A 144,179-nucleotide genomic window follows, 5' to 3' on the forward strand; every position below is an offset into this window, starting at 1 on the left:
ATCGGTTACTAAAATGCTTATCAATACGACGTAAATTTTTTTACAAATTTTTAAGTTGACCGGAAGCGGCACCTCTGCTTATAAATATGCACATAGTTGTCGTCTTTTTTATGTTTTTGGATTCAATTATCTCCCAAACGGCTCAATGAATCAGAATCAATTTTTTTTACATGTAATAAAAAACTATAAATTTTATACACTTATATATATTTTTTAAATATTTTTACCTCAACCGAAAGAAGTACTTTTACTCTAGAAAATCGAGGCTTTTTATGTTTTTCCCAGAAACCTTTTATTATTGTACTGAAATTTTATATCTAGAAGTTTAAGCTTAATACCAAGTTACATATAAAATTTGGTGAACACCCGTCAACTGGAAATGGCAGCTAACTCCTGTTTGTTACATTTTTATACCTTCTGCATTTTGCAGGGTAAATCTTAAAGTCTTGCGTGTTTGTAAGAGATCATAATTTCATGCAAAAAGTCATTAAATAAATAACTGAATATACTTTTTTAACGAAAAAATCCCACCGATCAATCAATGCTTACTCATTATTCGGAATTCTCATTCAAAAATAATGAAATTTAAAAAAAAAAAGAATTTATTCCAAGCACGGATAGTCCGGATAACGGAGAATACACTGTATTGGGTAAATATGTACATATGTATGTACACTGTACATATGTATGTTGAGTAAAAAATGTGTTGTACACAAGAAACCAAGTTATATTGTGCAAAGAAAATATTCGAACTTTTACCACACATGTATGTACATACATATACTATATCGGCATAAGACAGGAAATGGAAAACCTAAGTGAGAAGTATGACAGGAGTAGTGGATAGAGTGAAGAGATTGAAATGGCAATGGACGGGTCACGTAGCTAGAAGAGTAGACGATAGGTGGGCAAAAGAAGTGCTAGAATAGTACCTGAATATAAAAATATAAAAAGAATATAAAAATCTGAAAGGAAGGCCGCAATAAAGATCGGTGAACTAAATTAAAAAGGCATATGTACATACATATGTGTAGAGTCAGGTGGATGAGAGTGTCGCAAAATAGAGACGAATATAGGCGGTTTGGAGAGGCCTTCATATAGCATTGAATGGTGAATGTCTCTAAATGATGATGATATCGATGTGAAATGCTAGATTTTATCAGTAAATCATATTTTCAGGCTTTAACAGTAACATACTAGAGACGATTGTATCTAATATGTAATGTTATGTGCCATTAATATGATTGTCATCCTACAATCATGATGCTACTACAAAATCGAATACAATTAGTCAAAGTGAAAAATTAGGATACCAGCAATGATTGAATGGCAAATTGGATAATCACTTATCATTGCGTGACCGTTCACCATAATTTAATAATGTTAAGTGTTTAATTGTATTTTATTAAATGGGTCAAGGAGTTGCAATATTTAAAAAGTGCTGCGATCGGTTTAAAAATTGCCAATCTTTATTTATTGAAGAGTAAACTGAATTTGACATCGTTCCAAAAATATTTCGATTTACCATTTGGTAGAAATTATAAAATATTCGATCAAAAATAAATTGATAGATATGTACATACATATTTATGTATATCTTCCAAGTTATATATGGTATTATATCTTGATTTGTTCATGCGACATTTATCCATTATGACTGATCCAATAAACGGATTAACTTAATTGAATCCTTGCTCTGTTTATTAATCGTTTATTCGCTTATTGCTTAAACTGACTTGTTGTGACATTACATACGTTTTCACTTAACGTACTCAACATGTATTCAAAAACCGTAACATATTTTTTCAGGAAATATTAACAAATCAACTAAACACGTGCGGAATATAATTAACTAAAAGAATGGTTGCAGTCGCTACAATTTTTTCATATGGTAAAATATGAAGGGGAAATACCGAATTACGTAAGTATATTTATAATAAGAATAGCGCAGAAAAATCTTGATAAAAAATCTATATTTTATATTCCGTGAATTGAAACAACAAAATAATAATCCGACATTTGATAAACAATAATAATTAATCGCGCCAAAAATAAATCCTCAACAAAAAAGTATGAAAAAAAACAATATGAATATTCATTAATCTTGAATTTGCTTAGTCATTGCTCAAGCTGTCTATATTTGGAATACGATGTATATCTTATATAATTTCTACGTTTCATTTACATATAGTATATAAGAATTCACATCAGCTTGGATAGCTTAGTTTCAATTTTTAGTACTCTCAATCAGAACCTATAATACATTTTTTCAATGAAATTTTAAATATGTATATATCATTGAAAAAAAAGCAAAATAAGAATCGAAAACTCGTTTTTGTTATTATAATGGCCTTTAAATTTAACTGAGGCTTTCTAAAATAATTGGTAGTAAGTGAATACCTACGCAAAATGTAAAAAACCGGAACCTGTTTCCATTAATGCAATGAATGTTTGTCATCGGACACAAATTTCCTTGAAACGAGCCTTTTCCTGGTTAATGGTCAGGGCATTCCCAATACCGACAGGTTTATAAGATTTTAATTGATCGAAAAAAGAAGGTTTATAAACAAGAGGAAAAAGAGAAACGAATTTCTGAAAACGAAGCGAGATCAGAGTGAAGGTTGTACTCGTTCAATGACAATTTTTTGTGTTGCTTAAAATCTGAACTCAATCATTGTGATACTAGGTCACTGATCATTGCAAAAAGTATTTGGCACTTCATTCTCACCGATTTAAAAATATTCATTATACGATTGTATAATTATAAATCACGTATTTATTGTATAATACTTATCCATATGCAATACTTATACACTTAAGAGGGCTGGACACCAGCGCCTGGTCCATACAAACGTATTACACTTCTCCCTTCCTCAATTATGGCACTAGAGAAAATATTTTTTAATATGCTATGGATATCCACCATTGAGATGCGTCTATAGTTTTATTTTTTTGATTAGTTATTTTTTATAGGAGCTAGGAGCTTCCAAACATCTATAAAATCGCCTCTTTTTACATACCTCCTTTACGTTTTTTACACCTACAAAAAGAGTCCAGCGTGCTTATTTAACAGTCGATTTTAAAAAAAATACGCACATAGTTGCACAGAAAATATCTTTCTCATACCGATGATGATTTTTTTTTTAAATTGGTCCAGTTTCGGAGGAGAAAATACGAGAATACGAAACCTCGATTTTGTCAATTTAAAATACGTTTTATCTGGTCGAAGCGCAACTGTCGCATTCACTCAATATATATTATCGCATTCACTCAATATATACATTCACTCAATATATACATTCACTCAATATATACATTCACTCAATATATATATCGAAGAAAGGAACGGCAACAAAATTAAGGTTTCGGGTGTACAGCCCTCTTAAAGATTTTGCCTTGTACATATGTACATATGTATAATATATCAATCTTAGAAAATTTCTAATTAATTATTAAAAGCCTATAGTATTACTTCGTTATTTATTTTTAAATAGGAAATACGATCAATCTAACATTCAATTATTTTTTCTACCATATTAGTTCTTTTGTTATATGAAATTTCTGGAAACAATTTGACATTATTCCCACATATTAAAAAATATATATAAGATAAATAAATTGAAAATATAAATAAGCGTAACAAAAATGTTGTAAATTATAAGGACAAGGCAAACTTGTGCCATTTCTAGTAGATTATAAACGCCATCCCCCATGGGACGTATGTTCTTGCGTTCGATATGTACACTGGCGGAAATCCTCGACATATATAATATATGTACATATATCCACTTAACAGTTTTACTAAAATTCATATGATTAATCAGAAAATAAAAATATGCGAACAAACTGCAACGGTGACAATCATCATTTAAAAAAAAATCAGTTTCAAGTATAATTTATTCTGCGATAAAGAACATGTTTTCAAATTAATTATGGCCTTATTACAGATACATACATATTTAAATTGCATTCATTTGAATAAATCAGTTTATTTTTGAAAATGAGCGTCTGAACTTCGAGATATTACATCAATAATAGAAATGCTGATATACACTATTTCATACATAAATAGATTATTCATATTATGAGATGATTCAACAAAGATTTCAAACACATTTTGCAAATATAATTTAAGGTAAAATGTTAAGAATCTCGTATTTTTTTTTTATCTTTTAACAATTTGTCACTAATTTATTTTTTTTGAACGTATTTTTATCTTTTAACAATTTGTCACTAAAAATTAAATATTTGAATTCAGACAGTCAGAAAGACATTGGGTAATTTGAAAATGAACGTGAATTAAAAAATATATACCGAAAACAGACTGTATGTATATATCAGTTCATCAACCTGATCTCAAGCTAGTGACCTCAACACTTTTAGTTTTATTCGTATGTACCTAAATACCTTGCAGCTCAGATGTTAAAGTCGCATATATGTATGTACATATGTAAGGATACGAATACCTTTATCTGCTTGGTACTTGATAATAATGTATGCGAAATATCAGGTATTGCCAAAGGCTCGCATTCTCAAACCCAGCATGTGACTGCAAATCTTTGGTAAATATTTATGCATATACATACATATATGTACATACATATATGTACATACATATATGTACATACATATATGTACATACATACATACATTTGTGTATATGTTCATTTTTGCTTTTTATATATAGGTGAAATGAGCGTAAATATTCATTTTATTGATAATTGTACAAATAATAAAAATTAGCGGTTTAGATAATTGAATTGAAAAACTTAAAAAAAGGGGACACCTATAAGGGGAGGTACCATTTCCGGTCAACTTAAAAATTTAAAAAAAATTTACGTCGTGTCGATAAGAATTTCAGTAACCGATACCAAGTTTCGGTTCGATAGGACTAACGGTGTTCAAAGAATCCCCAAAATACACAGACACACACACAGACACACACACACACACACACACACAGACACACACACACACACACACACACACACACACACACACACACACAGACACAGACATTTTTTTTAGATCATGAAAACGTGATCAGTAATCGATTCTGAGTTCGAATCCGTCAAAATCTCGAGTTCGAATTTTCGCATGATCACAAAACTTCATCTATTGTTACTACGTACATATATAAAGTAAAAAACATAATTTACAATTCCAAATGATTTAATTTTTTCATATTTTATATTATATTTACCGTTCTATTTCATTTTCCTGATTCATTATGGCTATATTTCATAGCTCTTCCAAGCTCATATGTACCTATATGTGCATAGTTAAATATAGTATGTACATTAATGTTTGTTTGGGGTTTTATCTACTTATGAATTTAATATAAATTAGTACACATAAATTTAATACATTTTTTTAATTCATTTTACCGACATTATAATATACATACATATGTAATTACGTATAATAGTTCCGTTACCCAGGAAAGTCAAAAAGGAAATGTGTGTATAATTGTATATTACTTGACTGTAACAAACAAGCTTATACATAGATATATGTATGTATATCACAGGGTATATTCCTTGTCAAATTTAATCATTATTCAAATACATTTCTAAAAAAATGCATATATATATAATTTGAAATGTGTGTATGTTGTCAGGAGGAAAATGTGTCATATCGAAATTTTCAGATTTGTTTAACATAAATTATAATGCATATTATTTGGCTTTAACATCAAAGCTTATTATTTATATTTTTACAGGCTTTTTGTTCATTTGGCTTTGGTAGCTTGCAAATTTTGCTCAAGTAATGCTGCAATATATGTAATACTTATATGGCCGTTATAATTGAAAGTGGCATAAGTCTACTTTTCTACATTTCGAGAAATGTCTCGCAAAACATTAGATATTTTAAAATACTGGTGGCCTGTAATACATTTATTCTGCTTTTCTAAGATTCTGGACATATCGAATTAAAAGAGGTGATATAAATTTGTGAATTAAGTCAAACAGAAATAGTGTTATGGGAACTGAAAATTGGACTTCCGCCACTTTTAAATATAATGGCTCATATATGTATGCACATACATGCATATAAGAAATATCAAGAGTTATTACATATATCGATTTTAATTCCGATGATGACATCGGTTTCGACATCGTTTGCGACTTCATTTGCGACTACGGTTATGATTACGATTACGACGACAATTATAGTTGTTATTTGTTATTATTATTATACATTACTTTAAATCGTGTATCAATTCCTTTTCCGAAACCACCCGTTGAAATATCAACGGCCACAGAAGTAGTTATCGTATATTTTGTGAATACTTAAAATAGGCATATATCTACTGTTTGTAATATATTTTTTTTAATATAATAAGTTTATAAATCTTGAAAATATAGTAAACAGAATTTGAATTAATTATCTTATATTCAATAGAAACGAAGTCATTGTTCATAATTATGAATAATATTCATAAATATTTATATTTCTGAAGTTTAAACGATTGATGAACGAACATATTAATTTCATGAGTTTGCTACAAGTATGAGTACGGATATTAATTATTGAATCTAGCATAAATTTACAATTTCAATTGTAAAATTTAAAAAACACAATGCATGGTGTTGGTTTCCTGAATCTCTGACCGGTATTTAAAATTCTTCAGTTGCAAACAGGTGACTCGTAATCTTATTTTTTTTTTACAGATTTTCATCTTCGTGAACATTGAAGGCAGTCAACTTTTCGAATAATCAACGCACAATTATTTACAACACGATGACAAAAAAGTTCAAGAAATATAAAAACCTGTAAAATATTTTAACAGTATATCGCACATTATTTTTAAATAAAAATATAGGTATATAATACTCTCTCACTGAAAATATAACCGACAACTCGATAAGTATACATGATTTTATTTTTGTTCTAAAATGTCTTTTCATTCATTGATCCCATTTCTTTTTGAATAGCTCTCGTGTATGATCACACACAGTGAGAAGTTTCATCATTCTTCATGATAATGGTTTGAACCTTACAGAAATCCCTATTTAAATCCATAATCAATAAAATTTGAAATTATTTAACATTTGTTGAATTTATAAAAAAATTTGATCAATTACGACGTTAAACCAAAAGTTCTATCCAAAGCCAACTAAATATTCCTGTACAAAATCTGTTATTTGTTTATGCCGGAAAATATATCAGGAAAACAAAGAATTTTTCAATTGACTGCATATGAAATGACGATTTACATAATTTATTCTATCTATGCAAGATTATTTGTTAATTAATATGACGATGTAGAAGACTTTTTATACGATTTTTTGTTTGGTTTAGATTGTGACTAACATGAAATTTATTCAGAGAAATATGAGAAAGAAAAAAATACAAGAACCTGTACAAATGTAAGTTAAGCTATATTTTATTTTACAATATGTACATATTTACATTTTCTTCAGTAATATTTATACAGAATATTGCATTATTTCGAAGTGTTTTATTCCAATGCTTTTTTACTTTATCTATGTACGTAGTTTTAATTCAGATTTTGATTAGTAAAAAAATCGTTTAAGAAAAAACATCCAGTTTAATTTTTTGCAAAATTATAAGCCGGCACATCACGTTAACATTGAACAATTTTAAGCAGTCATTCAAGAAAATAGACACTGTGGTTATCCTCAAATAAACCAGATCAGGTTCTGCAACTAATATTGTAAATTTATTGGGTACACATTTTTCCGGATATACATAAAAAACACTTATCACTTCCTAATATCTAAAATGAATATACTGTGTAACTTTAAACTTTGAACTAACTTACATTCGAAACGGTTTTAAACTAATCACAATGTGGTATATACATATGTACATATGTATGGACATGGGTAAATCCAATTTTTTAGTCATCATTTATAAAAATCTAACAACAATTATTTTGTTCGAATTTGGCAATTACATTTGCAAGGCGATCGACGCAAAGTAGCCGTGAGTTTTTTATTGAGAGAACAAAATATTCTTTTGAATTACGTTGCTCTTGTAACGCAATTTGTCTTTATTTTAAAATCGATCAAACTTTTTTTCGTAAGTTGTAAGCTTTTTAATCATTTTTAGATCATGGACTCTTTTGAATCCAAATAACTTTAATTGTAAATTGCTGTGTAACCAACAGACCTTACATATTCCATATACCTTTCCACCATAAATCATATTTTTTCCAGGATCGCACAATCGTTTGATAAATTGATAAAACAAATGACCTCAAGTTCTTCAACTTTTACTTTTATTGCAGCAACCAAAGCTGATGTTTTATACAATTGTACAAAAAGTACAATTGGTACAGATTTTTAGACATCTCTTTTGTTCTTCTTTATTTGGGATATCCAGCCCAAGTGTTCATTTCATTCGTTCATGAAATTACTAGTTCGTTCATACATTGACAAACGAACTAGTTTGTTAATGCACTAAGTATTCACAATCGTTTGCCCCATCATCCGTTCTGCCTTCTACATATTATATTGTATGTATGTACATACATACATACATACATACATATGTATGTATGCTTACGATGGGTTGCAATATTTTTAAAAATAATAACATCATTGTAATGCAATTTCCATAGGATTTCTCATTTTAAATACTTGCCATTTTGACAGCTAAAAGTTTCATGCGATATCTGGTGATAGTCCATTTGAAGATAACTTTTGACTGTTGGCACTTAAACTTAAACTATAGTTCGTGTATGAACAAACTAGCATGTTTATAAATTAACATTAGACAGTAATATATACATACATATGTATGTACATACTTGAATAAATCATATACAATACCGTGCAGAAATTTGATGACTGCAACTATTGTTCTTAACCACCACGAAGAATGTTTAAAAAGTGCATCTACACATGGCAACCGGGGCACTGCCCCACACACATTTCTCCCAACTAATGTAGATCGTGCCCCACCTGTTTTTAAAGTCACGAGCCGCCCCTGCATATACATACATACATATTTTATTTTATTTTTACATACATATACATATATGTATATGCCAGGAAGGCCTAACAGGTAGACCCCAATGCACCTTTCTGGCCAATTACAAACATTGATATACAATTTTAGGAATAATTTTAAAAATGCATCATATAGACATCTATGGATAAATGTTGACTAATTTTTGTTAAACTTACATTTTCAGAGCTTTTTTTTTATATAAATCATCAAATTTCGATATGCTGAAGAACTCGAAATTCGCGAGACATTTTATGGATAAATTTGCAGCATTTTTATACGAATTAGCGAAATTCGAGATGCTGAAAACTCGAAAATTGCGAGAAATGGGTAAACGTTGCCAATTTGTTGGAACCGTTTCAATGAAAACGATAGTGACACGACAACTTGTTCACAGATTTTCCGTAAACCGAGGATGCGCTCCAGGCATTACGTATACGGCCATCTCTTTCTCACCCCGTCTGTTCACTAAGATCTCGTTTACTATGCCAATACGTATGCAGCCATCTCTTTCACAGACCGTCTGTTCACCGATAACAGACATGCTCCGAACAGGCTGCATACGTAATGGCATATTAAACGAGATCTTGGTGAACAGACGGGGTGAGAAAGAGATGGCCGTATACGTAATGCCTGGAGCGCATCCTTGGTTTACGGAAAATCTGTGAACGAGTTGTCAGGTAACCGAAAACGATCGACCTGGAGTCACAAACCAAGGTCTAGCCAACAGCAACCAGTAGGACTCGAACCCGTTACTATGCTAACTACTAATCCACGCTGCTGGTTATAAAGTCAAAATTAAATTCATTCAGTATTATTAATACTTTATAAAAATAAAATAAAAAATTGGAAGTTGAACGATTTTTAAATCCCCATGTATATGTATGCATGTATTATATTTGATCATGGTCGTTTTTTTTTTTGAAGGTTTTACTCAGTTTCACTTTTTTTTATTTTAATAAAGGTGATTTTAATAAAATATTTAAAAAAAATAAAAATGTGGATGACATCACATTAAGTAAAATCGTTCAGTGAGTTCTATAAGTTTGACGCACTCCCTTCAACAAAATGGGTGTAAAATCGTTAGGCTTAAGAAGAGTAAAACGATTTTTTTTAATTTGGGAATATTTCTGAATATATCCAACGAATATTTATACGTCGTTAATAGTTGTGCAATTTGCGTGTAGTGTTCACAACAAACAATGAAAAAGTGGAGAACGTCAGACGATGTGAGTAACCACACCTCGTCGGACGACTGTTTACGAAATCTATAAATTGGTTGCACCAGTCCAACCGACCGCATTCAACCAAAGGACAGGATCAGTTAGTTGGTCTTCGCCAACCTAACCAATCAGTCAACACTGCGGATCAACATCAGCGAGATCAATTAACGGTTGGTGTACACAGTGAAAAGCGAAAGCGTGTTTCAAATTTTGCACCAATTGCGCAAACTCAAAACAAGCTATACTATCAAATCAGTGCAATGTTAGTTTTATTACAGTGAAAATAAGTGATTTTTGTGATTTCGAGAAAATACTATACAACTTTTTTATTACATTACATAAATGTAATGTAATATAAAAGTATTTAAAAATAAACTTGTAGAAAGATCAAATTTACAACAATACCTTTAATTGATTAAACGTAGACGTAGATATTACGATCCAATCAGCAAAGATGCGATCCAAAAATTTTCATTTCATTTTTAAACAATAAATGTCAATAAAGCAACATTGATCTCAAACTCATCCTAAATATAATATATTATATATATATATATATATATATATATATATATATATATATATATATATATATATATATATATATATATATATATATATTTTTTTTTTTTTTTTTTAATATATATATATATATATATATATATTAAAAAAAATATATATATATATATATATATTTTTTTTTTAAATCCTTTTTATTATTACTCAATTATGTTCACAATGCATCTTATATCTATTTTAATAGCTACTGATATACTAATCATTTTGTATTTTACAATTTTATTTAATTTTTGTTAGTATAATCAATAGTATTATGTATATTATTCAAATGTTAATATACAGCATAATAGGAAAAAGAGCTCAAAAATTTATTTTATAATTTATATATAATAATATTAGTTTCGTCTGACATTTGAACAAATTTTCAATCTGATGAAGTATTAAAATTAATATACACATAATTTTAAACCAAATTATTTATTACTTTTCATAAGTAATAACTATTTATACGATTAAATTTGTTAGTTTGTTGCCAAACAACCGATATGTGCCAAATTTTCAAAAGCCTTGGCTATTTTCGTGCTTTCCTATTTATTTATTTCATGCATCATTTCATGCGAAAAAACCTGCATTTTCAGTATCTAATAGGGGTCGTTTTATTCTAGTTCTTGTTTTATAAAACTAAATAGATACTTTTAATATAAATTAGTCTTTCTAACAGTTTTCGAGAAAGAAAATGATTCAAATATCAAAAAACATTGGTGAAATACATTTAATGGTTGTTTGTTCGAAGTCAACACATCGCATCAACGTGTTTGAACTCATCGAAACCTGTTTGCATCAAGTATGCACATATGTATGTATGTGTGGCAAAAAGTTATCGAAATATTTTCCTCTTGAATTTCAAGGAACTCTTTTTTACTAGTTATCCTCGTTGCTTTATCAGTTATTTTGTTTTTAACAAAGAAATTAAAAATCAGAATTAAAACATATGTACATAAAAATTCCGTATATATTTCTTAGATTAGATTATATGTAGATGCCTTAGATTTCCCCTTATTATTACGTAATTTGTTATGACAGCCAAATGTCATGTATTTTATCATTATCAGATATATAAATAAAGCTGTGCATTATTATATAAATAAAGCTGTGCATACAACAATTCAATTAAAATATCCGTAAACAATCACTTATTTGAAGGTAATTGAATTAAATGCTTACAAGCGTACTATCTTTTACTTTCAATCAGATTTGCATTTAATTACTATCAGGTAAACGCTTCAATATTTTACAACCAAGTTTTCCGCTTCATGCCAATCTTAAATTGCGATTAACCAACTCGTCGTGATTAACATATTTTGTGATATAATGCATATGAATTATGTTTAATGGTTTCAAAACGACGTCATCCATTTTAAAAAGTTTGAATACACCGAACTAAATCCATCATTCAATTTAATATCAACGCGATAAAAATTTCTCATGAAAGCAATCCGCTATTTATTGGTACATACATATTGTAGGTGCTCTCGATTCCAATACCGGTACTACCGAAACCGGTTTTCGTCAAAATTCGACCTTCTAAAGACAAAAACTTCGTAAGAAAGGCTACCGATAGTACTGAAATATAATCATTTCAATTTTACGTTGATGAATTGTTTTGAATTTAGAATAAAACGTTGTATCGGCTAGTTTGAATAAGTCCTTTTTGGCATGCTATTTACAGTGTATCATATATTTGAAATCAAAGATAAAATTTCATTTGACAATTATTTGAATACATATGTTTGTATATAGTATTTAAAAGCTAAAACCATCCCTTCCACACAAAAATTCTTCAAATTTAAAAGTACGCAAAAAATTATTTACATTTTATTTATTGACATTTGCTGATCGGTAATGCGCGCGGTGCAGAAAGAGTCAACACATTATTTAGTTATTTATTATAATCAATAAATAATTAGCCGACAATCAACTTTTTTTAACCAATTGCTTAGATAAATCAAAACCGGTAACATCGGTGGCGGATTCTTTTTTACGAGATATTTCTCGTAATGAAGAATAGTGGACGGCACTTTCAAATTTAGCGGCCCAGTTATGTATTTAGATAAAGTAAAAATTTAACATCGTCATATAAATAACTTAATGATTTTCATAACTGTTTTTAGTACGCTTTTAAATGTACAGTTTTATTGGGAACGCAATTATATTAGGCAATAGCCGCATTCGAACGGTGCAATTTCCCACACTTGCACGCCGACATTGCAAAATGCACTCAACGACCTCTTTATACTGTGATTTTTCGAAAATCCAATTTACAAATCATCTTGCATTTGACGATGCAAAATCACGCAAACTTGCAGTAATTATGTAGGTGCATTATGTAATTTTCCAATAGTTATACTAAAAAAATCTATGTGTATATATATGCATATATATACAATACTAACATTCACACGGTAGCAATAATTAATATTAACTTTATATGTACATATGTACATCTGTATCCAGTGCTGGCCTTACACCCTAAGGCGCCCTCAGACAATTTTTTTCTAAGCGCCTCTAGAAAAAATATCAAGAAATGGGTTAACCATTCTCCTTTTTCCGGGCTTGAGACCGGCAGAAAAGTGGTTAACAAGGTTTTCCAACCCCACTGGTGGAGTTAAAAATAAATAAACAAGAAAATAAAATTATATTTCAGAAGTGAACTATTTTCTGCAAAATCTTTAATTAGAGCTGAAAAATCAAGATTTTCAGCGATATCATTTTCAATAGATAATGTTTCCAAACTGGAAAGTCTATTTTGTGACATTGTAGATCGGGGATAAGTTTTAATTAATCAAAGTTTCGAAAAACTACGTTCACCACTTGCTACAGTTACAGGCAGTGTCAGAAAAATTCGCGTCTAAATTTGTTTTGTGTCTAAAATTCATACACATATGTACAATATGAATGTTCTTACTTTTTATTTATACCTTTTTCATAAAATAATTAAATAAATTGGGTTACGTGTCTATTTTAAATTCTTTTATTTTATATATTCTTTAAAAAGTTGGCAAAAAAAGTCGATCTTACTAAAATCGTTCAAGTTTGATTCGGAGTCGGTAACTTTTGATCCGAGTCCACAGACTCGACTTTATCTTTAAAAACTTCTCATACTGCAATCGCATTATCACATAAAAATTGAAAAATAATGATTCTATCATAAAGGCAAAAATTGAAGAAAAAAAAAACTCCATCATTATAACGCAAAAACTATACCGTGATTACTCGTTAGGTTAGTTTGATATAACAGCGACTGGTTTATTGTCACTTAACAGGATGGATCCTAATAATCAAAATTGATTCAGTGGCTTATTTCCCAAGCCATTGCGCGACCAATCCAATCCTAGTCCACGCAAATTGTGCTTTTCATCCAGCGTCGCTCAATTAACTCGGATTATGTTACTCGCTTGAGTTATATTAATTACGTATTTATAAAAATAAAAATAGATTAAATACAATTCAAGTAGAATCGCAATTGTGCAAACGCTTTTGAACAAGCAAATACAACACGAGAAAAATATAAGTAGTCGTTTATGTACATACATACATATGATTATAAATAATTTTAATAAGTAAATCCACATTTCTCAACTTAGGATCACCAAATATTGGTACACTATCCCATGGTATTCAAATTTAGATAATAAGCATGTTCAGGAAATCCTTCAAAATTCCTGAAAGCCATTGTTAATTTATATTTATTTGCGAGAGATAATTTTTACATAATCATAAATATTATTTTAAATCTCGTTTTATCAATCAAAAATATCACCGATTACGCTTTGTGAATTCGATGATCTATGTATGATTGTTAATATTGAAAAGTTATAAATATTATATTTATTTTATTGCAATTCATGATTACTTATTTCGTCTATTTTCTAGTTAATTATTTAATCTTTCTATAAAAAAATAAGGGGATATCTTACACAAGACACATGAAAAATAGTTATAATGATAGATTTTCATTGTATATAATTTCAATGCTACATTTACGTATACAACTATAATGTTTTGAATGAGTCCTTTTGGTAGCTTGTAGTCATGATAATTAGATGACACCACTGTTAACATATATGTATATACGTACATATATGTAATTTTGAATAATAGATACACAATTTTATTCACTTGCGTATCGAAATAATTTAAAAGCAATAATTATGATTGAAATGTCTATAATTGGCCTATTTTCTGGGTAGTTCCCACAGTCGGCGTAGTAGTTATTTCCGCATAAGGTATACATATGTATGTATATTTGAACTGTAAAAAAATTATAATAACTGACGTTATAAAACAATTTTTGATGCGCAATAATGATACAAAAATTGCCAATTCATTTAATAAAAAAAACACGTTTTTCTTGATCATATTAAACTACGCTTACATATTGAGCGTTCTCTATCATTCATAAAAGTTTTTTACTTTATTTACATGAGAAATCATGTAAATAAAGTGATCATGAGAAAATCCTAAATCGAGATTTAGACTGATTTGAACTAAGAATCGATAAAAAATGTGTGTGTAATTATATATGTCTGTTTATTTTGGAGATAATTCGAATACAGTTGATCCTACCACAATGAAACTTAGCATCAGTTATTAAAATGTAATTTTTTTCATATTTTTAAGTTGATCGAAAGTGGTACCTCCCATTATAGGTTTCTTCTTTTTTATAAGTTCTTGGATTCAATTATCTCCTAAACCACACAACGGATTGAGCTGAAACAATTTACGTGTAATAGGTATAATAGATTTCATACATTAGTAATTTATAAATATTTTTATCTCAACCAGAAGTTGTAGTAGATATACTCAAGAGTTTCGGAATTTTTTTGAGTTTTTATATATAGTTGGCGTCATAAAATTAAATTATATTAATTTCTACTTCATAATGATCAACAAGTTATAAATTTGCATATAAATTCAAAAGGGTTCAATGTAATCATATTACATATTATATATATATATATATATATATATATATATATATATATATATATATATAGATATATATATATATATATATATATATATATATATATATATATATATATATATATATATATATATATATACATATATGTATATGCTAACATTGTTTAAAAGTTCTGTCTTCGTATTATGCGGAAATAGTGTAAAACGTTCTTGAAATACATATAAAATTACATATGTAAAATATGGATAAAATTGAAAAGTAATCAACAATAAATTCGCATCTACTGTAAATAGATTATTGCCTATTGGGCGGAAGGAAATGGATTCATTCAGTTAATCGACCAAAAAAACACTAATTATCATTTTTTTCCACTAAATAAAACACAAAGAATTTAAAATTAAATTAATATTATATCAAATCTTATTATATCTTACACGGCCTGAAATACATACAGGCGCAACCACTCCCTCCTCACATTTTTTGAAAATAAAAAAAGCGAAACTCTTTAAAATCTTTTTTGCGTTCCTTAAATTTGCGGAAATAGGGTTAGTGTATATGTTACAGTAGAAGTGTATCTTCCAGTTGTAATATATTTTGACTAGATGGAATATATTCCATCTAACCTGGTCCCAACGTCCGTTATAGTTTAAGTATGTTTTCAGTTTTACTCAGTTGTGTCACCTTAATGGTTTCCATGGGTTTCCGGAAACCCGTTGTTAAAAATCAAAAGTTTCCGAATACCCGCTAGAAATCTAAAAATTCATATAATTTTTGTCAAACATTATACAAAACTTGAAAATTGTTTTGGACGGTTAAACTTCAAAAAGTTCACAGTCGATTACATAGCAGGTGAAGAAAAAATACCTTTTTTCGAAATATATATATATAAATTGAACAATTTTGAAACCCGTTGTTCCAAAATTGGGGTGACACCACTGGTTATACTATATTTTGACTAGTTGGAATATATTTCGTCTAACCAACGTAAGTTGATTTACATATATGGCGAATTACATTCCAACTGGTCAAAATATATTACAATTGAAAATACAGTTCAACTATGGTGCCAAGGGGTATACCTCACGGCACCGAAAGTGAAAAGGTCGAAAAAGCAAATATCGGATGGCAAAGATCGAAAAAAAAGGGTGTTTGGCAAACGGTACTATGTATATATAATATATATCAGTGGCATGCGGTGAAATTATCTCTCTTTTTGTCATACAGCCTTATTTAATGTGCGCGCGCAGGATACGGGAGGAAAAGCCTGTTCCTCTTGTCCCTGTACTATCCTGCTCGCGCATATTAAGTGAGGATGTACGACGAGGGGAGAGAGAGTTTTACCGCACGCCACTGATATATATATATTAACCGTTTTTCATATGTATGCATGGTAAACGAACATTTTCAACTTTTTCACTGTCGACTTTTTACGGTCACCCGGTGCCAAGTTAGGTGCAGAGGCTAGGCTTTCTGAAAACGTGACTCGATTAGTAAATTGAGTTGGAAAGTCACATTTTTGTTTTTAACACATTCTTAGAGTTATCGTTATACGATATTCGTAATAAATTGCAAATACTAACGCATTATTGAATTCTAAAGCATTCGTAAAAATATTGGAGCTGTCAAAACTCAACTGTATTACAACTGTCGCACATTGTTGAAAGAGTATTTGCGCTTGAAGAGATATAATTGAATTGAATATCTATAATTTTTAAGATTTAGGGGGGAGGGGGCTGGTGCCCCTATAGCTCTGGCTACGGCAATGTTTCTTTCTTAATATTAAGATTAGAAACATCATGTGGGCAAAAATATTTTTTTGAAACTATTTTTGATTATTGCCATTGATCAAATAACTGTTATATTATGTTATTATTCTGAAGCAGCTGTTTTTATAATGTTAATTTATTGAACAAGTTTTAAAAATGAAAACCAAAAACAAATTAATTGTACGACCCTGATGCATAAAAAGTTCGATTATTTGAATCAAACTCAACCTTCGATTATTTGAGTCTCTATAATAGCAGATCAAGTTCAACTAATTGCTCTACTGTTAAGATGTTTGCAAGCAACTTTTACAAAATAAGCTAGTTAGTATTCGCAGAAGGCCGATAGTTAATTCTCTGTTTACAATGAACCAAGGACTTTTCTCAATTATAGTACAAAAAGGTTTCAAATCAAAGTTCAGAGATATCCCAAAAATTATGCATGATCAGCTTGAACATAATATAAAACATGTATGTATATGTATATGTACATACATGTATAATTATTGATCAAGACTTTTATTTTGATTATTAGTAACATACCTCAATGGGTTCGCTACCAGATCTATCAATTCTCAAAGGGGAAAAGAGGAATTTGGAAAAAAGGAAACTTCATGCATTATTCGAAGAGCGTTTACAAACTGTCAGCAACAACAATGATATCGCCATTATATACAAAGGTAATATGACTTTTTTTTTTTTTGAGCATATAGATATTTTACAATGTGTATTTTATGTACGTATCTAAATAAAAATTAATGTTTCTATTAAATGTTTATTTGTCTATTATGCAAATTCAGTTTTTGACTTTGCATGAAGCCAAATCTCATGGTAACCAAGACTATAGACAGGTTTTGAAAAGAGTTCTTTGAAGATTTTTTTCTAGTTTAATCAGCCCTAGCAATGTTGGACGTCACAGTATCGTATATACGTACTAGTTATCGTAAAAAAATATCACACCAATAAATTTTATTCAATAGTTATTTTAATATGGTTTATAGTACTATTTATCGAAGAACTGGACATATAAATATTTCGTGGAAACGGCGAGCCGGCGTCGAAACCCCTCAGAGCAAACAAATGGACTATGACTCATTGTTCATTATATAATGTTGTTTTATGTTTTTTCCTTATTATTTTTGTAAAAATAATAATTTTAAATAAATTTCTGGCGGTAACAGAAAACACCGGGATCCCAGGATTAGAAGCCTTACTATGTACATACTTTCAATGCAGAATGGAAAGTTCTTGTATTTAAGTTAAAATTCGACCTCTTGTTAAGTAAACCAAAAGACCATTATCATTCGATATTTGTGAAATTGCCAAATTGAAAATTTCCCTGTTAGAGAAATCATTATTTTATTTTTTCCATCTTTTATTTATTTTTAATATTATTCTGTCATCAATAGAGAACAATAATTCAACCCTAACTTATGGACAACTCAATGAAACCTCTAATAAAGTGGCGAGATCGATTTTGAAGCAAGTAGTAGGAGACCATGCATTGGCAAATAATGATGGCGATTACATTGTGGCTGTATCCATGCTCCCTAGTGATAAGTAAACAATTATTTTATTAATGCAATTATTTTGATCAGTAAATACATATGTACATATATGCTACAACAAAAAAATCAATTTCAGATTGATCGTGACCTTATTAGCTATTTGGAAATGTGGAGCCGCATATTTACCATTAGATCCAACATTTCCAGAACAGAGAATAAAACATATTTTGAAAGAGTCTAAGCCTGTGCTAGTTATTCATGATGACACAGGTAAGAAAATACAATTAAATTTAATGAACCATCGTTCTAGAATTTTCATATGCATGTATAATATTGTCACAAACTTTACAATCAACTTAAATTTTCATATACATATATAATACATTCTAAACTATTTCAGTTGATGCTAATTACTTCAACGCAAATCAAGCTATTTCTTACAATAAACTAATGGATGAATCTGACAATCAGTCTGAAAGTAATGTTCCAGAAATTGAAAGTCTAACCCAAACAACAGAAAATTTGGCTATAGTTCTGTATACCTCAGGCAGCACGGGCATTCCCAAAGGTATAAATTTATAAAACAATATTAACTACGCTGATGTACTATTATAACATTAACTATTATGACAATAATATTTTAAGGTGTTCGCTTACCACATGACATAATATTGAATAGGCTGCAATGGCAATTTAATGAATTTCCTTATTCGAAAACTGAAAAGATCTGCATCTTTAAAACAGCTTTGACTTTCGTCGATTCAGTTTGCGAGATTTGGGGTCCACTTTTGAATGGATTGACTCTACTTGTCATTCCAAAACATATAACAAGAGATCCTCAAAAACTTGTTGATGAATTAAGTACATATAAGGTAAAAATCAATATGCACATATGTATTATATTTATATATGTACAGGGCCAGATTTAGATGATTTACCCTAGCTATTTAAAAGTGAGGCTTCCCAACTAAAAACGAGATATGTCCATGAAAATTGGTTCACACATATGTACTTTTTTTTAAATAGAAAACAATCAAATGGATAACTTTTGGTATAACTGCATTTTTTTGTCTTAAACTTAATGAAAAAACGTTTTTCGTGATTGGTTGATAATTTTAAAAATGGATTTGTTGGGATTTAATACTAAAAGTCACATATAATATTCGGAATAATCGTAAACTTCATTGAGATAAAATTAAAAAAAATATATTTCCTATGGTTGAATTTGATTGGTAAAATGTTGAATTTGGACTGTTACAATATTACAATTAAATATTTAAAGTTACGTAAAAGGTTGATAAAAATTTATAAATAACTAATTTTACTTCTCGATAATTGAAGAATTTGCGATTATGTTTATACTTCTTTCGGGGCTTAAAATTTATTTTTCTTTGAATATTTATTTACTTTATATAAGAAATGATGACACATCTCGTTTGAAGGCCCCTGTATTTTGAGGCCCTAAGCTGAAGCTTTTTTAGTATATAGGTGAATCAGTATGTATATATGTTTAAATGTAATTTGATTTAAATTGACACATATGTATGGTTTAAATAAATTTATCAGATTGAACGGTTGGTTTTGGTGCCATCTCTACTACGATCACTTCTTATGTATCTTTCGTTAAACAACAACACATCAGCTTTGAGAAACTTGAAACTTTGGGTCAGTTCTGGAGAGCCGCTAGCGGTGTCCTTGGCAAAAGAATTTTTTCAATATTTTAGTGCCAAAGATGGTCATGTGCTATGCAACTTCTATGGTAGTACTGAAGTTATGGGAGACGTCACATATTATTCAATCAAAGGCGATGAATCATTGGAAGGATTTGAAAAGGTTCCAATTGGTAATAGTTCATTTTTTTAACACATACATTATGTGCATCCAACAATTATTTCGTGAACTTTATTTTTAATATTAAAATACATATTACAGGTTATCCGGTTGACAATACAATAATTTATCTATTGGATCAAGATTTAAGACCAGTATCTAATGATGAAAGTGGGGAACTTTGGGTCTCCGGCTGTAATTTAGCTGCAGGTTACGTTAACGGAAGAGATCCTGATCGATTCATAGCAAACCCTTTAGCTGAGAGCTCTGGTATACTTTAAAAAATACATAACTACAGATAATTAATAAAAAGGCTCCGATATAATAAATTGGTATTTTTCATATGTCAGCATATTCAAGAATTTACCGAACTGGGGATTTTGCAAAAATTTATAAAGGCACACTTTTCTACGAGGGAAGAACAGATTCGCAAATTAAAATTCGTGGTCATCGTGTTGACCTTTCAGAAGTAGAAAAATCTGTCTTAGCAATTGATGGCATCGATAAAGGTTTAACACATTATTTGAATAAAAATAAATATAAACATTAAATAATCATAATAAATATTATGAATTTTGTCTTTTAGGCGTAGTTTTATGTTATAAAGCTGGAGAAATGGATCAAGCTCTTTTAGCATTCGTAACATCAGAACCGACAAGCAAGATGACTGGCCTCAAAGTTGAAAGTTTACTCCAGGACAAATTGGCCACATATATGATACCCCAAGTACTCAATTAATTACTAGATTTATATAAAAAAAATTAAACAGGTTTTTAATCCATTTTAATCTACTCAGGTAATAATATTGGACAATATTCCACTTTTGGTCAACGGAAAAGTTGACAGGCAATCATTATTGAAAATGTATGAAAACACTAACAACAATGGTAATAATCAAAGATCAATTCTAATATGATAATAATCAATTACATTAGTATAAGCGTTGATAGACTTATATTTTTATATTCAGATGATTCATCTATAATTCTTGACATCGACTATACTAACATCCCCAAGTCGAAAATGACCGCAGCAGAAGTTCTTTTCCATACAGTGGGATCAGTGATAGGAAGATCTACTAGAAATACACTTTCAGTAAAATCTAACTATTATGAATTGGGAGGGAATTCGTTAAATTCCATTTACACAATAACTCAACTGAAAAAACAGGGATATCTCATAGGTAATAATTAAGAGGCCAAATTTTCAAAATGAGAAAAAATATCACCATTATTTAATACATATGAAAATATATTTACTTATAGGTATAACTGATTTCATAATGGCAAAAAATTTGGGTGAAGTTTTAAATAAAATGTGTTCCGATGATAATCAATCACAAATAAATATGGAAGCAGCAAATTATGTCTCGGAAACATTAAATAACGAACACAAAAAGGATGGATTAAGGTATTTATTACAAACAGTAACGATTATATTACTTAAAGTAAAATATGTAATACAATTACAATTTGTCTATACAGTATGATCGTGTCCAGTTTTTACGAAAAAGCAGACTTAGAACATTGGCTTAAGCCTGAAATCAAAGAATGCGATTACAATGACTTATTGAATGATACTTGGAAAATACTAGTGGACAAAGGTCTAAGTTTTATCGTACGAGACCAAAATTCAAAACCAATTGCTATTGCACTGAACGTTGACGTGAGAGACGAAGCTGATATTACTATTGAAGCTGAAAACGCTCTCGTCATTATTTTTGAATTTCTTGAACATGTAGAAGGTTCAGTTAGGTAAATAATTAAAAAATATATATATAATCATTATATACTCTAATATGATGTAAATATACCTACATAATATATACTTCAATGTATATTATCAATTATAGGGAACAACACCTTCCACAAGAGAAAGGAAAAATCGTCCACTCGTTTATGATGGCCACTCACCAGGAACTTACAGCGCAAGAAAATATAGCTGTAATACAATTTATGGAAGAAGAACTTGTTCAGATTGCAAAGAAAAAAGGTTACATTGGAATATTTACAACAAACACAAGTCCCTTGACACAGGTAAAAGATTGACATTATTTGAATATATTCTAAGATCTAAAGAGCCATTGATATAATTGATAAATTTACGTTTATAGCAACTTGGATCTGATATACTAGGCTACGAGACACTACTAGACTATCAAGTAAATCAGTTTGTGAGTTCAACTGGACGTACACCATTTGCTAAAGCGCCAGATTCTCAGCGAGCTCTCGTTTGTTTAAAAAAATTCTCTTGAAGCGTACTAAGGATTATTATTATTTATTTTTGTAATTAGATTAATGTTTAGTAGTATATTATATTAATTAATATAAGTTGTTAATTATTTAGGTTAAATAAATGTAAAAATCTAAATATGTATGAACATGGATGTGATTAAAAGCTTTCAGAGGTTTGTCCAACACAAAATGTATAACATTATTTTTTAAATCAATTATTTAGTTTATTTAAATTAAATTATAGAAAAATATTATAGATTATTATATTTCCCCATGACTACCAATTCCTAAAATTTGTATTTTTATATTATTCAGAACATTCTAAATAATACGATCATTTGAAAAATGCGAATCAAAATAACTAATATGGAAATACCAATTTTTGAAAATCAATGGTTCGGTGATTACTCGTCAAATGTGAACCGGTCACAAGACAACCGGTCGCTCTAGATTGGTAACGTGATCACCCGTCACACCCTAAAATCGGCTAATCAGTTTACTCGTGACCGATTTTAGGGTGTGACCAGTTTTAGTGTGACGGGTGATCACGTGTGACCGATCTAGCGCGACCGGTTGTCCTGTGACTGGTTTACATATGACTAGTAGTCCGTTTACCAAATCAATATATAATATACTCGATTACCATGGAGACGGTTGTTAAAGATCAACCTGTTTGTTGTGATATCATACTTAAGGTGAACGGGAAAATTCTAAAAGGCAGTTAATATTCATTCCTCATAAATTACAAATCTGCATTAAATTTATTTCAATCGACGCATAAAGCATCTTTTTTAAAATCATATCTCTTCTATATATTGAAAGATAGGTGTAATTTTATTTTTATTCTAATCGTCATTCATAACTGCATTTACTTGAAAATGAATAAAAAACTTGGAGACATGATCGCTGAACGAGACATTCTTGGATCTCAGTTGGTTAAGAAGAACGATGAGTTAACACTGCAAGATTCAAAAATCAAACTCCTGCAAGTACTCTTAGATACAAGTAAATATAATATAATAAATACTATAAACCAAATTGACCGTCATATTCACACCTCCGAATCTCCTTCAAGGAGAAAAACAATATGAGCAACGTTTGGACGATATAAGATTACTAAAACTAGAAATACAAAGACTGCAGCAAGAAAAAACATTACTAAGTAAAGGCGTTGAAAACATGACAGACCTTCGACTTGAAGTAAGCTCAAAATATAACAATGCGATCTAATACACGTTCATTTAATGTACATAAATATCATTATAGGTTTTTAATTTGGAGCGAGAATTAAACCGCGAACGACTGCGCTCCAGAGCTCTGGAAGAAGCAATTGAGACGCCACAAAATATCCATCGGTGGCGCAAACTTGAAGACACCGACCCTTCAGCTCTGGAATTATTAGACCAAATACACATGCTTCAAAAGTGTGCTAATTTATATAGCGCATACAAATATATATACAGTGTACTCTCTATTATCCAGACTAATAATGGGGAAGGAGGGCACGGATAATTGAAAAACATACATACATATATAATCTGAACTATTACTCTTTATTTCGTTTTAAAATACATTTAACATATTTTTATAATGCAGGCAACAGACTTAAAAGTTTAATACGCATTATTTATAAAGATAATCTGTTGTTTTTGTACGTTTTTGATCATTTTCTTTTAATAAGTTTCTTACATATATCGATATAATTTTCCTAAGTTATTATACTGTTAAATTCAAGTCGATCACGTCAATAGATTTTCAACAGAAATTAATGTCGTATTGTGACTAATGTAACTGATAAATTCTCGTTTGCTTTAGCGATATCTTCAAAGCTCCGTAGATTTACCATTAATTCAAATTGTTAATATATTTCACTTACTTCTGGTTCATTAGAATCGATTAAAGGCGAAAACACACTAAGTGGTGCGTGGTACTTTAGATACTTTTAAACATGTTAAAAAAAGCACCACCACTAGCCCATATACATGGTACACAGTCCCAAAAATCACCCCCTGGAGTGTTTTCGGTGATATTTTATCCTTGCTTGACAGTGATTGAAAATGGTGAATCCCATATTTGAAGAAATGTGCAAGAAACTTGGTTGCTTACACATGCAACCTACCAAAAATATGCATTCTGCACGTGCAAGTACACCCGAATTCGGTTTGGGGAACACCCACTGTTTACGGTTACAGTGGAAAGCCAAGGACGCGTGACGTCCCATACCACTCAGTGTGTTTTCGCCCTAAATCTCTTTCTCCACAATAGAATGAATGTTACTGGTATTACTTTAGACAGAAATTGAATTATCCATATATAGGAGCAAGTGTTGTTACTTTTGTTAATAAGGGAACAAGAAGACTGGATGATAACATTTTTTTGTAGATGAATTAACTTTGATTCATTGCTTGGATTAAAGACCGTAAAAATATTGCTAAATATAAAGCAGTCATTCGTTTTCAACATGCGATTATTCTATTAAAAATATAATTTTTAATTAATGCACGGCTAATCGAGAGTATACTCTATGTATATATACACTTACATATATAGGTATAAAAGTATTATTAATCCATATTTTCCAGACAATCACTCAATAAATCACAAAAGTTGAAGGAACTTCAAGCCATGCAGCACGAAACACCAAAAAACGTCGACTTAGATGTCTTGGATAAGAAAGTTCGATCAACTTTCAAACTGAATATAAAAATATAATATTGTAAATAATATATTTTTATAATAATATATGTATGTGTATTTTCAGGCGGAATTGAGCAAATTAAAAAAAAAATTAATGGTTAAAGATGAAAAGTTAAGAGCAATCACAGCAGGTATTTTTCATGTTCTAGATTAAATTCGTGATTGAAGTATGGTGAAATAAACAATTAATTTTCAGAACTTCGAATGCGAGAAGCTCAAGTAGATGAATACAAACAAAATAAATTGAAATTAAATGGAAGGCACAGTAAGAATTTTTCTGAGCAAAAGAAATCAAAAAAATCTTCTGAAGACAAGAGATCACAATCAGCACCTCAAAATTGCGCAGAATATCAACAGCAGAACACTCCGGGCAAAACACTAGGTGGTGGATACAAAATGTGTCCAAAAAGCAGCAAGTAGAAACGAATTCTAGATCTCTCAAGTGAATGGATATGGGATGGGTAAAAAATATATCTAAAGCAGTTAAATGAACAAAAATGAAAAATAATGAGAATTAAAAGAATTGAATTTTCACAGGAAAGTCTTCCCCATATATTTAGAAACCTATAACATACGCACTGTGTAATTTTTGAGAATCTACTTGAATTAAAAAAATAACTAATTGAAATTTTTTATTTATCTAAGTGTCATTTGAAATACAAATGAAGAGTTATTCTTCGAAAAGAGTCAATAGTAGAAACCAAACAATTGAATTGGCAGCGACATAATCTTTATTTTCATTATTATTTTGTCTTACATAAAATTTCCTAAATCTAAATAACTAACATACTAAGAATAATTTTATTACGTAAAAAAGAAAATACTTTTAATTTGGAAAAGTGTAGATAAATCAATCGAGGACAAAGTTTCATTCTCAAATATATACATATACGATACCACTCTAGAGCAGCAATTCTAAAGAAAGTCACTGGTTTTGCAGTGGCGATGTAATTTTTTTACTAATTAATATTATTTTATCATTATTTTTATTAACATTATTTATATTGCTGCCAACTCAATATCTCTAAGTCTCACTATTATTCATTCTATGATAAACGTATATTATATAAATTGTGTCCAATACCAAAAGCTAATGTAAAATATTTTATACTACGTAACGTAGAAAAAAAATCTTCAGAAAAACTGCTCTATGATGGTTTATTCATTTGACATAAAAAAAAACAAACATTACAATGTACACCAAAAAAAATAGAAATCATTATAATACTAAAAAGGAAATTTAAGTTTACACAAAAAATTCATAAAATATTTATTTCCTAGATTTTGCTGATTTGTTTTTGATTACTCAAACTGCAATTTAATACAAAATTTATTTGTATATTAAAATCAATTTAAAATATTTCTATTAAATACTATTTTCATGAATCATGAAACTTAATACCCAATCATTTTGAAACATTTGTGTAATTATAATTATTCTACGGCTTTAAACATTATACATGAAAATTTAGAAGAAAAGTGTCTGTTAACACATTTATCATCAATTAGTTATTTGCCCTTTAAACACATTTAGTAATCTCTTATTTCAATATAATTACTGAGAAAACATATCACGTAAAAGATGTAAGGAAGATGTGAAAAATACATTTCATCTTTTGCTAATAAATAACAAAAGCCTAGTTCATTCAATTATCAATAATTAAAAAATATATGTATATGAATATAGAATATACCAACATCAAGTTCAACTTCATGGTTTTACAATTTAACTTTTAACATTTTGTGCAAAATATTGTCTTCCAAAAACATCATATTTACAAATCAAATGTAGATACTTTGGATGAAATCGTGTAATAAGGAATTGATAAATGTGTACAAACGAGCATTCAAAATTTTGGGCTTATTATATGTATATTTTCATAATTGGGATTAATTTTCCAAAAAAAAAAAAACATCTTTCAAGCAAGGAAAACTGAATTACTTTTTCAAATAGAAATTTAAATGAATTTTGTATACATAAAAATTTTTAAATGTGTATATATATAAATCAAATTCCTCGTTAAAAACTTTCAATAATAAAAAATAAAAAATATATATATATATATATATATATATATATATATATATATATATATATATATATATATATATATATATATATTTATTGCAAATATTATGAATGTAAAATACAATTTCAAATTGAAGAAAAATTGTAAGAAACATTTCGTATTATAAAAATTCATAGAATTAAATTTTGTTTTAATTCACAGTTCAACTACAAGTCACAATAAACATACGATATTCCACTCAAATTATAGCTGAAATGTAAATAAAAGAACTGATGATGAAATATTAAAAATAAGACGATGTAATAAACTGAAATCCAATTTGTCCAAGTACACACTGCAAATCACATATGTATTATTAAAAAAAAAAGACTTTACGATGTCCAAAAACACTTTCATTATATTACTTAACATATTACTGAGAAAATGTTAACACCGAATTTTCTATTCACAATATATATGAAAATACAAGCGTGATTTGTTTCTTCATTGTCATATTTTTACAAAGTTTTGATGAAAATTTGAACTTTTTTTTAATAAAAAGAAAACGCTGAACCAAACTTTAGTATCACATAATTATGTCTTGATTCACTATTATATTTATATTCAATCTCGATTATCAGAATCCATATATTGGCAGCACTTTTTTAAATATTTAACATATTTTGATCCACTTTTAGCATTAAATTCACTATTTGATACAAAAAACTTGTGGTATTAGACCCCCTATGATCACTTGATGAGAAATTAGTGGTAGAACAACTTCAATTTAATAATAAAATAAAAAACAAACAGAAAGGATAATGCAATGTAATAATAATTTGGCTTCTTACAGTTATACAAGCATAAATATAAGGATCTTGAAAACAATCGATTGTCACAAAATACTGATGTAAATAAGTCACTTTATACAATAAAAAAGAATTTTACATTTAATGTAAAAAACCGAGTTCAAGCTTTTACGATAAAAAAATATAAAATGTCACACATCGTGAGTGTGAATGTATTGCAACATCACACAACCAAAATATATTACAAGTCTATCACTTCCTATAATCAAAATATTTCTATATTTCATTAATTAAAATACGAAAAAAAAAGTCCTGATCTCACAAATAGGAAAATTGTGAAAAATATATTGATTACCACTTTTAAATAATCAACATATTCACAAATATATCAACAATATTAGCTGAAAAATATTTGTAAAATACTGAGTTTACAAGATTCCTTTTTAACATCTCCACGAGATATGGAAATTATTAGTGTTTTATAATTAAAAAAAAATATTAAAACACTGGCATTAATAAAGACTTCTTTATTAAAAAAAATTACAATTAACTGGTGAAAACAAATAGCAAAAAAAAAATTAAAATTAAATAGTTTTCTACATATATTCCTATCATTGCATAAATAAAAAAAATCATACAGTTCCAAAAAGAAAGTGGGTATTTTCATAATTTAATACAAAATATAAATGCTAAATTTTGTATTCGGTTAAAATGTGGATTCAAAGTATATTCAAAATAATAATGTGTCAATTTTAACATACACAAGTATACACTAATATAATATGCTCTCCTTAAAATGCTTAAATAATTATTTTAATTAATATCATTATATCTAAATTCTCACTTACATGCTAAATGGACTCAGCGCAGACAAATCCATTTGATTAAGAAAATAAAATTGTGAACTGTACCGGCGTAAGTGCTTTGTTGAAATATTGCCTAGCAGATTTCTGATAATCATACAATCTATATACCAAAAGGTAAAACAGTTTCAATAAGTTGATAAGTATTCACAGATTAAGGCCGGTTTGTGAATAGTATGTAGCAGTCAGGTTTATGACGGACGAGAAGTAAAAAAGGTGATAGCGTTTCAGTGCACCTCAGAGCTTTCTGGTTTAGGTGGATGGTGATTGGCTGGGTCGGAGGCGTTTATTGGCTAAAACAAGACGAAAGCAAGCTATTAACATCAAGTTTTGGCAATGATTGAATAAAACGAGTACAAATTTTGAAAGTGTTACCAGCGAATGTTGAGGAGGAGGTGGTTGTTGTTGGGGTGGAGGAGCTGGTTGCGCAGGTGGTGGTGGTGGTGCATGTGGCGGTAATGCATGCGGAGGTAATGCAGGCGGGGGTGCTGGTACTGCAGCACCGCCACCTGCTGCGCCACCTCCACCTGCACCAGCACCACCCGATTCATGGGGAGTTGTACTGTGCGCTTGCTGGACCGGCAGACCACCCCCACCGCTGTAATAACCGCCATTAATTCCTAAAACAAATCAAATACCTATTTAATATTTCACAAAAAGCACAATATTTTATTCGAGGCAACTACTTAAAAAAAATAAAGTTTAGATAATTAGTCATTCAATATACATATGCACACTGGAAGAAATCGTAGCTTCCATACCTTCAGGATATGCGGGGCCCGTAGGAGCACCACCTCCCAGAAAATAATCTTTGTTTACACAATTGCGTAAACAATCTGGAATACGGCCTACAATTGCACGTCGGATTTCACTTGCCGCCATTTCACGTAACTCTGTTGCAGATGCATCAGAGTAGAATGCCGCATGTGGTGTACATAATACATTTGGTGCATCTTTTAAAGGACCCTACAAAAACAACATTCAATTAGCGAATAAGCCACCTGATATAATAAACAGAGGTTCTTCTGATTGGACAGATTTTTTTAACCTGAAACACGTTGAATGGCTCATTCTCGTGAACATCGAGGGCTGCAGCTCGAATTCTTCCCTGTTTCAAAGCAGCTGCAAGAGCATCATCATCAACTAAGCCACCACGTGCTGTATTGACTAAAAATGCTCCTAAAACAGTGTCAAATTCAATTAGGATTAAAAATACATATATTATATTTAATAGGACAGTATACAGTATAAACAATTTACCTGGACGCATCTGCTTGATTGTAAATTCATTTATAAGATGATGATTATGTTCGTTTAAACTGCAATGTAGCGAAACGCAATCGCTTTGAAAGAGTAGATCCTGAAGAAAAAAAAACAGTAATATACTAATCTTCGACAAAATTAAGTAATTAAAAAATTGAATAAGTTAATAATTTCAATTTCAATAATATATCAAAGTATACAATACCTGCAATGTATACACGCGTGTGAGACCAAGAGATTTTTCAATGCCGTCAGGTAAATATGGATCATAGAATATAACATTAAAACCGAACGCTTTAGCTCTAAGAGCTACTGCAGAGCCAATGCGACCTAGTCCCACGACACCCAGAGTATCTCCACGGATACGTGCACAGCCTTGTGCAGCTTCCCGCACTTGCTCTGGACCTAACAGACAAATAACATTCATTTTTAAGAATAGTTTAATACACAGTTCGAAATATTCGTATACAAAAATTACCTGTGAATTTTTTTCCATCGCGAACCATGTTAGCAAGCCAATAGGTCCGTCTGTATAAATTGAGAATTAAGCATAGTGTAGTGTCCGCAACTTCTTCAACACCATAACCAGGTACATTACAAACGGCAATACCTTAAAATAATACATTAACATTAAATGGATTCCAATATTAAAACTACACGATTCCAATGAAAAACCACACTACTACTTAAATTGCAAAATAGAAATATAACAGGTTATTTATTTCAATATGAAACATTTATAAATGACATTTATAATAACCTGACCAAATAATATCTCATGGAATTAACAAAATCGTAGTTGTTTTGAACCAAGTAATATGATTTAGTTCAAAAACATTGTATGGAAATATTGAATAAATCTTGTTAGACAACTATACAAATTTGGGTGAAAAACAAATCATTTTGGTTAATAAAAAAAAAACTTTGGCCCCCCTCAGCAGTAAGTATATGCTTATATCAGTTTCATGCCCACATAACTGTGAATGCTTTGTAAAAATTCTAAAAGCCAACATTCGGATGTAAATACAACTGGGATCAGACCATACATATATGCATTGCATTGTGTCAATGTCTTTTGACTATGAAATTTCCAAAACCTATTTAAGAGCAAAAAGCTAGAAACAGAAGGTGTATCTTATAGCTTCACTGTCACTGTAAAGCAGAATTAAAAAAACGAAGAGCAGGTAATATAATATGCTCCCATTTTGGATACTAAATTCAATTAAAAAAATGATTATCTCGAACAAATTAAAATTATCTGGTGACCCCCCCATTACGATATTATTTTAGATAGAAAAAAGTTTAGGTTTAGCTACTCGCTGATTTTTAATGATTCTAATAACCAAGTTTTACTACATGAAAAAAAAATACGAGTGTAGTCTCAAGATCAAACGCAAAATACCTAATTCTCCAGCAGCTTTCACATCAATATTATCCACTCCAGAGCCAATACGCACTATTATCCTAAGTGTCTTGAATTTTTCAAGATCTTCTTTCGTTAGAATAATAGTATGCCACATTAGCGCTCCAACTGCTTCATTCAAAACTTTTTCATGTATTTCAGACGTGCTTTGTGCATCACAAAATGCAACAGTCGCCACATCTTTCAATATTGGCATTTCAATAGAACAGTCTCTTCCGTCCAACAGGGCAACAAGTGGCCTGTAATAAACCACAAGTCATGAAAAATATTGAATTATAATATTTAATTATTTTATTACAAACACGTATTATAATATAATTCAATAAGGAAAGTGACAGACAAATATGAATTACTAACTATAATGATTAGTATCGAACATTCGATTTACTAATAGAAAAATAAACAAGCATTTATACAAAAAATAAATATTTCAAAATAGAATTCATAAAAAACATTACATGCATTTTTAATTTCACAAATTGATTTTTACTTAATATATGAATGAAATAAAGCCGTCATTGTACAGAAATGAATGATAAAAATTATAACACATTGACCCAAAACAAATTAAAATAAAATACATAAAAATTGCTCAATAATGGATCATTCAAAATACAAATGCTGATCTGACTCAACTATTATATTCAAAAGAACTATATAATATTTACATATAAAACAAATATATAAAAAAGTATGGAATATAAAACAGTTTCAATGGAATAAACAAAATTTCCAATATAACAAATATAAACATTATATATTTCATATTTCCCCCCATAACAAAAGTCGCTTGAACTTATTCATTTTTAAGTCGACTATTACTTCCCCACTATTGTTGAGATTACAAATTTTACTTCTCAAGCAACATTTCTCACTATATAACAAAGAATAAAAAAAAAAAAAACACAAAAACTTATATATAATAAGATTTACAAATTCACATTACACTGACCTGGACTGCAAGGGTCCATTGGCAATAGGCCCACGCAAATTATCCATACGCGCTCTTTTGGGCAACATCTTGCGTTTGTCCATTAGTGTGAGGTAAACACTCCACCGCCGGCTAGTGCTGGCTGTTGCGGAGCACCGCGGTTGCCCTTAAACATGGGCCCCCGCGCCGCTCCCTCTAACACACTCTCCTAATTTTTTATTTTTTACACACGCGGTTTTGACTCTCACGGCACTACTTTCAAACGTTGCACGAACGGTACACAAACAGCACGTGAAATTATCGTACAGTGAAATCGCTGCACAGAATCACTCGAATCAATTCCGATCAATTCAGAAAGGAACACCAAATACTGAAGCCTGACGACGAGCTTCTTACTATCACCGCCGAGTCTTCAACATTTTCACAAGTGTTACGCAGGTGTAATCGACAGCTTCCAATTTATCTGTAATAAAAAATAATAAAAAATTAACAAATTGTAATGTTATTATTATTAAGAATAAAATAATAAAGCAAGGATCAGAAATTAAATCGGCCTAAATAAAAATACATCGGGATGCATCAATCAACATAAGACATCAGATGTAAATTCCGCATTTAGTCTACGACTGTGGTAATAACTAAGCGGCGCCGACACGAGTCAACTTTGGCAAAAGGGGGAGAATAGGGAGACCAGGGGAAGACTGGAAAGGGGTGGGAGGACACCCCTGATACTTCTCGGCTGCGGCTCCACTGTTAATTCAACAAAAGTTTGTAACAGTGTCGCACCCCTACCACTGTCCATAGGGATGGGAACAGTTTTAGAAACACCCATTGCACCCTATTCTACAATATACTACTGTAATGTAAGGGGGATGAGAGGACATTCAAAATATAAATAATTGGCGACTATTCATCAAATTATTACGATAACGTTAAACACTTCGAATCATTCCTATCGAATACAATCACACTGGGCACACGAAACTACATTTACCGATTAATAGAACAAATTTTTAAAAATTTCCTACATATATACATATGTATAGTGATTGATATAATTTAAGAAGTGTTTTAAATTTTGTCGCAGACTGGCAAAAGTTATCAGGCGGCGTAACTGAGTAGCAACAATGGTAAAGAAAGTGGAGAACAACACACATAAGAAAGTTATACTGGGGTTACAAAGTATAAAAGTGAGTTCGCCAACCGCGCCATGCAGCAAGCGAGCAGTCTTTCAGTTGGAAACATCTTGACTCAAAAAAAAAAGAAAGGAAACATCTACAATAGAGCATCCGAAAAAATCACATCTATACATATACGGATGAATCAAAACGAGCTAATTACGAAACTTCCTGAATACGAAACTAGCGCAATAAATATCACCATACATATACATACATATAGTAATCAGCAAATTTAAGTTGGTCTGAATTTCAAATAACGCAACTACATAAACTTCCTTAGGTGGTCAGAGGGGGAGAGAGAATGAGAGAGAGAGAGAGAGAGCTTATCACAAAGCTTTTGGCAAAGTTTGGCTAATGCGCCGGCTACATACAACATATTATTACACTTAAAACACGCTTAATCAATACTGTTATTATAATCTTTGGGTACGTTAACCTTACAAAACCACACACGAAACTGATTGAAACAACACAATCGACCAATTTAAGCAAAACAAATTGTTCCATCTCTTTACACGTGGGACTCTTCCTCAATACGAATATATTTCGATACGAATTTAATGTCCTATCTTCGTGTAAATTAAATCGAAATGTTAAGTAATTTTTTTCCATTGGGTTAATTTTCGAAAATGTACACATTCGGCTAAACGGATTTGTTAAATATTATATGATTTGTCAAACGGGCCTCTTCTCAATTCGACCTAACATAAGAAAACACACAAAGTAGGGGTGGTGAACAGGCACTCGATTCTGATGATTTAATTATTTTAGAAGAGATGTCCCGAGACATTTGCTTAGTTTAATTGGAGCTAACCTCTGCATGTCGGTAAAACTTCAAAGCGATCGGAAGAGTGGAAGTGGTTCAAAATCAGCTCAGCGACTAATAAAAAGCTTGTAAAAACAAACTGTGCTTCAGATCTGCATAAAACGGCTATTGATGAGTCACTCTTCGTTAGTAATTCAACAGTCACACATATGTACGTTAAGTAAATAAATAAATGCGATATACATAGGTCGCTCGAATTATCAACGACTCCACGTGGATCCGTGGTTATCGTGAGCACGTCAAAAGTTCCAGAGCTTCAATTCGAACATTCGACCGTTCATTTGGCGACAGTTGTTGGCCGTTGGCACTCGCCCGCTGATAGCCGCCTACAAATTATCGATCCGCCGCGCAGATTCACAACTACAGCAGATCGTGGACATGTACTTACACACACGTACACCGGAACAAATCGTACGAATTAATGAGTTTTGAAAGCGGCGGCGGCGGCGACGACGACGACGAAGAAAAAATTAAAAACCTTGAAAATGATAATTTTCTTTGGAAACTTGGGGATACGAAATCCAATTAGGGCGCGTACACACAATCGTGTGGATATATAGCACACTGTCGTAACGCGAGACGAACGAGGAGGCAGAGCTGAGCGTAATCGTAGAAATGTTTCCCAAGTATGCACGTAACGTACAACTATAGTTTTCGCTGTAAACTATCGATCGTAAGCAGACACATGCGTATACAAACCATACGTACAAGAACACGGACGAAACTTGCGAAGAGAGTGTGGAGGCAAAACTGAGAGCAATGTCGAAACGTATACTAAGTACATACATACGTATAGTTTCGCGCAGTGTTGGCGATTGGACGGCAAAACGTCTACACAAATCAATCGGGAAACGTGACTAAAGACTAAGATTCATACATATATTATTACACCGTCATCTTGGGTCGTGCATATTCTTGAAATTAACGACAGTAGTTTCATATTTGAAATTTCATACATTGCGTGCTGCTTGTAAGTCACCAAGTAAGGATAACTATATTCAAATATATATAATCACTGTCAAACTTGCCACAACGCTCCGACTAGGTCCAGCAAAAGAAATGCAAGAAAATTCCAACATATAAGTAAAAATGTCATGTTTTCAAACAATTTCATTATTTGTCATATATATGTTACAGTTGAAATGTATCTTCCAGTTGTAATATATTTAGAGTAGTTGGAATACATTCCGTCTAACGAATTACATTCCAACTGGTCAAAATACAATACAACTGAAAATATATCTCAACTACATAATATCTTGATATCAGATTAGATGGAGAGGATAGGTTTTCGTGAAAACGTCATTCGACTAATAAATTGAATTGGAAATTCACATTTCAGTTTTGAACACATTCTTAGAGTTATCGTTACACGATACTCATACAATATTTGTAATAAATAGCAAATATAAACGCATTATTGAATTTTAAAACATTCGTAAAAACATCGGAGGTGTCAAAAATCAACTAATATATTACAACTGGCGCACATCGTCGAAAGTGTATTTGCGCTTGTAGTTATAATGTACTACACAGTTGAATCTTATTCGAATATGAATATATTACATCTGAAAATACACTTCGATTGAAACATAAATAGTATTTTTAATTTTACTTACTGATTTACTTTGTTTCAGATAGTTTTGCGCATGCAAAAAAAAACTAGCATGCCTAGTCTGTACCGTCGCGATCCTTCCCAAAACTCACCCCCTGGAGTGATTTCGTTGATATTTTATCTTTGTATTGACAGTGATCGCTAACGGTGATTCTCATATGTGGGAAAAAATAGTCGAAATAATAAGATCGTACGAACTAAAAATGACGCACAAACCAAAATACGCATCTCGTGCCGCACTTTTGAGTGTACTACCAGTATAGTTATTTTCTCTGGATTGTTCTATGACTGTGTACGTAGGTACGAATACATCAAAGATATCTCAGAACACAATGAACAGACGAGACGAGACACTCGTCAAAAAAAGTGAGCAATAGTAAAAACGATAACAGACACCCTGATATACAATAAATACAATTTAGCCGGTGGCGTATAATTAATTCAGTTTTGCAAGCAAAGCAAGCGGCACTCCGATAAAGCGGCGGTACATAAAGTTGAATAATTTATTATATAGCATCACACTCCGCAATAATGAACGCCGCAAAGTTATTCAAAAGAAATTATAACAATTTCTGCCAACAAAAGTAATCCCGAAAGTTGTGAACTGGGGGGGGGGGAGGGAGAGATAGGGTGTGAGGGAGGGCAGCAGCAGCAGCAGCAGCAGTAGTAGTAGCAGTGGGAGGAGGGATGGGAAAAGTTTGCGCGGCGCCGAACCAGAGAAAAGGGGAGACGAAGAAAAGTTTCCGCTAAGACTGGAAGTTTCCTGAATATCTTGACGCCATTACGGGAGCGAGCACACCAACGCAACACACCCACCCGCCCACCCACCCACCCACCGGTCGCTTCTGATTTCACCCAAAATTAAAATGTGGCCATCGTTTCGCCACAATTACGCACTATCAATGACATCGAAGCGCCTTCCAACTTCCCCCTGTTCCCAAATTTACCAACTACCGTTTCCGCCATCTTATCGCTGTATCTAATCTTTACACGTTCCTTTTAGTCAATAAGAATGCTGGCACTCTACGACTACAATTAATGACTTTCATTCCGTAAAAGGCATCAATGGATTTTTGAGCGTCGGTTATGCGCAAACAAAACCGCTAGCCAACATTGCACATGCGTTTTTATTAATTTAAGCCGAGTTCAAACTACCGATTTGTATTAACATTCACTTGGGGAACTTTAATGTAACTATGTAGATAAGTGATTCTTCACATTTTTTGTTACATGAACCCCTTCGCTAGTTAGATACAAGGCACGGATCTTCAAAATAAGAATTCTGTTGTTCTTTTAAGGAACATTCGACATTCTTCAAAACTCCAATTATGTATAATCTGATTTTTTTTCCAAAGATTCTTAGTTAGTTAACTGCGAATCCATGGTTTAAATTTCATATCATCGAGATAGAAGCAACTTTTTTAAGTTACATCCATGAATAGTTCTACTAAGGCTGCCGTACAAGTCAAATTATTGCCAAAAACAGACAATAAAATTATGGAGGCAGTAAACTCAGGTCTTGAGGTTTCTATTTAATGCAAATTCTCAAAAAAAAAATTATAGTTTCGGACGTTATTACCATAACGTTGCACCGTTGTTAACCACGTTATCGTAAGGCGATGTTATCATATGTCCGTGTCGGTGTTGCTTTAAGTGTAAGTAAGCCCAACCGGCCTTGTTTTGTGCAAACTCGGGCCGCGGTCAGTACAATGCCCGAACCAGGTGAATTTGGGTATTTTAGAGCGATATCCGCCCCCTTTCCAAACTTTAACGATCAGCACATAATAACTAGAGGTAGGATAGTCACAGTGCTATCCATTGTTCCATTGTTGTAAATCATTTGTAAAAAAGGTTCGGCAAACCTTAAACAATGCATTTACAACCTTTGAACAATACGCGGCACCTTCTGGATCCGGTGACTAATAATAACACATCCCTACTTTTTCTACGTACACCGTCTTCTTTATGCGGTATCTTGTGGAACGCATCTATCGCATTAAAATATACCTGAATGTGTATTGTTATATATTTGAACTTGCCAACATTAGTCTTAAATGTATAACTAGCGATTGATAGTTATATTAATAAATAACGTACAAAACGTTTACCACCAAAGTTGCCGAACTGTTCACTGTTGCCAAAAACAGGCTGAAAAAATCAAAACTACTAATTTACACAAATCATCATCAAAAGCAATTCAAAATAGCATTTTTAAGTCTGTACATACGCAAATTTACAAAAAAAAAAACTATCAAGACACCAACTGATCAGAAACTCGTTACAAATATCTTAGTTTTTTTTTTTTTTAAACACTGATATAATCCAATTACGAATGGCACTACTCAAATATTTACAAACTTACACACGCGCATTGACAACAATAACACAAAACGCACTTTAATCGGCCGATATCGAAGAAGCTTTATCGAAATAGCAATTCACGGAAACATTTACACCGTAGAGCCCAAAGCGAAAAAAAAACACAATTTGTACGTAGAAACCCGAAAGAAAGTCACCTTATCTCATTTCGGCGGATTCGGAGTGAATGACACGAGGCAGCGTAGTCAAAACTTATGACGTCGATGATAATGACCGAGATAGTGAGTGTGTCGAGAGAAGTGTGAAGTCGGGTCGCGGCTCCGGTGAGACTGACAACGGGTCACGACGACCCGACAATCTTTTTAATCGGTTTTACCTGAACGCGTAACACGTCATTTTCGGTCGGCGCTATTTCGCAATATTAGTGAAAGTTGACAACCACTGTCGACGGTAACTGTTTCGCAGCAAAACAAATGTCACAATGTAATTTCACCGCTATGCTGCCGAATCGATGAGTGCAATTTCGTCCCAAGCCGAAAATACATCATTCAATATCGAACATATAGACCGACCGTAAAAAATCATTTATTTTTTACCTAATAATTTATGTGAGTATTGAATTATCGAGTGTTTCGTAATTCTGTGACAGTGTTACTATCACTATATTTTCTCATTAATTAATGACTCTCATTAATTAATGAAGAGTAGAGACTAACAGGCGTTTAGACCTGAAATTCTAACAAAACTGACGAGTGAAAGTTGAATGAAAATGGCCACAATTTTAGGGCTAGTTCTTTTTAACAATTAATATTTTTTTCCAGGTATATATTAAAGAATTTAACTGCTCATAAATAAAAAAAAAAGCACAAAATATAAAATTAATGATTTACACCAGTTAAAGTCAATTCGTCGCATTGGTTGGTGAAATTTATCACATTTACCGTAGCATATATCGTATAAGTTGAATTAATTTAATAGTAAACGCACATGCGCGTCATTGATTCTATAAAACGATGAATAATTTACATTTCATGTTGAGGTTTCAATATAAATTTAAATGCAAATTCAGGCTTTCACCGAATTACTATTAAGTCGACAAGAAACACATTTTTTTAAAACTAATTTTCGCAAGAATAAACTTCAATACGTGCATATTATGTACACAATTCGATAAACCACTCCACACTACGAAAACAAACATGTCAAGAAAATTATGTTCGTAGTCTTTTATAACGATTTTATGAAAAAGAAAAAAAAAAAGGAAGTACAGTTTACATAAGACAAAGAAAAGTACGTCGCATTATTGATTTAACGCCTACGGATTCTGGGAAACAAATGTGCGCCAACAGTTGGCTCGAAAATTAAAAAAAAAATTATGTATATACAAATGAAGAACGATCCTTGAAAGAAAGTGCCGATAGATAAGTTTTATTTATAAACAACGATATGCTCGTCCAATTTAGAATGGCTGCAACTCACAATATGGTGCGAATTTTTGCAATCAAATGATCCTAAAATGTATGCAACTATTCCCTTAAATATACATTTAATATATTTACATGCCGTCTATTGTCAGCCTTTCTTTATCACTCCACTCAGAGGCATTTTTGTGCAAACAAAAAAATCCCGTGTACAATTAAAAAAAACGTATGAAATTCATCTAATTTATCACACGTAAAAAGTTTCAGCCAAATTCATTGAGCGGTTAGGAGATAATTAAATCCAAAAACAAAATGAAACGTAAAAGAGGTTTGTAAAAATAAGCTACCTGTAAGGAGAGGTACCACATATTTTAAACTAGTGGTTTTACCCGGCTATGCTCGGTATTTGTAATATAAACCGGTTAAACATGGTTACTCTAATAGAAAACATTAATTTGTTTTTTTATTAAATTTATTTGAATCGAAAAAAAAAGATTGTTTTCGATGCTTCCAACAAACCTTACATGGTTACAGTCTCTTTCAAAATTAAATATTACAAGATAATTACACCATAAGGACAAGCATTTCAGTATCTGATACTAAATTTCAGAGTGATAGGATCAACTGTATTCGACTAGTGATAGGATATCTCAAAAATACACACGTTTTTTTCTAAACCATGAAAACAAGACCAGTGATCGATTCTAAATTCGAATCAGTCAAAATTGCATAGTCGAATTTCCGCATGATCAAAAAACTTCACCTCACGTAACAACATACATAGATAAAGTAGAAAAGAGGTTAGTAAAAACGATTGAGTTGTTACCAACTTTTGACATTTGAAAAGTATAAACAAACAAACGAAGCCTTTCATATGTACATAAGTAGTGACATTGTTGTTAGACAACAATATGGGAGACTTAAGACTCAAGTACACAAATCTGCAAAAGGGAAATTTAAAAAAAGCATGAAAAGGTGATCACTGATCCGTGATTAAATCAACCAAATGGAAACCGCTAATCGTTTTTCGAATAATCATTCAAAATTGTACAAATGCGACTAGCACGATTTCCGCGAACAGAACTAAAACAACGTCCACTCGGAAGCGGGAGCACAGTTTGGCTCCATTATCTTTCGGTCAACCTTGGAGCGAAATAAAAACAAGTTAGCGAAACACAAAAGTTAGATTGAAAGCGCCGATAAGTTTGATAAAATGAAAAGTTGCTAACGCTGTTAGTCAGATAACGCGTACAGCCAGCTCGCCTACCGAAACAAAATTTCAATTGAGTTAAGGAAAGTTTACGATTCTAAAAAGTTATATACACACACACACACACACACAAATCTACAGATGTACGTACGTACGTGTGTGTGTGTGTGTGTGCGAAACGACCAAGTCGATTGAAAGCCGCATTTGGATTTGCATTCGCGATGAAGTTAGAGGTGATCTTTAGACAAGATTTAATTAATCCCGACCCGGTGGGGAGCGATGTGGCACTGAAAATGTAATCAAACTTGGAGATGCAGCCAGATGCATCGTGCAAATAGGACCGAAAGTCCACACATGCACACACACACACGCGCGCGCGTGCATTCAGTCAGCCTCCGAGCGACATTGCACTGATCGATAGCTGACTTGCACTTTCATGGGCGAGTTGTGCCATCACAAAAATTACCTATGTACGTCCGACGAATCACTACACCGACAAAGACGACAATATTATCGCTGACTTTCTTGGTTTAATTTTGCAAGGTCGGCGAGGTAGCCAGAGGCAAACACGAATAAGTAAAAAAAAAAAAAACCAGTTCGAACCAGTACCGTGGAAATTCAAAAACTATACGTCTAATTAAACACGGACAATTACCGTTCGAGTTGATGGGTCTCAACTAACACAAATTCTTTCTATGTACTTACATATGTAAGTATGTATATGTGATTATTATTATATTAGTGTTATTTTTAATTTTTGGCCCGACCTTTCTCACCCACATCCTAATGTGATCGTTTACATTAACCAGTTATTATTAACGATAGGCAGTCTATCACATTTAGCCAGAAGTATATCCAAATGTTTGCGTTAATGCTAATCACCGAGAGGTTCCCGAGTTCTAGCCCTGGGTTGACCTCGGTTGTGGAGAATTTATTTTGAGTATTCATGCAGTGCTGCTGGTCAGACTGAGATATTTGTAACTCCAAGTCGATCGTTTCCTATCAGATCTTGCCAATTTATCTGATTTCATTGTTGAAACGGTCCTCATCGAATTGGCAGAACCATCCTGTCCACTATGTCACTACTATTTGAATATGTTTTCAAATTTATATAAGTACAATGTTATACCATAGGTATCGCTCTGTGGCAAACCGTAAGGGCCGGGTCGCACCGTGTAACTTTGTCGGCCGACTTGTTTCGCGACACGAAAAAATGTATGGAAATGTGTGCGACAAACAAGTTGACAAGTGTGGCATGTCCCATCTACCTGCATGCATTGGTCTGGTCGCCTTCAACCAAGTTGTTCGCGAGTTGAGCGGTGCGGCCCGGTCCTAAAGGCATAATTGTAAAATATAAATTTAATTATACATTGACCGTTGAATAAAATCACAGTTAGACGAGTTAAAATTTAACGTTTTTTTCCTAATTGTATACGTCGGGCGGTCCCACACGTACGCGAGTGGCATTAAACGCCGTAAACTTTGTAATATTAAAATTATCTTTTCAAATAAAGTTCGGTCATTAAAAATTTACGTAAGTTCGGGCGCACAACTTTAACACTGGATAACATTCAGAATTCAAAGACGAAAAGTTAGCCCGCAGTATTCGTAAAGTTATATAAACTTGAAACATACCCAGGCGGGCCGGGCCCGTTCACTTCACCAAACCCACAAAATTAACGCTCAAAATCGCCAAAACGTTCCCATCCATTCTGACGAAATTTACAGAAATTAAGGCACGCACAGAATGACGTGTTAATATAAACAAACCGAGCCGTCTCGGATGTCGCAGTGCTACTCAATTGGATCTGTAAGGTTCAATACGTTTTACTCGATATCAAATTATGCGATGCCGAATCCAATTCAAAATCATACACGTGGTATAAGAAAGTCAAATAGATGTTACAGAGTACGCCATGGACAGTGTGGGTCACTGTGAAGTGTGAACGTTGACCAAGCGTGGTATTAAACGTTTTCCTCATTTGTCGTCGCATCGAAATCACACATGTAGTAAATCCAGCCCCGTTATAAAATACACATGTATATGAGTATGTATGTATGTATGTATATATATATATACCTGACCCGCAAACGCAGGATACGTCGATGCCAAAATGCAGTTGGAAAAAACTAAAATGGTAATTGCGAGTAACAAAGAGAGAGAGAGAGAGAAAAAATGGTGGGCAAGGTAGGAAGAGCATCAATAGACAAGTTCCCGAGAAGAAAGTTTTGGGCAATGAGCAGTGAAACGAGGCCACGTCACAGAGTGCGCGCACGTGGTGTGGCGAATGGCGAACGGCCACCCCACCCCACCCCACCAACATCACAACAAAGCGCGCCAACGCTAAATCGTACTAGCCCAAACTGACCTCCACTACTATGTATTTAAATTTCAATGATAGCATTCATTGCATTACTAGTATATTATTTATTTACTAAAAAAAACCAAAGAATTTCAAACAAGTTTCAATTTAAAATAAATTTTTAATCTTACTCAAATTTATAGTCTTCTCTTTGGACAACAATCATTTGTTTCGAGTCGACCCCACAATTGTGTGTTACTATTTTTGGAACCTCACCCTAAAATCGGTTTATTATACTAAAAAAGAAATTAAACCACAATAAAAATTTGCTAAGATTTCCTCAACAAAACAGTCTTTAGCAAACTTTTTAACAGAAAAAAAAATAGAATTTCATAAAAACAAAAGAATCTCTCTTCACTCGAAACAAAATTAAAACAAATGAACATCTCAAATCTTAACGTAAAACAAGAGAACGAGTTTTCTTCAATGCAATTAATTAATGGTAAATTAAATTTGCCAAAGAAATGACATTTAGTACTAACAAAAATGTATTCAAAACAAACATACATACATCTTGTCGATTCGTTCGCTGATAATAATAAAAAAAACACAACGCGCCGAAAACTTCTTATTTATTATTCAAAACAAAATAAGGCACAAAAACACACATTCATACACACACGCGCAATGCACCGTCACAACAACGAGATCAGCACGGTTGAGTGATTCTCGAGATTTTAGCGGGAAATTGGGAATCAAAAATACACACGTCGTATGCGAGTACACGTGAAAATGTAAGCGGACACACAAACGAATCGAGTCTATAAAGGAATAAAAAAAAAAACAACGACCTCTTGAATGAATTTTTACACCCATTCATTTCAGAGTGCACACATACACACACACTTGCATACACAATATGATAATTGCAATATGCATAGTAAATACAGTTGTGTTGCATTTTTACAAGGTTTTAATTAGTTTATTTTATAATTCATTTTATGTATTGCATACATAATTTTTCAAACAAACATTTTTTCCATACGTATCATACGTATTGATAAACCAAACCAATATGCATATATTATCGAGACAAGCAAAAAAAGTAAATACGATTATGGTAAGAAATAAGATTATACCATCAAATACGCATTATACCAGTCATTCTTGTGTACCGTATTTTCATAAACGGTAAACGATCGTTTACCGCGGCGTCGATTCCTATTATTTTATTTTGCCCAATAGTTTTTTTACATGTAAATGTTTCAATTTGTCTTCGGCAACAATAAAGTAGGCCTCGATTGTCAGTTCGGCCGTCTAGTTAGAAAAAAGTTATATTTTAAAACAATCTAGTCGCAGTGTTCATTTCGATATTTCAATATTAGGAAGCGGAAATATATTTATATTTATTTGTGTATAAAAACATGCCACTTTCAATCGGTGCAGTGACCATATATCCACGCACTTTGGCCAAACTCTATTACGAAATTTAACATGGACTATAAACTGTTCATTTATTTCGAAATTTTTTCATCGCCAGCGGGGGAGGGCAGGGTGGGGGTATTACGGTATATACATACGTCACGATTTCAAAAAATGTCTTTGGATTTTCGATCTGGCACACGATTCGTACAATTAAATTGCATTTACACGCACAGCAAACTTTCCGTAAATTTGGAGATCTCACACGAGACGCGCGTACACACTCGCACGTATGAAATCAACAATCGGCCGCGTCGTAGCCATGGCCGAACGGTCGACACTTACGACTGTCAACTCGAATTGATCGTTCAGATTAATTACTTTTCCCGATACATCGCACACATACACATACACATACACATACACACACACACACACACAGAGAGGCGTGCACGGAAATCATGGCAATTGAGGCGAACGGCGCGATGACAGGGTTTTGAGGTTAGGGGCGCGAGAAAGAGGGGGGCGGGCGCGAGGGGCGGCGTCCTTCAAGGTCACGCACTGGAGTGTCCGGTGTTCAGCGGAAGCGACTCGCTCGGAGATGACTTTTGGGCGCCCGCCCCACCCATTGTTTGGCGGATGCGTCGAATGTCGAACGTCCAATTGATGCGCTCTCGTCCACCGTTGCACGATTCTAGAAGCGCGCAACGGACTCCTGGGATGCGGGCCGGAGCCAGGGCCGGGGCTGGGGCTGGGGCTGGGGCTGGGGCACGGTCGGGGTGTGGGGCAGGGGCAGGGGCAGGGGCAGGGGCGGGGGCGGGGGCGAACTCACCTGTCGACGTGCGGCGCGGAAGAGGCGAGGGGCGGCGGGCGGCGGGCGGCGGGCGGCGGGGCGACGAGGAGTCGAGCCGGCAGCCGTCGCGGGGGCGACGATAGGCCGACGCGGTTGCGGTTGCGGTTGCGGTCGCAAGTCGTGGGACTTCGGCCGATGGCGGGCTGCGAACGGCGAACGGCGAACGGCAAACGACGAACGGCAAACGACGAACGGCAAACGACGAACGGCTGGCGAGTGGCGGGTTGCGGGTGACGGGTGGCGGGTGCCGACTAGCGGCTGACGGCGAGCGACGAACGGCGAACGACGAACGAAGATCGTCAAACGAGAAACGGCGAGCGGACGCGGTCGGCAGCGCGTGCGGCGGCGCTCGGCGGCATCCAAGATGGCGGGTCGTGGGACGCGGCCACCCCTGCACTCAACACTTCGTGGCACAGCCATGACCGCTCTCGACTCTTTTTTATGAACAAATTTGCCGATTTGCTGTGACAGCATTTTTAAAAAATCCGTAAATCTACATTTATTACAGCGTTATGAAAAATCGATGTTAAATTATTATCAAAAGTTGGCACAAACTATGAGAGAAACTTATATTTATAGCGAGTCAGCAATATTTTTAGCACCATACATATGTATATAAAACTTGAATATTCTCAATTCTAAATCGAATTTTAATATTTTAATATACTCGAATGTTCCTGCTTCACTTAGAGCTGTTATATTGTCTTGAATTTATGCGATCTACATCTTGATATTGTAAGTTTTCCATATATGGAAATATAATAAACATTGTCCGCACATCCCAAGCCACACCCCTGGGCTAACATGTTTGAGTCGGGTCTACGTGACGAGCCAGAATGTTAAATTACAGAAAACACAAATATTGGAAGGCAAAGATCGAAAATCGAAAGATCTTAAGTCGAAAGATAAAAAAAAGGTGCATGGTAAACAGTAAATACTCACTTAATTTGCGCGAGCAGGATACAACAGGAACAAGAGGAACAGGCTTTTCAACATTAATTTAACATTCTGGCTCGTCACGGAGACCGGTTTGAATCCCCCCCCCCCCCCCTCCCTAACCCCAAAACAGTTTCAAAATTGAAATTAAAAATTAGTTCATCAATATTTTTCACAATACACAATGTGACCGTAGACACCAATAATATTACTTACGATATTTTCCATATCCAATTCCTAAATAGCAACCACAGGTTGCAATATGGGAACCGGATATGGAAAATATTGAAGTAACATTGTTGTTGTCGACGGCTCCATCATGGAGTAATAAGATTAAGGATCATCTGATAAGTGATAACATATATTTTCACAAGTTTCAAATAGAAGTCATGGTGTAAAGATAATAACTAAGTTATCAATAGGGCCACCGAGAAGAATCCGGGCCCTGGGGAAAAAATCCTAGCCCTATAACAAACTAAAAAAAAAGATTTTACAGATATATATTTTAATATGCGAAAAATCTATCAGAACTCTAAGAAAACTCTTAGAACGGTCCCTGGAACTTTACCCCAGCTCCCCTGCCCCCCTCTCTCATCGAGAAGTTACTACTTGAACATAACTACGGAGTAAAAAGACAAAAGACACTTCTTAATTTCGCAACAAATTAAAAATATATATATTTCGGTAATGGGCCCCCTCATAGCCCGGGCCCCCAGGCTAGAGCCATGGCTGTCCCCCCGATGCCCAGGCCATCATAATTAATGAATATTATCTGAAAAAAAAATCGGTGTGATTGAAACACAATTATTTTTTTTTAAAAACCTATCGATAACTTTATGTATGGTCGGTTTGGTAAACGGATTATTCCGCAAAAAGCGATCTCGCTTACGTCAGTAAAATCTCGATCACGGAACATATGACACTCGAGTTTTCGTTAGTACAATAATTTGCGTGATTGGTGGAGTTTTTGGGTGCCAGATGTTCCGTGGTTGAGTTTTTAGTGACGTGCGCGATATCGCTTTTTGCGGAATAATCACCGAACCGATCGATTTTAATCTGATTGAGTAAACTTTATCAATTTTGGGACGTTGATATTATTATTAATGTGATATAATCAGTTTATAATGCGCTTATTGATTTAATAATTTCATAAACTGGAATGAGTATTAAAAAGGTAACCCTTTCGATGATTCTATTACGCTTGCATTCGGTGACAATAATCGATAAAACTTTTCAAAATATGCGCTTATAAGTAGATGTCGTGTACATATTTAATAATATTCTTGAAAACTTGGTTTTCGAAATTCAAAAACTTCCCCAAACCAAACAATGCGTTTTAGGGGAAATCAGCACAATCGTTGACCATTCAATAATCAATCATTATTTGAATTAAAATAATACATTAAAACCAATCGATGGCAAATAAATATATTGGTGTGAGCATCGCAGATGAACATCACTAAGAAGATAAAAGACACCCAAGAATTTAACAAGATGCTAAAATAGCTCCTATGTTTCCGTATAACCGAATTCATTATGTTTTTCTATTTACTGTCAAAATATTCTTTAAAAATTCTAAACAAGACACGTCAGTCAATATCGCAATTTGTTTATCGCAATTTACATGTCGTCTTATTAACATACATAGTTATAAATCCTAGTACAAAATTATAAATCATAGTTACATAGTTATAAATCCTAGCGCGAAAGAGACAGAGCGTCTTTTAAGTATTAAATGCAGATTGACAGCATGCTATACACCTATTCAACGACAAGCGCATTTGTTCGCGCCAACTCTCGGTAATAGACCCACATATAACCAGGCGCGGCTCGTGCATAGGAACTGCGGCGCTGCAGCACCCCCAGAAAAAATACAAAAAATCACATTTGTATAAAATTTACAACTTGTGAATATAATTTAAATAAGAGTGATTAGATTGTAGGCGGGGTAGCGATGTGTTGACCATATCCCAGCCTAACGAAACACTGTTGTGCTTGTTTTATAAAGTTTTATTGTTTGCCTATGGTTGTACAAAGGTATTATATTTGTGGGCAAAAGTATGTCGTTCAGCGGTCTCTGGATATGGTAGAGTGTCGCTGGCTCGGCATTCAGCTATGTTCAGAAGGTGTCTGGATGCGGCAGTGTGTTGCTGGCTCGTCGTTCGGCTATGTTCGGAAGGTCTCTGGATACGGCAGTGTGTTGCTGGCTCGTCCGGCTGGTTGATCTTCCAAGTCCGCGTAGTGTAGTGGTGGCAGGTCAGGAGCTGGATGTCGACTGGTCTGCTGCTGTGTGTCGACGCTTGCTGCTGTGGGTCGACTGGCGTTGTTTGGGTTGTACCTCCTTTTATAGTGTTTCTGGAATCACCTGATCGATGGTGGTGGTTGTTGATGCGTAAGCGAGGAATTTGCTTTTGTCGATGGGGTGGACTTTTCTGGAACGATTGGCGCCGTTCCACTCGATGTAGTTTAATGGTGGCGGCGTGTTTCGACCGTTTTGGTTCTGCTCGACTGGTAGGGGCGTTCCGCTTGAGTTTAATATAATGGCTGCAGGTGTGCGTCGTCTGGGTTTCGTTCCGCTCGAGTGTGAAGGGTGGATCATTCTCGAAGGATTTGGCACCGTTCCGCTTGAGTTGGATTTGGCACCGTTCCGCCTGAGTTTAATATAATGGCTGCAGGTGTGCGTCGTCTGGGTTTCGTTCCGCTCGAGTGTGAAGGGTGGATCATTCTCGAAGGATTTGGCGATTGATTCCAAGAAGTGCACGGGTTGTTTACGTGTGTGAGTTCTGCAAGGAATGTGGTTTGTTGTTGTGGAATATTCTCGAATGTTTCGATGACGATGACGATGACGAGATTCCTACAAGATATTTGACATAATCATTATTAATGAGTATTCTAAGCCCGCTTTAAAGGTCACGGAATTTGACCCTTAAAGCCCTCAACATGAGGCCACCACCCCCCCCGACGAATACAGTCCAAGGGACCCTTTCGTCGGAGAACGAGACGGTTGTTCATGAATATCGCACAAGAACAACCGCACATCACTGTTCTAATAAAAAAAACCACACTGTACATAATCAAGTACAAAATTAACAACAACGCATGAACACATTAATTAATGAGTATGTCAAATATATCTAAATACAAGTTTTAAATGCAAATTTTGTAATTTTTCTGGGGGTGCTGCAGCGCCGCAGTTCCTATGCACGAGCCGCGCCTGCCTATAACTATCTAAATCCAAAATTACATTTTTCAGTAGATTATATTAAAAACTTTTTTACCATCCTTATATCATTTTTACCGCACTTTTTGGCCTTATTTACCGGATAAGTTTTTAAAATTACACATATGGATGGTTTTAAAATATACAATTCTAAAATATTGTTTTTGATTGAAAATTCACAAGTTTACAAGTTAAGATAACAACATTATTAACTCAAATAATACAACAACACCAATATTATCATGAGAACAAAAGATAAGCATACAATACTCTCAGTAATGTAAGATTCTTATATGTCGACAATATAATTCAAGTGACCAACAACTATATACTGTCCAATAAATGTACATTCTTCTGTTATCTCGTTAAATTGAATGTAAAAGACGGCACATGGAATACAAAGAACGAGAAACTGAATATCGAAAAGTGAGTGGTCGTAAATAAGAGAACGGCGACCAAGCTGAATAGTAGCGACGACATCTGGTCGTTGGTCAGCGATCGCTGGTCACTATTCACTGGTCAGCTGGTGGAGTCGTTTGTTTTGTTTGCGTTCAAGTTGAACCGCAACCGTAGCCGAGCCTTCGCCCCTCGCCCCTCGCCCCTCGCCCTCCACCCCCTTCTTCGTAATTTCCGTGTGCGCTCTTTGACTATCCGCGCTGTCATGAATGACATCAAATCGCTGGAGCACCCCACGCTCAAGGTGCGTTTCATTGACATTTCCATACTCGTCATTCGATGTCCTACTGTCAATGTCCATTTAATCTTTTGTTCTCTCCAATCGCAGGTGCCCTATGAGATTTTCAATAAAAAATACAGACAGGCTCAGAAAACGCTAGACAGCGAAGTACGACAGGTGCAAAATGTAGTCAACGAAATTGAAAGCGGTCTGAATAAAGAGAATGTCCCTGCTGAAGAGATCACTCGTTTGCTTGGCGGAATGGTATACCTTTGCTATATACTTCGATTGATATAATGTACCTTGTCTATTTTTTTATTCGTTTTTAGTCTCTAATCAACCAACCGAAGTAACCATAGTAATGACTGTGTTGACTGTACTGTAATTTTGGGCGGTTTGTCGCCATAAAAACTACCTTCAATTAAATTGTTAAAAATATCCCGAGGAGTGACCAAATTTCTTGTATTTGACAGATTTTTTACATTAGCTTTTATACAGTACCTGTTGCATGCTCTGTTTTAGTTGTGGTCGTCTGGTGGTTCATTAAAAACTTATGGTGATACTGAAATTTCTATTATCATCATATGATATCTAAAGATTCGCTTTAAGATGTCATTGAAACTATTTTTATTGAATGGTATGCAAACATTCGAAGCTATGTTTGAAATCAACAAGGAAAGATTTATAAGTTTTAGTAAACTGGTATCATTGATAAAAATGTACTTCTAACCTCAAGGGAATTGTGCTAATGTGGATTTAGCGGTGTGAATTTAGTTAAATCAACAAACAGGCTAATTTTTTTCTGGCCATTTCGTTTCGGCAAGATTAGTCAAATTCTAGCAACATGTACTTAGCTAAATAGGAATGAAAGAAATGTCTGTTTGTAACTCTCCTTTTCTTTTAACCAAATCCATGTTTTTCTTGAGTGTTTGTAAGACTTTTAGGATTTATAAAATTTTGAATGTGAACTAATTGTGTATTTGTATTAATCATTTTTGCGTTGAGCATTCAAATTTCATATCTATCATACATGAGATTAATTTTTGAAACACATTAAAACCTTTTTTCTTCTAAAAGATTTTGGTATTAAGATGCTTATTCTTCCCATAAGTACCTCATCCAAAATTTATGCCTTATTTTCTTTTCTTTGAAAAGCATTGCTTACTATTCACTTTGCTATTATTATTGTAGTCTTCTCAATTTACTACAGTCTAAATTCAGTACCATTGACATATTTTTGACTATTTTCGAAATAATAAATATAATATTTGGAAATTTAGCATTTAAAACTTATTAATATACTTAATAATTAGGTTGAACGGTTGCAAACAATGAAACGCAAAGCATCAGAAGCCGTACATGAAGAGTTGAGAGCTGGGTGTGTTTGTAAACGAAGACTGGAACATTTAAAAGAACACGCAGAAGCCGCAGCAGACGCAAATACTCTACCAGTAATTATTCTATTATATTTATTATAAAATATATACAAATTGTATTTATCATATAAGTATATTATTACTAGGCTTCTCTAAATCAATGGCGGAAAATACGACTCGATAGAATGCTTATAGAATATTTGTTACGTCATGGCTATTACAAATGTGCTAATGAACTTGCCGACAAAACCAGCCTTAGGGATCTCACCAATGTTGGTAGGTATAAAAAATATTTTAATTGTCATTGAAAGTATCTGTATACATACTATATGTTTGATTACATTGTAGATATATTTATGGTGGCACGTGAGGTGGAACAAGATCTTTTCAACCGTGACACAGGTCGTTGTTTGCAGTGGTGTGCCGACAACAAATCTAAGCTTCGCAAATTGAAATCCAGCATGGAATTTAAACTCAGAGTTCAAGTATGTTGAAAATAAGTTGGAATGAATGGTCTACATATCATATGCTTATATAAACTCTTCCCGAAGTGTGTACAAATATGGCTGGTTTTTTTTATACAAAAAACATTCTATATGATAGGATTATAAATATTTACATTGTGTTATAGAATAGGTAAATTACAGAATTTGGTATTTGGATCAATATTAAATGCAAATACCAAAATCACCCAATCTACTCATCGACTTATCTATCTCTTTTTTTTACATTCTTATTCTGCGATAAAAATGAACATTTATATACTTGGAAATATGAAAATCCTTTATTTTTACTGTAAAAACTATAGTATTTGTTTTGCACGTGATAAGTGAGCTTTGAGCTTTGACTTAGTTCCGAGTATATGTAGTTGATAAAAAATACCATTTTCAATTCCGAGGATGAATTTCAATTATAGATAGTGTAAAAAGTTGATTTCGTTAATATCTGGCCACAATGTCATATTGGGGTAACCTGTGAAGTCACTGTGGTATATGTGTATTAAAAATAAAATAAAATATGTACATATATTCATATAAATTAATATGTGTGTATATTTTAAATTCTGTTCTAGGATTATGTAGAGTTAGTACGGGAAGATAAAGGAGTGGAAGCTGTTAAATATGCAAAAAAATATTTTGCAGCATATGAAGACGGACAATTGTTGGAGATTCAACAATGTATGGGAATGTTAGCATTTCCTTCAGATACAGGTATATTGTAGAATAAAATTCATTTATAAACAAATGGAAGAATATAACTGTTACTAAGTTTACATTACAATTGTTTAGAAGTACAGCCGTATAAGGCCTTATTTGACGAAGGACGATGGCAAACTTTAGTGCAGCAATTTCGACAAGAAAATTATCGTTTGTTGCAACTTCCTTCACAGACCGTGTTCAGCGTTGCTTTGCAGGCTGGTCTATCGGCGTTGAAAACTCCATATCCTTTTTATATATGTTTATACTTGTCAATATATTATAATATTATCAAATGCAATCATTTAGCCTTAACTCAATTTAATATAATCAGTGTTATTCAGTTGGAAGTCGTGTAGCATCTTGTCCCGTATGCTGTGAACCCTTAAATTCATTGGCAGCGTGTTTGCCTCACGCGCATTGCAGTCAATCTCGTCTTGTTTGTCGCATATCAGGTGACCCATTGAACGAAAATAATCATCCAATGATGTTGCCTAATGGTCATGTCTATGGAGAAAAGGTAAAAAATAAAATAAGATATAGAAATATTGTAAAATGAATTTGACAACATATATGTAAGATTTTTGTATTGTTTTGCAGGCTTTAAAAGAAATGATGCGAGAACAAGGGGCAATTACATGTCCGAAGACAAAAGCAGTATTCAGTATGAAAGAGGTTGAAAAAGTGTTTGTTATGTAGTAAATGATCTTACCGAATTGTTGGCAGTAAAATGTCAGGGTTTATCATATTTTTTGTTTGTAAAAAATATATTGTAATACATATAAATATAACACAACTATATGTAATTATGTATATCTTAATCAGCAGCTATTGGTATGTTTAATATTCAAACAAAATTGATTATTCCAAAATCAAAATTCTACACTTGTTGACAGATCTTATTTGACGACATGCAACTTCAAGACATTTTGTTAACCTCATTCAGAACTTTTATTAAAATTGGTTATATGTATACTTATGTTTTAGCATTAACTTCAAATAAAAAAAAAAATACATATATTTTTTCATTGTTTTAGCATAGACTTTTGTTTCTCATCAAATTGTCTATTGTATATACTATACGTATGTTATGAGTTTAAGTTAATTTAAATTTAGTGTTGATGACAATGCTGTAGTTTTTAGCACTACCTATATATTATGTTTACTTTTGGATATATCGAGAGATATCCTAATTTTCTTTCTTAAATTATAAAAAAAAAATGATTGTAGTAATTGCAGTCTTAAAATTGAATATGAACACGGTTTATATATTTTATGTTCCAATTTCCAATTTGAAACTTTGTATTCAATTGTGGTACATATGTGGATTTTCTTACAAAATAAAACATTTATTTACATGAAAATTTTATTTAACATAAATTCGTTTATCAACATAATGAATATCTTTTTAAGAGATTAGAATATTAAGCATATATTACATAGTGATCTTTATATATAACCCATTAAAATAAACGCAATTAAATTTACACACATTTTACTTTGCAAATCGATATATAGTTAAAATTGACATGCATGCCTTTGATACATTTTTATTTTATAAAAATATCAACACAGTTTCAACCGCACAAGTCTTAACGTAACAAACGACAAATAATTTTGAAAACATGGTTTGCAGAGGTCCTTTATTTAACAGTTCAAAGAAATATTTTTCATGCTTCACTTATAAATACAAACACGCTGAAAGTAAACAATAAAAAAAACACAAAATTGTTTTCATCATTCATAGGCACAATTTTCTGCAAGCCAAATATTCAAAATGATGTTAATTCTCAAGGTTCGCTCTGAATTTAATAAAACAATTTTCAATATACAATATGGTATATTGAGGTTACATTTTGGATATAATTTGTATTAAATAATAATAAAAAAACATTGCCAAAACTAAGTTGAAATATATTTTATTTATTAAATAGTAATCCCCAGTTTGTTTTAATCATAGTCTTTTTTGAACATTTTCAATTAATTTCAAACTTTAAGAAAATTGTTTTGGGAATTGAACTATATGTATATTTATCCGAATTCAGAGTATTGAGTCTAAATATAGATCAAGTCTCTGAGAATGTAATCTCGGTAAGTAGCTAAGGTTTACTATCATTTTAATTTTTTGAATGCATCATTTCCTTTGGCCAGTGAGATAACTTGATTGGTACATTAGAATTCTTAATATTTGCTACTTGCAGGTACAAAAGGGACATGTAACTATCTTCACAAATGGGATCGTTGTGCAAAGTGATAATTTTTCTCTAATTTCTAAATATTTTCGAATTCGATTTAGTCATAGTCAATATGAACAACTTTTTTCTCAATATTAGTAAAGACATATCGTTATTCGAACTTCATTACAGGTAGTGAAATAGCTCAATACAAGTACATATATAAATATATGTATAATATTTATGTAACAATAATTATTTTTCAATATTATTAATTAAAAAGAGTTTTAAAAATACACAACAAACATCAAAACAACTGATCGTATTATGATATATTACTTTTTACTTATTTAAATCAACCTCTTTATTAATTAATAAAAATGTTTTCTTGTAAAGAAAATCTTTGACAATTTTAACATTACTGTATTTGCGTCAAAATTAATTATTATTTCCGGTGTATCTATTTGCAATGTACAAGAAAATTAGATAATATTTAATTATTTAAAAAAAAAAATCGCTTTTTCCCGGTAATTTCGCAATTCAATTTTTCATATTTATCAAAAGGTTTTATATTTGATCTCTTCAGTGACTTAAATCAACTGGATATACAAAAAAATACAAAAGTAATGGATTGTCATCTCAGTAATCTTAAGCGATTACACATTGTGGATACACCAGGTGCGTTAAGAATTTCAACGCAAAGTGATCATTAACAACGAACATGTATTAAATTCTGTAGTAAAATTTAATTTTAATTTGATGAGGTTTGACTAGTAATTGAAAATAATGAAAGGTATATAAAACAAAATAATTGGGTATGAAAATATGTTCATCAATTAAAAAAAAAATGAGCCAGTTTTAGAAAATCCAACCTTCAGAAATGTAACATTCATATTTCATATTCAAATCAATATATGTAAATAGCTTAAAAGAAATGAAAGTTACACAGATTAAAAATTGATTATATAGTAGGAATAAAATAAAATATTACTGATAAAAAAAAATTGACTTAAAAAAGGCATCAGTATCAAAAATTTTAGTATATTGTTCTGTTCGATGAAAAAAAAATTATGGAACAACTGTTCAAAACCTTATGTATGTATGTAATAGCACAAAAAGGCTGAATTTTTCATGAATAGAAAATCTTGGTTATAAAAATATTTTTTTACAAACTTATATTTTTAAAATTAATGTTTATAAACATATGTATTATCAACTACATATATATTAAATCAAAATGAAAATTCAAGCGTTATAGTTGATATAAATACAATAAAATAAATAATATAATTTCCATATAGGGTACTTCTAGGCAAATGAATATATTAAGCCTCCCCAAAATCAACGCTGTACTAAAAGTTAGTGAGATGTACATATGTGAAATCCCAAACGAGTTTCATTAGGAAGCTTATATGCGTCGCGTTTTATTCAATCCATCATGGGAGGCTTTAATATTTATACTGGTGTATATGACAATTTTATTTGCTCTAAAATTATTTCTCCAAATAAGAATTTCCAAAATAACAATTGGAAGATGAGTAAACAAATTGTGGGTTGAATATCCCCGATACAAAATTAAGTGCTTCATCGCGATTTTGTATACAGAAAGTTCAATACGGTCACATAAAAATAACGTTATAATACATATATGTATGTAAATACATATGAATGTACCTAAGCAATAAAAATTATAGTGAATGTATTTTTTTTTGATTTAAAAATTAATAGATACTTTAGAATTTACCTATAACTTGAGAATATATTTTTCAATATTTACATTCATTATTGCTATTAAACGGTGAAAAAATTCGAGAATTACGAGTCAATTTCAATAGTCATGAAAGTGTGTTGATATCATATTTTAACGATTTAATGGTGTAATTTAATACATTATTTAATCACTGAATTTGCCACGATTTTCAGTTGTAGTCCTGGTTACAATAATTTGTCAACACTGAATTCACACACGTTGCGACGATAAACTTAACTGACTTGCTGAGGAATGTTTGGCTGCGGAGTTACTCCATCTATTGGTCGATATTTCTTTATTCTCATCCACTGACCGTTATTGTAGTTCATTTGGAAGTGTGTTTCACAAAGCATTGTAAGATAAGTATCATCACGCTGCAAAACGTTTTCTTGATTTTCCGATAGTTTGATCGTGACAATATTCCCTAAGTTTGGACACGGGTTATCTGTGAAATATTACAAAATATAAAATCATTTATTTTACGTTGCATCTATATTTTCGTCTGTAACATTAAGATCTGAACTTACCCCGTGATCCAGCCATAAATCCTAGTATAAGAGCTTTTTCTGGTCTTGTAACTCTATTTGCGTTTTTGAACATATCCTGGGCTGCCAACATTTGGTCTCTCTGTAATTTAACGAATAATATGAGATACAATAAAATCCCTGTAACTTAACATCAAGTAGTAATTCAACAATAAATTTACCGTAAGGGAGAGTCCTCGTCTTGGTATCAAATTAGATTGAGGTCTAGCTGCAGCACCATCTGCTGTAGTACCCGGAGTTGGATTGGCACTAGGTATTTGAGAATTAGTAGGAGGTGAAATAACTTGTTGGGTTTGGATAATGACATTTCCTCCTTGTTGAGTTATACCATGTTGAACTACACCGGGGTTCATCTGTTTTACATTAGTCAGGACAACAGTTTTTCCACCTTGTATAATTGCCTGTCCTTGCGCGTTTTGGGTCGCATGTTGTAAAACAGAATTGGTTAAAATAACTGGCATACCACTAGAAGTTTTAAGAATATTCTGTCCTGATAATATAGTGCCACCCGGTCCGGCTGTAACTATTAAAGGTTTCTGCCCGGGTTGTCCAGTGATCAAAACTTTTTGTTGTTGACCAATTATTATCGGTTTAGAACCAGGTCCTTGTTGTATAATAATAGGATGTTTAGAACCTGTTAGAGACGTTGCATTGGCAGAAATGGTCGTAATAGTTGGAGGATTGCCTTCTTGTCCGGCTGTTCGTATGGTGTGAGTGGGTACAATAATATGAGGAGTTTTCGGTGTATGAACAAGGGTTGTAGATGGTTGTGTTTGTACAACTCCGGCATTGATTGGTGCAATAATGGCTGTCGAACTTGTAAGGGTTGGTGTACCTGAAAATAATATAATAAATATGTAAACATGATGATAAAAAATTTGAAAAGGTTTTGAGAATTTTAGTTTGGTCATTAAAAAACCTTGTTCTCTATTGGATTGGGTAGAAGGTGTAGAAGGCATAACGTAATTATTAAGGCCTCTGGCGTATTCTGGCAGTGCTTGGTTTCCAGTTGCAGCTGCAGACGAAGCAGCTGCTGGGGCTGGTGTAGAGACTGCAGGCGGAGTTGCTGCAACAGGGGCAACGGCTCCTGCTTCTGCCTCCAACGCAGCTTTCTTCTGTTGCTCTTCCAATTCTAGAAATATAAAAAAAATGGGAATGAATTTTGATGTAATATTACAATATCTTGAAAAAAATAAACCCAATACACGAGTAAATAGTAAAGAGAATAAACATAATATGCTACTATTGAGATTAATATAATAAATCGAATTTTTTTTGACAAATTTACCAAGCATTCTACGTCTTTTCTTCTGGGTATGTGTGGCTGGTTGATCGGCAATGTCGAGCAATTTAATACCGCCACCATCTTTACGACCAGGAATGACAGGACCTGTTGGACGGGTTCCAATGCCTCGGATAATCTGTGAGATCGAATTATTACCTCGTATTGCAAACCTCGACGGTAAGCCTTTTAATGGGGCTGTAGAAATAACATTAAAAATCAGTAAATTTGATGAAGAATTGATAACACATTTAGGATAAATCATTACTTGTATCTGTCATTTTTCTAGGCATGCCTCTGCTACGCACAGGCACCATAGAAGCAATCGGCTTTTTCATATTTGATAGTGCATCAGTAGATTTTTGTAATAATTCTGCTCTGAGAGCTGCACTTTTCGGTTTTCTTTTCAGTGTGAAATGTTTAACAGGATTTGGTTGCTGTCCAACCTGAAAAAAAAATAATGCAAAAATAATCATAATTAATGTTTACGGTTCATAAAATATATTTTCAAATGGTAGATAATAGATAGCGCACCACCGATACAAGAGCATTTTTATTTAAATAAATACATTCCATTGGTAGCATAGCTAATTCAGAATGTCTGTTAACAAGTCTTTTCAATTCCGTTACCATATCGCCAAATACTGGCCTTGCTTCATCAAGTTCTGACAATTGATGAGTATTGAGAGATCCTGAAAATAAAAAAAATTGTAAAAATTTTAAAAATTTCACACGCTATTTGTTATTTAACCCTTTGGCTGCTACGAGGTTTTTCAATGTCCAAGCGAAAAATGCTAACATTTGTAATTATTTTGAAAAAAAATAAATATATTTATTTTTTCATACTTACTTCGCCGAACGCTCGTAATTTTTATAATACTTTATATACATTTTTAGAAGCAGTTGTGGACTCGTGCTCTCTCTTTCTGTCTTGCTTTTACATGCGTGCGTGCGAAAGAGATACCTACATATATACACTAAATAAGTTTTGACGATTATTTTCCGACGCTTTATTTTTTTCAATAATCTATTTTTAGACATCGATGTATCCTAACAACATGCGATATATTCGAAACAGGTAGCGATCTTTCTCTCTTTCTTTCTTGGTTTTAATTGTGTACGTGTGAGCGAGACACACAAGGATGTGAAGTTTCTAATAATCAAATAATTTTTCAACATGTATCATAAACATTTTGTATGCATTTCAGTTGCATTCGATTGATTGCATGAATTCGTGACGTCTCGTGACCTATATAATTGAAAGCGGATTTCTATTGTTTTTTGCCATTTATTTTAACTCTGCAAAATGATATCGGACAGTGAAAGTGATGAAAGCGAAATAATAGCTCCTCGCCGAGGAACTCAACATATCAGCAGCTCTACTGATTTTGAAAATGAATTTATCGACAATAATCAATTCCCAAGTAATAACTCCTTATATGACATTGACAAGGAACCCGAAATTTACTTTGATGATGAACCCGAAATTGAAGAGCTTTTATTTAAAAAATTGATAAATGTTTATAAAGCTTGATTGTAAAATAAATATAAATACGTATACAAAAAAAATGTTTCGTGCCACTGATGCGCTGGTGGCTCAAAGAAAGTATTGAAATACGACAATTAATGACGACAACAACGATCGTCGTAGCAATCTTCGCCGATTTCAAAACAACGATTTATCGTTGTTGTAGCAGTCAAAGGGTTAACTAAATATTACCTGTTGATGGCAAAGTTTTCAATATTTCCGACAGCATGCTAACCCAAAGCTCTGAATCCACACTGGCTACTTCCATTATTTCTTCTAATTCATTTCTCCACTGTTGAAATCAAACAATAAAACCATTTAATTTAAAAAAATAAACATCAAATTGTGCAACCTAATTATGTATATGTGAATATTTCCAATTCGAATTACAGACAAGCAAAATTTTTCATGAATGTTGGATTTCATATATAAACAAATGGTTAATTAAATCTGATTTCTCCATACTTTTTTGTTTTCATTTAAATAAAATAACAAAAAAATGAATTTCCAAATGATTGAGGCTAAGATTGTTTTGTTTTGATAAAAAAATCGAAATGTATTTGTATTTGTTTACATTCATATAAAAAGTACGCTTGTACGTAAACATTGCGTGTTTGTATGGGAAGAAGGTTATGTTGACATGAGAATGAATATTTATGTGGGCGTCTCGTGGGAGAGGGCGGGAGACGGTGATAACGGAGCGCGGAAGGAATAAAGCACCTCATCTACGTTTCTCCTGGGTAGGTGTAGGAAGGAGAGCAGCAGCTTGAGTTTGACGTGCGTGTGGAGATCCGGGAAGCAGTCCCTGACGTTGCGCAGCACTTCCTGCGTCAACTGCGGACAGATGGAGCCGCCGGACCAGGGCTCCCCCGCAGCACCCAGTTTGTTGTGTAGCCATAGGGACGTGTCGCTGTCGCGCACGCTAGACATGGCTGTCCTTTCGTATCACAACGACGACGCCAGTGACAGTGACAGTGACAGGTGAGGGTGTGAGGAGCAGCGCGAGACGTCACCGCGCCATGTTCGACCGCGGCCCCACAGCCCACAACAATGCGTCCGACAGCCTACACCACACTACTACGCAGTGTGTACACATCAACGTACATAACCGTTTGCTTACTGGCAATACTCGATGTAGACGCACGTGCTATGTGTAAGCACTTATGTCTAAATACATTGGAGCTTTTATTTTAATATCTAACTCATATTAAAATATCGGTTCGGTGATTACTAGTCAAATATGAACCGGTCACAGGACAACCGGTCGCTCTAGATCGGTTACACGTGATCACCCGTCACACTAAAACTGGTCACGAGAAAACTGGTCACACCCTAAAACTGGTCACGAGAAAACTGGCCACACCCTAAACTCGGTCAACCGGTTTTCTCGTGACCAGTTTTAGGGTTTGACCAGTTTTCTCGTGACCAGTTTTAGTGTCACGGGTGATCACGTGTGACCGATCTAGAGCGACCGGTTGTCCTGTGACTGGTTTGCATATGATTAGTAGTCCGTTTACCAAAATATCGCATTTATATGTGGGTCTAACCCAAAGAGTAAAAAGTCAAAATATCGAAAACTGAATTTTGAGTTTTATCACATACTAGCTGAACCCGGCATGCGTTGGGATGCTACGACAATGCATGCAATCCCTGTTCCTGTTTCTCGATGTGTTTCGATAAGTGAATATTTCAGTTTCAAATTAATACTTACAGTAATAAAAAATAAAATTACAGTAATAATAATTTTTCGGAAAAATGGAGGCGGCCAATACATTTGAAATTATTCAATTGTTTGTTTATTTTACCCTAACAACACAGGTGGCGACACGAACACATTTGGAATTATTGCGTTGCAATGTCATTCATTCCTGTTTTCCGGTTTCCGTTCCCGTTTTTGGGTGATTTTTTTTACGGAAACCATCGCGGGCATACATACAATAACTCATGTAAGTTTCATCGCAATCGGTTAAATTGTGTAGGAACGCATACGTGACAAACAGATCGGTAACCAAAAAATTTGGCATTTCGAGAAATGTAAATATGTATGTATGTACTGCTTACTCCGACCGAGAGAAAGAGAGAAACGAAGCATGCTGGAACTGGATATGGAAAAATTCCTTAATATCGCGTGGATCGGGTGTAGATATCGGTAGTGTAAACGTAGCCACTGGAGCGTGCATGGATATATTATTTACCTCCTTTGTGTTATTTAATTTAAATATTTTCCATTTTACTCATTCGAATAAATACAATTTTGTCGTGAAAAAATAACACTTATTTTTCAAGGAATAGTCGAAGAGATCATAGACAGAGTTTATACGTTCTATGCAAAACTTTACGAGAACAACAACGGTCAATTTCCCGCTCCGGAATCGACACATGGCCAAAGGGTTCCTGCAGTATTGCCTAGTGAAGTAGAGGCCGCGCTAAAAACTGCAAAGAACGGTAAAACCCCAGGGGAAGATAATATTCCCATTGACTTACTAAAATGTGGCGGCCCCCCCTAATTAATATCTTAGCTAGGCTTTTCAGCAAATGCACCCAGAACCAAGCTATACCAGAAGGATGGAATAACGCAACTATCATTTTAATACACAAAAAAGGCGACAAAAATGATATCAAGAACTACCGACCCATTAGTTTTCTTTCAGCGGTCTACAAGCTCTTCACGAAGGTTATTACAGAAAGGCTGAAGAATATCCTCGACGAGAACCAACCTATAGAGCAGGCAGGGTTTAGGGCAAATTTCAGCACAATGGACCACCTCCAAGTAGTTGGCGAACTAATCGAGCGCGCCAACGAATATCAACGGCCATTGTGCCTAGGTTTCGTCGATTATGAGAAAGCCTTCGATACAGTTAGCCATAATGCAGTACTTAATGCCCTACAAACACAGGGAGTGCCGGAACCCCATGTGGGACTGTTAGCTGCAATATATAAGAATGCCACAGCTTCGGTTAAAATTTTTTCAGGTACAGATAGATTTAGCATAGGAAAAGGAGTAAGACAAGGAGATACAATCTCGCCCAAGTTATTTAATGCGGTGCTTGAGGGAGTTTTCAGGAACTTGGATTGGGACACAGCCGGAGTAAGCATCAATGGTCGCTTCTTGAGTCACCTTCGGTTCGCAGACGATATAGTTTTAGTAGCTCGTGATTCAGCTGACCTACTTATCAGACTAACACAGCTGGACAGGGAAAGTAGAAAAGTAGGATTAAAAATTAACGTAGATAAGACTAAGCTAATGTTCAATAGTTATTGCATGCCTGATAGCATCCCCTTAGATGATAAACCAGTAGAAGTAGTAAATAATTATTTATTTATGGAGGATGAACGAATGAGACGACTGGCATGTTAATGAACGTGTTTATTATATGACAGCTGAAGACAGAGTGAGTAGCGGCTCTCCGAACCCAGCCGGGTTGGTCCCCACTCGCAGGAAGGCAACCAAACTCGACCATGTCGTATAAGCGAGCCGCCACATCACTCCCCCCCCCCAGCATCAGCGATACCAAAATTACAAAGAAACAAATTTTACAAAAGAAAAAAAATATTGTTACACAAAGAGAAAAAATTATTACGTGGGGAGAAAAAAATTGTTGACGTGGGTCATCCACTGTGTACATAGGTGTACCGCCCTGAATGGTCGGTAGATTCGAGGGCGGTGACGTCGCGAGCAGGACGGTGGGTGGTCCGATGGTCGCGCCGATGCGATGCGATGCTGCGGCGGCGCCGCTCTTCCGAGGCTGATGTCGGTTGGTGGGGCGGCGGGGGCGGCAGGGGCATCGATGTGGTTGATGATACTCCTAGCTGGACTGTGAGTCGTTGTGGCTCGTGGAGGTGTTGTAGCGCTACCGCCCGTCTCGGCGTGACGACGCTCGTGGGGACGGACGGGGCCTTGATGATGATGATGGTGCTGAGGTGGTGTATGTCTTGTGGTGCTGGATGACCGTTCTATGTGTAGTGGATCGCGCATGACTCCACATCCAGCTGTCAAGATCGTCGTCTCATTCGCTCCCCCATTTTTTTAAAGCACCTGTCATCGACGTTGTGGCTGGACGTCGGTAGGTAGGTAGGTAGGTAGGTAGGTAGCCGTGTCTGCTCGTTTATTGTCACCCGCGGGCCGCGACGCGTGTTGATGGCGATGGGGGCGCAGCGGGTAGCTTCCCCGCCTGGCTCGGCGAGGCAGGGATGAGCGGCATGTTGAAATTGATCGAGGCTGCGTGGCTCGATGTCGGGGGTCACCAGTATGGAGGATGAACGAATGAGACGACTGGCATGTTAATGCACGTGTTTATTATATGACAGCTGAAGACAGAGTGAGTAGCGGCTCTCCGAACCCAGCCGGGTTGGTCCCCACTCGCAGGAAGGCAACCAAACTCGACCATGTCGTATAAGCGAGCCGCCACATATATTTAGGTCAAATAATTGACATGTCTGGTAGTAAAGATGAAGAGATAAAGAGACGTATGAAATTAGGATGGAGTGCATTTGGACAGATGAATGCTGTTTTTAAATCAAAAATGCCACTCTGCCTGAAGAAAAGGATCTTTGATCAATGCGTTTTGCCAGTGATGAAGTATGGATGTGAAACTTGGACACTGAACGCCAAGATGCTAAATAAAATCCAATGCACTCAAAGAAGTATGGAACGCTGTATGCTTGGCATAACGAGGAAAGACAGAAAGCGGAACACGTGGGTGAGAAGTATGACAAGGGTAGTGGACATAGTGGATAGAGTGAAGAGATTAAAATGGCAATGGGCGGGTCACGTAGCTAGGAGGATGGACGAAAGGTGGACAAAAGAAGTGCTTGAATGGTACCCGAGAGAAGGCAAAAGAGTAAAAGGAAGACCGCAAGGAAGATGGGTGAACGAAATTAGGAAAATGTGCGGAATGAGATGGATGAGTGTTGCGCAAAATAGAGACGAGTGGAAGCGTGTTGGAGAGGCCTTCATCCAGCAGTGGATGGCGAATGGCTGTAAATGATGATGATGATGATGTAGTTAAAATATATCATGCGGTGCAGCATAATCATTGGCTTCGGAGCGTGGCACCGGGCTATCATACAAGTGCCATAAAACGTTCTAAATTATGGTAGAAAATAAATTTTTAAAACACAAAAAAACTTAAATTTTTTGATTACTCGGGAGTTTAACCGAAAACCGAAATAACCTTAATTTTTCCGAAACCGAACCGATGTATATTTTTGATTTGAACTGAAACGGAAAAATAACGGTTCGAACATCCGTGATACTGAGATTCTACAAAAAATATTTGCTAAAACTAAAAATTAAATAGAAATACATATACTGACAACTTTATCCAAAAAAATATGACTGCAGAAATTTAAAAGCTTTGTAATACGAAAAGAAGGCTGGATTTTAAAATTTAACTACATTTTTATAACCACTTAATTAGTTTGCAAAAAAATGAACTGTTAAACTTCCCCTCCCAAATTAAATACTGGTGCGACACTATAACTGTTAGTATTTTTTTTGCTATACATATTTATTTGATAGTCATTATTAGCATTTGTAAGTTTCGTAATTTTGGCAGCCTCAAATGAAGAAACGCAGTCCTATACAGTTTATACTAAATTTAAAAAGTGCCAAATTAATTTCATTGATTTTCTAAACAGCACTACATCCATAAAAGTAGTTTGGCGTTCACCAAATCAAATATTTGATTGTACTTATATAAATTTTAGAAAAACGAATACTAATTGCCATTAGCCGTATCGTTGCTAAGATATGAAATATTGATTATACACACATGCGTTCCCTAGTGTAAAAGAAAATTTTTAATTCTAAAAGCAAAATATCTTTTTGATGGCGGAAACCCACAGAAAATCTGTTACAAATAATGAATCAATCATTGATTTATGTGCCAAGGGTATTAACACACTACCAAAATTAGAAATGGTAAATTTGCAGGTAATTTTAAAGATTATATATTTGTGTGTTAGCTATTGTATTTGTGTATAAAACATTTTTTTAACTCATTTTTAGTTACTTTATATAGAAAATAATAAATTGAAAAAATTACCAGAAGATTTGTTTATCGCAGCTCCTTTATTGAAATGGTTAGACGTAAGGAATAATTTGATCGAAAAGATTCCATTATCGATAAAAAATCATGCAAATATTGAAACAATACTTTTACAGAACAATAAAATATCTTACTTACCATATGAATTAGGTACAGTAAAAAAATTACAATATATTCAATTGAATGGAAATTCAATAATTTACCCCAAGGAGAGTATAATTAAATTAGGTACGCCAGCTTTATTAAAATTTCTACGACTGCAATATGAACAAGAAAACGAGGTCAACACAATTTTAGATGATTATAAATTCATTGATGTATCAATGAAACAATATGAACAGAAGAAAACGCAATCTTTCAATACTGACGAGTTATACGAACCACAAATAAAATTCGAAGAAGGTTTAAAATGCTTGAATGATAATTTGGCAAGTGAGCAAAATAAAAAAGTAAAACAAGAGCAAACCCAAAATAAACTTTTCGTAAAAAACTTACAACTACCAGTTTTAAAAACCGAAAACATATCAACAAAAAATTCAAAAACAGAATTTTTGAAATCAAAGAGTTTAAAAACTAACAAATATTTGAAAAACAATATGGTGAAGTCAAATGAAGATCAGGTTATTTTGATCCAGAAAAATGTAATGAGAGACATTTGGTTAGAAGAGAAAAGAGAAATTTTAAATAAACGAGAAAAGGTTATTCAAGATAGAAAGTAAGTTTTTAATTGTATAATATAAAACTCAGTAATTAATATACTCACATATGTATATATATAGCTAGTGTAAAAAAAATGGTTGCAGGTCTCTAGCAGCTCTCAAGAATTGGAGAAATGATTATAAAAATACTAAACTCATCGATCATCACACATATTATGCGTTAAACTTGTCTAACATACCATACGATATGGATTTGAATCATATAAAGATCTTAACAAGAGAAGACATAGAAAAGGATTTACCCGACAAATATAAAAAAAATATTTGTAAAAAACCAAATAATTCTAAATCAAAATCACGAGAAAAGATGATTTTTCATTCGAAAATCGCTGAAGTATCAGAAAGCATGCGAACTGTTTTATCTGAGAATTATGATTGGACACCAAGAACGGAAAAAAAAATTATTGGTTGTAAAATTAGAAAGGTACTTTCAATTTTTATATATTGTACATCTAACATATGTACATACATACATATGTCAATTTTTATTAATTTCTTATAATTGTATTTTAATTTTAGTTAATAGACCTCAAAGACCAGATTGTGAGGTTAAAAACAGAGAACGACAGACAAACTTAATAATTTATCAATTTGGTTTCAAAAAGTGTACTTACATACAGTAAAACTGACAATGTCAAAAATTAAAATAAATCCAACAATTAATATCATAAATCATATGTATTTATTTATTTAAAATTTGTATAGGTATGACTTAAAAATTAGAACAATGTTGTGTAACTTTTTCTAGATTTTAAGAAAATGTGCATTTCGTGACTATATAATAAGTGAATTGAAAGAATATACATATCAAAGCAAATTATAATCATGATTAACATTATAATAGTGTAGGTAATGTTAACAATATTTGAAATCAGACATGCCATTACAAAATATGCTATGGTTATAAAATATAGACCATATCTATAATACAATCGAACAAGTTAATATGAGAACACATTAGATTCCAAACACAGTAAAATAATTATTTTGTTAAAATACATATTAATTAGATATTATTTAACAATTTCAAACCATAAATATGAAACATAAACATTCAGCTCATACACAGATTGAAGATCTCAGTCAAACGAAAAAAAGTAATATAAATATTATATTAAATATGTATTACCTTTTGCAAAATATTAAGAACAAACATAATGCAACCATTATAAAAATTACGTATTCGATTACTGAATGTATACCGAATATAGCAAAAAAAGAAAATCATATATAATCATAAAACCATACATATAATATCAAGAATAGTCATAAATATATTAAAATTAAAATAATTCTCACAAAAGATTGTTGATAATTTAGTTAATGCATACAAAAGCATTTTTTAATACATTTACCTATAATAAATTTATTTACGATACATTTATAGCTATTGTGCACTTTATCTATGAAAACTTTTGTCTTGGTGAATGGGCAGTGGAATAATTGTTTATCTTTACAACTTTGTATGATTATTTGTATCATGTTAAAAAGGATGAAATTGCGAAAACATATTTTACCTTTAGATACATAAAAATAATTAAGATCCATAAATTCTGAATAATCGTTGAATTCATATTGTTCACCATTTCGATTAACGCGAGGGATGGAGTTGGAGTTGGAGTTGAGCAAATGGTCAATGTTGGAAGACACCATTCTTATTATCTTTTCGCGAGTTGGTTTTGAAAAATATGCGTTTTCAAAATGTACACATTTGTTTATAGATAAAATAGAGAAGGCTTGAATGGCGATTTTTTTTTGCTAAAAAGTTCTCCCCAAATAAGTGTGATTGTTGGCACTGTCTTGATTAAGTTCAGCAAATCCTAATTTTGTATAAAATTGATTGAGGTAATGATCGGATGTATTGATACAAACGTGAACACCAAAAGAACCTAAAATATACACAATTTTTAATTACTTAATAAAATATAAGGCGGCAAAGGAAACCAATTATGTATTTTTAATCCATAAACACGGAAAGTACAGTTTGCTTATTTATGGGATTTAAACTAAACATACTAATGTCCATCCGGTGAAGAATGACACTTAGGTAAAACGCATAAGCTGTCCTTTTCGACCAATGGCATTTCGCGCGTAGTGTTCTACTGTCTGCACGAAATGCTATTGGTCGAGAGGCGGTGAGGGAGATAGCATGTACGTTTTTTTCCTAAGTCTCTTCCTAGAGCGGACCAAGTATATATGTACATATAGTTATTATATATATATATATATATTTTTTTTTTTTTTTTAAATAATTGGTTGACTTTTAATAATTGATACAAACGCAATTGAAACAAATATGTAATAAATGATTTCATACCACTGGCACGAAGTGCAGCTAACAAAGCAGTAACTAGTCGTTTGGGAGCAGAATGATCATTACACATAGGAAGAATATAGCATTGCATCACAGCTGGATGGAAACGATGTACCAGATCTGGTAGTGTGTATTTGAATTGATAGAAACTTTGAATGTATGTCTAAAAATTATAAACAAATTGTTTAAATGATTGGTTTGTTTTATTATGAAGATGGAATAAATCACAAAATTTAAAATGACCTTGACGAATGAATCAATTGAACTTTGTGAATTCATAAGTTTTGGAGGATATTTGCGTCTCATGCGAGGGGCCCATTCAAGTTCGCATCTACGTTGAAATATTTTGATATCTGGAGCAGCACAAGCATATCCCAAAACTTCCCCAGGTTCACCTTCAATTACCATACAATGTTCCGGTAAAAGTGACAAATACGGATCCACCAACCTGAAAATATAAATAGAAAATATATAATTTTTATTTGATATTTTTATAACGGAGTTGAAAAAAGAATCGGAAAATAATATTTTACTTGTCCGCAGGCAAAGTTTGAAGGTCAGGTGGAAAAAGTTCTGAACAGTCCATCCCATCTTTGCAAGTTTTATGACAAATTTTTCGTATCTGTGTAGAATTGACTCAAATTAGTTTACATTTTTTTATATATTAAAAATCAGTCAATTCTCAAATTTTATTTGTATTTACTTGATCCTTATCGGATTCTATGTAAGGCCTTATCGTATACAACTCAGATGTGGGTGACGTAGGAGGCCTATATGCTAAAAGATCATTGCCATTATCAATAGGAATCAGTCTTTGAAGATCCGCTGTAAGCCCTCCACGGAATACCCACGGTTCCTGATCACCAGACATAAATGCCTCCTTCCAACCGTTTGAAAACCCTGGAATTAAATTAAATTGATCGAATATTTATAATTGTCACTACGCACAACATTGAAATATTAATAACGTTATGCTTACAAGTATAGCTTCCTTGAGTGTAGTGGCAAATATTAGGAGGGAATTTCGCTAATGCTATAATAGACATAAAAATAATAATTAACAATTAATAATAAACAAATACAATAGTTACATCAACAGGAGTTAGTAAAAGAATATAAATTTCGACAGTTGACGTGTTAATTATAATTGATAAGTACATACATATGTATATTAAAGGGATGTATTGTATTGCATTTGTTTTTATTATATTTATAAAATGTAGGCATATATGTACATATTAATAATATGAGAATTTAAGGTGTTATACCTTGAACATGTAATGACATTGTAGAGGAAAAAAGCATTTCCATTCAAAAGCATTATTTTTAAGTGAACATAACGCAATCAATATAAAGCAACCTGAAAACATTCAAAATATTTCCACCGGTTCTTTAATTTTGAAAAGCACTCTCTTTAATGAGCAAAGTATAATACAATAAATCTTCTATAAATGTCCTAAAATGGAAATGTGATGATTGGAAATCAAGTGGCATGACTGGCATGCCAAGAAAAGCCTAGAAAAAACAACAATAGAAAGGCAAACAATCAAACGAAGTTGCTCCCATCACTTTTGACGACTGTTTGGTGTGTTCAAAAGCTTTTATAAAAAAACAACAAAAAAATAAAAGAAACATGTAGTGCTGCTCTATATTCTTGAGAAAAGAATTTGATGAGTTGAATGTGTTACCGAGCCACTTGACGTATGAGTGAAGGATGCCCACGACTGCACGCAAGTCCCAAACATATCCACAGATGTCATGCAGAAGCTCCCTGTTGTTGCATTGGGATAGGCGCCGTGCCAGCTGCCCAACTCGTTCACATAGGTTGTTGAATTTTTGTGCATGCCCATGCCACTCCTGGTACTGATACAATCAATACAAAAATGGCAAATTAATTAAAATATCTGCAATACTGCTCCAGTCACTGACAAATCGGAACCAACATTCATAGTACATGTTTCAATATAAAATAACAATAATTTCGAACAAAACATTTGATTACATATACATATACTGGTCTCAACACACAAACTTCGGTTGTGTAGATATGTATGTATATTATTTCCATTTGTAATGGCCAAGTTGTTAGAGCAGAGCATCTTAACCTGTGTGCCGCGGCAATATTTGTTCCCCGAACAGCACTTCGGCCTAATGCGTGCGAGTGAGATCGCGGGTGATGGAGAAAACCGATGTTAGTTAGCGTTTTGTCACCTATGCATATACGGAATAACTAACGACTGTAAAATAATATACAGTCTAGGAATAACTAGTAGCTGACAAACTCTACGAGTCGTACGATGTTCGTACGAGTCGTACATCGGGTTAAGATGCCTTGTGTTAGTGTATGAAATGTAAAAAAATAGCACGCGGTTATGGTGATTGATGGTAATATTGCTATTATTAGTACAGGTAACCAGATCTAGGATGCAATGGAAACTAATCAACAATCGTATAAATATATTATAAACACACGTGTAGCATGAATGCAATTCATATGTATATATAAAAAATGTACGAGTATAAAACTGCATGTAAATTTAATTTCTAAAAGTGCTATGATTCACTGCTGTGTGCTATATTAGAGCATGTAAGCTTTTGGGAAAATCACATAGGCTTTAAGCAAATACATATAGGTAGTTAATGTATACGAGGCTTTGTTCTTCTTCAGTCGCTTTTTCAATATTGAGGTATCTGCAGCTTTATAAAAATACATATTCCAATATTCACGCTATAAATAATAATAAAACAAGCATTTGTAGAGAAAATCGAATTTATAAAACACAAATTTCAAATGAAAGTTTTCCATGTTAAAGTATGTATATATCATACAAAATTTGAACAAATATATAAATAGTTTGGTATTAATGTGTACAAAAATGACGAAATCATGTGTTCAAAATATTCATAAATAATTGATTCTAAATTTCATATTAATTTAATTTAAATAGATCATAGTTAAGATAGCTTATAGTCTCGACTATGATATATTACTAAAAATAATGAACACACATATGTATGTATTGATTCAACTTTAATGCCTCCACTTTGGCCGAATCTCAACAAAAAAACTACATACATACATGTAGGCGTTGCGCATTTTGCAATCTTTTCCTGCACAAAATTTTTGTCACATAATTGTCCCAACATTAAGAGAAACCATTAAAGTGCAGTTTATTTCATATGAAATGTTTCATACTGATTTTGATATACATAGTGTTGTGATTGATTTTATGAAATTAGCAATGGAAATTAAAAATGGATTGATTTTCAATAACATGTAAAAACTTTAAAAGTGAAATTAAAATGTTTTTTAAATGAGACAATTGCTTGAAGCTCACCAATGTTGGGCGATTTTGCCATACGTAGAGATTCACCGCATCTTAAATAAGTTGATAGAATACAATAAAAACAAAATAAACTATTTTAAAAGAACATTGGCAGCCGCAATAAAATATTGAGTAATACAAGGGACATTCTGCAAGGCAAGGCTGAAATTTTATTATTGAGAATATATCAAAAACATTAGTAATTCGATGCACGGCATACACTTGAAAGATGTTCTGAATAGTCTGTAAAGTTTTACATATGTAATGATTAATTTCTGTAAAATTAATGCTGTAATTAACATTATTCAGATACTGAATGAGCTCACAATGGAAGAGCAAAATAATAAAAGGTTTGCTGAAATTCAAATTGTTAAAAATTTAGCAATGTGAACATGAAATATTAGTGAGCTTATTATTCAATCCCACATACAATAAAACGTTTCATTTAATGATCATAAAGTTTAGAATATATGCATAAAAAATTTGTAAATATGTATGTATATCTGTTCTGTGATTACTAACTTCAGATTTGTTCACTACTCCTTTTCTGGCTCCCTGTGAAGAGTTTTTACCGAGTCCAATCAAAACAGGCGCATTGCATTTGAGCCAATTAAATTCTTGCAAAAGTTTTAAGGCTTGGCTTCCATGCTCAAATGGAAGGTAGAATAAATCACACAGTAACATTAAATCATCCACAGTCAAATTATCATCAGAACTAAAATTGAATCAAAATTAAAAATTTCAATTCGAAATATTTTATGTACAATGTAATTAATATAAAAAAGCGAACACGTTACTTTGTATGTAGTTCGACAACCATTTCATTTTTTGAGTGATTAATAATGGATTCCACTTGCATTGCTCCATTCTGAAAATGAATTAATATTAAAACATAATGTATACATGTATTTACATACGATATGCAGATATGTATGTACATAAGTGTTCAGATATTTTTAAACATTTTATATTAATTACAAATGCCGTAGATAAAATAAATATAAAAATTGAACTAAATCGAGATTTTCTTTACAAAAAACTTTTCTTTATAATAATTGTTTTAGTTTGATTGTTATAAATTATATATACAAATTGTTATAAAATAAAACCTCGCTGGATTCATCTGTCATCACAACATCAATATCTTGATTGGGACTTCCTAAATCAATATTATTCATTTCTTTCTGATGCTGCTGACTTGAATTTTCAGAATTGATAGTTGAAGGGGCTGTCTCTTGTTCAGGCGTATACTCCATAGCCGTTTCAGAATTATTATTAGGACTCAGTTCTGTAAATGTTTAATACTGTTTATTGTTATGTACTATTTATGTATTAAAAAAAAACTTATAATGACCTTCTATGCTCATAGCACCGTTTGTTAATTCTTTATGTTCATCTCTATCATCAACAGTTACATTGGTATTATTATCTTCATTGATAGTTTGAGCTCCATCTTTCATGTTATTTTTGTGCCCATTGTTTGATATTAATGTTTCTTCATCTGCATTTGCATTAATTTTAGTTTCAATGGCAGCAGTATTTTTTACATCTTCAACGGTGGTAGAATTTATTTCAGATTCATTTGATTCAATATTATATTCCTTAGTAATTATTTCTAAAGCAAGTTTAGAATTTTCGGATTCAATGTCACCGAAAGATTTCAAATCCATTATAGGGACAGAAATTGTGGTGACAGGTATTTCTGAAGGTAAAGCCATATTCGAACTTACAAGGGGCGGTATTGGATTAGGTATTGATTCATTTGTGATGACTTTTGTTGCAGATACTAGAGAATTCATTATCGGATTGGGAATTGGGTTGAAATTTTCTGCAGATATCTGCAATTTAAAGTTGGTTAAAAAATGAATAACATTCACCAAATGACAATTAAATACATGCAAAGAAAATATCTTACTGTAGTGCAAATATCAGCTAGAGCTTGTAATTGGCTAGTATTAACCGTTGGAATCGTACCAGAAGCCATAGATGTAGTACAATTATTCATAGTGGCAGTCGTTGTTGTTAAGGACATACACGTATTAACTGACGGAATAATGGGTATAATCGGTACTGCAGCTACTAAAATAGTTTCATAGAAAAACAATGTTCATATATTTTGATTTGTAATATGATATCATAGTTAAACCAATGCTTACTATTGACAATAGGTTGTGGTTTCGCTATAGGCCCAAAAGCAATTTTTTCTATTGCGAACTCTGGAAGCCACTCAGCAACGGCTTCTCTAAGTATACAAACGAAAATTTTATAATTAATGTCAAAGTATGATGAAAAATTTCGTATGCGTTTTATATCAAAACATAAATTAGCTAGATAATTAGTCTATCATACGATTACAAATATCGATATATACATTATCACATTATAAGACTCATGCATTGCATAATTTTCAATGCATCTTCATTGGACATTAGTGGGGATTCATCTTCCTTAGAATCTTCAATAACTAAATTGTTACTAGAGATTTATTTCTAGTGAAGTATCATTAGTCTCCCCAATGGCTACATCTTCATTTACATACCCAAATTCAGCAAAAAAATAATCCCTATTAAAATATAGTTATAAATTTCTTTAACTACTGCATTTTCTGTTTTTTGTACATTTTATGAAACAATACGTAATAATTTTTGGGCATTGCATGCAATCGTACGACAATCATCTAAAATGGACCACTTTTTTTGTTGATGTCATCGAGGGTGGACTCATTATGAGTTACTGTTGAAAATATGAATGTACTAATTTCTCATAGTGAAATTTCAAATTCTTAATAATACCTTGGTGTAATGGTTGTAAATAAAGTAATTCTCTGTACTCTTGGTACATCATGCCAGGATTAATAAATAACTATATTTGATCTTAATATTACGTAATTTAATGTACAGATGCAGCTATGCACTTTTCTGGACCATTTTTATATGCATGTAGTTGCTTTTGAGTAATTTGTAAATGCTGAAGAGAATGCATAAGAATTACCTAAGGGCTTGTCTATGATGATAAACATGTTTATTAATACAAATGGGTGTATCTTCATCACCATCTTCAGAACCTTCTTGTTCCAATTTAATTTCAGCTGCTATACTGTTGGCTGTAAAATATTGATATTTAAAATAAGTTATAGGTTTTTTTAAATCATACACAGATTGAATGAAAAAATAAAATAAATCATTAACCATTTGTATTGGCATCTATACTGCAATTGGCCCAATGGGCAAGCGTTCTTATTGGCACCATATTGGCATTGTATTCGCAGTTTGGATTTGAAAGAACGCCTCGCAGCAAAGGAATTAATTCTGGAGATCTACCCATATACGGCCCTAAAATTAAAATACAATTTATGTAGAGTAATTTCAAAATTGTTAATATTGAAATATGTGTAGATCACGATAGTATATGAGACCTAAGAACATTCTTTTTTGATCATAATCGTTAGCGTGAAGGTTATCCCAAATAACAGGTGGTCTTCTTAAAACTCCGGTTATTTCTTCTATACAAGCAGTTGTCAAAACTTTAGATATAACTTTTGGCCCTACAAAAAAAGTATGGATAAATGATTAAAATTAATATATCAATGTTTTCAGTTTGTATGTAAATATTATAGATTCTTATTACCAGTCCACATAATATCAATATCAGCGGAAAGTCTTGAACCAAGTGTTGAAAGATATTCTGATGTAGTTACAGATGGAAGTGCCCTAGTTCCACAATACTGTGTAGGACATAAAAGAAATCTTATAGCCGCTCCACCCAAATGCTGTTGAATTTCATTTGTAATAGAAACCTGGAAGTAAATTTTAAAATATTTTGAGCAGGGTGGGAATGACTGAATTGGTGTATTAATTTTTATATATTAATATACTTGTGCGTGGGCAAAGCTTTGGAATACATCCTTATCAGCCTCACTCATTTCAGATTCGATATCATCAAAAAGTAAGGCAAAAGCCATACATCCAAATTGAGAAACCTGAGTCGAAAAAAAAAGTTAATTCCAAATTTAATACAATACATATAAATTTCTAAATTTTAATACAACAAACGTGTAACTGTTAGATGCTTACTTGTTCAAGCTTCCGTTTAAGCGATGTGATTTCCTTTTGATTGCTGTATGTTATATCTAATCCTGGTGACAATGCATAATAGAAAGTGATACCTTGAGCTTTTGCAGCATTTATCAGTCCTGTTAAATGCTCCGCTTCTTCTACAGTATATAGTTCTCTCCAATATGCACGGTGCTTATAATCATCTTTTGGTGCATAGACATAGGAATTCATACCCCATTTTTTCATTCTGGGAATTAGAACATTAAATATAAACTTTGATTTGATCTCTTGACGATAATAATTTTCTTTAAAAACATAATGTTTAAATATGTAAAACAAAATTGCCCAAAGGAAAGACGAACAAAAATTGGATAGGATAATCTTAAAAAATTTGTAACAATACCGTTACCCTTTGCCTGCAGCAACTTTCCTGGTACTTTTTTAGCGAGTTTGTAAACCGAGTTTTCGACTATATACATGTACATATATTATACATATATATCAGTGTCGTGCGCTGAAATTCTCTCTCTCTTTGTCGTACAGCCTTACTTTATGTGCACGAGCAGGATACAAGAGGAACAGGCTGTTCCTCTTGTATCCTGTTCGTGCAAATTAAGTAAGGCTGTACGACAAAAAGAGAGAGAATTTCAGCGCAAGCCACTGATATATATACATTTTAAGATTTATTCTAGTGACCAAATATGTCAATTGATACCTGAAGTATTTTTTTAAATAATGAATCACAACTGAATTTTTTTTTAACACAGAAAGTTACGCCATTCTCGCTACTGACATTTTATGCATGACTTTTATAGGGTTCAATCGCGGGCAAAGGGTTAAAGGTTTAAATAGAATGTTTGAAACCCTTTTTTTTTAAAAAATTCAACATAATGACAAATTTTAAGGTGTCGCGTGACCAGCACATAATGTATGAAATGCTAAAGATACTTACTTTTGAAAAAGATCTTTCCGTTGTTCTGTTGTCCATGGTCGACCATAGAAACCTAACCAACAAAAATATACATATTTTAAAATAAGAATCGAGGGTTTACTAAAAATTGTTCAGAAAAAAAGACTCGGTTGAAATCTCTATTTGCGCTGTTTGTTGGTTTATTTTGATTCATTAAAATCTGTTCTACTTTTCATTCTCTATTGTGGACCACAGCTTGAACTTTTCTTAAATTGATTAAAAGATTTTCTATTTTTTTCCTATTATGTACCACAGCTTAAGCGTTTTTTTTTAATTTGTTATGAAATAGCTTCGATGTTGAGCAACAAATAATTAATATTTGATTGATTATAGAGAAGATGGTGATGAGGAGAATTTAACCTTCAACGACTCCGCAGATGAAATTGTGTGGTGAATCGTTGCCGGTAGAGCTGTCTATCGTTGCCATCTTCTACTGGCAGACGTCCGAAACGAGCAATACTACTCCCGAGTATCGGTTGAAGAATGACGACCGAATCAACTGACAGCTGGCTATCGAGCATGTCCGTTGCCCGGTTTTATCCACTGCTGCCAACCAGCCTTGTTTCGTTCATAATTTTATGGAATTTGTTATTGGGCTCCAATATATATTCCGATGTATGCTCATATGTATATTCCGATCTCAACTTTGAATCTGAATCTTACTCTAATTATAATTAAAAATATAATATACATTTTTGGCCATTTTCTGACACATACAGTAGCTGCAATATATGTATAAGAACGCCACAGCTAGAAATAGATTTAGCATAGGAAAAGGAGTGAGACAAGAAGACACCATATCTCTTAAACTTTTCAATGTGGTGCTTGAGGGCGTGTTCAGGAACCTGGAATGGGACCCAGCCCGAGTAAGCATCAACGGTTGCTTCTTGAGTCATCTTCGGTTCGGAGACGACATAGTTTTAATAGCTCGCGATCCAGCTGACCTACTTAACAGACTAACACAGCTGGACAGGAAAAGTAGGATTAAAAATTAACGTAGATAAGACCAAGCTAATGTTCAATAGTTGTTGCATGCCTGATAGCATCTCATTCGATTATAAACCAGTAGAGGTGGTAAATAATTATTTATATTTAGGTCAAATAATTTACATGTCTGGTAGTAAAGAAGAATATATAAAGAGATGTATGAAACTAGGATGGAGTGCATTTGGACGAATGAATGTTGAACGATAGCTGCAGGAGCTGTAATGTATGCGTGTGTATGTGTGGATGACCAGTGGCTGTGTGTATGTGTCGTCGTCTCGATCAGCTTGCTCTGGAACGGTGCGGGGTGGGGGAATTATACAAAAGAGTAACGGTTATGATCTCGTTTTTATTGATGAGTTGGTGGCCGAGCCGGGGAGTTGCTCGACGCCTCTGCCCCTTTATGGCGGAGGCTGTGGATTGAGTAGGCTGTGGCTGGTCAGAAAGGGTAGACCAGCCACGCCAAGACCTTCTCGGTCGGCGTCTCACGAGCGTCTGAGAGCTCGCCGTGTTCGAGGTTTGGGTCGAACACGTGGTCGAGCATAGTCGGTAGACATAGTCGGTGAGGCACGACTATGGAAGAAGCCATACTCCTCGGAGGGCTTCTATGATGCCAATGAGCGCTCGCCGTGATCACTTGGGCGGATCACGGGGCCAGCCTGCCTTAGTTCGAGGCCGGCTTTTACGAGGGACGCTGCATCTGGCGGTCCGCACCGGGATCACCGGGCGCCGGACCCACGGGAGAATCTAGAGCGACTGACAGATGGTCAGTGTAAAAGAGAGAAAACAAAAGCCGGAGCCGTAAGAGGACAACCAACGGCCATGAGGGTTTTTGGCTCGGACAAATGTTATTTTTAAATCAAAAATGCCACTCTGCCTCAAGAAAAAGATTTTCGATCATTGCGTTTTGCCAGTGATTACGTATGGATTTGAAACTTGGACATTGAACGCCAAGATGCTACATAAAGTCCTAGGCACCCAAAAAAGTATGGAGCGCTGTATGCTTGGCATAACGAGGAAAGATAGGAAACGGAATACGTGGGTGAGAACTTCTCACCCACTCTTGTCATGCTTCTCACTGAGAAGCATGACAAAAATAGTGGATATAGTGAAGAGATTGAAATCGCAAAGGGCGGGCCACGTGGCTAGAAGAATGGACGAAAGGTGGATAAAAAAATACCAGAATGGTACCCGAGAGAATGCAAAAGGGTAAAAGGAAGACCACAGGGAAGATGGGTAGACGAAATAAGGAAATGTGTGGAGTGAGATGGACGAGTGTTGTGCAGAATAGAGACGAGTGGAAGCGTATTGGAGAGGCCTTTAACCAGCAGTGGATAGTGAGCGGCTGTAGATGATGACATATTAATTATTTGTACCAGGGCTGTGAAGTCGGATGAAAACTTACCCCCTCCGACTCCGACTCCAGCTTTAACGATTTTAGTAAGATCGACTTTAAGGTCTGGCCGCACTATGCGACCGCGACGGGACACGGCAGTGCGCGGCCAAATATTATTTGTATGAGATAGAACGCACTACGAGTCACGCGACACCGCACGACAGAGTTGCCTTTTGTATCAACTTTGCCGTGTCGTGTCGCGTCGCAGCAGCCCAATGTCGCCCAGTGCGTTCGGACCTTTAGATTAAACATTACAGTCGTTGGCTGATTGGATTTTGAAGTTTAATATAGGAATTTCATTACTTAGTGATAGAAATATATTAATATACTGATTATTGGCATTAATCCTTTATTTTAATACAAATGGCAAATGACAACAGTTTTGAAATACATAACTATAAAACAATTTATTTTGGTAATGAACAGTCAAATTCGAAAGACGAATTAAGAAATACATATGTACATTTTGATAAAAGTAAAAGAGTCATTTAATTTTTTCATTACAAATATCATTTCGATTATACTTATGTCCATGTGTAGTTAGTTATATGTAAATAAGTATAATAGAATTTATAATATTTAAATATATATACATATATTTTAGTAAAAACTGCATTAGAAACAATAAAATAATATAATTTATACATATGTATATCTAAGGTTATAAAGCACTTTTTTTTATATTTCGTACGAGTTACAATTGGACTTTCATATTTAAGCGTTAAAAATTATATTCAAGAATTGAGTAATACAAATGACATCAAAATTAAAATTGGAGTGCCTTTAAGGAGATAACCAGATGAGCTCGAAAAAATGTATGATCTGGTTTTAGTTTCTGTAAAAAAAAAAAGATTAAAAATGATACTAAAAATAAATCAGCAGAAATTAATAAATATTCGAAATTCATACTTTCATTAGGATCTCGAACTCCACATTGCCTATAAGAGATAGATTTTTTTCGTTTTTGATTTACAAAGCCGGGAATAGAAATACTAGGCTCGTCAAGTTTTCCAGTAGTCAATAATTTAGTAAAATCTTTTTCAAGTTGATTTGCACGTGGTCCTTTGAAATGCAAAAGAAATTGAATGCAAGAATTTTGATGAAGAGTTTTCGTTTTTCTCGAGTCTACGGTCAACATCCATTCGGGTAAGCCCATAACGTGCCTAACATCTTCGATAAATTGTGAACTGTAAATCAAAAATTGCCTTTGAAATGTATTTAACTTCTAATAAAATATCTTAGGTACAAAAGGTATTTTAGGTACAAACTTACACGACAAATCTAGGAGGCTTTCTTATGTTCGCATATTTCACAATATCATTATCAGGTTCTATATTGGCACAAGCAAATCGTTCTGAACTTCGGTTCTGGCCCATAATAACAATTGATCGCCCAAGGGCAGTTACAACACCCTCCAAAGGAAAATTTGAATCGGTGAATACTTGCCTATCAAGTCCTATATCTAAGAATACATTTAAGAAGAGTAAATGATTAATTATTTTTTTAAAAGTAATATGATATATTAATTATATATATAATAGTTACCTATAGTTCCCAACCTTGCTGTTAAGTCTCCAATGTGACATCTTAAAGGATTATCCGCACCGCATTCTTGATTATACAAGTCTTCCTAAATATAATATTTATGTATCAATATATTAAATATATATGTATATGTATTGTGATATATGAATATTTATTAGATAAATGTACTACATTTAAAGGGTCGGCTAGCTGTGTGAAATAGGGATTCCATCTGTATCCACCAGCTACACATCGAGTTGCTGTGGTTGATACCGTAGCATCTACTCCCACAGGATTCACAAAGATTGCCCAATTGTGATACCTCGTCTGAGATAAGATAAATAAATTTTTTATACATGTACACATATAATTATTAATTTTATTGAACATGCAAGGTAAAAATATTATTTGTGATCTTACAATATTTCGATCTCTTACTCCTGGATGTCTCAATTTGACTTCTATAATTGTGTCACTCTGACTGCCATCTTTGTGTATCAGCTGAGTCATTCTAACATATCCATAAGCAAATCCAGCAGGATGATGAAAAGATGCGATAGCTCTCAATTCTCTAGCTTCGGAAGGACTGTAGCCTCTCTCAATAGATGAACATGCCCAGCGTTGATGTTTACTCTATTGTGAATTTTAATTGCATTAAATATATTTTTAGCAACTAGAAGAAGACAAGTCAAAAACCAACCTCTTTCTGTATTACAACAGATCGACCTAATATACTACGAGGTCCAAAAAGTGATATCTGGGAATCATTAAAATAGCCCAAGTATTTTGTGTGATTTTGTAATGAACCAAATTTTCCACTGAGATCTCCCATTCCATATTGATCATTAGTTCCTGAAAACATATCCATCATATAATATTTGTCATTTATTTCATATTAGTCAAGTCGTCTGATATTGCTCAGTCAGGTGATTTGTGACACCTCCCAAAAACCAATGATAGTAATAGTTATTGAGATAGTATATCAAATTTGGAGATTCTAAATAAAAAAAGTTTATTTGCAAAGCAGCAAGCAAACAGACATTCAATTTTATTTAGCACATATGTACATATTTATACGTATGTAAATTGTGTCTATATAATATGTATTACCAATGGCGGGCTCTGGTGACTTTTTTTCGTCTATGTGTAATGGATTAAACGTGCCATATAGAGTAGATGATTCACATGGAAATTCAAGTTCGCCTTCAACTGGGGTCTATATATAAACAAAATAAATATTCATACAATTGTTTAAAAGTACTGCATATTGAGACTTTTAATATGTTAAAAATTACTAACCAAATGAATACGATAGTCACCAACACTATTTAATCCATCTAGATTAACTTCTAGGTTCGTAATATCATATTCTGTTTGTTGTAGAAATTCTAATTTTCCAGACATTTGTAAAGGCTCTCCGTTAGAATACCAATCTTTAATAACAGCCTTTCTACGATATAAGCCTCCAATGCTAGCAATAAATAAAATCATTAGAAATTATTTAGCTCTATATTGTTTACATTATTGTTATAATATTATTTAACTCACATAGAACATGCTAATCTTTCGCCTCTTGCTACTGGCCCATGATCATCGTATATTACTAGTGATTTACCAAGAACTGAATGTGTTCCGCTTAAAGGTATCAACGGATCTGTGATAAGTTTTCTTGAAATTTTCGGAGCATCAACTTTTTTACCAGATATACCCAAAGTTCCATGTCTAAAATATGAAATTTATAATATTATTTAGATTAGATGGAATTAGGAAAAGATTATTTGTTTGAAATTTATTAACCTTGTAGAGAGATCGCCAACTCTGCACACAGCCAAATTGGAAAAAGAGCATGAGTTTTCTGTCGCCTTTGGGTCAAAGTCTACTTTGAAAGGGTTGTAAACATTTGCGGCACTCAAACATCTTGCAGTCCAATTATAAAAATCTTGATTAGGCGCTGATTCATGTATTGCCCAACGGTGTTGAAAAGAATTATTGAGATTTGATCCATCAGCGTGGACCAAGTATTCAAATAAAATAGAAGTGTCAACCCATGGTTCATCTTTGGGCTGCCGAAGTATCACACGTCCTACCAATGGATATCTCAATATTACTTGGGCTGTGTACATTTGGGTTTGGTATTTGGTGTCTTGATCATAAAGTGCAATTGTGCTGCACAGGGATGATTTGTTTTCGTATCTAAAAGTGGGATTTTTTTGTGTGTATTCAAGATAATTTTTCATAAATATAATAAAAGAGGTATGTAAAAATAGTTGCTTGTTAAAATAAGTATATACCTTTTTATAACGAGACTTCTATGTATTACACTATTCGGACCTTGCAATGGTAAAAAGGCATCCCAATACGTACCACTCAATTCATTACTTAAACTAGGTAATAAATATTTATGATTCAAGTATTCAGTACGTCCTTTCAATTTTCCAAATAAATCCCCAAGAGGATATTGATCTTGAGTTCCCATTCCTGTATAAAAATAAAATAATATGTCCAATAGTAATACATATAAAAAATTAAACAATGACCGATTAGCGAAGTGAAACGTAGTAAAACCTTGTAAAAAATATAGGTAGTATATTTTCATACCTGGTGGTGGATTAAACTTCAAATCAACGTTTTTTGGATTATAAATATTTCCAATATCACAATTATTGGGTGATTTATTGTGGGTGGAAGCAGGTGGTCTCGGAAGCTCGGCTATTTCATATGTTAAAACTGAACTTGCATATTTCAAAGATGATTCATAAGTACCATCAGATGCTGACAAGTTAAATGTAATCCATGTAGGATCAAATTTGGACTGCTGCTTAAACTCAATTTCTCCTCTAATTCCATCAGAATCTATAAGTGCCCTAAAAAAATTTAAATGTAAGACCTGCCACATTGTAGATATTTACTGATATTGAAAATATGTTACTTGGAATATCTTGCATGGTGATGTCGAATTTTAGCACAAGAAAGGAAACTATCACCATGTTTTTCTTCAAATATTACTATATAAAGATTTCTATGAGGTCCGCCCAAATCACTGGGCAATAATGTTAGGCCATCATCTTTGTATAATGTTTTAACCTTTTCTTTTGCAGGATCAGTACTAATTTTGACCTTTCCAAGCCGTGAATCTATATCACCAACGCCTTTGCCATCGCCTTTATTTTCTGGATCAAAGACTAATTGCAATATATTACAGTTTTCTTCTGACTTATCATTGCCGGAGTCAAATATATCGGTTACAAACACTTTCCAATTGTGTTGAGTAAAAGGTACTTTTTTACTAGAATTTTTAACATGATATAAATCAGTGTGAACATATATATCTGTATGATCGAATTCTTTAGAAGCTATCCATCTGAAGTATATAAAACCAGCAACTGGACTGTTAAATTTGGCAACAGCAACTCTTTCTACAGTTCTGTCATTGGAAACGATATTGGCACATATAGTATTGGAGTTTTCTGGTGATTTTAGCACTAAGCTTTTGCCCCAGAGTCCTTTATCACCTATGAGATTGTTTTCGCTAATATATTCAGTGCTCTCATTGCCTGGAAGTGTTAAATAACCTAATTCGCTTGTAAGATCAATGATCTCTTTGCCAAGATCAGCATCAGAGCAACGTTTGATGTCAATTTCTGAATAGTCCACTGGGAATTCTCTGACACCCCATTGCCATACTTGGTCTGGGAATTCTAATGTTGTTTTTAAATTAGTCCTAATACTAATGTGATTTTCACCTTTGAATGAAAATTCAATTTCACCATGAAGGCCATATTGAGAAACAAATGCTCTTAGAACAACGCAATTTACTATACCTAAAAAATATGGAAACAATAGTTAGAAACACGATTTGTATCAAAAAGGTATATATCATTCACTGGTTCGTACTTACTATTAGAAAGTAGGACACACAAACTTATCACTAAAATGGTTATTTTTTTGATAAACATTTTTAAGTTAGCATTTGGACAATAGTATCACAGAATGGTTATAGTTCACTTATAAAACTTATACTATAATATTTTGAGATCCATATGTCTTAAGACTTAACCTCGACATGATGGCGATGTCTAGTCTACTGACGGCAACAGGTATGCAATGGAAAAGAGAAAGGTGTTTGAACTTGAAGATAGACAGAGACAAAGACATACCGGATATTTGGTGAGACAAGGACAAAACTACATAGAATTATTGTGACTCAAGCACGTTAAGAAATTTTCAATTTGTATTTTATTTTTATATTTAGTCTACAATAATGAGTAATTTATATAAAATTTATTGTGAATGGCATAGTGAAAAAAATTCGGATGTGACCAACCCACGACTTTATCTGTGTATTTAAAGAATATAAGAAGTTTAAAAAACAAAATTCGATAGTGAAATATATATACACGTTCGAATATACCAGCTATGAGAGCATTTTCGATACAAGTTTGAGCGCTAATGTAGGGAAACTCACACAAGACAAAAGATTTACTTCCGGTTGTCGGATTTTGTCTAAATATTTTTTATTACTTAATATCACCATAAATATTATAAGCATAAAATATCATGAATATAGAAATAATTTAAAAGGTCAAAATAAAATAATGAAATATTTTTACTTCTGGTTTACGAATTTTAAACAAAACTTTATCAACTCTAAGTAATTGCGTAAAAAATAGAAATATAATTTTTCATTGATACGTGTAGTGGTGTGGGAAAAATCGTGTGGTCACAACATTTTTGACTTTTCGAAGAGCAAAAAATCACACTTCTGGTTTGATAAATTGAATCACATTTATACAAGGATTATACTTGAATTTCTCGTGAAGAGCACACATATTTAAAGGGTCGAAAATAATAGTGGAAGAAAAATCGAAATCGAACTTGGTCTTAAGATTAAACTTCTATTGATATGAAATTTTAGTTCCATATACCAAAAAATATTTGAGAAAAAATAAAAAAAACCTCGATTCTCTAGAGTACAAGTACTACTTCCGGTTAAGGTAAAAATATAAAAAAACATTAGTGTATAAAATAATTCCTATAACATGTAAAATAATTTCAGTCTGATCCGTTGAGCGGTTCGGGAGATAATTAAATCCAAAAATTTAAAAAAAGAGGACACCTATCACTTCAATTTTGAAAAAATCAAAGGTATCATCAAAAATTAAAAAAAAATAACGATACTAAGGTTCAGTTTGATAGGACTAACGGTGCTCGAAAGATCCCCAAAATACTCGAACACACACACACACACACATTTTTTCTATTCACAACATGAAAATGTGATCAGTAGAGACACGTATTTTGGGCATTTTGTCATAAATGCTAAAATTCGGAATAGATGCTAAATTCGTAAAATATGCGAATAGATGCTAAAATAACAAACAAATGTAAAATTAATTATTTTTAAGATAAAGTGAATCCACGCCGGATATATTGCTGTTATTGATTTTATTTTTTTTTATTTTATTTAAATAGGCACACATACAGAATAAAATATAAAAAGAAAGTTGTATAATGAGACAAAAAATAATAATAAACATAAATAAAAATATAATATTCCATTTACAGTGAGCACCACATGGTGATATAAAAAAGTAAAATTACAAAAACATCAAGATTTAAAAAAAAAAGAAAAGAAACAGATAAAGAAAAAGATACAGATAAAGTAAAAAAGAAAAAGAAAGACTATATGGGTGAAGAAGCAAATCAACCACATATTATTTTCTTCACCTTTGTCCTAAAAATACTAAAAGAGTCACTAAAGAGGTCAGGACAATCATCTAAGCTATCGTAAATACGGCATATACGAACGATTGCACTATTGAAAGAGGTGTTGCTTTGACAAATAGGTGGATAAAAAAGATTTGTGCATCTGGTGAATCGGGCATTAACGTTAAAATTAATCTCGCTTAAAACAGATGTGTCAAGAATACCATTAGCAATCTTATATAAAATTAACAAATCAGAAACCCTTCTACGCTGAGACAAACTTGCAATATGGAAAAAAGAAAGTCTGTCATTATAAGATGGTAACAGTTTTTTAAGACCAGTCTTATAGGATAAATGGCGCAAAAAACGCTTCTGGATTGTTTCTAAGTGCTCAATGTGAGTTTGGTAATAGGGAGACCATATGATTGAGGCATACTCCATATTACTACGAACTAAACTGTAATAGAGTAGAATCAGAGTATGGGGATTCTTAAAGGGCTTCGCAACTCGGCAAATAAATCCCAAGAGTTTATAAGATTTAGTAACAATATGATTAATATGTTCATTAAATGATAGTTTGGAATCTATAAGTATACCTAAGTCTCTGGCACAATTTTTTGCTGTAAGATCTACGTTATTAATATTGTAAGTAAAGTCAATTAGGTTACGATTTCTGGAAAGTGTCATTGAGAAGCATTTAGAAATATTGAGATGCATAAGGTTTACATTACACCATTCAGATATTATATCAATGTCGGATTGTAATTTTAAGCAATCCGACTCACTATTGATAGGATGGAAAACCTTAAGATCATCGGCATAAAGTAAGCATTGACATTTCAGTAGGGGGATTAGGTCATTAATAAAAATAATAAACAGAAGTGGTCCAAGGTGAGAACCTTGAGGAACTCCTGAAAGGATTATTCTAGGGGCAGATGAGAAACCCTTAATTGTAACCAATTGACTTCTCAAATTAAGATAAGAAGTTAACCATCTAAGTAAATTTCCATGAATTCCAAATTTAGATAATTTACGAATTAGCAAACCGTGATTAACCTTGTCAAAAGCCTTTTGAAAGTCTGTATATATAACATCTACTTGTGACAACAAAAATTAAATGCGAAGAGTTTGGTTGTGCAGCACTAAAATTTATTTGGTGTCCCGTCATAATAATAGTGTGGATGCTGAAAGGTATTTTAGTAAATACAATATAATTGTTACCGATCGTTGCACGAATCTCAAAAAAGAATCTGTAGAAAAATGATCCATGTTGGGTTTTAATAAATTTTAATTGTCAATAGATTTTTATATTAATTTTTTTTGTCTCTGTTTTTTAATATGCATGTTTTTTCCTTTATAATTTTAATTACAACACATTTTTGAATTTTTCTTTTATTTTGTAATTGTTGTGTTGTCTTTAAATTGTATATATGTATATAAATTTTATTAAAATTCATCGAAATTGTTTATTATTTAAAATTAAACTCTTCATAAAAATAGATGCTAAATAGACGCTAAAATTGAACATTTTTAATGTCCTAAAACGCTAAAGTGCGAAATGAAAATGCTAAAATTGTCAAAAAAAAATGCCCAAAATACGTGTCTCTAGTGATCAGTGATCAATTCTGAGTTCGAATCAGTCAAAATCTCGAATTAGAATTTTCACATGATCACAAAACTTCACATATTGTTCTACGTACATCGATAAAGTAAAAATAAATTCGGCTAGCGATTTATTTGTAGAACTCTCAGGAGCGTATTGTCAAAAAAAAAAAAAAAATACCGTTCGTTCATCGGATTAAGACACTTTAAGCTAAAAAAAACTAATAAACATGTATATCTATATATGTACATACATATATAAAAATGAATGTCTGTGTGTGTGTGCCTGGAATAGGCTCCTAAACCACTGAACCGATTACGATGGAACTTTCAGGATTTGTTGTATGCATGTCCGGGAAGATTACTGTGATAAAAAAACGGGAACGGAAACCTTAAAAACAGGAATGAGTGTCATTGCAACGCAATAATTTCAAATGTGTTGGCTGCCTGCGTTTTTCCGACAAATGGGAACGGGAACGAGAATGGGAACGAGAACGGGAATGGGAATTGCATGCGTTTATTATGGCATTGCAACCCATGTCGAGTTTAGCTAGTATGTACATATATACATAGATTATATGTATATAGTATATAATAGATTAAAATATATATGTATAATATAAATAATAGATTTAAAAGATATGAAATTTATTACATTTTTAGTAAATACCGTTACATTACTATTTGTATTACTAACGGTTCATAAATGTGTGTAGATAAAGAGAATTATAATGTCATTATATTGAAAAAATATCCGTTATAATATGTAAGTATGTAAAGATATAATAATTTTATGATAACCAATAAGAAGGTGTATTTTTGTAATACAGAAAATATAATTTAAAATTAGGTTTCATTTATAAATTCGATTTTTTAAAAAAAATCACATGTATGCCAGTCTGGAAAGTAAATCACGACGAAAATAATTATCGCGAAAATTGAACCAGGCAATGAGCGCATCGATCTCGGATAAAATTAGTTTCAATCAGTATTATGCCTAGTAATACTTCTACAGTAAATGTAAATTCGGATATATGTACTTGCATATTTGTATATACATACATACAAAACATATACATATGTGTCTTTGTTTACGTGGTAACTTGTGGATTTTCATCGTGAAAATTCGGCAAAGATCGTGCGCCAATGCAGAGTTTTCTTCAGTTAGGCGTCAGTGAGTCGCGGTTCGGAGATGTGACTAGTTTAGTGTTTAATTTCATGTAAACATCGCTAAAATATTATTTTATACTGATCTGTTTAGAGTCAGAGTGCCAAACAACGATTTTTGTGTTATGAAATCGTGACATAACCCTGAAAAACTATAGCACATGCATATTATGTGTACATAAGTATACAATGTTGCAGTGTTAGTGCGGTTGATCATTACATGGTACCACTTCGTATGAGAAAATTTCGAATATTTTCATATGAAACATACATACGTATCCATATTTGTCTTTACTCATACATATATTTTTATAAAAATAATTTGTATTTAATAATAAATAAGTGAATTAATACGATAAACTAATGATGTACGAATAGAAAATGTGAAATAATACTATTGTATGTAGATATTTTTGCAAAAAAAAAATCGATCGATTATCTTAAGCGAATCGAGTTGTGTTAGTGTCAGTCGGTGCTGTCAGTGAAGATTAAAATTGAAGACGTGCTTTGTTTGTGGGAATATATTACTTAAAAATACCATTGAAATTAAAAAGCTGGTGTCTGAAAGCTTTTCGGAATCGTGCATAACGAGATTGCGAACGCTATTTTTGGAGGAATTGTTGTCTTTTCCGGAGTATATGATTTCATTTTTCAATATATTTTAATACACAAAAGAAATCAAAATTTATAATCAACAATAATTTAAATTTGAATGTACTATTTAGTATTGATTTTGATTTTTCAATGCTTTTTAATATTACGAAATTATGTTCACAATACATCTTATATCTATTTTAATAGCTACTGATCTACTGATCATTTTCTATTTTACAATTTTATTTAATTTGGTTAGTAATCATAGTATTATATTATTCTAACGTTAATGTACAGCATAATAGGAAAAAGAGCTCAAAAACCTATTTACAATTCTTACTATGTAGTATATGTACATATGTATGTACGTGGAAATTTTTAATTTTACATACAATTTAAATTTTATTTGTCAATATTATTTTTAGTTCGATATCAAAATAAAACGATTCAAACACACATTAAAATTTAAAAGGTTTCTTCACCTCGTCTAAATTGGCAAAATTTAATAAATCTCTAAGAGAGCCCTAATCGATAATCTTCTTATACACTTAAGTTGATATATTAATTAAATTTTGATAAAAATGAAAATATTTATGTGTGTACATACATAACAAGTTTAATTTGGTTTCATCATTATTTTTTTAGGTAATAAACATTATGTTTATGTTTATTTAAACAATAGACATCTAAATTCCACAACTTTACTATGAAGTCTTAATATAATAGTATTTTAAATAAAATTACTTTAAATAACACATGGTGAAAATATTGAGCAAAAAGGTTTTGATTGGTTCCTTAAACCCATTAAGATATAAATAAACCGTAAAGAAGTGCGCCATCGTGTCTAAGGTAATTTAGCATTGGATTTACGACCTGGAAGGAAATTGCTTCAATTACGCTATGTGAAAATATAAGTATAATAAGAATATATCATACATAAATATGTAGGTAGATACATATATAACTCAGATAATTTTCATTTTCATGTTATGATCCACTATATGTATTTTCGGAAATATTTGCAAGTAAATTATATTATACGAGTACGTATGTACCTATAAATATGTATGTATATATATACATACATACGTGCATATAAAATATGTATAAACGATTGTTTGACGTAATACCTACTGTGTTTTTTGGCGATTGACTTCGTTTATTTTTCGAATTGGCCTAGAAATTATTATTGGCATAATGTTCAATTCACCAATCGATCAATATGAAAATATTGTAAATATTTATTAAATATATTAACCTAGATTATTTATACATTTAATAACCCACACGATTTAAACGTAAAACTTGAAGCAACCATTAAAATATATATTATAGAATTTTTACACCTTTATGTAAAGTTATGATTAGATTGATTTTTGTTATGAATTTTCAGTGTTATATCAAAGGAAATTAAAATCCAGAGAGGATCTAATTTTGTACGGAATAAATTGAATTTTTAAAAATAGTATCTCTGGTGCAATTTAACGAAAATAATTTATGCGATGAAAGACTACGTACGTACGAATAGAAAAATAATTCATTTTGAAAATATTTTTTTGATAAAATATATGGTAGTGATTGAACTTGAAAAATGTTAAATGCAGATGAATCGCTGAGAGATTTAATAATGAGCTTTTGAGCGTGTCGGACGTAAACACTATTGAACTCTTTGTTCCTAAACAAAGAGAAGAGAAAATGTAATATTGATTACTGATAAAATCGAATGAACATTTTTAATGTTTTGACACATAGTTGATGCCTTTGATATATGAATGTATGTATTCCTTTTATTCGAGTTTCAGCGAGATGAAATAGTGAGTGAAATGCTTTTCGTAGCGTGAATTTTCATTCCACGAAAATCGTGAGTCAGAAAGTGAAAGCTCGAAATAGACTGAGGATAGACATCAGCTTCCAGAAATTATAATATCATTCATTGACTTTAATTCTAGACTGCAGGGGAAGTCGTCGTCATCTTGATCCTGAGCATTGGTGACGTTTTGTATGGGATTTTGCCAAATTCTCTCCGACGCAGAAGTGACTCGAATATTATGGAGAAACAACCTGTTAACATTTATCATTTCGTTGACAAACAACGATAGTGTTAATTAAAATACCTGCTTTTAGCGATGCAGAAATCTGGATGGTTCCATAAAATATTCAATGAAATTATTCAAAACCAGAGAATACAGATTGTCTATTTCTAACACCAGAAATAAAATGTTGTATACTAGTGATTCTACCTGACTTCGCTCAATATTTGGAATATAAGGCGCTTAAACATGGCTAATCTAATAGTAAACATCCATTTGTTTTTTTTTATTGCATTTATTTGAATCAAAAAAAAAAATGAATATTTAACGGCAACCAATCAGAAACGAGTTATACACACACAACGGTTTTTGTTTTATATATAAGATTATTAGAAGTATGTAGTTGTACTTCTTGAGTTGAAATTTTAAACACTTAAAAGCTATTATTCTGATACTGAAGTAGATTTTTTACATATGTACATATAAAATATACGAACAAGTACTTCGCAAATACTTAGCTTGATATTGCGAATCGCACTTTCAAGTCAAGTAACGCAGCATGAAGTTAAGTGTTTTAAATTCAATTTATTATTTCTTTACATGTTTGCCTTTCAATCAATAAAAAAAACTTCATCTATTGTTACTACGTACATAGATAAAGTAAAAATATACGTATATAATATTAGTTAAATATGATTACATATTAAATAAATATTATATATATTAAGACGCTAATCTATGTGTGTGTGTGTGACCGAACGCTAGCCAAACATAATGAATGAATCGATAAAAAGCCTAAACTTTCTATAAATTCATTCGCAGTCTCGAATCGGTGACCGCGCACACAAATATCCTCTTTTAGGTATATGCGAGTTGGGAGTTTGAAATTGATTTGAAATTGTCCTTTTTTTTTTTTAAACATTAATTGAAAATTTTCGTTATCGCCATATAAAAATACATAATGATATTAATTTTATTTAGCGAGGCTTTGAACCACTTTTTTTTGTTTTCATTATTAAACATTAAATATATATTTTTAATTGAAATTAATTTATATTTTAACGATATTTGAAAAATAAAATTAATTCCAGATCGGGTGATCGAACTTACCGAACAGAGACCGGTACGCAGACCGCTCGCCTATGGTCCCGATCAAGAAAATGCTATAAATAACACAATTTAATTGCGATCTACAAATGTATATGTAATTTATAATATTTAAGGTTTCGAGGTCAATGATCGGAATTTGTTTATACATAACTGTGGGTATTGGGTTTTTAAATTAAATTAATTTGGGTAAATTAAACATACATAGTTCACAAATCTTTTTGCTTACGTCACGCGATATAAAAATACGTACTTTTCATATTATCCGACTTCGACTTCAATTATTATTATTTTTTATTGCATAATTTAATTGGCATAACCGATTCCCGTCGTATTAATAATTGTAGGTATTAAGATTTGTAAATTAAACATACAAAGCTCATACACCTTTTTCCTTACGAAGTTTTGAACATTTCTTTTTTCATATTATCTGATTCCCGATTCCAATTTCTAATTCAATTTTGACTTGGACTTGAAGTTTTATAATTTTATTATTATTTTTTCATGTATGATTTAATTGGCATGACCGAATCCCGATTTCTGTTTCAGTTCCGATTCCGATTAATTATTACTATTCATTTTGGAACTTTATTTTAAATCATGTATCAATCCGAAAGCACCCGTTGAAATTTCAACGGGCATAAAACTAGTACCTATATAATCTTGTATACACACATATGTATGCACATACATTTTTTGCGTGTTTTCCTTCTTCAGTATTTTGTGCGTTTAAGTTTTACGACGTTGTATAAAGTTTGACAGGTACCGTTTATGTGCGAGACTCGACGTTCTTCTTAAAATGTTTTACGCAGTTCTGAAATTTATTCTCGTAATTAGTTCAAAATTAAACATAATAAAATTTGAGCTTTTTTTAGCCTAATAAGAATAATTCTTGTTGACAGTCTGTTGATGTCGAGTGAAAGCTGCGCCGTATCGCTTTTCTGCGGACATGCACCACCATGCTATTTTTGTTTCACTTAAAAAGACACATTTAAGGCGGCTGAAATTTTCCTTCTTCAACCCATTAAATGCGTGTTCTATCATTTTCGTTATGGTTATTATTGTAATTATCATCAGTATTCTGCTACTCACTAACGATTGAAAGTTGCTTCAATTCTCCTCTACTCTTGCTGATTGAATAATTCATCATATTGCATATATTTTAATTAAATTGTTCATGTTGTTTTTGGTTATTTTCTATATTTTTAGAGTACGAAATACTTTTTTATGGACATCGTATGCAATTAATTAATGCATAGACACTACGCTGAGTTTTGCAAAAATGATGTGTCGTGTAGTTCTAATCATAGAAAAATACTATACATAGTTGAGTTGAAATTAAAGTCATCGAAAGCATCGTTTGGACATGCTATACCCAAGTGATCACTTTTCAGTATTTAATACGTTTAAATGCCTGTCTGCATGCATGCAAATTTACGCCGTTTTCTTAGCGTGAACGTAATGTGTCCCATTGGAAATGGTGATGAACGAATAAAAAAGTTCTAATGATAGCTCTGAGTGTTCTCCAATGAAGTCACGCTTATTTACATATTTATTTTTATTAATTTACGTGTGGTATTTTCAGGGTTATAAGCTCAGTATAGTTGTCCTGACTGCACAAAACTCGTCACCAGAGAACATTCGTGCTTTGAACGCGGCGTGATCAAGATCCGAGTCGCGACACGTGTTATCGTAAACAAAAACAATCTAAAAACATCCACAAAAAAAATTAAAACGATTTAAAGTTTCGCGAGGATCGAGGCAGTTGATCGTGTTTGTGGTTTGAAGTGACAGTTTGACGGGTGGGTTTCAAATTATTTCATTACTGACAAAGTTACCCAGGTGTGGATATCTTCCTAAACAGCTAAATATAATGATTTAAGTGGCTATTTACATTTTTGTGCTGCAATCCAAAGTTTATAAATATACTTTAGATTATTCGTTCGTTGCCAATTTTTCCTTAATTTTGTTATTTCAGTGTATAATAAAACGTCAAATTTGATTCGAACAAATTATATTATTCATATAAAGTGTGTAAACATAAACATAATGAAATTTTCTTACTAAGCACTGCCTGAAAATTATGTGCGAGTGTACATTCGGAAAGAACTCTCTCAAATATGCGATAAGGAGAGATAATTTGAGAAACACCCGAATAGTGAACAATCTATTGGTGCTATTTTTGAGGTTGATGAGACAGTCGAGGAGGAGGTAGAGGTTGTTTCTTTTCCGTAGACAGATCCGTTCAGAGAACACGTGAAAATGGCGGACACACCACCAAAGTTACCACCTAAGCCCAGGATAACTCTTCACATTCCAACCGCGGGTTCCCCAGGAAGTAATCAACAATCACCAGTTGGAACGAATAGTATTCATGTCAACCCCTTGTATGTGCCGAATTATAACAACAACTTCAACAACATGCAACCGATGACACCTGTTACTGCAATGCCTCAGAACAACCCGTACATGAATCCCTTCATTAATCCTGGCAAAGCATCGGAATATATGTTCAAACAATTTGAAGGATTTAAAGATTTTACTATGAACACGGCCAAAAGTGGACTGAGTGTTGGCGAAAAGAGTGCTTTTTGGATGTATAATAAGCTAAGTACGTGGTCGAAAAAGTGGTTTACGCATTTGATGCTGACTATGTTGATGATGGGTTACACCGCGATTGGAGCTTTCATATTCATGACTGTTGAAGGTAAAATTAAAAAGAACATCATACATATTTTCATTTAGAGTAAGATTACATAATACAAATATACATATTCATTATTGGTATTTGGAGCTTAATATTGATTATGAAAGGAATACAAAAATACATACGTATTTTTGTACGTGAAATTATTCAGGATAACAGGATATATTACCATCTTATGCCAAAATTAAATTACTCGTGTATATTTAAAGAAAAATGTCGCTATAAAAATATGCACTTGCAGTGCAATTTTCTGATATACGATATATGCAAATTCTTGGGAAGTTGGGTTTATACTCGTATTAGGGAATATTGAACGTGATTATTGGATGTTGAATATTATTTATGAAATTCTGATGTGATGTCTTTTAAACTCTTAATGTCTTTTAAAATGATTTGAATGGAATATAAAAATATATTATTTTGAGATTAGTTCATTAACGTAAAATTTCACTGAAAAAGTGGAGGCTAAAATGAAATCATAAATATTGTAACAGGCTAAAGTTACGCAAATTTTTTTTTCAAAACTGAACATACATAGCTTTCAGTATAATAATACAGTCTGTCTTGTGTTTGTCCTGAGCTTTTGCCAAATTTTGATTTACATCGTTTTGAGACAGACGCATAAAGCATCAACGATAAAGTGTGAGCAGTTTTGACGAAAGCAGTTCGATTTCTTCATCTAGTATCTGTCACTAGGTGGGCTAGTATTTCGAGATGTTTTTATTTTTATTGAGTCCACCTCACTTGAAAATTCATTGAAATATGTATAACAGTTGGTTAAAACATTTATTTTCATTAACGGCATGCATACTAACGATACAACAAAATTTTAATTCAATTGTCAAAAAAGCTGACTTTACAGATAATTTATATATACAAACTAAATAGATTTAAATAATACTACATTTTAGTGATAAGTTAAAATTTTGTATCAAATTTGTATAATTAATTGTATGTATAATTAATTAATGATAATTTCAATCAAATTTGAATCAAATCAAAACAAAATTGTGTAAATGTTTCCAAATTGTACATACATATATGTACATATGTTCATATATATACATAGTTTATTATTATAAAATACTTCATGATTGTGTCTAGATTTCATTTGTGTTATATAATATGTATATTACAAACGTATTTAACGGTTTGTGCATTATAAATTAAAGAGAAATTTGATCCTACAGATCAGAGAAAAGGTCAGCGTTTACGATCCATATAACACGATTGATCTTTACGAGTTTCGCATCTCCGAAAGTAATCGTATAAAAGCTTCTGTCTTTTAGACGATTTCAACGTAAAATTTATTTATTTCATCGTACAAAAATATTAATATTTATTTTAGGAAGACACGAGACAAAGGTAAAGACAGACTTAAGGGCCAAAAGATACGAATTCGTGACCGAAATACACGGATTGATAAACGGGACCGCATTATTAGAGGTCTGAAATTTTATTCATCACAATTGAATAAGCTGCATACGGACAGAATGCGTAAATTAATTTAAGTACATAAAAGATGCGTCTTTTTAGGACCCTGAGCTGTGGAAAGGAAAAGCGATCGATAAATTGATGAATTATGAAGAAGCTTTTAAAGAAATTATAGAAGAAGGGAAAATTGCGGAAAATAAAACGGTGTGGACCTTTTCGAATGCGGTGTTCTATTGTGGAACTATTTATACAACGATCGGTGAGTAAAATTAATATTGTTCCACTTTCGTTTATATGTTTTGGATTTCAGTATAACAAAGCTTTTATTTTTGGGTTGGTGTTATTAACATACACATGTATTTGCATATTAAAATTAAAACAAATATTTATTTTGAGGTTGTTTGACTACTTATTCAATATAATATTGTGCATGTTATTTTGAGATATTTTTCAAAACTGTTTGTTAATTTAAATTGTTGAGCTAACAAACTGCAATATATGTAGCAAGATGAGCGTATTATCCTATCAACTGAGGTGTCACGGGTTGAATCCCTGGCCGTATATGTAGTTACATGTCGATCGTTTCTTATCAGAGTTTGCCAATTTGTCTGATTTTATTGCTGAAACAGTTCCAAACAAATTGGCATATCCTATCCTCGTTTGTCACCATTAATTGAATATAATTTCAAATTTATAATAATAATGTTTTCAGTTTATATAAAATACATATGTACAAATTTGGCCTATGTGCCACGTTGGGGCAAAACCTGTAATGGCACCATGGTAAATATGTATAAAAACAAATAAAGTGACGGTCCCAATCTCCGTCAGATTAAAATAAATTTCGCTGTACAATATCGTCTAGAAAATTGTCTAGCAATCTGTTTATGGAAACACATCTAGTTACATTTTTTTTGCAATACTGGGTTGACACGATACGAGTAAACCCAGACCAAGTCACTCGAACGTTATTTATAACGTGGCAACAGGAGAGTTTTTGGGCACTGACATTCGATCCGAGTAAGCGTTCAGTTTTACCGATTGTATTCGATTGGTGATCCAAAATGTCGACGGAGAGCGGAGTGTCGAAAATATGTACATATATAGGAAAAAATGGTCAGAAATGGTCAGATATACATAATTTGTGGTGCTTGTTGTATTTTTGTTTGTATCTTGATCTTTATTAACATGCCTGCGACAGATCCTATTCCTTTCAGTAACAGATCCGTCATTTAAAAATTGTCCGAGTGCCGATTACGTGTCAACCACGTTTACGAGTCATTGGAACGTTCGAGAGATTCTTCCGAGTGACTCAGTCTGGGTTTAATCGAATCGTATCAACCGGTATAACTCAATTTTTTTTTTTTTTTATTTATTTTATTTTATTTCATACCAGGAAGGCATTACAGGTAAACCCCAATGCGCCTTCCTGGCCAAATTACAAACAATACAGCATTTTTTTATTATATACATAAGTCGCTAAATTACGAGACACTGACTTAAACTCGACAATTAACGAGACATCTATGAATTGTACATACATTTTTATTGTAATATTTACATTAATCATACTCAAATAGTGGTGACATAGTGGGTAGGAAGGATTTTTAGCCAATTTTTAATCGGGAATCGTTTCAACAATGAAATCAGAGAAAATTGGCAAACTCTGATAGGAAACGATCAACCAGGAGTCACAAATCCTGGTCTGACCAGCAGCATTACAGATATACTCAGAAAAATTCTTTTCAATCGAGGTCAGCTCAAGGGATCGAACTCGGCGCCTCTCAGTGTTAAGCAGAAGCTTAACGACCGAGCCACGCTGCTGGCTTTTATTTTGATTTATCTGTATTTGTCACCAAAGATGAAAGTGGCGGTCATATTGTTGTACGGGTTTTGGTCACTTTCGGAACTGCTGGTGTATACTCATTGACTTGAAAATATTTACATATTTACATAGATATATACCAGGAAAGCCTGACACATAAACCCCAATGCACCTTCCTAGCCAATTGCAAACATTGCAGCATTTTTTATTACATAAATCACTGAATTTCGGGATGCTGAAGAACATAAAATTAACTATTAATTAATTAATTAATGAATTCATTGATACATCTATGGATTTAGACTTGTACGTAATTTTTTACATATTTTAAATAAATTAAATTCAGATACATACATAGTGACATAGTGGGTAGGACGATTTTTACCAATTTGATGGAGGAACCGTTTCAAAAATGAAATCAGATAAATTGGCAAACTCTGATAGGAAACGATTGACTTGGAGACTGACCAGCAGCATTAAAGATTAGCACGGGATATAACCCGGTAACCTCTCGGTGCTTAACATAAATGCAACAACCGAGCCATACTGCTGGCTATGTATGTATGTATGTATGTACGTAAATGAAATCTGGTCCATTTTTTTAGAACATGTTTTCTATCCACTACTCATTACTCAGTGCAATTTATGTATTTCAGCTAGTTTAGAAATAAAGAATAGGAGTTTAATCTTTGATATTTGATATAAAAATAGAAACAAATAACGTTTATTCGCATTCGAAAGAAAAAGGCAGGGGGACTGGGTTACTGACGGAGATACGAACAGTTACTTTAACGAACAGTTAATTTATTTTTAAAACAGCACATGTGTAATCATTTTCAATGGCAAAGTGCCGTTGAAATTCGAAGTAGTGTAGTATTTTTTTTTATATACATACACATGTATCATCACAAGCGGCAATGAAGTGTTAATAGTATATGAATCAAGCGTTCATTCATAGTGCAATGTCCCAGAAGCACGTTTTTCTTATTTTTAATTTTTTCGTGCGATTCGCTTTTGTTTTCCCCGTTGCTCATAGTATAAGAACGAATCCGCAAGAAAGTGGTAGAGTTGTATTTATATGAAAAGGAGACAAGAGCGATTTGCGTAGGAATGCGTTTCTATATAAATACGCCCGGTTGTCACAAACTTGGAATGTACCAAAGAGCAAAGTGAAAAACTACTTTTTTGCATTTTATATCAACACAAAAGACCGCTTGAAAAAAGTATACGGTTTTACGTAGCCGGTGGGTGGATAAATTTTGACGAAGAACTGAACAAATTGTAAAGCCTCAAAAAATCAGAAATGATACATAATTTGTTTTACAATGTTATATTCAGTATCGTTGTTAAAATAAATGGACTGAATAATTATTTGACGACGAAACGAAATTTTGCACGGAAAGCTCCATGAATATTTCAAGTCCGGATCCTTTAATATTATCTGCATAATTTAGAGATCTGGGTCGTATTATCATTAATTTGAATATATATCTCGCTTTAGATTGAAAAGCGTCGTGAAAACACACATTTTCGTCCATTGGATCATCGTGGTTTGAGATAAAAGAAATTTCGCATTATTTAAATTGGAATACAATAAATTTTGAGGTTGACTTTAGCACCAGTTCGATCTGATTTACGGTTGTGTTTATTAGTTGGAAATATTTACGACGCCAGCTATTTTCCAGTTAATCGTTAAAATGTTTGGAAGCCACAAATTATGTTAATAATATCTGAAAATAAACGCAAGTATATACATATGTATGTAATAATTTATATTACTTTTGGTATTGAATATTTGAGATAATACATATATTATTACAAAACAGAATTTGAGACCCGCAAATGACAGTATTTTTCAATTTTAATATAAATTTTGTTTTCAAATAGTTTCTGCTATTAACGGCACGAAATCTTTAGTTTCCACACTAAACTATGCACTATCGGAAAATTCAATAATTTGTAGTATGAATTTTCTCCGTTAGATGGTATCCAAAATTTATAAATATATATTCATAAATAGTCAATGTATTATAAAATATTGTTTATATATTATTTAACTATAAATAATTATATAATTAATGTATTATATTAATGTATCATTTTGTCCATATAAGGTTTATCAGTATAATTAAATGTATAACGCGACAACGTATTGTTTACAAATATGTATCGTGAAAGGAAATAAATACTGCATATAATTTTGATGAAAAATAAAAATTTTCTACTAAAAATTCAAATAACTGTTTTGTATATATGTAGGTTTTTACAATTCATGGGTGTAAATCAATAAAGGGTACTTATGTACATATTATATGTATGAATGTTTGAAAATTTTTATAACCATAAGGATAAATACTATACATATATTTTAATTAAATTAACTATAACGAGCATAATCTCTTTACTACTTTACGTTGTCAATCGACATTATATTTTATTTACATATAGTTTCAATGTGAATACAGTCTTGTCTATTGATAGAACTATTTATATTACTCTAAAAATAAAATAGAAATCTCTGAGAATCTCCATCTCTTTATGTTTATATGAAGCGACATATATGTACATACAGATACATTGCTCTTAGTTCTTGGACCGTATTTTTTATATCAATTAAAAATACCTGGGAAATATTGAAATAATACAAATATAGAACACGTCGTTTCATTTTGTATTCCGTCGTATATATTTTCGTGGTTGTCACGAAGCGTTTTTACATTTGATAAATAGCCGTTTATTTTCAAACATGTATGCAATGCGAATATTTTTACTACGAACACAATATTAAAAATCTATAACTCCACATTAATTCAGCGATTTTTAATAACACTAAATGAAAGTATGAACAATATTTCAGAAGAGAGAAACGAAAAATTATATTTTACTACAATTACATTGTAGTAAAATATGACTCAAATTTATTATTGTCCTATTCAAAAATACGATAGGATCTTAAACGTATACTAATATTAAATTAATGCTAGTTAGAACGTCGAACATGAATTCGGTAGAAGTATCAGAGTAACGCAATATCGTAAGATCGCGGCTCTCATTTGCTGATATTAATTTTGTACGTGTTTATACCTAACAATAAAAATGGTTGGCATATAAAGGTGAAATATTTAGGGCTTTCATTTGGGGTTGGGTGTTTAATTATTTTATCGCATTACGTGACCCATAACTTGTGTTACATGTCACAAAGCCGAAATTAACTACGGAAACTATTGAAATACTATTTTCTGAACAATATTTAGTGCTGTTCAGTATTTATTCGTATTTGGCATTTAGAATAACTTCAAAAGTACGTCGTTGTTGAAAAATCAGCATAAATGCTTTTGAACTTGTCGTACACGGATGACGTCAAAGTAGTTTGTTGTGGTATGGTAAATAGATGGTACGCGTGCCAAATACGGCACTATATTCGACTGAGTTGGCATATTAATTTGTCATCACGATCAAGGATAATTTCATAGTCTCACGGAAAGGTAAGTGCAAAATTTCATTCATATTTTGGCACAAACAAAAACTCGCGCGTTCGTGTGTTTGTCATGTAAACTTTTGATTTTGGAATTGTAATTAAAAAATATTTTTTCATTTGATTAATTTCAAGCTTTACGACGCGAGAATATAAAAAAAGTTGATATTAAATTTACGCTGCAGAATTTCATCTTCATACAGACGCAATAAAAAACGGTATAAAATCCCGGAATTATCTTTTTATTTGGACAATCAGGACAACATTTAATATTAATACGCAATATAAAAATAAAAATGTGTCATAAAAATATTTCTTCCAAATTTGGTATTTAATATTTCATTGTATATGAAAACTTAGAATTTTGGAAGGATTGACACATATTCAATACCCATACTCACTGGTGCTATCTAAAATAAACCACGGTAATTGAAAATATTTAAAGTTTTTATATTTTTCTATATTATATAATTCCCACCCGTAGAAGGTGCCCTAGTAAACTTAATTGAAATCGTTACTGTTTAACGATAGAAAATAATTTAACTATTACGTATGTATATTATTTATACTTTGTTTATACCCAGCCATTCCAAAAATATTGACATTTTCTATTGTGACTATTATTTCTATTATGATATTTTATATTATGATATGTCACTATCAATACTACCGCAAAAAATTCCAATATCGGTAATATCGGTACCTACCGATATGGTTTTATTAAAGCAATTAGTACATTTTTAAAAAATTAACTATCATTAAAATATTAATTCATTTTAGATTAATTTTCAGCTAATTATTATTTTTTTTTATTAAAAAATAATCTAATGAGTTCTTCTAGATCGCGTGATATTTTCAGCATTCTTTATGTTTGATTTTAAATTTATGATATACATACATACCTGGCAATTCCAAGGTCAAAAATGATGGCGTGCGGTTAAATTTTCTCTGTTTCTATCGCGCAGTTTTATTTATATTTGCGCGAGTAGGATAAAAGAGGATGCTGTGACGTCATACCGCATCCTCTTGTGTCCTGCTCGCACACACGTAAGTAAGTTAGTAGAGTTTGAGCTTAAGTGAGAGTAAGTTTGACTTATTGTGAAAATTTAAGGTACATTTTTAGCCCATTCTCAAAGACTTCAAAGAGTGTTTGTCTGTAATAGTCCCCTGTCCAAAAAATGTTTTTAAGTTAAACCAATGAGTGAGAGGTGACTACGAGCTTGTTAAAATACAAAGTGTTCTATGGCTCAGGTCACGTTGGGCTGTTTTGGTCCTTCGGACAAATGCATCTCCGGACTCCGGAGAGATATATGCAGTTAGATTGTGTTTCACACCCGGTGATTTCTTAGTCGTTCACATTTTTTTATACATTGGGTCTGGTCGGTGTAGCCGAGAGCTATGTGCTGGGACATGTGTAATGAAATTAAATATTTATAATATAATACTGATTCTTCAAAAGGTATAAAATTCCGACTGTTAAAATGTATAAAAATAGTATTCATTTATGTACAAGTCATATGAGATGATCGAAACATATGTATGTAGTCATATTATACATAATAATATGTAAATTAAACTAAATTAAACATCCTCATTCAGCTGTCACTTTGACACTTGGTTATAATATTACACGCTGTCCAGTTCACGCATTCGGCAAAGAATTTGCCGAATCCGTGAACTGGGCAACGTGCTTGCATTTTTCACGCATTCGGCAATTCTCTTGCCGAATGCGTGTAATAGACAATTTCACAATATATATATATATATATATATATATATATATATATATATATATATATATATATATATATATATATATATATATATATATATATATATATATATATATATGTAGAATTGATTTTTAAACGAGCCGTAGGTATAGTTGGTCAAGCTGGGATAAAGTGTGTGTGGTATGCATGGGAAAGACCGGATGCGTGTTGTTATGGTCACTTGTTGGAGAACAAGCCCGAAGAGACGTGTTAATAAATACATAGTTCTGACTTAATCTGCGTTTCACTTGGAATCCTTCACATCCGGATCCTATATATATATATATATATATATATATATATATATATATATATATATATATATATATATATATATATATATATATATTTCATCCCAATCTTCCGAACGATTATATTGTTTTGTGAATAAAAGCTTTTACAGTTGGCGGATACGTTGTTCGACGCTGAGTAAATTTCTACAGAAAAGTCTTTCGTATTTCCGTCAAAGAACTACAATAGAAAGAGATCTGTACTATTTTATGGTGTCCGAGTTGCATGGGATCATTTCAAAATGAAAACGATAAAACTGTACTCTTGTACAGTTTGTAAAATCTTGACAATATCATAAATGCTTAAAATCAACGAGGAAGTCCAATACATTTTTCTGTTTTCGACTTTCACGAGTCCAACGCTCTGTTGTTTTTGCTGCGTTTGAGTATGCAAAGTTGCAAAGCGTATCTTTAAACCTGGATATACGCCGTTAGAGTAGGAGTTATGACTACGTTTAGAATGAGAAAAATACGTTGGTTTGTAGTCGAATGTGGCACGAGTTATTTCTGGCTGAGCTGGCCCATCACTGGGAGCGGCGCTCGACGACCGCCAGTTGGCTACACGGGATCACCGTGACGCCACTGAATAACAAGACTCAAAACGAAGTGGAATAAATACGAAAAAACGCATCGAACGAATGTATTGACGGTCTAATTACGTATGAAAAGTTCTATTTAAATAATTTGAGTGAAAATATCTGAAAAATTCACGTGAAAATGGAGGAAAATGAAGCTTGCACGAAGCACTGTGGGATGGCGCACTACTGACAACGGGTCCAAGGTTAGTCATGATATTATTTTATCGTCTATAATTACGTACAAAAATTATATACACAAAATATATATGAGGCGTTATACGTACATAGTTGAAAGTGGTGGATGTGCAAATACACCATTTCTGTTTGACTTACTTCACAAATTGTTATCACTTCTTTTAATTCGATATGACCAGAATCTTAGAAAAGCGGAATAAACGTGTTACAGGCCACCAGTATTAAATTATTGAATATTGTAAAACGCAAAACATTACATGTAAAGTTTGGCGAGATATTTATCGAAATGGAGGAAAGTGGACTTACGCCAATTAAAAATATAACAGTCGTTAAAATATAACGACTGATATACGAATGTAAATTTATGCGATTAAAAAAATTAAAATAATCCAAACATAAAATATTCCGTTAAATTTGCTTATTATTCGATTGAGCTGTATGTACATATGTAGTGAGTGACCGATTTGAATCATTGATTCGTTGCCAATAAGAATACTGGCTACAATGTTTAATGGGCTGGTTATACATATTGTAGATTTTTTAAGCCCATTTTAAAATTTTAATATTAACGCGATGTTCACATATATTTACATATAAATATATGTATATGATACATCCATAAGATGGATATCTGTATACACTATAGATATATTATGAAATAAGTATTGGCATTATTTGTATGGTGGATAGTGTTACTGGTATATACGGGAAGTAATAAGCTTAATATCGATGGTTGAATTTATTTATGTATTAATGCATTTTTTTGTTATAGAAATACTTAGTCCTTGAAGATACTCGCACCAAGAAGAATTATTGATAAAACAATGGCCGAATCTTTATCAGATGTAAAAAAATCAGCGGTGACCGTTAAAAAGTCATCAAGTTTTAAAGCGGAGTCTGAAACTCAAACAGCTGTAGCAGTGAGAGTTCCATCTATGAAGAAACAGCAACCGACTGGAGTTGAAACTGTTCCAGTTTCTGAAAAGCTCGTTACATCTGAGCAAGCGCAGAATGCAGCTGTAGCGCGAAGGCGCAGAATAATAGCTAAGAACAGGGCGCAAAATGTCAGAACGAGAGAAAAAACACCAGAAGCAAACAGAACGCCTTTATCTATTCACGATGATACTACTACCACAGACGAAGAAGATCCGAGAGCAACTAAAGCACCACATGTAGCAGAAGCTGACGATATATACGCAGAAATGAGAAGGAAACTTCAAGAGAAAACTAAGGAGAAAGATGAATACGATATTGATATTGAAAAGATTAGAGAAGCTCAAGTTGAAGAAGCCAAAGAGCGCCGTCGTCGTAGTATATCACCGTTCGCTTTGCCAACTGCCGACGAAATAGCACATTTGCAAAGAAAAGGAAGTTTCATCGATCCCAATAACAAACTCTTAACGACTGTACCCAATTATGGTTTGTGTCTTAAGGACGATACCGATCCAGGGAGCAGGAAAAACTCGCTGATTCTCAACGAAGCAGATGCTATAACAACAGCTCTGAACGCAGCGTCCGGTCCAACCACCCCCGCTAAACAAAACAATCAACTAATAACCCCACCTCCCCCTAGAAAATCGCACGAACCGATGATGGAAAAACCCGTTCAAAAATCAAAAGAGGTTGAGAAGATATCTCAACCAACCCCAATGACTAAACAAACTAAGCCTAAGTCATGTATTAAAACACCCACTAATGCAACTGACCCTCACCCACCCCCACCCAGTGGCACGATTCCTAAAGAGCCGACAGATGTGCCGCCGGTCAGGCCCAAAAGGAGCAAATCGGGAACGAGGAGTCAGGTAAAAGATAAGTTTTTCCCATCGAAGTGTGCAATTATGTAAAATTAGCGGTACAACTTGTAATCTAAAATTTTAGGGACGAACGAGTGAAAGCGAGATGAGTGAGGATCAAAGTAGATATAAGGTAGAACCACCAATACAAAAAGCACCAAAACCAAAAGAACGCAGGAAAACAATAGCTACAACTAAAAGACAAATTCCCGACAGATCTCCGAACGCCAAAAGATCCAAATCAGCAACTCGAGTGGATCAAAAGCTCGATGTATCTGGAGTAGAAATTACGAAGACCAGTTCAGAAATAATAGAACTATTACAAAAAGCGAGAAACAGAAGCGTCGAGATACCCGACGAAGATGAGAGAATTTCAAATGCGGTAAAAGCATACGTGGATAGAAGTAGACAATTAATGACACCTACCAAATTACCTTCATCGCCTCGAAGAAGCAGTAGAGTCAGCTGTCCTAAAACTATAGAAATAATAAGTGGAAAAGAAATAATAGACAGTTATAAACAAGCACAAAGACGCAGCATGGAAATCGAGCGCAGTAGGAGAAGTTCAGGTTACGTTGATGCTAGTCAATCAGAATTGACAAGTTCTTGTTACTCATCATCCTATAGCGAAGACGAGTCAGATTTTGATTTGTCAAAAAAGAGTGCAGAGTTGAATAGAAAATTAGCCTCATTACATAGTGACGAAACAGCCAAAGCAAATGAAAAGAAAGCAGCTAAGAAAAACGAAAAGAAAATCGTAGATAAAATTAAAAAGGAAGAAAAGCCAAAAGTTGTCGATGCTATTAAACCGTTAACAATGGAGGATTTAAAATCTTCCGATTTCAAATGGATGAGACAAAATTGTCGTCGTGTATGGAAGGAGTTCAAATCTGAAATGGCAGACGAATGTCGAAAGATACGATGTTTGAGGAATCGATGTTTCAGTGACCTAATCATCTTGTTTGTATTTTGTGGAATGGGTGGAGTCATCTTTCGATACACGGAAGGTGCTTTCGAGAATTTTTACAAATGTGGTGTGAAACGGGTGAAGAGAGACTTCATAGATTCACTGTGGCAAAGCAGCCACAATATGAGAGAGGAGGATTGGAAGTCGACGGCCAGGAACAAACTATGGGATTTTGAAACGCAGTTACACACAGCTCATGAAGCAGGAGCTCACTCTTACAGTGGACAGAAGGCCTGGTCCTTCTTGAATTCTGTCGTGTATTGCTTGACGGTCGTTACCACTATTGGTAAGAGGAAATCTTCCAATGATAACATTTTGCAAGAAGTACTGAGCTCAATGCATTGATTTCGAATTTGGAGTGCAAGCATGTCATTTTTGAATGGCTTTGACAGTTGAATATAATATATATTATATGCAACGAATACACCCACTCATTTGTTTAATATTATATTCTGTAGTTAAAAATAAAGTTTAATATATGCTGTGACGCACGAAAACAAATGAATGTTAATTTTTACTGTTACAAAGAATAAAAAAAATAAAAAATTCAATTTTAGTATTTTCGTACAAATAGCGCATTTTAAATATTATATCTATCTACACATGTACATGTACATAATATTTTGTTTGTTACTATTTGAAGTGTGACTTGAATGCTATTTTTTTTGTTTGTGTGATTTCTTTCAATATTTTGATGTATTAATTACTATTAGAATATTAAATCATATTTTGTATCTTTAAGGATATGGCCATATTGCACCATCGACGAGAACTGGACGCGCTATTACCATAGTTTACGCAATTATCGGTATACCGATTTTTCTACTGTTACTGGCAGACTTTGGTAAATTGTTTACAAGATGTATAAAGTTCCTATGGGCGTACGTGAGGAGGTTGTATTTCACCGGAAGTTGCAGGAAAATAAGAAAAACCGTACCAATGCAGGTAACACATTAATATAGCATTTATGTTTTCGATTTTATGATATGAACAAACTGTTCACGTCACTGTGTATATTCTAAGTAAAATATACTTAGCACGTACGAATTTATGAAAACACTATATATGTATGTATATTATGCATAAATGTACATATTTAGAAACATAATGGGAAATGTATTCTTAACGAATTCCATATTGTTTTTCAATTATGCGAATAAATTTGACGCGTTGTGATAATTTATTTTCTGTGTTACTCGGAATCTTTGAAAAAGTTTTCTCAAAAGCTTTATTCGCGTTTATGTATAAATAATATTTCACAAAAAAATGTTTTGATTTAACGAAAAGTTTTTCATGGAAATTTAATTTCAATTGAAAGTTATTATATCAAATTAAATATACGAATTTATATTAAAATATACTATTACGATTGAATTTTCCTATTTCAATTATTATATTATTTAACGATGATAGATACTTTCCATTATTATGATAATAATAAAAAAAATCTCATACAAGCTTTTCATTAATTATAATTTCAGGAAGTGATGAAAGGGTTCAATATTGTATGTGAAGCTGCATCCACATTACGAAGACCATCTCAATTTGGATTAGACACTGAGACTGATCCAGAAAAACCTCCTGCTTTACCAAAAAAACCTGGTACTCTCAGTGCAAACAGTTTGGCTGTACCTTCTGCTCTAGACAAGCACGAGCAAATTGAAGACGTCCCCGAAACACCGGTTTCTCAAACACCAGTTCCACCGGGCTTCGAAGTTGACGATGAGTTCAATCTTCCCATATCAGTAGCTATTGTTATCCTTATTATATACATATTCGTTGGTGCTTCCATATATGTATTTTGGGAAGATTGGGGATTTTTTGAGTCATTCTATTTTGTTTTTATATCAATGTCAACAATTGGATTCGGAGATTTCGTTCCCAATCATCCTATATTTATGATGTGTAGTATTGTCTATTTAGTTTTCGGTATGGCGCTAACTTCCATGTGTATCAATGTCGTTCAGGTGAAGTTTTCTGATTCGTTCAGGCAAGCAAGTGCCAAAATTGGCGCCACAATTGGTCTTAAAGTATCCGAGGAAGATGGAAGTTTGACAGCTGTAACACCACCACCAGTGGAGATACCGCCATTACACGCAATTACACCTAAAACGCCAGAAACTAAAGATTCTCCTAAAGATAAATAACTAATTTAATTTGGTAAAATGTGCCTGTATCGTGCGTGCTTCATTTCTACAATATATATTTGAAAAATATTATAGGTATATTAAAGTTATATATTTTTAAGGATTAAATTTTAATTATCCAAATATCATTTATTCTAGTTATTTCATAAACAGTATCAACGACATGAAAAAATTTGAAAGTGGAAGCATTGACTTGAACTTACATATTAGACACACAATATGTATTTTTTTTATGGATATTTTTGGTTATGTTGTAAGTGAGTGAGCTTGGTGCTTTTTGATAAAATTTACCAAATAAAATTTTTTGATAAATTATTAATATACTTAATACCTGCATGAATGTTTTTCTCTTGATAAGAAAGTGAAAAATTTATATACAAATATTTACTATAAAATTATATACATATATTAACATACATATTTTGATGTAATTGAACTATTTTTAAAAATAAACTGGCAAACTTAAAAGCAATATTAAAAATTATACAGCGAATGTAATGTGTAAAAGAAACAAATCTAATCTACGTGCTTTAAAAAATGCTAATTATAAAGTTGAATACATAACTTTTAATGTATTATATATTTAATGGAAGCTACAAATAATACTGCAACAAATTTAAATTTAAAGCTATTGTGTTATTTAAGAAAATTTTCGAAAATTTGAATTTCTGAGGTGCTATAAATTATGCAATATATATATATATTAATCTTGCCTTTTGGATTTGAATATTGGGTTATATTCATATGTATGTATGTATGTACATATTTGAATAAGCTGTTTAATTTTATAGGTGAGCAATTTAACCATTATTTTAATTTAAAATGTTTAAATATGTATTAAATTTATGTAGATATTTTAATTGTGTTACTTATGACTGAGATTTAATAATAAAATTGTTGAGGAAAATGTTTAATTTTAAATGAGTATCTTTTGTTTTATTAATCCACTATATTATATGAGTATTTTCTTTCACATATTAGCAATGAAAAGATTGAATACATAGTTCTATAGAAAAAAGGCTCGAACAAGAGCTGACAAACGAAGCAATTTTCGCTTAATGAGGTATCGATTTCTAATTACTCAGGCGTTTCTTCAGGGCGGGTTAGCAAAGACTTAAAAGACCTAACACCCGGATTGTGGCATTAACCCTCAGAGCAATTATTGCCCGAAGCAAAACAAAGGGAAAAAATACTCTTTAATTTTCTCGTATCACTTTGAACATTGGGTCTGTTTCATTAGCAGGTTTTTTTTTGAAGCCGGATGTTGAGGATTTAATATATACTCAGGATTTCAATTTCATTTTTTCATATTTTGTTTTATTTATTTTATTTTATTTTACAAAATCAATTAATACATACATATATAGAGAAATATGAACATATATAAATATTTTTTATAATATTCGGTAATATGTACTTAGATTTTTCTTTGAATACTGTCTCACTTCACTAAATCAATTCCTCTTCAATTTCCCGTGAGTTTGACCGAAGTGATACATTTTCGGAAAGAGCAGGTGACAATTAAATTACGTTGATTCAATACTACGATACGTAGTGGTGATCGCACACGCAAGAGGAATCTTCTTTTTTTCGCACACGCAAGAGGGGAAGAAAAAAGAGCAAGAGGACACAAATCGTCGGAAAATCCAATAACAAAAACCCAGCGACAACGATCAAATATTTATTGGTAATGCAGATGAAAAGGGAAGGAAAGGAGGGGGAAAGGGAGAATAAATACCAGAAAGTAAAATGAAAACTGGGACGCGCCCAGGCTAAATAATTCAGCGATATTGTGGAAACAAAGAATATTCCGAAAAATTTAAATTATGACTATGTAAATATGTGTATTATATATGTATGTGTACAATAGATACATATTTTTTTACATAGCATCATATTACTGTGAGGACGAATGAGGACGAGAAGGAAAATATGGAATAATAATTGAAATGTAAGCAAATATGTATGTGCATGCGACAGGCGTCACTCACGCCCCGTTTCCTCGAGTTTTGCTTTTTAAGATACCATAACTTTTTTTTCAGTACCTTATAAAGCAAAGTTTTAAGTTGATGATATGGATCAAGGAAGATCACCGAAAAGAGTTTCCGTTTGAAAATTTTCTTTAGTTCTTTGATCACAGAAAACGCTAGGAATTACTTAAAATTGAATTCATAAATCAGTTATATATTATATATAATCGGATATTTGAAATCTATTCCCGTCATGTTTTTAAAAGCACTTTTTCTTGGAAACCATTACATAAGTATATGCATACATATGTACATAGATATGAAGTTTCATATTTTGATACAAATCTATAAACTGAAAGTAGGAGTTTGCATCTAATTATTTTTATATTAATCTGTACAGTAATAAAAAAATCATTTCACCAAAACAAATAAATGTATGGATGTTATAAATATGGAGCAAGGTTACCTTCTCCGTGACCTAGACGCTTGCTTTGTTCATAAAATAAAATAATCATCAGTTTTTCCCTTGTGCGGACACTTTTGGCAAGCGAGACGAGAGATATGTATCTGATCGTTTTAAAAACTCATTTCGAAAATCGATGCCGCGATATAAACGAACATAATAAATGTGGTTGGGAAAATATTCGAAATGTATAATTTCGTTCAAATGATTAAAATGTCTAACCAATTTAGACTTCAACTATATTTGTCGTATTCAACTATAAGAGGGTAAAATTATTATTAAATAAAAGCTTTCAGCGTCAAAAGACTTTCGAATGAGAACGAAATGTTGAACCGAAAGTATTCCGAGCTCGATCATAATTTGCAAACATCAATAAAACTTCTCGTATTGATACCTTCCCTTCCATCATTAATCATTCCATTCAACCCGTTATTTTTTTATTAATATTTTTGAAATGATTTTTTTCGCGATAACAGCATATCCGCAATGTGTTCGTTATGCGGGGCATTTCCTTAAAAGGATGACTATGATTTTTCTTTTCCGTTCCACGTCATAACCAACTCTTAAATAATTTCGATATTATTTCAACACAAAGAGCGAGTGCTATTTATTAATATTCCGATATTTCGCTTTTTGTGAATTTCCGGTCAATTCAGATTTTTTATTTCCCCCTTCAAAGCTTTGAACTTTCTTTAATGACCCTCATGTGAAAATTCGATTGACATTTTCGACAGTCGCATCACTCACTTTTCACCAAATAGCAAATTGTTCAAAAAATTATTAAAGAGCGTTTTTTAATGTCACAAAAATTTAGCTACGTACTTTTTAATACATGTATTTAGTTATGTTATCATAAGATTATAAACAAAACATAATGATTTATTTAAAATTGTAGAGTAATTACGTTTCATATTAAAAGTAAAATACGTTTCCTTTTTTCTAGAAGGAACGTTTCTTTAGCGATAGACAAATAAAATAATAATAAAAGTACATATAGGCATAATAAATATCAATGTAATGAATTATGAAGGTAACTAATCGACTTTCATAAAAAGAAATAGGTTTATGAAATATTGGTTGTAATTTAAGAATTGCTTTTGCCAAATGTGATATATATTTTTTCTATTTTATTAATTATCTATATTAATTAACCAACCAACATAATATAAGAACAAGGTTGTGTAGACAATCGTGCTCAGTTTTAACAAAACGCTCGTGACATTTTATTTTTCTAATGTCAGGGTCATTGTCATGCAGGGCAGGGTTGTGGAGTCGGATCAAAATTTACCGACTCCGGATTTATTTTATGATTCGACTCCAAACTCCGACTCCAACTTGAACGATTTTAATAAGATGGAATCTTCTTGCCCACGTATAAAATTTTTAGTGGTAAAAATAATAATAATTTTCAAAATATAAAAATTAAAGGTATTAAAAAAAGACTAAAAATTGACATGTATGTAACCAACTAAATTTATTGAATTATTGGTAATGAAATAGGTATAAATAAAAAAAAATCATAGTATACATATATGTACATATGTGTATCAATTTTATACACAATCAAATGAATTTAATAAAAAAAGAGAATTAAAAAAGTATAAGACAGGAGACATCGGTTTTGGATAGATTACATCAAAATATGTACAATTCAACGATTTTATTTGTAATATATTTTATTTTCATGAATTAAAAGAAATTATAAAATATCAATTTATTATTCGATTTACTAGTTACTAGTCGGAGTCGGTTGATTTTTTACGACTACGACTCCGCTTGAAGTGCTCCGATTCCACAGCCTTGCATTAATGTGACCCTGCCAGTTGAAAGTTACAATAAATCGCAAATTAAAATGCTCCGAGCGCCTGAAAAATTTTCGCAGATTTTATATTCGATTTTAATATAATATAATATATTTTTTATGAACGTAAAAAATTATCTATGGACCAAGAGCAAGGCTTTATTCGAATAAATAAATTTGTCTACAAATGAAATGTTTTATTATTACATTATGATATTAATATTCAAATTTTTCATTATTTTTCGTCTTTCAAGCTATCATCGAACCAAATTTTCCATCCCTAGGGGAGGAGGGGAAGGAGGTCCACAAGATATTTTATGGGGGGTACTAAACTGAAAAAAATAATTTTTAATCGGTGCAATCTGACGAAAGGTATCTGAAAGAGGAGCTTACTGAGCATCTTGAATCCTTTGAATAGGAATTTCATTGGTACTTTCCCGAGCTTACGGAAAAAGAATTTGCACCGGTATAAAATTCATTACTTGCTTCCCTGAATATAGTGAGCATTCAGAATAATGTCGAAGATGAATTATTTAAATATTACACACGTAATATCACATGTTTGATAAAGAAAAAACCAATAAAGAAATACATATATCAAATATTAGAAATAAATTGGGGTTCGCTAATATCGATATAACAAATATCGAGCCGCAGAATATTTAAACTTGTTGCTCAGATACAAAAAAAAAACAGTTTATATTCTGGAAAATATATTTATAGTGTGTTTTCTTCACTTCGGAATATTATTAATGAAAATTGCGATCCTAAAAAATGTTTGATTTGATTTTTAAAATCTATAATAGAAGCTTAAGATCTAATACATTACTGAATAAATTTATATATTTGTATATAGCATTTGGATACTCCATCTCCATTTTTGGATATCATCTCCTTGACACCCCCAAATTACGACCAAGCATAGCCGGGTATTTCAAATAATACTTAATACAACACAATCTGCGGGATGGTTGAAATACGGAATTGCATTATTGTCGCATACTCTATAATAACTATAATCTACTTACCTAACTCAAGTTGCATGCCAATCTAGCTTGCATCGTGTATAAGTACTTCTAATATATACATACAAATATAGATATATTAAGTTTTCTTTTATGTGTATGTCATTTTCAGCCTTAGTTTAATTTAACGACACTATAGGCGCTATTTTGTAGTTTGCGGCTCTGGCAGTCGAATCCCCTTTGAGATGACACTGATGGTCTTGTAATTTCAAGAATAGAATTGAATACAATACGACGAAATAAACCACTATAAGGTAAGGCTGTGTTTATATATCTCGGATGGAAATGAACTGCGCTTCATCATTTACGACTTATCCTGAAATTTGCTACACTCGGCAAAATTGACTTTACTCTGGTGAAATCTATTGTCGGCCGCACACCATTGTATTCGAAATGATTTTTTTCATTTTTCATCATGAAAAGAAAATTAACAATGCCCTTTATATTCTGTAGATAGAAATGTGATATCTATCCGTCGTTTAAGGCTCGGTGATTCAAATTGAAACGATTCTCGAAAGATTGCGTCGTTCAATTTCCATAGTATGTACTATGTACTTGTAAATGAATTGACGTTGCAACTAAAATAAAGTGACTTTTAATTAAACTGTAAACTCTATACTTATTTTATGACAATGTTAAAGAACATACTCAAGAGGTCGGTACGTATATAATTTATTACATAGTACATACTTTGTACATGTTAATACAAATTATGTGAGTTGTTATCACGTGAGGAATAATTTTTTTTTTTTAGAAGCTTAGTAATGAGTTACATGTGTCTTTAAAATATAACTCAAACATTGTACGAAAGATTTAAATATCAATTATTCATATAATTAATTTTTGAAATTATAAACAATGATGTATAGGAGCAGAAAAAAAATCGATGTAATGTAATAATTTTTATGAAATTCCTACAGTCTTTCAAAACATCAACCTATAAATTTTTAAGGAAAGAATAAGTATGTGTGCTGAGTGAATTTTGTAGACTTTATAGACATTTGTGTATGTATGTATATACATACCTATATGTATATGGACGTCGAAAACCTATATTTCGAGAGAAACTTGAGGCTGTATCTTACGCCATGGGTAACAAAGCATCGTAAAATATATTGCACAATATCGTAAAATATACATGGGACAAGGAAATTTATGCACAATATAGATTAATATTGAGGAAGGGCCACTTTTAAAGAAATTTCAATAACAAATTTAGATATTTTCTTTTCATAAATAATTAATTTTTGAAGTTGCCACGTTGAGCTTATAAAGCACAAGTGCCCATGTTTAGTAATGAGAAAATTGTGAGACGCAAAAAAAAAAAAAATTATTTAGTGAATTTTCAATATATAAATGTTGGGTCTACGTGACGAGCCAGAATGTAAAATTACAGAAAACACAAATATCGGAAGGCAAAGATCGAAAATCGAAAGATCTTAAGTCGAAAGATCAAAAAAAAGGGTACATGGTAAAATTCTGCGCGCGCACATTAATACGGGAGGAAAAGTCTGTTCCTCTTGTTCCTTTTGTATCCTGCTCGCGCAAATTAAGTGAGTATGTACGTGAGTATGTACCGTTTACCATGCACCCTTTTTTTTGATATTTCGACTTAAGATCTTTCAATTTTCGATCTTTGCCTTCCGATATTTGCGTTTTCTGTAATTTAACATTCTGGCTCGTCACGGAGACTGATAAATGTTATATATTTCGCATACGATATATCGATATCTAAGTTAAATGAGGGGTTGAATAATAAAACTCACAACTTGTATGAAATCCTGCCGTCCCTCACAGAATAAAGTAAAAAGGGGAGCAAAAGCGACAGTCAGTTCACGATCGTAGCCTGTGGATCTTTTTCGTAGAATGGGGGTGGGCCTTTATAAATTAATCGATTTCTACTAAAGTACATTAAGAAAAAAAGCATGCCATGTTAAATTTCATTTAGAATAAGATTTTAAAGTTGGCAAACTCTGACTTTGCATTTGCTCGGTTGACTCCTGTTCAAGAAAACTAGATTATGGCGGAGAGTGAAGTCTAGTGAAAACAAGATAATGTTAAAACGCAACGACCGCATTACCGACGACTTGTTTCACATTACAAGCCTTACACTCGTACATAAGATTATACATATTAGGTCTTGAAATTGAGAAGACGGAGAGTTTTACCGTAATTAATTAAAGCGTTTAGGGATTTTTTGCCCTGAGGACATCAATCGAACGAACTCAAGAGTTCGAGAAATTCAAACGATCTTACCGTTTGAATGCATTTAATGAATTGGAAATTCCACTTTCGTCGACTGTGTGCATCCCATTTCAAATAAAATATGTATATACGTATATATCTACATCCGTATAGAGCTCAAAATTAAATATAAAACAACATAAATATCTATAAATGTATATCTAAATTACAAATTTAAGAATGCAACTATTATTCAATCAAAGTTCGATAGTGCGTGAAATTAGTTTAGTACCATTAAGCTTATTGAGGATTATCGACCTTATATCGCAACTGAGCATTTCACGAGACATAGAACATTCCAATTACAGAATTATCCCAAGATTGTAATATTATATATGTATATGAAGAGCATTATTTTATTATTAAATTCTTGTTTTTACTTTTTTCTTTAGAAGCTGAGAAAACTGTAGATTAATTTTATTTATTGTTTTGTGGCTATATTTTTCTCTAAAATGCACATGAACTAAAAATGTATAGTTAATGTTAAGCCACATAAGATTTTTTTGATATCATGAAACAAATAAAGTGGAATACCGATAAAATTTTGTAATTATATTCGGTAGACTTGGGCAATAAAGACTAGCCGTTATTACTCGACACGTCCACAATTATACCGTTTCAGCGAAAGCTCGCCTTTATAGCGAAAATCGTAAAACGAGAGGTTCGCAAAGTACGAAACTTTGAATTTAACGAGCGAGAAGATAACGAAAATATGGCGTTTTACACGACAAAAGGCTTTGCCACTGTGGACTGACGGATATACCACGTTTTACATCGTTTCCATATCAAAGATCGTATCAAATAAGACAATATCTAAAAAAAAATAATTATTGAATATTCGTTTGGTGAAATGTTATCAATTTTTTTTTATAAATATACATATTTTTTAATTATACATATGAGCCGGTATATCTGAAAGTGGCGCAAGTCCAATTTCCATTTCCAAAAACACTATTTCTCTATGATTTAAGAAATTGTTAATCTTAAATATTTCTAAATGAATAAAAGTGGAGCGAAATGAATAAATAAAAGTTCAAATATAACGGTCCATATATTAATTTCATTAGCGGCAAGACTTTTAAACTTTTATGTTTCATGTGATAATAATAGTTGCGATGGAACTTTTGCTGGCATTTTCAAAACCAAGTTGTACTCCAACTTTCTTAATTGTTAAATTAAATATTTATTTAAAAACAACTAGGTAACAAGGTAAAGTTTTCAATAAATTCTTCCAGACAGGAAAATAAACGAGTTTCATCAAGGAATTATTAAGTAATTTATGTAACGTATATGTAAGTCATTAAATTTATGTATATACATATGTAAGTTTTTTGAAGGAAACGAAGAAAATTTTTCATTTCTTAATTACAATTCTTTAAATACACCTAGGTGTGACAATATTATAAATGCATTTGTATGTTATAATATGATATGTTATTAATATAATTTATGTATGTACATATGTATGTACATATAAGCAGGCCATATCAGAGGGGGGCAGCTGCCACGGACCTCACAATTTTAGAGGCCTCGCAGTTTTATGGTCCTGAATCTTAGAATCTGTCAAAAAAATCCGTAATTTGTACGTAAAATATACATACAATCAGTGGCGGCTCGTTCATACGCACTGCAGCACCCCCAAGGAAATTGAGAAAAATTTAATATTATTATATACATAAATGTATGTATATTATATGAAAATATCAATATTATTTAAGCGTGTATTAAGCTCGCCCGCACACCGATACACCCAATAATGATCATACATCGTGGTAATAATATCAGAAAGTGAGGCATCGTTTATGATTTTGTGCAGTACGGTTTTCGATGGAATATGCCGAGTGGGCGAAGGAGGGGCGCGGGGGCAGCTAGAAGCTTGGTCCGTACTGCACTCCCAACAGTACACATTTCTTTTTGCGTTCGTGTGCGCGCCGCGCGCTCGACACGCTCCTCACTTTTCCTCATTTCTTCTGCACCTTTTGTCTTTCCTTCTACACCTCTTACACTTTCTACGTTTCTACACGTCACTATTAAAGATGGTATCAAAATCAAGAGAAGCTGCAATCTAGTAATATCGATTCATTTTCAATTAAAGAAAACTTAAAAAGCTAAAAACTACCTCTGAGCCAGAACGGTGTTTTTCATCAATAAATAGAATAAAGACATACATATATAAGAAAAACAATGGTTCAAGAAAGATTGACGGCTTTGTCTATGCTGTCAATTGAAAAAAAAAATGATTATGAACAGTGAAAAATTTAATGAAAAGGTGATAGACCTTTTTTCAAGGAAAAAAAACAGAAGAATCAATTTTTAATGAAATAAAATACATATAATGTTTAATTTTGATAATTTTGTTGTTAATAGTAAAATATAATCCAAATACCCATTTTTTTATTTTTAATCAACCGCAGAACCCCCAGATATCTTATCCACGAGCCGCCACTGCATACAATGTACATATGTATATGCCATATCAGCGGGAGGGGGGAGGGGGAGGGGCAGAAAGGGCAGCTGTCATGGGCCTCACAATCTAAGGGGCCTCTATTTTAGACTGTAAAAAAATACATGTCGGTTTCTCTGGGCTTTGCATTTTCTATGAGACCCTGCATATACAAATACATGCATAAATCCACTTTTCTCCATTTCCAGAAATATCTCGCAAAACATTAAATGTAATGTTTTGCGTTTAAAACTATTAAAAATACTGGTGGCCTGGTAAAATACGTTGATTTTGCTTTTCCGAGATTCTAGACATATCGAATTAAAAGTGATAGAGTTTTTGGAACTGAAAATTGGACTTCCTCCACTTTCAAATATAACGGCTCATATAATAAATTTAATGTTGTTTGATTTTAAAATAACTAATAACATACAATTTTAAATTGAATCAGTCAAATTGTTAACTTTCAATCTACACAAGCATCGTTATTCACGGGTCAATATTGGGCAATTAATTTAATTAGGCTACGGTTTGAGGGAAAATATTAATTAATTTTGCACCCATCATCCTTAATCTAAATCCGACGTCGATCGGTGTTACCCGAAATACTAGCAAATTTACAGTGTCACTAATTGTATCAACAGCCTATACTATCAATCAACAAAAACTTTTCAGTAGAATAAATTGAAAATTTTGTAAAATCATCACATAATATGATGATTAAAAATTAAAAATTAGATATATTGTACCGAAAAAAATTTGTTTATTTTTACCAATGAATAATGAAAAAAACCAGGACGTTTTGACGAGTATGTCTTGATACTTTTTGAACGAACGCGTCTCGAGCTAATTTAATCAACATTGTCGGCGGCTTTACGTCCGTGTTTCCTCAGACACAAAAGACACATTCAATTATATAGAACAATCGGCGAATGGGAAGAAGCTTTGAACGCGTATTAGAGGTGACATGGAAAACTTGGCGTTAATTGAAAAGCCGTGCTCGGGAAAACGTTGCTTTATCGAATGCAATACCGTGACGAGGCGGGTTTAAGCTTACGGAAAACATCTGGTAGAATACGCATATTGGCTATGTGAAAATTTTATACAGCTAATGAATTTTATATAATCTTTTAGTGACATCCAGGCTTTAAGCTGCAAAAGAAAAATATTTGTATATTATATGAAACTACCAGATTATACACATGTAGGTACAAACATCGTACATGTATAGTAAATGTGTGTTTGCATCTATAATACGACTACTAAGAACAAAAAAACATATTGAGCAGTGGTGCGCCGTGATTTATAAAACAGGGGACTAGGTTATCTATCTTCTGAATGATTTGTCGAACAATCAATCAAGAACGCAATCTTCCAAGGCCTCGTTATTTGTTTCTGCGCACTCTGGGCTAATTTGTTCTGAGGGATTATTTCGTGAGCCTGTGTAAATATGTGCTATTTTAACCAAATAAATAGTTCAGAATGATGTTTGATAGACACAAATCAGAAAATTCTGAGTGAAAATTCCATAAATGCTTAAAGAGACGTGTAAATAAAAAAAAAACAATAAAAAAAATTGTCATCGAAGGCACATACATCCATACTTAAAAATTCGCCAGTACCGCGAAAGAACAGAATTGAGACGACGTGGATAGCCGTGCAAGCGAACGCGGCGGACCATACCATAAAAATCCATTACCACCACCTCAGAATAGGCTGATTCCAGTTTTTGAGCGAACAATAGCATTATAGACATCGAGTTGAATATTTTGTAATTAAATTGTTGATATTTTAAAATTTTAGGTAAAAGCTTTTAGGGGACTAGCCTAGTCGCTCTATTCTAATGACAGCACGCCGCTGACATTGAGTTACTAACATATGTATATTAATAGTTTCACGTCACTGTGGCTAATATGTTAAAAATGAAAATAAATAAAATAAAATAAAAATAATGTTTAGAATTGAAATATTTTGCAATTATTTTTTATTATGATTACATATTTTTTAATCAGTCGAAATTTTTTTAGCATATGTACATATACATAAATGTATTGAAAATACTACAGCGATTAGTTGTGGCTAATATGAGAAACACAAAATATTTTCAATTTCATATGCATGTACTATAACTCAAGACAGTTTTAAATAAAAATAAAATCATTTCGATATACTACTAAGTAAATTTGAAGAAATAAATGTTAAATTCCGTATCAAGGATTGATTTTATGTAGTGAAGCACATGCTATATGTACATATGTATGTAGATATGTATGTACGTTTAAAGGTCCGTTTATATTATCCAACACTGCACGGCTCGTCACAATACTACGCGGCAAAAAATACTTCTATTCACACTATACACCACCACTCGTTTTCGGCACGTTCATACTTGTTTTGGACAAGTGTAAGGCAAAATCGGCTTACACATTCGCAAAGTATCGAAAAGTTAATATTTTCACCATATGACGTCTCCGGAAATATTAATATGCACTTGGTAACACTTTCGTTAGTACGGGTGCACTTGCTACTATGGCCAAAGACAACCGGGTTTGCTTGATAAATTTCGGTGACATGTATATATATATATATATATATATATATATATATAACGATTTTAAATTTGTGAATTCGGTTCGATGTCTTATTTCACCTTCTCGATGTGTTGAAAATATGGACGTTATGGTAAAGATAACAAAACCTGTCATAGTAACGATAAAGTGATTTCAATATCTCCTCATTTTATCATTTTACTAAGACGTATTTTTATTACAATTTCGACCGTTGTCACGGCCGACAGACGGAAATTATTCTTTCGATGTACATTCGAAACATCATTTTATGTTTTGGTATATTTCATATAATGAGATTGAAAATTATTTGTAGAAAAATATCCGTAACAAAATATACAACGACAACAAGGTTTCAAGGAACGACAAAATGGGCAAAATACTGAAAACGATCACGTGCCAAAAGAGGAAACCGATAGAATGGTTTTGGGTCGTGGTGTAAAGGTTTACGGGTTCGATGTGGGAAATTGGCTGGTCGTGACGCCAGATTGAGAAACGCTGATGTCGTAAAATATAAGGACAAAATAGTACATTTCTCACACGAAGTGCGAATATCAATACGTCGAATTAGTTAGGTAACTGTGTGAGAGCATTGTGACAAACCCTACTCAGATTGGTTTTACGGATCGGGTGATTGACGAGGGGTTTTTCGTTCGATAAAAAGTTCCTAATTTGAATGTGGTCGAAATTGTACTATACTTCTTACCAATTTACATTCAAAAGAAATGGGAATGCCCTCTCATCAATATCAATGAAAAAATATTGTCAATGAGACCGATCTTGTATCACACAATGAAATGCTTGCGTTTTAACATTTTAACGCCATCAAAATCTGAATATCGAATTGAATCATTAATTTTCATTTTATGGACGTAAATTGAATTTCAGATTTTAATTCAAGTTGCTGAGACTGTAGACCAGTGGTCGGCAACCTTTTGGGAGACTGGGAAATTATTTCAGTGTTGAAAATTTTATATGGTTAGTGAGTAAAAGTATAAATAAAAATTTTATTCATGTAAAGTAAAATATAAATATGCACTTAAATTAATTTTATTGAGGACATCTATCTGATAAATGACTTATTTGGTTCCGAGTTTTTCAATATTTGGCACATAAGTAGTTGATTTCGTACACAAGACTTAAGTCAACTACCCGCGGGTAACTCAATTATCCGCGGGTAGTAGTAGTAACGTTCAGCTAAATATATGTATGTAATGTTTCAATAAACAAAAAACTCACTCAGTCAATTGTGAATTCTAGTGAAGTTCATCTTGAGAAATTTCTTAAGAATTCGTTTACTTATTCGAGAGGTCTTCAATTTTTTATTTGTCGTTCCAACATCTCGAATCTGCGAATTCCAAACGACGTCCTTTTGTTTCCGTCCAGGTGACCCGGATTTCTTAATTGCTTCTCATGTCGAACTTCATGAATGAATGAACGAAAATACTCGTTAATGTTTTTTTTATACTGAATAGTTTAAGTAAAATATGTTCACATTGATAAATAGCGTACTTACATCAAAGTATATACTCCCAGATAAATTTAAATGATTGCTTAAAAATGAATTTCGTTAAAAGATTTTGAACGATATGCATTGAGTACCATCTCCTGAACATGCTTTTATATTTATATTTTTAAATATTAAAGTCTCGCAGACAAGGGTTTAATTTGGATGACATTTGATTTACATTAAAAAGTTTATTCGAGATACTCGAGGGATGTAATAATGTTTATAGTAATTTATTTCCCTCCTAAATGTATGTACCCTAATCTGTCTGTATCTACATACATTGGTGAAAATCCATCAGTCGAAATATTGATCTTGTTTTAAATATACGATAATTGTTTTTACCGTATCTATCTGCAATTTAGTCGTAAAAATGTAACCCTATTAGGGAATAAACAATGGAAATATGTATGTATGTACATATACATATGTATATGTATATAAAAAAAGTATGCACACGCAATATTTAAGTATATTTTATATTTATATACTTATTTCCAAATAATGAAAATTTTATATTGTACAAATATGTACATACATATATTTGGAAATTTTCCATACGAAACATTTGATATTTGACTGAATGTTTGGAGAATATTTCTTATCCTTCGCTCCAAGCGCAAATAAATATAAAATGACAAATAAAAAGCTCAATAAAGTATCCTTCTCTATTTTTCTATTTTTGTTTCATTGATTTCGCCTATTGGAAGCAAGCATTGGAAAAATAGCTTGAAAGAAATATCGTTTTATTTAATGTTTACGAATACTAAGAGAAAGGGATTTTATCTGTGTTGACATGTTATAATTATTGGAATATTTTTTGAGCCGTTCGTTATCTTGCGAATACTTATGTATGTATGTATAAATTTTATTCTTATATATGCACATGATACGAAATTTTGTTATCATAATAAAATCTGACCTCTACGTGATCTTTGAATATTTCGTGTCATTACATTATACGGTCAAAATTGGAATGATCACATTTTATCGCATTTGCCCAACCTCTGAAGACTTTAATTTAATAAGAACTCATTATAATTTATTTGGGTGAATTTACTAAGTAAATCTGTATGTAATTACTACAGCGTACGAATTGTCAGCTTTTCATTTGCTCACACAACGCTACGTTTCGCGAGGTTTCTATTTCAAAAGCCCCAAAACGAAGAATCACTCAAGTTTTACCATCATATTGGAAAAGTTTCTTAATATCATTCTATATATTGCGGATAATGGCTATAAGCCATTTCCAGTTTATCAGCTTAAACTGAATGCAGATATATAAGTATTTATATGAAATAAATAGGCTCTTTTCTGAAAGTACAAAGCCATATATAATTTATAAATGAAAAACATCAATTCGAATATTTTGTTTGCAAAATATTTAAATGAAAGATTTCAATATAAGTAATATTTGATCATGTGGAAAGCTTGTAAAGAATATACGAGTATTTCACAAGAAAGAAGGCAATTTCTCTGACCTGTTGTGGTTTCAATTTCGACAACAATGTAAGAATCCTTTGAAAGCCAAACTCTTAAGTGAAGTCAAGTATTGCATCCTATCATATATCATGTAACAGCGTTTGAAAAATGGGTCAACTTGCAACCGGAAAATTTCAAACGTTATTATTGTATGTAGTATGTACATACATATGTGATAATCGTATGTATGTACATCTGACATTTTTTTTAAAGAATTATAAAAATTATGTATTCGATAAAACAATATCAAGAATTTCTCTTCATTGTAAATATATGTCGGTTAATTAAATTTACTTTCACATCGATACCAGAGACAACCACAATCCGTTTTGACTTTGAGAAGGATGTATTTTTTCAGACTGTGAGATTTTTCTTGAAAACAAAAAATTAGGGTGTGCTTATTTTTTGTGTAACTTTCGATTGATAAATCGTATGGCTGAGAATTTGTGCGCGCACGCGAAATTTAAAAGCATAGAATTATTATAAAAGTATTTAAATATTACTTTAAAGGAATGTTAATTACAAGGATTTTTTGGATACATACATATATACCACATATGCATGTATGTATATTTAATATTGTGCTTCTACACATTATATTATTTACAAAACATTAAACATATATATTTACAACAAATTTTATGGTTTCATTAAATCGAACGATGTCAGAAATCCGAAGAACTATGAACGTTTATTAAGTGCGTATAATAAAAATATGATAAAATGGTGAAAAAATTTGACCTTTAAAATATCATGCTCTCATAACGATGTATTTTCTTTTCATAAATTTGATACTGTATGAAAAAAATTGTTTACTTGAAAAAACATCGGGTTGCAGAGTAACGAGATGTCTACATATATATTTCATGATGATGAATTGTTCGTTTTTCTTCTTGTAAGTATGTTTAATAATATTACTTTCTAAAAATAATAAAAATGTACGATTTATTCAGATTTTACTGAATTATATACACATACATGCATATCAAAATAAAACATCGTTTTGTTGAAGAAAAAAATTACTACGAATATGACGGAAATTTCTTGATGTAGTTAATGTTTTTAGACAAACCAAAATCTCATGGAAATTCACTAGCTGAATTGAGCCTAAACTTCGTTCACCGGCTTAATTGAAAAGTTTTCAGTTTTCACACAGTCAGATGAAACTTTGACCAACCAATGAGTGGATAGATTCCTGAACAATTTGTCAGTAGTAAAACGAGCCTTGTGCGCTGATCAATATATCACTCGTGCCCCAATTCTCTTCGTCGTATATGTACATAATGCACATATTATGTACATATATACATACATATACAAATATTTACATCGATATGATTACATATTTATGCAAATAACTACAAAGGCATTTCGGCATCATTCACGGAACACTGCCTATGTTTGAGAGCCACTAATGGAAGTGTTCATTCGAGGTCGGACGTATGAATTGCCTGTACCCGAATAGGCATTTGTTGTGTTCGACAAATGTGAGTAACAATAGTTGTGTATGATTGAATTCAATTGTGAACTAAGTCTACTTTTTAATTAATAAATAGTTGATTTGGTAGTGTGCGATAAACAATATACATTTTGTATTATTTCAGTAATATGTATTTACATTTCAAAGTCAAATTTCAAAAGAAAACTTTTTGAAATTTGAAGTTGTTGGTTACCATTGATGGTTTCATTAATCGTAAACGAAAGAGATTCAAAGGCAATAAGTTACCGCTCATCTTTTCATTTCCTTAATCATGGTCAAAATTAAGGAAATGAAAAGACTTACTAGAAATATACCCAAAAGTTGAGCTGAACTGATGTTGATGTTTAGTAGGTGTAAAAATATTGAATAAGATTAATTTAAGTGGTTATTGTACTTTAATTTTTATCTCGATTTCATAAAAAAACGTAGTCATGTTTATGTATTTATATTTTATTGAAATCCATATGTGTCTTAATTCACAATATTTATTTAGATAATTCAATTTGAAAACATTGTCCCTGATTAATAAATTACATATATTTGTCCTCAGTAAACTAGATTACTAGAGTTGGCCCCTTTTTGTTTACGGTTTATACATATATATATATATATATATATATATATATATATATATATATATATATATATATATATATATATAAATATATATAATATTATATATAGCTGTTACAGATATAAATAAATACTCAATACGTCTGAATCGAAATTTTTTATACTACAAAAATAAAAATGGACAAAAAATTATTACTCATCTACTGTTCGTTTTGTTGACAATTAACAATTTTATAGTTCAAACATCAAAGTGGATACGAATCCTTTGTTGTTACAGCATAATTTCACTGTAGCATAATCGTCCACATGGGGCAAGGTTTATCCCACCATAAAATATTTAAGATATTCCGCATACGCAAACCTTTACACATAGGCATATTTATATTGTATACATGCACATATGTACGTATATGTACATGCAAACGCAACGACCGTAAACAAAAAGGGGCCAACTCTAGTAATCTAGTTTACTGAGGACAAATATATGTAATTTATTAATCAGGGACAATGTTTTCAAATTGAATTATCTAAATAAATATTGTGAATTAAGACACATATGGATTTCAATAAAATATAAATACATAAACATGACTACGTTTTTTTATGAAATCGAGATAAAAATTAAAGTACAATAACCACTTAAATTAATCTTATTCAATATTTTTACACCTACTAAACATCAACATCAGTTCAGCTCAACTTTTGGGTATATTTCTAGTAAGTCTTTTCATTTCCTTAATTTTGACCATGATTAAGGAAATGAAAAGATGAGCGGTAACTTATTGCCTTTGAATCTCTTTCGTTTACGATTAATGAAACCATCAATGGTAACCAACAACTTCAAATTTCAAAAAGTTTTCTTTTGAAATTTGACTTTGAAATGTAAATACATATTACTGAAATAATACAAAATGTATATTGTTTATCGCACACTACCAAATCAACTATTTATTAATTAAAAAGTAGACTTAGTTCACAATTGAATTCAATCATACACAACTATTGTTACTCACATTTGTCGAACACAACAAATGCCTATTCGGGTACAGGCAACTCATCCAAATATGCAATTCAAAAGTAGATGATTAATAATATATTATATGTATGTACATATACATAGATGTATGTAAATTAAGTGTATTAAAGACATATTCACCATTCAGTGATTTATTTTTGGAGCGTGAAGATCTGCCGAAAAAAATGGCGAAAGTATCGCTTTCAATCTTAAAATCCTCTCATTTTTTAACACACGCGTTGCCGTGATCGCATTAGGGAAATTCACAGCAGTAACTGTGCATAATCGATTTCCCAGAAAAACGCGCAAAAAGCTCATTATCTTGTATACCTATATACAAATGTATATTATAAATATAAAACGAAAAAATAAAAGGCTCAAATAAGTTTCGGTTTCCTGAATCGAAATAATAATTTTTATTGTATTTTATTTCCTTTATTTTTGTTTCTGTCCTTTTAAATGATTGTCAGTTTCACAATAAAATAAAATTCGTAACTTTTTAACATTGTCACGTAAATAAAAATTCGGATGTGACCAACGCATGACCTTATCTATGTATTTGAGGAATATAAGAAGGTCACAAAACAAAATTCGATATTGAACCGTACAGACCGATTATGAAATACTATTAACTATGACAGCATTTTCGATACAAATTGAGCGCAAATGTATGGAAACTTGTACAAGACAAAAGTTCTACTTCCGGTTGTCGGATTTTGTTCAATTTTTTTTTATTACTTAAAATGAGTATTATACATTAAATATCAAAAAAATAAAAATAATTTAAAAGGTCAAAATGAAATAATGAAATATTGATACGCTTAGGGGTGTGGAAAGAATAGTTTTTGACCTTTCTAAGAGGACAATATACCACTTTCGGTTTATTGAATTTAGTGATTTTTTTTTATTTTCATCAAATTAATACATGAATTCTTTCGTGAAGAGCACACATGCTTAAGGGGTCGAAAAAATTAGTGGAAGAAAAATCGAACAAGAGTAAGCTGCCACTTTCGGTTGACGGATGCTTACCAAATTTTATACATAACTTGGTATTAACTCTAAATTTATAGATATGAAATTTCAGTTCAATAAACTACAAATTTTCTGAGAAATACTTGAAAAACCTCGATTCTCTAGAGTAAAAGCATTACTTCCTGTTTAAGTAAAAATATTCAAAAAATATCAACTAAAATATCTGAAAAAAATTTACGTGGTATCGATAAAAACTGCTAAGATATTACGTGTGAACCATGAGAAGAGTGGGAATGGACAGGAGCAGGGCGACGCGCTATCATCCAACTGTCAAAAATTATATTTCACCGATAGAGGCCAGTAAAAATGTAATTGGATATGATTTCACTGAACAGTTCCTAGTGAAAATGTAACTGGTTATGATTTTAGAAACTTTAAATTTTATTTTTGTTACTGGCAACCCATTTGACGTTTGATTTTCCCGGCTCACGCCGAATCTGTGATGAGAGATATTTTAGAGATGTTAATTTGACATTAAATGCCGTTTTGACATATTTCGTGTAATTTATTTTACAGCCGTGCCAAAAATATTATCCCAATAAAAATCAAAAAACTTCATATGTTGATGCGTTATACATATATTAAGTAAAAATAATAAGTAAAATAGTAAAAAAATTATAAACCACAACGGGACATTCTCCTGTGTGTGTTATCAAGGGAATTTCGTAAATATATATATATATATAAATATATATATATATATATATATCTATATATATATATATATATATATATATATATATATATATATATATATATATATATATATATATATATATATATATATATATATATATATATATATATGTTATATTAGCCAGCAGTTTGGCTTAGAGGTAGCGTATATATTTAGCACCACTGAGGTCAAAGGTTCGAGTCCTCGCCACTGCTGGTTAGATTTGGGGGTTTTGTGACTCCAAATCGATCGTTTCTCTATCAGAGTTTGCCAATTTTATCTGATCATTGCTGAAACGGTTCCTGAAAATTGGTATTAGATCTAATCCTGTCGTCACAAAATCTGCCTGTGTATAATTTGTAATAATTATACACAGTAATCTGAAATCTATAGACATCTCTATAATTTCGTATTTTTTATATATATAAAAATTGTATACAAAAAAAATCTAAAAATAATCCATAGTTGTCTCTATGATTATTATTTCTGATTATTTGTTATATGCTTTATATTCTGATTGTATACGTATGTATTACTGTATTTCTGATTTCTGATTGTTTATGTATTCTGTATTTCGTTAACGTACACCCGTCGCATTGGAGCAAATCTGTAATGGCGAGTGTATATTGATTTGTAACAATAAAATAAAATAAATAAAATATATATATATATATATATATATATATATATATATATATATATATATATATATATATATATATTATATTATTTAACGTCGAATGTTTTTACATATATGACACAATTTAATATATATTGTCTTGATTTATCTCGGAAAGATACCAAAAATATATTTCAAAACGAACACAATACATACAATGCACTTGGTGTTATTGAAAAAGTCTTCAGCGAAGTGTGCTGCTTTGGGTCAGGCCGAAATTTTTTTTTGGCGAGTGAAATAAAAAAGTCTGGTGGAAAATATCTCAGTGACAAGATTAAAATTCTTGAAGGTACATTTAAAAGTTGATGCAGAAAAGGACTGTATTTTAGGATGAGGACGGGGCACGATGGGAGCAAAACGGGAAAAACTTTTGATGTTCGTTTATTATTATAGTCCCTTGCAGGAATCCAACTGAGTACTTTTTCATTTCTTTCATCGAAAAAAGAAGACAAAATAACGGAATTCAAAGTTGATTCCAAGCTGAAAGCTTTTGGCGCATCGTTTATTCTAGCGTTGAATATTTTAAACTCTATGAAAAGGGAAAAGTTTTCAATGTGCTTCGTTCAATTAGCACAAAGTTTTCAACTCATACACTGCGTAAATTTCGATGAATGAAATTATCAAAATAATCTTAAAAGGGCAAAAAGAGTTTCACAATTAAAAAAAAAATCGTATTTTGAAATATTATCAAATAATTCTAGAGAAAAATTTATGTTTTTCCAAGTAATGGAAAATTCGTGTAAGTATGTACTTTTTTATGTATATAGGCATAGTATGTTTGTATGTAGAAAGCGAAAGTATCGACTAATCATGATAATACTTTAATGGAGCACGGGCGAATTTATCTGTGGTTGAAACCCAGTGAAATACACATGTGTGTACATATACATACATATGCATATGTATGTACATACATAGCGGTATTAAGACGGGCTTATGCGAATAAACCGTTTCTAGGAAATCGGAAAATGGGATCAGAAGTCCAAATAAAATATACAAATAATGTAGAGTAAAGTAAATAATGGTAAAATATATTCAAAATGTTCGGTCGCATATTGAGTTTTCATAGATTCAATGAATGATTGACATAACGTTTCATTTGAAGTCCACCCAATGAAAGTTTGTTCGAGCGTTTGTTCACTCTCGACAATTAAATTGTTGAATCCCCGAAATGCGAAAGCGGATGTTGCAATAGTCGTCGGGGATGAATCCAAGGAGTCAAGTGATTTTTAGAGTGAATTTCGTTCATAGACGGGAAGAGAGAGAGAGAGGATTTGCGGAATTTGATATAAAACTTTCGTTCAATGTTTGATCATTTGCAAAGTTTCTCCTTCGGTGCCAAGTCAAATATGAAATTTCACGTTCAAACATGGTACGGAAGACGCTAGAACTCAGTTTTCTTATTACATACAAGATTAAAATACATATGTATGTGTTTATTTACATCTGCTATTTTTTTAAAAATTGGATTGAGAGATAGAGTTCATTCAATGCTTAAATTATTTTTTTTACAAATTAAAAATAAAATTCTTTAGTTTTTACATACATATACACTCGTAAATAATAAACAAAATACGTTCATATTTTATTCATATGTACAGTAATTAATTAAATCTACGACTCGAGGAACTCATAATGAGCTGGCCAAAAAAATTATGGTAGCCTCATTAAAAAATAAATAATAAAAGAGATCCTGTGAAGTGTCCCTTTTGTTTTAAATATTCATGCCTGGCATGAGACGACCGAGATAAAGTGTTCAATAAAATAAAAAGCTCTTTATTTTTCCGGTTAAAATAAGCTTTTTATCGGTTTTCCCTTTTGCCGTCGCCACGCAAATCACTCCGATTGCCTTTGTTTTTGTATTTTTTTGCGAATTTTGTGCGTGAAAATAAATATAACTCAAGTTAAGTTCATATATGCTGATTGTGCTTAATTATAACGAATAACACATTTAAATATGAATATTTATGTACGCATGAATGTATTTACAAACGTATTTACTCAATCTTTTTTAAATTGAATTATATGAAATTCAGTTGTATAAATGACATATTTTTTAATTTTCATCATTTAAAAATAAAATATTCAATTTAACCACCCTAAATTAATCTCGATTTTTATTATTTTTTCTGTAAAAGCCTCAATAATATTAAATACGAACATATTGTATCATATTCAAGTGCTATATGTATTTATTGCTAAATTTCCCGAGCACAAGATTTTTTTCGTTTAGCGAAAATAACGACAATATTGTTCCGTTAGTGATGGCTATTTCGGAAGCCGAATAAGTAAATCGCGCGGAAAATTAATTTGGGAAAAGTTCACAGTTGTTTGATTTTCTACCCTTAAACGTGGTCAATCAGTCGTGAGATTTTATTTAAAAAAACATTTATCGTTCTTGTTCATTTACAATTAAAATAAAGAAGTAAAATAAATTAACCTACATACATATGTACATATGTATGTATGTTTTACAACTATTTTGAAATGTTGTGTTATATTTTTTGATCTATTTAATTTGACTTATATGGTATAGTAAATAATTAAAAAATGATCAATAAACGGAAGCATCTCAATTTACACGAAATATTATATATTTCGGAATTGAAATTTAGCAAACTTTATGGGGGCATTTCAAAGTGTATTCCTTCACTTTATGTGGATAGCACGAAATGATGTAGAGCTATGGACTTTATTAGACGTTGGAAATACATACATATAACCAACTTGAGAGGAGAGCTCAGGGTTTCCTTATAGCACCATCCAGTCATTGCAGGGGGATACTACGAGTTCAATCAAGATCTTCAACCCTATTCTCTGAGGGCTCAAGGAACGCAATTATCATTAAATTAAATTGTACTCGACACAAATTAGACCATTTGGTTTTTATATGTCGGGCAAAATTGTTCGGATTAGGGTGAAGCTTTGTATCTAAATTTCGCATGTGCACAAAGAAATACGAGGCCAGGAGTCGACGATAAAATTGTTGCTGGAGAATGGTTATTTTTAGACATGTGTTCGATTAAAGAATGCAAAAGGGTTAACGGCAAAGGACGACTTGTTTGTTGTTTTTAAATTAAAAGTAAAACACAGACATTTCGTTGAGTCCCAATACTCTAAACTAATTTGCGTATCCCGAGAGTGAATTGCGTGCGCGAAGTGAACAAATGGATCCGACAACGAAAGGATTCACGCCGGTTATGTTAATGAACTACCTTATGCCAGACACGTTTGTAAATATAAGTTCTCGAATAAATACATAACATAAGTTCTCGAATAAACTATGTTGTTTTATTTTAAGTTTATAGTTTATAAGCAGCATAGCTCGGTCGTTAAGCTTCTGGCTAGCGTCGTGAGGTGCCGGGTTCGATCCCATGAGCTGACCTCGAGTGAAAAATGAATTTTTCAGAGTATGCTGCTAGTCAGACCTGGATTTGTGACTCCAGGTTGATCGATTCCTATTAGAGTTTGTCAATTTTCAATGATTTCATTGTTGAAAACCGTTCCCGGTAAAAATTGGCTAAAAATCCTTCCTATATACATACAATATGTCACCAATATTTGTGTTTGATTAATGTGCAATAAATAAGTTTGTGTACAATTTGATAGATTTCTCATTGATTTGCGAGTTTTTCAGTTTCGTAAAATCAGTGACTTGTATAATGAATAAAAAATCCTGGTATGTGTGTGTCGAAAAAAAAAATTGAAAATATAGGAGCAGTTTACCTTTTGTTTCATCTGTCGGAAAATGAATACTTGTATAATCTATTTTTATGTTATACTTTCACATAATTTGTTGTATTCCAGTTTCAAATCGGCGAAAGTCTTTAAAATAAAAGATTTTGATTTTAGTTATAAATATAAAATAAAGTATTGTGGTTTTATATTATGAAAATGTACTTAAAATATATATAGATATGCTGTGTACGCATTTCATATCATGCCGTATGAAATCTTTTAATTCGAATTCGAAAAATTATATGCAAATGTAACCTAAAAAGGGCTTAAAATCGTATAACTCCGATTTGATCTCTTTTATGATACGAACAAGCATAATAATATTACACGATCGTAAATTTCGATTTTCGTTTTTATTGCCGTTTGATCCAAATCTTTATCAACATATCTCGTAGACCGTATATCCTGACCCTTTGGGCGTAACATTAATAATTATATCGCATAAATCAAAACGCAGTTTTATCTCTACCGCATGCGAAACGGGATAAAACCGTATGAATAAATTAGGGGAAAATATGTATGTACATACGTTCAAATAACCGGGTCTTAGCGCTGTCGAATTAGGCCACACGCATAACGATTTTTAAATGACCAAAATTTCCGTTCGAATGGTGTTGAAGGGTTTGAGAAAGGCGAGATCGTTTCAAAGAAGGTCTCACTACCGAAATGAAGTATGAAAGCAACCCTCTAATTAGGACAAACCTGGTTTCGGACTTTGGCTTTGCCATAAAAGGACGCTTTCATTAATCATTGTTACCGAAAGCATTCATAATATTTTCCCGACCATTTCTTCAAAGAACTGAAAATTATAGTACAGTACATAAACGGTCGAGTATTTCGTCGTATTATTATTTTTAGTATATCATATATATAACGACGGTAATCTGTGTGTGTGTGTGTGTGGGTGTGTGTGTGTGTCCTAACTCTCGCCGAACATAATGAACGAATCGATAAAAATCGATTAATTCATTTTTCGACGAGACGACTTTGTCGCGACTCGAACCGATCACCCCAAATAGCCTGAATATGGGTCTAAATTGAGCTAATGGTCTCGGACATCACGCCAAATCCAATTTTTCATTTCGCCTTTTTTTTTAAACAGTAATTGAAATATTCCTTCTCGCCATATAAAAATACGTAATTTTAATAATTTCATTTAGCGAGGTTTTGAACCATTTTTTTTTCTTTTCATATAAAACAATTAAATATATATTTTTAATTGAAGATATTTGAAAAATAAAATTAATTCCAAATCACGGAATCGAACTAAGGCCCCCTCGCCCAGAACAGGTCACTAGCCATTAGACTACAGCCTCGACAGAAAAAACGCTCTAAAATTACTTAATATTCGATTATCCTATAGAAGTATGGGGAACCAATCATTCGCGTATCTTCGGCTTTCGTCGACAATCTTTTTCGATTTCCGATTTCTTATGATCAAGCATTAACATCATCAACATCAACATCAGTATGGGGAACAAATTTTTTTTTTTCATATTTTTCATTTTTTTCATATTTTTATTAATTTCAGTTTTTTCATTTTTTTCATTTTTTTCAAATTTTTCATCTTTTTCATTATTTCCATTTTTTTCATTTTTTTTTCATTATTTTCAGTTTTTTCATTTTTTTTCATTTTTTTCATATTTTTCATTTTTTCATTTTTTTCATTTTTTTCATATTTTTCATTATTTTCATATTTTTCATAATTTTCATTTTTTTGTGCCTTTGTCTTTCCGAAACCAGTCGATTCCATACCTTTAACTTTATTTTTATTCGAGTTTCAATTTCTTTTCGAAACCACCCGTTGAAATCAACGGGCCCTACACTAGTACATAATAATATCAGTTGACAAAAGAAATACTAACACTTACTTTGACATTATTTAATAACTTCGTACTGAAATTATTTACAATACAAACGAAACACACTGGGTTCATTATTTTAAATTTATTTTATAGTGTCCAAATCGAATTTAAATATAAAAGCGTAGATTTTATAAAAAGATTTTATTTTTAATGCATAATATACATGACCGTCAATCATAGATAGCGTATTTTGTACTATAAATATGTACGTAAGTGAAGCTATGTAGTGAAAAGCTTGTAAAAATATGCAAAAATTACCATGATCCTAGAGTTCAAAATTACAAAATGTGATAAAAGTATATCGTCTCTCGAGCACTTTTGGTACTAGGGAGTATAAAGGTTATTGTTGTTCTGATATTTTGCAGAGCGGTCCCGATGCAAATGAGGCATGAGTATAACGCAAAAGTTAAAAGGTCGGCCATCAACGGGTGAAACACCTAAGGACGAAAAGTGAACTCGTAAAGGGCGAAGTCGATAAGGTTTCGACGCATAAAAATACATATACACGTATGTGAGTCTTTCACTATCTAATTTTTGTTTTAAGTAACATTACATACATCCAAGATAAATCTGAAGAAAAATGATATAAATCATTCAGCAAAATAAATACATTTTATTTACACGTAGACGAGGTATAAATAAATATTTATATCTCTGCATAAGTATGTATATAAGATAAATCTTAAATGATAGATTCAATAATAAATGTAGACCGAGTTTTACTCAATAAATCTAATAAAAGCGCAAGGTAAGCAACGTAAATTAAATTTTACAATTTCAAATACTGCTTTATTTTATATGTAGATGCACTCGAGAGGCAAACAGTTGCTAGCAGTTTTCCGAGAGATGGAATGGTGGATTTTAAAATTTTTTTTGCACTTCTTGCCGTATGAATTCTCGAAAAATAATTCATATATGTATATAACCAGCAGCATAGATCAGTGGTTAGCATGTAATTGCGTGGTCAAGGGCTATATATGTAATTGTGTGTGCTGCTGGCCAGACTTTGGAAATGTGGTCGATCGTTTCCAATCAGAGATTGTCAATTTATCTGATTTCATTGAAACGGTTCCAACAAATTGACATACTTGTCTTATCTCTCTCGCAAAAATTCGAGTTATTCAGAATCTTGATTTTTTCCTGATTTGTATTGTAAAATGTTGCAAATTTGTCCATAGATGTATATGTGGATGTTAATTATTGTTTGAATTTTCCTTGTATAATACTTCAATAATTCTGTACAATTTTTGACGATATACATATTATGTCATGTTTAATGTAAATATATAATTAATAATTGTTAATCTATATATTACACTTGTCGGATTGGATAAATCTGTTTAGACGAATGTGTATGAAATAAAAAAAAATATGTAAATTTATATATGTATATGTATGTACATAGGTTATCTGATGTGAAGGGGTAGCATCTGTAGGTATCTTATTTAAGGTGAAAGTTTGCTCAGTATAGGTGCACCATAAATGTGAAAGCAAACGAAATATGCGATGTACTGGTTAGTAAATAAGTTCGTAATACACATTCGTAATACATATTCATGATACATGTGAGTATGTCGGAAAACCTATTTCAGTTAGAGCGATGAGAAAGCTTTAAATGCACGTGTCATTTCTGATTCAAATGAGAGATCATCTTTACAAATTTTCACATCGACATGAGACAGGATGAAAAGTTTATGTTGGGAATTTTTAGTTTAATGCGTTATTTCTTTAAATATGTATGTACATGCATTGAGTCGATAAAATGGTTCAAGAGAAAATTTTAAAAGCATTAGCGATTTCACGCGTGGAGTATTTTAAATCGAACAACTGAATTAGTGTTCAAGTTTATTCCGAGACAGAATTTCGCACAAAAATCCTTAATCAGCTTTTATTCTGGGTGAAGTTGTACGTCAAAGTTTTCCACGATCGTCCACATTCAAATTTTAATGTTCGCATTGTCGTCGGCCTTGCGGGAAAATTCTCGGATTTTCCACCACCACGTTCCCCCTCCTACTTCTCCACTCACAGAAAATATATTCAACGACAACTGAAGCGCGAACGCCTAATGGTTTTGCCTAACATGGTGATAGCGTGCTAGAAATACCAGGTACATCCACAATTTCAGTATATATGTAGCTGAAAATACGAGGCGGTTAAGTTACTCGAATTTATTTCTTCCGATGCACACGTGCAAAGTTCTTCAAACGATTTTTTTAACTGTGTCTTGTACCGAAATATACACATGTAGAAAAACTAGAATTTTATTTACATAAATTTATTTACGAACAAATATGTACACGTGTATACATGTATACCAGGAACGCCTAACAGGTAAACCCCAACGCGCTTTCCTGGCCTTTCCATAAACATAAATTTATATAGTAATTTTACATAGCATCATCATTTTTTTATAAATCGCTGAACTTCAAGAGGCTGAAAAACTTAAAATTTGTTTACTGCAATAAAATCGAATTCCAATTTATTGCAGTAAACTTGAATTTTCGCGAGAAATAGGTCTGGGTATCCAATTTTTTGGAACCGTTTGAATGAAATCAGATAAATTGGCAAACTCTGATCGACTCAGATAAGGAGACGATCGACCCAGCCAGGGATAGAACCAGTGACCACACAATATAAAGCATTACACTCTAACCACTGATCTATGGTGCTGGTTATATTATATATTGGTATTTAATGCACTATACATATTTGAATACATATTGATGAATTCTGAGGTCAATGTATTGATTTGAAGCATTTGTGATTTATTGATGTTTTTAATTGAATTTTGAAAATTTTGCTCGGTGACGTTGAAATATGAAAGAAGTTGACAAATACCAAACGAATAACCGATATGTCAAAGTGTCACAAATGTGTAAATATTGATTTATCTATAACAATGACACCAGCCCGAAAGAAGTGTGCTAACGATGTTAGTGAAAAAAAAATGAACTAACAACAAAGAATAGTGGCGTTTCGGAAAACGTTCCGTGAAAATCGTTAATTTCAAATAAATGAATACGTAAATAGACAAATCAATATGTATGTGTTTATGATTATATCAAACATGTCATATTCTATATTAAATTAGATTTCTGTGTACATATAAATATAAATTATTACATTAAATATCTCCAGTTGCGCTGCATTATTCCACATTCGAATGTACATATGGTCTATGATCTGGTGGGTTATGGAATATTTTATTTAGACGAATATGTTATTTAGACGTTAAATATCACATTGTGTGATATATCGGAGGAAAAAATCCCCAAAATACACAGACAAACAAACATTTTTTCTAAATCATGAAAACAGATCAGTGATCGATTTTGAGTTCGAATCAGTCAAAATCTCGAGTTTGAATTTTCGCATGATCACAAAACATTATCTACATATTGTTACTACGTACATAAAATAATACAAAATAAAAATTAGGATGTGCTATTTTAATAAATGGTATTAAATGTGATTAAATTCTGAAAGTTTTAGTGAAAATGTGATTGTGATGTAATATAGTACACAGGTACATTTTTCACGTTGAATGGTATACATACATACATACATAGTTGAAAACGATGAAGCTCGGTGGGATGAGGACGTGTGAAGAACGTCTTAAATTTGATGGATCACTTTACACATAATGGAGCTTTGGCGAACACACATCACTCGAGTGGTGGAGAGCTTTTCCTTCAAAGAGGGTGGCACTCGTTCGTAAACATTCGACAGAATCAAAAATATTCGAAGGTATGAGAGGGTAAAGCGTGCTAACTTAAGGTTGCTGTTTTTCATCCTCTTTTTAACTGCGAAGGCGCATCCTAGTGGAGTCATTTCCACTTTTTTTTTCTCGTTTATCGTTCGCGGGCGTGCACTTTCCGGAAATTCGCCAACGTTTTTTCCCGGTCGTAAAAGTCCTATTTGACGTTGTTCACGGTCGTTCAGCTACTTTAGGGTGGTACCAGGTGCAAACTGTTGGCGCATCAAATTTGAAATTGTTTCATTTTGCCTTTTAATTGAAAATATGAAATTTGTCCTTTAATTGATTCTTCAAAAAGCAAGTGTAATTGATTGATCGACATGCGATTACGGTTTAATAGTTTTTACGTTTACAACAAACCAATTGAATGCAAAATTGAGAAATCATAAAAAAGACCATTCTACATATGTACATATATAATTACTTGGATTTTAAATACAGAAGTAATTTACCGCTATATTTGCATATTATTGAACGAGAGAACCATTGTGGTCATAGAGTTTTCCAATTATGATCTCACCATAATTTCTTAACTTAGAATTCAATTTTCCAACTTAAGTATATAGACTGGCCGATATTGATTAGCGAGAAGCAGAGGATGGTTGGCTTCTAGGGTACAAGTACCTTCACATGTATCTATTATGTTTATACCATTTATTAGGTGGTATAAAATACAAACGAACTCAATGGCTTCAATTTGAAAACACCTATGCCGAATTTCATCCAGTAAATTATTAGAAATGGTAGATGACTTACAAATGAGGTTCTGAACATTCTGGGCTCAATTTATATCTAGTTTGATTCATTTAATGTGATATTAATTTAAAAGTAAGATGATAGTCTGAAAAGGGCAAAAATGGGAGAAGAAAATACGAACAAAACTAAACTAACCCTTGCGATGTTCAAGAAATTTATTTTCATATCGAAACTATCTAAAACTAAAATGATTGATGCGAATTTTCTTGGTAGTTATAAATTATGCGATTTTAATATTACAAAATCAAAAAAGAGATTTTCAATGTAAATTATATCCGTTTAATGTGTATGTATGTATGTATGTATATACGTACAAGTATGGAGGTCTTTGTATGCTTGCATTCCATCACGATCCATTCAAATAAAGCTCTTATATCGATCTTGTACTGTAAGGCAACCACAAGTGCAATTTTGTTATTTCGAGAAAATCAAGTTTGAAGTTTTGAAAATTTTTGAAATATTTATTAAAAATCTTATAACTGGAGTATGCATTTTTTGTTGGTGTAATAGCGAAAAGATAGGTTGTTTAAAACATCGTAATGCCTTATTTGAGCACTTGTCGTCTTTTTACTGATGTGCCGATTTACAGCAAAGATATGGAATATACAGGTATTTTTGCGTTCTCAAACTAAAATTGCCATTTTTGCATTACATGGTTGATACATTATGGTTATTTTTATTAAATTTAACAATATTGTGTGAAGTGAAGGTTCTAAGATTGGACAGCAACACTTCACTGTGAAACACTTTCACAGTGAAGTGTTGCTGTTGCTGAAATTTCATAAATGTTTACCATAAAGAAATTATATACACACAGTTATATACGCTCAAAGTTAACTCACTAAATTTTATTGATATTGTTTTCAATAGAATCTCGAAAAAAAAACAAGCTTGCTCGTATAGAAAGAGGAGATTGCATCTTTTATATGTTACACGATGAAGTTCATAACGTTCACCGACAGCTTCCAATTGTTATTTATTAAATGTGAATATTTTATTTTGAACGAGTGATTCAGAAATATAAATGAATGTAAAATGAGAATCATTTACGTTGGCGTTAAATTTATTCGGATTAATTTTTGTGATTGATTGCCTCAACAAGTTGATAATTACAAAATGTCATTGAAATTTTTTTAATTGCGGAAATAAATTAATTTGGCGAAACAATTAACGACGGCGATCGTTTTCGTTAACCTGTAGAACGCGGCGACGTTTTTGCGACTTTGATTGATGACCGACGATCCCTTTCCTTTGTCCTTAAGATGCTGCGAATACTCATTCATTTTATAATGAGGAGGTACTCTCGGCAAAAGAACGTTCTAATTATACATGATAAATTGATAGTTATTTATTTGGTATCATCACAGCTTTCGCCGAAGTGTTTTAAACTTTGGCGTTGAAAGTACGCTAGGTCGTCCTGAATGGATGCTGAATGATAGAAGAGGGGAATGAGTATGCCCTCGTAATAAAATATATGTGAATATTTTGCGATCGTTTGATACTGTCGT

At 32.2% G+C, this 144,179-nt stretch overlaps 9 protein-coding genes across 11 annotated transcripts; 5 read left to right on the forward strand and 4 right to left on the reverse strand.

Annotated features, from left to right (window-relative positions):
- Positions 1–10,278: 10,278 nt before the first annotated feature.
- e (nonribosomal peptide synthetase ebony) lies at positions 10,279–23,287 on the forward strand. The gene is made up of 16 exons (XM_077446731.1): positions 10,279–10,372; positions 18,007–18,151; positions 18,881–19,031; positions 19,116–19,249; positions 19,380–19,547; positions 19,625–19,851; positions 20,546–20,822; positions 20,912–21,079; positions 21,160–21,318; positions 21,396–21,535; positions 21,606–21,696; positions 21,780–21,992; positions 22,075–22,219; positions 22,294–22,563; positions 22,662–22,845; positions 22,923–23,287. The coding sequence occupies exons 2-16, from the start codon at positions 18,019–18,021 to the stop codon at positions 23,061–23,063; spliced, it is 2,601 nt and encodes an 866-aa protein (XP_077302857.1). The 5' UTR covers positions 10,279–10,372; positions 18,007–18,018; the 3' UTR covers positions 23,064–23,287.
- A 1,290-nt stretch (positions 23,288–24,577) lies between these two features.
- Positions 24,578–26,230, forward strand: LOC143909727 (uncharacterized). Its single transcript, XM_077427857.1, has 3 exons — positions 24,578–25,719; positions 25,805–25,871; positions 25,937–26,230. Exons 1-3 carry the CDS (start codon positions 25,669–25,671, stop codon positions 26,158–26,160), a joined length of 342 nt encoding a protein of 113 aa, XP_077283983.1. The 5' UTR covers positions 24,578–25,668; the 3' UTR covers positions 26,161–26,230.
- Positions 26,231–28,416: 2,186 nt separating this feature from the next.
- CtBP (C-terminal binding protein) lies at positions 28,417–46,608 on the reverse strand. 2 transcript variants are annotated; one of them, XM_077426792.1, is made up of 10 exons: positions 46,168–46,603; positions 33,060–33,501; positions 32,087–32,346; positions 31,163–31,294; positions 30,890–31,089; positions 30,682–30,781; positions 30,470–30,600; positions 30,183–30,387; positions 29,797–30,041; positions 28,417–29,714 (listed from the first exon to the last, which is right to left on the reverse strand). In XM_077426792.1, exons 2-10 carry the CDS (start codon positions 33,140–33,142, stop codon positions 29,649–29,651), a joined length of 1,422 nt encoding a protein of 473 aa, XP_077282918.1. In that variant the 5' UTR covers positions 33,143–33,501; positions 46,168–46,603; the 3' UTR covers positions 28,417–29,648. The 2 variants fall into 2 exon arrangements, with proteins under 2 accessions (XP_077282918.1, XP_077282917.1); XM_077426791.1 differs by having other exon boundaries at positions 28,447–29,714; positions 33,054–33,501; positions 46,168–46,608.
- A 4,210-nt stretch (positions 46,609–50,818) lies between these two features.
- Kaz (E3 ubiquitin-protein transferase Katazuke) lies at positions 50,819–54,346 on the forward strand. The gene is made up of 9 exons (XM_077427482.1): positions 50,819–51,044; positions 51,129–51,284; positions 52,334–52,471; positions 52,543–52,672; positions 52,745–52,881; positions 53,469–53,607; positions 53,686–53,840; positions 53,927–54,112; positions 54,193–54,346. The coding sequence occupies exons 1-9, from the start codon at positions 51,006–51,008 to the stop codon at positions 54,289–54,291; spliced, it is 1,179 nt and encodes a 392-aa protein (XP_077283608.1). The 5' UTR covers positions 50,819–51,005; the 3' UTR covers positions 54,292–54,346.
- A 3,131-nt stretch (positions 54,347–57,477) lies between these two features.
- Nelf-A (Negative elongation factor A) lies at positions 57,478–61,957 on the reverse strand. Its single transcript, XM_077427826.1, has 9 exons — positions 61,592–61,957; positions 61,064–61,163; positions 59,878–60,035; positions 59,612–59,789; positions 59,350–59,541; positions 58,981–59,193; positions 58,223–58,896; positions 58,044–58,143; positions 57,478–57,961 (listed from the first exon to the last, which is right to left on the reverse strand). The coding sequence occupies exons 1-9, from the start codon at positions 61,799–61,801 to the stop codon at positions 57,750–57,752; spliced, it is 2,037 nt and encodes a 678-aa protein (XP_077283952.1). The 5' UTR covers positions 61,802–61,957; the 3' UTR covers positions 57,478–57,749.
- Positions 61,958–66,701: 4,744 nt separating this feature from the next.
- Positions 66,702–68,219, forward strand: LOC143909977 (uncharacterized). Its single transcript, XM_077428300.1, has 5 exons — positions 66,702–66,806; positions 66,882–67,353; positions 67,468–67,636; positions 67,725–68,064; positions 68,160–68,219. Exons 1-5 carry the CDS (start codon positions 66,702–66,704, stop codon positions 68,217–68,219), a joined length of 1,146 nt encoding a protein of 381 aa, XP_077284426.1.
- An 82-nt stretch (positions 68,220–68,301) lies between these two features.
- Oga (O-GlcNAcase) lies at positions 68,302–78,928 on the reverse strand. Of its 2 annotated transcripts, none has more exons than XM_077427817.1 (21): positions 78,666–78,928; positions 78,288–78,339; positions 77,354–77,582; positions 77,155–77,259; positions 76,908–77,076; positions 76,696–76,824; positions 76,469–76,612; positions 76,272–76,383; positions 75,437–75,522; positions 75,196–75,359; positions 74,635–75,118; positions 74,390–74,568; positions 74,078–74,148; positions 73,803–73,995; positions 71,643–71,817; positions 70,934–70,987; positions 70,658–70,854; positions 70,488–70,576; positions 70,198–70,402; positions 69,958–70,117; positions 68,302–69,529 (listed from the first exon to the last, which is right to left on the reverse strand). In XM_077427817.1, exons 1-21 carry the CDS (start codon positions 78,730–78,732, stop codon positions 69,399–69,401), a joined length of 3,195 nt encoding a protein of 1,064 aa, XP_077283943.1. In that variant the 5' UTR covers positions 78,733–78,928; the 3' UTR covers positions 68,302–69,398. The 2 variants fall into 2 exon arrangements, with proteins under 2 accessions (XP_077283943.1, XP_077283944.1); XM_077427818.1 differs by having other exon boundaries at positions 68,303–69,529; positions 75,196–75,356; positions 78,666–78,826.
- A 2,443-nt stretch (positions 78,929–81,371) lies between these two features.
- On the reverse strand, positions 81,372–86,310 carry Rsod (superoxide dismutase family protein Rsod). Its single transcript, XM_077426870.1, has 15 exons — positions 86,108–86,310; positions 85,139–86,030; positions 84,808–85,073; positions 84,501–84,687; positions 84,007–84,402; positions 83,758–83,931; positions 83,509–83,680; positions 83,320–83,425; positions 82,910–83,061; positions 82,630–82,842; positions 82,402–82,536; positions 82,231–82,315; positions 81,958–82,147; positions 81,595–81,872; positions 81,372–81,520 (listed from the first exon to the last, which is right to left on the reverse strand). Exons 1-15 carry the CDS (start codon positions 86,163–86,165, stop codon positions 81,420–81,422), a joined length of 3,405 nt encoding a protein of 1,134 aa, XP_077282996.1. The 5' UTR covers positions 86,166–86,310; the 3' UTR covers positions 81,372–81,419.
- A 20,065-nt stretch (positions 86,311–106,375) lies between these two features.
- On the forward strand, positions 106,376–111,719 carry LOC143909430 (uncharacterized). The gene is made up of 5 exons (XM_077427415.1): positions 106,376–106,699; positions 107,464–108,493; positions 108,570–109,737; positions 110,194–110,396; positions 110,933–111,719. Exons 2-5 carry the CDS (start codon positions 107,516–107,518, stop codon positions 111,596–111,598), a joined length of 3,015 nt encoding a protein of 1,004 aa, XP_077283541.1. The 5' UTR covers positions 106,376–106,699; positions 107,464–107,515; the 3' UTR covers positions 111,599–111,719.
- The last annotated feature ends 32,460 nt before the right edge of the window (positions 111,720–144,179 follow it).

This window comes from Arctopsyche grandis, chromosome 3 (genome assembly GCF_051622035.1).
Source record: "Arctopsyche grandis isolate Sample6627 chromosome 3, ASM5162203v2, whole genome shotgun sequence".
Taxonomy (NCBI): Eukaryota; Metazoa; Arthropoda; class Insecta; order Trichoptera; family Hydropsychidae; genus Arctopsyche; species Arctopsyche grandis.

Coding starts and splice junctions, on each gene's coding strand:
- LOC143909430 (XM_077427415.1), top strand. CDS start 107,516: ATGGCCGAATCTTTATCAGATGTAAAAAAATCAGCGGTGACCGTTAAA. Junction 108,494..108,569: donor AATCGGGAACGAGGAGTCAG/GTAAAAGATAAG, acceptor CTAAAATTTTAG/GGACGAACGAGTGAAAGCGA. Junction 110,397..110,932: donor GAAAAACCGTACCAATGCAG/GTAACACATTAA, acceptor TTATAATTTCAG/GAAGTGATGAAAGGGTTCAA.
- LOC143909977 (XM_077428300.1), top strand. CDS start 66,702: ATGGCGGAAACCCACAGAAAATCTGTTACAAATAATGAATCAATCATT. Junction 66,807..66,881: donor TAGAAATGGTAAATTTGCAG/GTAATTTTAAAG, acceptor ACTCATTTTTAG/TTACTTTATATAGAAAATAA. Junction 67,354..67,467: donor CTTGAATGATAATTTGGCAA/GTGAGCAAAATA, acceptor ATTCAAAAACAG/AATTTTTGAAATCAAAGAGT.
- Nelf-A (XM_077427826.1), bottom strand. CDS start 61,801: ATGTCTAGCGTGCGCGACAGCGACACGTCCCTATGGCTACACAACAAA. Junction 59,542..59,611: donor TAGAAAAATGACAGATACAA/GTAATGATTTAT, acceptor TTATTTCTACAG/CCCCATTAAAAGGCTTACCG. Junction 57,962..58,043: donor ATTTATGGCTGGATCACGGG/GTAAGTTCAGAT, acceptor AATATTTCACAG/ATAACCCGTGTCCAAACTTA.
- Kaz (XM_077427482.1), top strand. CDS start 51,006: ATGAATGACATCAAATCGCTGGAGCACCCCACGCTCAAG. Junction 52,472..52,542: donor CAGACGCAAATACTCTACCA/GTAATTATTCTA, acceptor TATTATTACTAG/GCTTCTCTAAATCAATGGCG. Junction 54,113..54,192: donor GTCATGTCTATGGAGAAAAG/GTAAAAAATAAA, acceptor ATTGTTTTGCAG/GCTTTAAAAGAAATGATGCG.
- Oga (XM_077427817.1), bottom strand. CDS start 78,732: ATGGCAACGATAGACAGCTCTACCGGCAACGATTCACCACACAATTTC. Junction 74,569..74,634: donor CGGTGCTATGAGCATAGAAG/GTCATTATAAGT, acceptor AAACATTTACAG/AACTGAGTCCTAATAATAAT. Junction 74,149..74,389: donor TGACAGATGAATCCAGCGAG/GTTTTATTTTAT, acceptor ATTCATTTTCAG/AATGGAGCAATGCAAGTGGA.
- LOC143909727 (XM_077427857.1), top strand. CDS start 25,669: ATGCAGCACGAAACACCAAAAAACGTCGACTTAGATGTCTTGGATAAG. Junction 25,720..25,804: donor TAGATGTCTTGGATAAGAAA/GTTCGATCAACT, acceptor GTGTATTTTCAG/GCGGAATTGAGCAAATTAAA. Junction 25,872..25,936: donor GTTAAGAGCAATCACAGCAG/GTATTTTTCATG, acceptor ATTAATTTTCAG/AACTTCGAATGCGAGAAGCT.
- CtBP (XM_077426791.1), bottom strand. CDS start 33,142: ATGGACAAACGCAAGATGTTGCCCAAAAGAGCGCGTATGGATAATTTG. Junction 31,295..32,086: donor GAAAGCTGCTGGAGAATTAG/GTATTTTGCGTT, acceptor TATTATTTTAAG/GTATTGCCGTTTGTAATGTA. Junction 31,090..31,162: donor CGATGGAAAAAAATTCACAG/GTAATTTTTGTA, acceptor TTTGTCTGTTAG/GTCCAGAGCAAGTGCGGGAA.
- e (XM_077446731.1), top strand. CDS start 18,019: ATGGGTTCGCTACCAGATCTATCAATTCTCAAAGGGGAAAAGAGGAAT. Junction 18,152..18,880: donor TATCGCCATTATATACAAAG/GTAATATGACTT, acceptor TGTCATCAATAG/AGAACAATAATTCAACCCTA. Junction 22,846..22,922: donor ACACAAGTCCCTTGACACAG/GTAAAAGATTGA, acceptor TTACGTTTATAG/CAACTTGGATCTGATATACT.
- Rsod (XM_077426870.1), bottom strand. CDS start 86,165: ATGTTTATCAAAAAAATAACCATTTTAGTGATAAGTTTGTGTGTCCTA. Junction 84,403..84,500: donor AGAAGTCTCGTTATAAAAAG/GTATATACTTAT, acceptor TCCCACTTTTAG/ATACGAAAACAAATCATCCC. Junction 82,148..82,230: donor AGCAAGGTTGGGAACTATAG/GTAACTATTATA, acceptor ATGTATTCTTAG/ATATAGGACTTGATAGGCAA.